We start from the raw sequence: 141893 nt of genomic DNA, 5'->3' as shown, positions 1-141893 counted from the left end.
GGAAGCAGTTTAGAATGAGGGATGCCCTATGCTTGGTCGCTGTTAGGCCTATTAAAGAGGTCTCAAAGAATTGATTAGCCAATCACTATAGACCAAATGGGAAAGAAGAAAAAGAGTAAAAAGAAACCTCGTTCCAAGCGAATATATTGCCTGGAAACACAATCAGGATGTTGAAGCCTGCAAAACCTCTTGCCAAGTGCTAACAAGAGAAGGTACCATCACACAGGAAAAGACTAGTGGAGCATAACATCTGGCCAAAGAAAAGCACCGCAACGTTTCTAAAGCAAGACATAAGAGGATCGAAAACGAGGAAAGGACCGAAAACAAAAGGAAAAAAGAAAGAAAGCTGAAGATATTTAGATTCATTCGCACATATCATACGATTCTGAATCAGACGACTGTAATTCTGAAAAAAGAAAACAGATCTGATAACTCGGAATATCACGGGCATCAGCGCAAACCCTAATTCGAATACTAGCAGTTTTAAGGAAAAGAAAATCCGGTGGGACATAGGAGGGATTGGGGAGCTTACCCGTCTCTCCGCGGAGAGAACTCGGATGTCCGGCGAGGAGGAAGAAGATGAACCCAAGGAGGAGGAAACGAGGAGGAGAAAGAGAAGGACTAGGGTTCGGCGATCCATGTTCCTTTCCCCACGATCCCAAGACAAAGCAGAAGCTCCCCCAGCCCCAGCGTCAAAGCTTGTCTCCTCTTCCCCTGCGGCGTATCCAAGCAGGGCCTAAGACGAGCCTTGTTGGTGTTGCATCGGGCTACAGCCGCGCGCCCTTTTGCAACGCCCTCTCGATTCGCGAGGGTAAGCTGGGAACGAATGAATGGACCTAATAGTTCCACCCTGGGGTGAAATAAATCCACTTGGGATGATGATTTCATCCTATCTCCATAACCGATCCGGCCTACTAATGCTTGCTCCACGTTTTATTTTTTTTTTCTTTACTCCTGAAATAGAAGTAGGTAGGGTTTTTTTCTTTTCTTTTCTTTTCTTTTTTTTGCTAAAACGAACCCACTTAGGATGATGATTTCATCCTATCTCCATGACCGATCCGGTCTACTAATGCTTGTTCCGTTGACACCACTCCATGTTTTATTTTTTTTTCTTTACTCCTGGAATAGAAGTAGGTAGGGTTTTTTTCTTTTCTTTTCTTTTCTTTTCTTTTTTTTTTTTGCTAAAACGAACCCACTTAGGATGATGATTTCATCCTATCTCCATGACCGATCCGGTCTACTAATGCTTGTTCCGTTGACACCACTTCACGTTTTATTTTTTTTTCTTTACTCCTAGAATAGAAGTAGGTAGGGTTTTTTTCTTTTCTTTTCTTTTTTTTTTGCTAAAACGAACGTTTTACACCACTTTAGTATGAATACATTCTAAAAAATCAGAAACAACTGGCTCCTAAAAGCCCTTAGCATTTGTGCCTTAGTGGGTGCCCACCTACCTCTCTAGCTCGATCATGAATTCAGCCAATTACCATGGTTGAGTCATCCTCCATCAAGATGGTGTTGGCTCTCAGCATGCGTCGCACATGGCTGAGGGAGCCCAAATAGCCCTCAGCTTTGTTTCAGGCAACGAGATATCGAAGATCGGGCTCCCGCCAGCTACTACAAGTTTGGAAGCTGGGCCTTTGATCATAAAGTTCGCTCCCCCCTTTTGCCACCATCCATCACACATCCATCAAAGTTAACTTTGAGAAAATTTGAAAGTGGGGGTTCCTAGATGGTGAACGCCATTCGAGACGCTACAGGAGTAGAGGTAGAGTTCTAAGTGCTTCGAGCTATCAAGGGTTCTTCACAAGGACTGAAGTGGATGATCCAGCAGCTTACACCCAAGCCCCCTCCAGAACTATCTCTACCCCAAAATTTATGTATTTTGGATCACCCAAATGTGGCAAGCAACATATGCAACCGAAACGACCTCCAACCAGAGATGTGGCTATCCGACCAACTCCTTAGGTCTTGAAGGAGGGATTCTGCTGGGGTTGTCGAATGGAGCACCTCCAGAGGGATGTCAATCAACCTCCAAACTTGTTCCACTCTCCCTCACCGAAAGAGAACATATTGACAGACTTCTTCACCTGGCAATAGGGGAAAGTAGGTTGGGATGCCTAGCCTGCATCTGCTCAGGATGACTTTAGTTGGAAGGTGCCCCCAAGCCACCTTTTGAAGGAATAAAGCAACCCTCGAGTGGACATCCAACCTCCAAACCCAAGCGCAATCACAACTCCGAGTTTGCTGGCCTTTGAAAAAGCCATAAAGATCCCTAGCTCTGACTCTCGGGTTGCAAGTGGATCACCAGATCCTCATATCAGAAACACTATGCCTCAGATAGCGATAGACTGCACTCTCTCAACCAAGTGCTCTCCAAATAAACAGCCGATCTGGTAGATATCCTATCTCCTCTTTCTAGGTAGGAGTAGATCATAAATCCACAAGCTATCCGCCACCTTAGTGCTGACCATAGTCGGCCAGAGCCATAAAGAAATGTCATCCATCTATGAGGCCTATACGGTATCCATACTCCGTCCATCCTCAACCAGTTATCTCATGTTAGCCATCACCAACGTGGTAGTTTGACCTCCTCGATGCAATGAACTGCAACCTGAAAAGCAGTTATAGCATCATCCGTTACGATACAATGGCATCCCCACCAATTCTTCTGCATTTTGGCATGCAATCTCACAACATAATTGAAAGTCCATTTGGGTCATGTTCTGTGAAGAGCATGACTTCTGTTTAATATTATCTTAACAACAGATGAGCTTACAATCCCAAGTTCAAATTCTTAATTCATGTGGAATGAAATTTCTTTGCACTATTTATGTGATGTATACGCAGAGGCAGGGTTTCTTTTTAAATTAAGACGATCCCATTCCGAATATCCTAGATATGCGCACACCTTGAAGCTAATATATGACCAAGGAACCTCCTTTGGCTAAATATCAGCAATCCAGTGTTATGTGCATCATGACTAGGAATTGGTGAATTTTTACCAAGGATGTCATGGTGTTCGTAGCGGCTAAGAATACAATAATTGGTTTTGAGAATTGAGTTAAGCCGTCTAATGCAGAACAAGCTCAAAGAAACAGGTATACTGGGAAAAATTATTCGACTGATATGTCCAGTTTTCACTAGTTGTCTCAATGCCAACCCAACATCACAGACAAGAAGATCTTCTGAAGCTGTGGAATGTGTCCTACTGCTCCTACTTCTAGTGAGAGTGACCTCGGAAAGAGAGAGTCTATAGACCTTCACTCTTATTCACGCTTTTTGGAATAGCCCCTGATAGTGCAGGTAAAAGTCTTTCATATCAAAGAAGACAACAGGTAAAGATTTTGCAATTATTTTCATTCATCTACCATCCTCTCACCATTCCCATCCCCTATGTTTGTTGGGAGCTTCGACACTACAATCTCTTCTCAGTTCTCATGCCTATACCTAGGAAAGTATGGTGGGAGCAATCTGTATATTTGTGAGGCTTGATCGCATGACGGAGCTTAGCAGGATCCCTGATGGGGAGTTGGGAGTTGTAGGGTCGCCAGAGTCAATGGAAACCCTAGCTTTCCTTCTTTTTAAACCCCAGGATTCGTTATCCATCATTATACCTTCTAGAATTTGTGGATGTGCCAATATGGAAAGCTCACCAAGAACAGTAAATTTATTTTAGACTCTTATTATAGGTTCATCAATAATAGAGGTTGCAGGCTTATCAATAATAAAGGTCTTCTCCATTCTATAAAGCAATTTGGAAGGTAGAAATTTCTGAGAAAGCAAAAGTCTTCCCATGGTTTAAAGAATAGGTTGCAAACGTGCGAGATTCTTACAAAAGAGGGCTAGGTAGACAGTTTCTACCGGATATTCTTGTTATGGTGCTAATATGGAAGCATCTTCATTAAATGCCTTTGGACAAGAAGCAGTTTGCTTCCATCAAGACTTTACCTTAAGTTCAAAGGATGGCGTCCAAATTCGAAAGCACTCTGGATTTCTCCGAGAAGTACAAAAATCCTTAGATCATGGAGAAGAGCTTGGCTTCAACTGATTATTGCTTCATATTGGCATACTGGCCCCAGTGGAACTCAAGAATTTTCCTAAGGAAGAAATCTACAATTTATGCATGCAGTCCTCAACATGATTATTCACCCCTTTTTTGAGGAAATTTTTTGCTCGAAACAAAAATGTAGTTGGTCGTAAGATTCTTTTGTAAACTCGATCCCTTCTGATACATAATATCATCGCGTTGAAATCATTGTATGTTCTCATGCTGGAACCTATATATATATATATATCCCTTACCCTTATTAATAAAAATTAAAAAAAAGAGGAAAGTCTCTTAATAGTAATAATAGAACATGAATTATCTATTTTGTACCTAACAATATCTAGCAGTACCCGGTGCTGAAAACTTGTGGACCGGACGGAATTAATCCCACCACCAGTTCAACCATTTTTTTTTTCATTGCCATCTTAATACACTGATCAGATTTCCCATCCTGAAACAAAGCCAAAGAATTATATATATATATATATATATATATATATATATATATATATATATATATATAGACACACACCAACAAATAGATCAAGTGGCTTGCTTTTTACAATAGAGAATGGATTAACAAATACGTGACTCAAAACTTGGTGCAGTTCCTGGGCAAACCCGTGTGGTGGTCGACAACAAGAAGCTCCGCTTCGTTGCAGCTGATGACATCCTGCCGAAGCCTCGCGCCTGCTGCCTTGAGGCCCTTCAAGGAGACCGCTTGGTTGAACAAGTTGAGCACCGGCAACTTGGAAGCTGAAGGCAACTTCCCCGCTGGCAAGAGCCTCGTGAAATCTTCCTCTATCAACGGCACCTCAAAGTCTGCCTTGTCGTGCTTCACCGCATTATCCTTCGCCCTGATGTGCTCTCCGGGCTCCATGTGGTTGGTCGAGAAGCTTGCTTGGTTTGGGAAGTTCGGGTACAGGCTGACATACCCTCTCAAGTACATCATATCGATCAGGAACTTCTTCCACGAAGCTTGCCACCCATTAGTCCTCGATTTTGGAATCTGAACCGGGTTCCGCTTCGCATCCTCGGTGAACCTTGCGCTCATGTAAGCGTAGAATTCCCTCCAGTGCTTTGGGAAGAACACCGCCCCCCAGCTGCAAGGGAGCTGGTGGAGATATGGCGTGTTGGGGTGGATCTTCTTGAAGAACTCGGTTGCATTCCACCGGGGCCTTTCTTTTACCACCTCGATAAGGCGCGGAGTGTACAGAGAGATGGAAGAGAGCTCCGGCAGGGAGACATGGGGGTCATAGTGGTAGGCCAAGAGTGCGTACTTGATCCAAAGGTAGTAGTAAGGAGAGACCTCGATGTCATCTTCGAGCAGGAGTCCGAAGTCGTCATCAGAGGATGGGTAGAAGCTCTCGCTCACTGCTCGGATCAGCCCACCCCGGACGATACGCCTCCGTAAGAATTTGGGTCCCTCGGCCCATTCGAAGGATCCAACGACCTTGAGGGTTGCCTCATCAACCTTGCCGTCCATGTTGAGACTCAGAGGGACCTCATCCCCAACATAGTAGGCATTCTGGAGAGATCGAAGAAGCCTCTGGAGAGAAGATGCACGGTTTTGAGTGATGATGTTCACAGAGATGCGCATCCGGTTCCAATCTGCAGGACATGCATGCGAACTTAGCTGCTTAATTCCACCAAAAATTCTTACATCAAAATAAGAGAAGTGCTACAATCAGTCTATTGCGAGAAGTGCTCCTATATAGAGAGCTGCTATAAAACCATAATTCTGAAGCAGAATAGAAGGGCTAAGCATCTTTCGGTCACCTCATGCAATCATGAAAGTAGGGTAATAGAGCAGTGAATAATAGTGCCACAACTACAGATAATATGCATCGATTACTGAGAGAGCGTTTGAAATTAAAAAAAAAGAGAAAAGGAAAAAAAAGGAATGACGCATCTTGTGAAACTAGAATTATATGATGTTTCGGAAAAGACACAGTGTTTGGTGGTGCCTGAGTAGGAAAACAGCCGAGACAAGTTTGGAAGCAGAAAGGATGTGCTCAATGCTCAGAAATCAAGAACATCCGGTTTGTAAATAGTAGGAAAGGCTTCTATTGCTTTTTTATATTTTTTTCTTGCAAATTTTTTGTAAATACTTTTTGTAAACTCTCTTTTTTTAATAAAGGACGGGTAGCTTTGCCTCCCTCTTCATATATATATATATAAAAAAGGAAATCAAGAACATCCGTTCTACCTCTATTCTGCATGCAGCAGAGCTAAAAAGCAAGGTTTAAAGCCTATAAGTTCTCATTTCAGTTCTATTTTGTTGGGCTTAATGCAATGTGAACTGTCCAGAGAGGAAGGAAGATTGCTCACTTTTCAATGCGGTTGGTTGCAAATCTGCCATCCAGAGGACCTTGGGAATTGCAGGCCGAGGCAGAAGAACCAGCGCAGTGCAATTTATACTCCTTTCAGCTGCCATCTTCAGTGCATTCTTGATATTTATATCGGCATCAGCAACGGTGATCAGCAGATTGGGGTTGTGAATTTTGACCAGTCCTTTCATGCTGGAGTAGACCGCTTGCAGCACTGGGACCTCTGATTTTGATGCTCCTGAAATTGCTCCAATCGCCAAATCAAAGATCCTGAACCGCCTTTCCTTGCAAACAGTCTTCGGCCACTTGAGAACAGTCGCAGCTTCTTCGCAGGGACAAAAGCTACCACCAGAGACAGCAATATAGGCCTTCCTGCCTACAGTGGAACGGAATTTTTCGAGAAGAGGGGCAAGGGCTCTCACTTCGTCAGGAGAATGAGCATAGAAAAGAGCATCGATCTTCTGAGGGTACATTGCTGCCCACTGAGTAACATAACCGGAAGAGAGGGCCCGCCACCACTGATCATCTCGGACCCGGACGATATCCTTGAAAATTACCGTGGTCTCCGAGACATACGCAAGCCTGTGCTCGCTGTCTCCCCTTGTTTCCTTGTCATTTGGATCGACAGGCAACACATATGAGCCTGCATTTCTGTACTTGTGAAGCTGATAGCTGCAATATTTTACAGGCAACATCAAATCAAGATCTACGTTTGTCAAAAATGTTTGCGACGATCATCAAAACGACCTAACAGGAATGAGCATGGCATCCAATCTATAAACGGCCATGATACGCACTTCACAAATGGTTGCTACCATGCAGTAATAACCAAAGGAAAGCAAACAGGTTGAAATTGCTGTTATGGTTCCGCAATAACAGCAATCGCGACATAACTAAGAACATGAGCAACGTGCTAGGCTTGGGAAATTTCTTGACGAAAAGAAATGAAGCACCAAATTATAGTAGAGGTAAAACTTAACCCGACTGCGTACCTGAGGTGCAGGTCTTCACCGGTCGTAAAGGTAAAGGGGGTCTCTACAAACAGTGTCTTAACAAGATCTGCAGATAGGAACCACGAGCTTGACAAGAAGTCCACCTGCACAATTCTTTCAACAGTGATGTCGTAGGCAGGATCAGGCAAATACAACCCTGCCTCCTTCGACTGGAACTTTCGGTAACTCGGAAATGTGAAGTCCTTCTGCCTGAAAGGTAGGATTCTTCCAATACTCCCCAAGACAGAATTCTTGTACTTCTCTGTCCCCCCTACGTGAGCTAAGATCTCTAGCATCTTCTTCCCAGGGATCACATCATCATCAAGAATATAAACAAAATCAGCTTCTGTCTGTAGGGCCAGTTGAAACCTTCCATAATACTTGAAATCATAGCTCGAACCGATGAAGCTAATCCTTGAGTTGTTGTAGCTCTGGACGATTCTCCTGAGCGAGAGCTCATTGGGACTTCCAAAAGAAAGGACCCAGGCATGATGGAACGGCAATGTCTGATTCAGCAGCGAATCAAGCTGAGAACACAGAGTTTTCCTCTTGAAATGGTTCAAAATTACGGTAATCTTCGGGATGTTCGGACCACGTGGACTCCATTTGGACTCCATCCTCATGAGTTCAGCAAGTGTTTCAGCTCCCGAGTTCTTTTTCTGAAATTCCAATACTTCATCGTAAAGCTCCCTCTTGAGCCTCAGCGTTAGCACGTCATCTGATTTCTTCTGCAAGAAATCGATTTGCTCATGCTCGCACACCGCAGAGGGGGAGACGATGATAGGGTTTTCTTGCACGCTCGAGAGCATGCGAGGCTGTACGATGAATTGTTTCCAGTGTTGAGCAATGCGACCGGCCCACGAGAAGTCCGGTTTGGCGCGTAGATCCAGAGAAGGGCTCATGTAGTAGAGAAGAATGGTAGCATATAGTACAAAGGCAAATTGAAGACAGGCGAGAGCGGAAACCAGGCGAGAAGTGCTGCAATTAGGAGCCCTCATCTTATTAACTTTTCCAGCAACATAATCGTTGATCATTCCTTCCAAGTAGTCCCCACTTCCCATACCTCGAAATAAACCCATCAGAGGAGTTCTAGCATAGAAGGAGATCCGAAGAAAAGCTTACATTCAGTCACACCAACAATTGCCAACTTTGAGATGCATGAAATGAAAGTCACTATATATATATATATATATATATATATATATATATATATATAATTCCTATCCAAACGAATATAATGAAACTTACCCAGACTTGCAGTTTCGAGCATAAACTGCGGAGAAATATACAATTCCAAGGGAAAAATGCAGAACCCGAAAGGCATTAATGAAAAGATAACCAAATATATGTAATGAATGATTTGTTAAACTTGGGTGTATGGAAAAGTAGAGAAGAGATGAAATTGGCCAACTGATCTGTCCTGATCTTCTGGCTGACGATAAGAAAGAGGATCAAAAATTTAGAAATTCCGAATCCGTATAAGTGACTGTATAGTCTTTGCTATTCCCATCTTACAATTTATTTATATCAGTGATCACTAATAAGGAACATAGGACAAACTTCTCCTCAAAAGGAAAAAGGAAGATGAAATACGAACATAGGATAAAGCCCTTGCGGCCTCGAGTGATTGGAAACAGCTGGTGAATGAACCAAGGACGGCTTTCAAAAGTAAACGAGCGAGATGAAATCTTGCCTCGAAGACTGAAATAGCTACGGAAAGAGCTCAGAAGGCCAAGAGAGCAGCATGAAGGAGAGGGCGTGCGTGTGAGAGTTTGAGGAGCGATGGATCCTGTACCAAATGTTACATGCCTACGCGAATAGCCATATCACACATTAAAAACCTGAAAGCAAGGATTCAATGACATCAGTCGCAGGATTTCGTTCTCTTTCTCTTTCGTTTAAAGAAAAGCTAGTAGAGGTACGGGAAACACCACGAGAAGAGCAATCGGAGGTGGGTCACATGGGATGAGCCCTGAGTAAAAGAGTAACGAGGAAGGAGGCGTTGCTTTCACAGCTTCACGTACATCTGCCCATCCCCGACACCATTAAAAAGGCGGCTTCGGCGGCGAGGATCGGGGGGCGAAGCGACTTATAGAATGCCTCCCCCTTCCTTCTTTCCTTCTCTCCTGCACCAGCTCTCTCACGTATTGGGTGCTGTGCTCCGGCGTCAATCCAAATCCAACTCTTCTTTTCCTCTTATTCAAAATATTGCAAGACGTCCTTTCCCTTCTAATTTTTCTCGGTTCAATTTGAAAAATGCATCTCGAAATTAGATAGACCCCCACCCCAAAATAAAAATCGGAAAACTTGCGAAGATTTTAGATTAGAAGCAGCTTTAAATATTAAAAAAAATAAAAATCTAAAACATAGATTGTATATGGAAGAGGCATGCAGCTAAGTTACGGGACAGCGTGAAATTTAAACAGCTGTGATTGAAATAGGTTTTAGAACATAGAGTCAAACCCTAAGAAGAGGAACCCCTTAACAAAACTGGATTGCCGGAATCCCCGGAACGCCTCGTGAAAGCCCCGATCCCAAGAACCCTAACTCGTAGAGCGCCAGAAGAATAGGTAATTGCCGAATCTTCCAACCAATCAAAGTTTGTCCTCTGTTCTCAAGCATGAGAGCACGTCGCCGTAAGGCCACCGCCACCGATGGATCTGAGGGCTTAAGTGGTGCTGCAGAGCTGAAAAATATTTCCATAAAGGCGGAGCCTTTTGAGGCCATTTAAATAGAGATCCCTAGAAATATGCTACCATTGACTTGCAATCTCTGTTATATACCATAAACTAGCAACAAATCTCTCTCTCTCTCTCTCTGTGGTAACTGGTAATGCCTTGCGCCGAACTTAGGCGAGTTGGGAGAGGGAGATTTGAATGGGGCTTTATTTTCTTTGTTACGGAGAAAGACTGGAAAAGAAGGTTTTGCTTTTCCCTTCATCTTTATCCAAAGTCAAATATCTTATTTTTAGGTGAGTTTCCATTAGAGTTGCAGAGATGCAGGCAAAAGCTACCTGCTAACAAGCCGAGTTGCTTGGGCTTGGCTCGAGTTCAGCCCGATAAAAGCTTGGCTCGAGCTCGGCTCGTTAGTCAAACGAGCCCGAGTCCAAGCACAAAATTAGGCTCGTTTAAACTCAAGCTCGAGCCCGAGCAGCTTACGAGTCCGTTTGGACTCGTGACTTAACCCTTTTTGAGTCCCCTCCCTCTCCTCTGAATATTGCTTTCTCTTGCTCCGGATTTTGGCTCCCTGACTTGGATCTCAGCCGGTCTCGCTCGGATCAACCTCCTCCATGCCTCCCTCGACGACCTCCTCTAGATCTCCTAGGCCCAGGACCCTCTCCGCCACCCCGCCTCCGCCCCCTAGACCGACCGCCTCTTTGACGACTTCCTTCACTTCACCGACTCTTATGGCTCCTTCCGATCCGCCCTCATGTCGCTCAGACAAACCCAGTCCGAGCTCCACACCGCGATCCGTCGCTGCGACGAGGCCCGCCTCACATCCGCCCTCCGGTTCCAGAAAAGAATCGAGAGAGATCTCGCCAGATCTAGGCACCATCCTTTTCTCCACCTGCCTCTCTCGCCTCCATCGACCTCTCCCACTTCTACTGTAGGACCGAGGACATCTCAGAAGCAAGAGAAAGCTGGAGAGAGCGAGATGGTAGTCAACGCTCAACGTCGATCGACTCACCAAAACCTCGTCTTAGATATTGTTGCAATATGCCTCCTCATGTCGGTCGGGAGTCATCGCGAACTCGGAGAGCCAATTATTTTTTTAGTATGGTCCATTGAGTGAATCCAAACTTATTTTAACCAATGTTTGAATTTAGAGAGAGGGGGGGGGGGGGGGTATCTCGTATTTAGAAACTAGTTTAGCTTAGAAGGAGAAAAAGACAAAAAAATAATAATTTTTTTTATAAAAATAAGATTTCCATATTTTATAAGAAAAAATTTATAATAGATATGGAATAATCTAATTTCTACTTTTTAGAATTTAAAAATACTCTTAAACTTTTAGATAGAATACAATAAATTCTTTTTTTTATTAAGATTATGACATATATATTTTTACATATTTTTAAAAAAACTAGATGCTCAACTAAAAATAAGCATTCTAAAATGTGGCGCATTTTCATGATCAACCAAATATACGAAAACTAATTTTTCATGCATAAGCTTCTCCAAAAAAATTTAATGAAAAGAAAATTCTTTCCACAAATTAAATGATTCGTAGATGTGCGGATGGCTTCTTTAAGCAAGAGGGAGGAGGAATTTTGATTTTCAGATTACATTTTTTTTTGAACCTTCTTCTCCCTTTAGACTTTTTTTTCTGTATTCTTCTTCCACTACTATTGGTTTTTTTGATGCTTGTTCCAGAATTATACTTTTGATCTACATCGAAATATGTACGATTCTACGTTATACTTAGATACACGATTTAATTATATCCGCTCCAAAAGAAGAAATCTTATTTTCTGGTAGTAAAACTAAAAAATAAAATAATAATTTAAAAAATTTAAAAAAAGATTAGTTGAAGAATTTGAAACGAGAAAAATTCTAATTAAAAAAAAACATAAAGTCAAAGGCAACTGTCATAGATGTAGAAAATTTGATCATAAAATTTATGATTGTTAGCTAAAGCTCAAACAATCTAATGTTGCATTCTTAACTTCAAAACATAGGAGAGAGAAGTGAACTGATACTTGGGCTCTCACTATTTCTATTATTTTTTTTGGTACACCGGCGTCTCACTACACTGAGATGTGAGTACGCCATGAACATTCGGAATGCAAAACACGGTCTAGGCCATGCGGAATGGGGTCAATGCCATCCCATAAGAAGGCCTCGGAGTGATGTATTGCAAAGGAGGCGATCCAATCCTCCGTACTGTTCGCCTTCCGAAATACATGTGCGATCCAAAATGAGCCGAGACTCTTCAGAAGGTGGCATTCTACTGTTCGCCTCCGTACTGTAGATTTGACATGTTATGCTCGCTCCTGATCCAATCAATTATTGTGGCTGAATCGCCCTCTAAGAGTATTCGTGGAACTTCTAAGTGCATTCTAGCATAAATGAGGCCCTCCCACGCTGTGCGCACCTTCGCCGCTAGGATAGACTCATCAAATATGCATCGTCCTCCTGCCGCAATCAGCCTAAGATCCTAGTCTATGATTATAAAGTCCATACCACATCTGTTGCCATCCTCCGAGATACTTGGGCTCTCACTACTTCTATTATTGATGCCAATTATCTTGATAGCCTACATGCATATATTTCTGCTTCTTCGCGTGCATTAGACATTGATCTTATTCATGATTGGATTATTGATTTTGGGTATCTTAATCATCTTACTTGTTACAAACAGATATTTGATTCTCTATATAATCATACTGTTTTTGATGCTATTACTATTGATGATGATTTACTTTATCCTATCAAAAGCATTGAAGATTTATCTCTTACATCATCTTTTGGTTCTTCTATTTCTGTAAATAATATTTATTATATGCCTAGTATGAAAAAAAACTAATTTTCGAGTCACAAAAAATCATGGATAGAGTGTATTTGTTTTATTTGGGCATAAAATTATGGAGATTCTTGGAAAGCTTATTACTCAGTATAGAAAAGCGAACAAGCTTTATGTTATATCTACTGTAAATTATTATATGGATAGGAACCCTAAGCGTAATACAACTAATTCGTAGCATGACAGATTGACCCATATGAATTCTGACAGACTTTAAGATATGTAGAAAAAAATAAGCTTCCCAAAATGAAAGTGAATGCTAGTACTATCTACGCTGGATGTCAATTTGAAAAGATGCATAAGCTATCTTTAAAGAGAACAGAACAAAATCTTCTCAGCCGCTACAGTTGATACATGCAAATCTCACTAAAAAGATTAGTATTCCATCTTTCATTGATTTGAGGTATGCGCTTATCTTTATTGATGATTTCTTTAGATAGGCTTATTTTTATTTTATCAAAGAAAATTATAAATGTTTGAAAATTTTTTGTTAATTTAAAAATTTGATTGAAAATCTCTTTGAATTAAAAATTGACTGCATAAGAACCAATAGTGGTGGTGAATATGTTTCAAAAAAAAATTCTTGAACTAGAACGTGATTCTACCATTTATAGATAGGTTGTTGGTTTTTTGATTTATTTGACCATCAGGAAGCTAGATATTTTCAATGCACTTGGCATTGTTAGCCAATGTATGCAGAGTCCCGGGTAGCAATGCCTCCCATCTACCAAAAAGAAAGAAAGAAAGAGGTGCTTGTGGAAATGACAGAATGATAGGGATCTGTTGGGGGAAAAACCCCAAGTCATACCGCCACGGAGGCGCTCGGCTAGAGAACGCCGACCGGAAAGGCGCTCGACTAAAGGACGCCGACCAGAGAGAGCGCCAAGAGGCGCCCAACCAAAATAACCAAGTAGGGATGCTCGGCTAGAAAGAGCCGACCAGAAGACGCCGACCAGAGAAGCGCTCGAACTAGGAAGCGCCGACCAGAGACAGCGCCAAATAGAGGCGCTCGGCTAGAAGGTGCTCGCCCAAAGGGCGTCGACCAGAAGTACTAGAAGCAACCCCGCCACAGGGCGCCCCATTGGGCGACCAGCTCGGCTCGGCACCCCTGCCGAGCCGATTGCCTTGACCAAATATTCAACCCCTACCTAACCCCCTGAGGGACTTGACAACTCCACTACAACCTGCCGCTATCTCCAAGCCGTCAAGGCATAAGATCTCCGCAGGTATTTGGCACGACCTGCCATTAATGCATGAGACCCCCTCAAGTCTCCGATGCGCTCAGTCATTTAATGAACACGGCTCAAGACGATCTCCGGATCACTGAACCATCAAAGCGTATGGCTCTCCCTGACCGCCGGTTCATTCGGTAATAAATGCACTTACCATCCACGGACCCCAGGCCCACCACAGCCGGCGGTTCAACCACTCCAACAGGTCCGATCGACCGTGACAACTCCCTGATTCCGGTCCGATTCGGTCCCGTTCTCCACTACGCCATTAATGGGCCAAATCGTGTCCAATTATTACAAAAGAGGACAAACCTCCTGTCACCTCCCAGGTAACAAAAATCCTTCTATAAAAGAAAACCTGGGGGGAAAAGGAGGGGGGCCGGGACAGAACCCTCCTGGACCGGGTGAAAAGAAGCAAACAGCACAGACACAATTGAGGATATCATCCTCTTCATCTTCTTCAAATATTCCTGTTGTCTTCTCCAGATACTCTCTCCCTTGCTCTCTCCACATATCTGCCCCCTCTGACTTAAGCATCGGAGGGCCGGCGCCGGGGAGCCCGGCCACCGGCTTTTTGCAGGCCTTGCGCCCCCCAGGAGGACGCCACCAGCCGGCGCACCGTCGACCACCGTTCCTGCGGCGGACTTACACCCCTCCAGGAGGACGTCACCAGTCGGCGCGCCGCCGACCACCGTCCCTACAGCGGAGCTCCTCCTTTCCCGGCTTCGCGGCGGCCCCCGGGTCCAATTTCCAGCAACAGGATCAATAAGTGGACAAGAGATTTAGCTAAGTGAATCTCAAGAGAGAATCTCAAGTGCCTCAATGGTGGAGCAACTTGATAACTTTGGCTTAGTGACTAATTGGTTAATTATGTATCGCCAGATCATATATTATATGCTAGTGAATATTATTGATGTGGGGTCGGAACCCCGACACCAGCCCGCACACCGGACGAGCAGAGAAAGCATCCGCGTCCTCCCCGAGGTATTGTCCGCTCTGGGATTGCCGCTTCGGGTCTGCGGGAGGTCGCCCAGGGCCGTGGCCCAATGACAGTCCCGAGCCCTGCCGGCGCGGGGGTCCGCGGAGGTACTACCCCTACCCTCACGGTTTTGTCCTACAAAAGGGCCCTCGGTGAGAAGAGGTGTTTGCACCCCCCATTTAAGGCACAGACCTTTCCGCTGATTATCCGATGTGGGACTAAACTGGGAACCCCATCCCACAACACAGCCCCCCCAGCGGGAAGGTCCGTGCGTGGCCGGGGCCCTTCCTCTAGTGCCATCTGATGTGGGGTCGGAACCCCGACACCAGCCCGCACACCGGACGAACAGGGAAAGCATCCGCGTCCTCTCCGAGGTATTGTCCGCTCTGGGATTGCCGCTTCGGGTCTGCGGGAGGTCGCCCAGGGCCATGGCCCAATGACAGTCCCGAGCCCTGCCGGCGCGGGGGTCCGCGGAGGTACTACCCCTACCCTCACGGTTTTGTCCTACAAAAGGGCCCTCGGTGAGAAGAGGTGTTTGCACCTTCCATTTAAGGCACAGACCTTTCCGCTGATTATCCGATGTGGGACTAAACTGGGAACTCCATCCCACATCGGATAATCAGCGGAAAGGTCTGTGCCTTAAATGGAAGGTGCAAACACCTCTTCTCACCGAGGGCCCCTCTACGGAGGGACAAAACCGTGAGGGACGCCTAAGCCTGCCCGTACGAGCTTCGCGCCTGCGGGTGGGTGTGCACCCCGTGCGAGCTTCGCGCCAGCGGGGCCCAAAGCGGACAATACCATATTCGCTCTGAGCTGAGCTGCTCCAGCACTCTCTCATGACCGAGGGCCCTTTTGTTGGACAAAACCGTGAGGGTAGGGGTAGTACCTCCGCGGACCCCCGCGCCGGCAGGGCTCGGGACTGTCATTGGGCTCCGGCCCTGGGCGACCTCCCGCAGACCCGAAGCGGCAATCCCAGAGCGGACAATACCTCGGGGAGGACGCGGATGCTTTCCCTGCTCGTCCGGTGTGCGGGCTGGTGTCGGGGTTCCGACCCCACATCAATTATATTTTAGAAACTGTATATTAATTTATCCGAAAATATGCATTGGTTGTTAAATGATTAGTCTTACTTGATGTGTATCGCCTGATATTATAATATGTAGCGATAAAAAATATTTTCTAAAAATAAAGAAGAAAGGGGATGCCAATTTTTTTTTTAAAAAATGATGGAATTGATAATAAAAGAAAACTTTTGACTTTTTGAGATGGGCACTGAGAAATAGAAAGCTTGCTCCAAATCTTTTTGTCCAATGCAATTTTGGTTCATGCGTTAAGGTAGGTCGCTTTGCGCTACCTTGGCTTGCTGTGGGTGCACGGTGGAATGGTGCCTAAAAAGAATTAGTAAACCCGGACCCGGAGGTACGGCACGTGTTTCGGAGACCCTTTGTCAAGGTCCAGGAGTTCACATCCAAGTATCCAGCCACTTCTTCTTAGCGGCGCGGCCCAGACGCATCCTCTTGTGTCGTACTGCGAATCTGGACTCAGGATGCCAGCTGGTTAGGCGGAAGAATAGCTAGCCGTTCATGACGCACTGATGCGACGGCCGGGTCACCGAGCGGTGCGCACGCCCGCGAGAAGGTCGAGCGCCGTTGCAGGAGAACCATATGATTGTCCCGTGCAGCGTGCATGGCCCTATACTCTAGGCTTGTACGTAATCAGATCGTTTACTTCGCACACGTACGATTTCTGCGATCTGAAGCCATCACATGCGGGGCCCAACGCCCGCTAAAGCTAGACCAAAGCCTGCAAGACGATGGCCGATTAGCATGCAAAGTTAAGTTTGGCTTGGCGCGGCAGGAAGGCACCCGCAAGACGACAACGAAGAGTGGATGAAGAGGTCAGCAAGCGAGCACAGAATCGCGTAACTTCGGCGCCTCCCTGCTTGACAAATGACAATGAACCAACCTATTTGTCTAGGACCTACCGGCCACTAAAACAACTCCATCGAAAATCCCAAATTTGACAGAAAAAGATTCTGATGATGGGGGATGCATTATCTTAATGAGCTCGATCCTGCTTTTAGCCCCCCTGCATCTCTCAAATTGCTGGCATGACTTGGATTTTATCTGTGAATCCCAAACAAAACAAAACAAAAAATCGTCCAAAAAAACAACTTAGTTTTCTTTTTATATATTTTTTTTAATAGCTTCAGGAATATCTTGCAGCAGCATCTTTTTCTTTTTATATCCGCACAAACAGAAATAAGAAAAGAAACCCGCTAGGAAATGTAAATGTATAGCTGGCTAGCATAATAAGCACATTGTAATGCCTTCTGATCCGTTTAATATATATGTAGTATTTACACCATCCACCTACTTGAGGACAGCTAGCTACACATGCTTGTGCCTTCTCTCGCATTAGCATAAGACGTTCTCTTTTCTTTTCTTTTCTTTGCTCTTTTTTTTTTTACCTCTCTCTCTCTAACCCTCTCTCTCCTTATTTCCCCCCACGCGGAGACAAGGAGCCCTTAATTCACCAGCTTCATAGGCACGGCGGACGGATCCGGTAACAGTCAGCCGGACCGAGCCGAATTCGAGCCGTCGCCGCTGCTCTCGGCTCCCCCGGCCAGTGGAAAGTTGAGAAGAGCGCGCGAGCCGCGCATCTTGTAAGCGGCTCGATCGTACGCCAGCGCCGCCTCCTCGGCCGTCTCGAAGGTTCCGAGCCAGACCCTGGCGCCGCGGCGCGCCGAGTCTCGGATCTCCGCCGCGAACTTCCCCCACGGCCTCTCCCTCACCCCGCGGTAGCGCCTCCTCTTCCTGCCCTCAACCACCGGCGCAAGTCGAGCCGGAGCCATCACCGGCGGCTCCACCGCCTCCCTCAAGATCCCGTACAGGACCATGTCGTCCGAGTCGTTCTCGTCCAGCGGCAGACGGGGGCTTGATCCGCCGTCCGATCTAACAGGATCTTCTGACGGTGTACGGGACGAGAGAGCGTCGACGCTACGCCCGTCAGCGGAGTCGGAGCCGTCGGATCTGCGGCGCTTGGCCGGGGCGTCGGTGAGGGTCGAGGAGTTGGGCACGCACGGATCGGACGGCTGCGATCGGTTCTCGCGGTGGAGGTGGAGTCGGCTCAGGTCCAGCGCCGGTTCCATCGATCGGCGGTTCGTTTTTATTTCTCTCTCTCCTTTTTTCCCCCCTAATGGCGAGCGGGCGGGCGGGCGGCATCTTATAGGGCAGGAACGACGCACGTCGCGGGGCTTCCCGTTGAGTAATCAAACCTCGTGCTTGGTTCAATGATGGTAGCGTCCGGCAGCGTCTACTCTGGATGGAAGTTACCCTCATGTCCCTCGGCCGTCGCTAATATGCCAATACCTCAAAATGGCATATAGGCCCCTCAATAATAGTTGTACCTGTTGGGGGAAGTATTGCCGCGTCCTCGGCCGAGCGCATTCCCCGAGCAGGAGCGCGTTCCGCCGAGCAGAGGCCAGCCGAGCAGGCTGAGCCGCTCAAGCAAACCCCCGCGCGGGAGCCGGCCGAGCGCCTCCCTCCAAGCGGGAACCGCCCGAGCGCGTTCCTCCGAGCAGGAGCCGGCTGAGCATGTTCCTCTGAGGAGGGGCCAGCCGAGCGGACCCTCTGGGCGGGGACCGACCAAGCGATACTTAGCCTGGCCAACCCAAGAACGCCCAAACCATGTCCTGAGGCCACGTCCTCCCGCAGCTTAGTTGAGAGATTACGTGTTGACTTCACCAACAACCGATGAATACGAGTCGTGCAGACTCCCGTTTCACTCAACAATTAAGGCGTATGGCTTCCATCGCTTACGGACACCTAGCCTTTCACGGCAAACTCACATGCCTATAAATGACGGCATGGCTCCATGACGACTTGGGCTCCGGCCTAATCTCCTGCAATGATGGCATTGACTTTCATGATAGGGCATTAAAAGATTGATCGTACGACAGATTCTGTCACATCACAGGTAAACTAGCCCTCCCTATAAAAGGAGTATTTCTCCGCTCAAAGGGGGGGCTTCTTCTCCAACTGGAATTCTCTCTCTCTTTCTCTCTCTCGGTCCATTTTTCTCCACATATTGCCCCTGTTCTGACTTAGGCATCGGAGGGCCGGCGCTGGAGAGCCCGGCCACTGGCTTCCTGCAGGTCTCTAGGAAGGCGCCACTCACCGACGGACTGCCACCCACCACTCAGGCGGCGGAGCCTCCCCCTTCCGGCCGACGGTCGCCCCCGGGTCCAATTTCCAGCAACAGTTGGCGCTAGAGGAAGGGCCCGAGTCGCGACCATGAAACTGAGAAGCAAGGGAGCTTCCAATGCCTCCCGACGTCCTCCACCAAGCCCTGGACGCTCTGTCCAGAACTCGGCACCTCCGGAAGACTCAACTCCTCAAGTCCGGCCGGAGCAGTTCGATGCCCTGGTGCAGCAGGTTCAGGCTTTGGCCGCTGCTATCCAGGGCCTGCAACCCGGGGGCGTCCCGATGGTGCCGCCCCCTCCGGCCCCAGTTCAACCGGCGCCCCCTTGAGAGTGGACCGCCTCTCCCGGGTCAAGATCACCGTGCTCCGGCCTCCCCCTGGGGGGAACACCCGGTGAGGGGTCCTGGAGACTGGCCACAGCCGTCAGAAGCCGAGTCAGTCCCAGGACAACTTGCGCCGGGGCGGACCGCTGCGGTGGTCCCTCCGAGTGATGAGCTCGACAAAAAGGTCGAGAACCTGGAACGTCAGATTGAGGCGCTCCGCGGCAGGAAGACGGGACGCGATGGTGACTTCGAGTTCACCACGAGATCCCCCTTCTCCCAGCAAATCGAGGATGAGCTGGTCCCGCCAAGGTTCAAGATGCCCCAGGTGGAGCCCTACAATGGCAGAACCGACCCTCTCGACCACCTGGAAAGCTATCGGGCCTTAATGGCCCTGCAGGGAGCCTCGGAGGCCCTGCTTTGTAAAGCCTTCCCAGCAACACTCCGAGGAGCAGCCCGGCTCTGGTTTACCGGGCTGAAGCCTAGTACCGTCTCATCCTTTGAGCAGCTCGGCAGGCAGTTCGCCAGCAACTTTGCTGCCAGCCGACCCCAGCGGCGGACCTCAGACTCCCTCCTCGATATAAAACAAAAGGAGGGGGAGTCTCTCAGGGAGTACCTGGACCGATTTACCACTGCAACATGGGAGGTCCGAAAACTTGACCAGTCAATCGCCATGTCAGCGTTAAAGACTGGAGCCCGGTCCTACAGATTTCTCTTCTCCATCGAGAAGAGTTTTCCTGCTGATCTGACCGAGATGCTGGTTCGGGCGCGGAAGTATGCGAAGGCCGAAGAAGCCGTCGCTTCCAGACGGGGCGGGGCCGAGCAGGCCTCCAAGAAGCAGAAAAGGCGCCGCGAGGAGCGTGGCCATCCCAGGAGCCCGTCCCCGCGCCGAGCCAAGAATCCGACCCGCCTGAAGAGTCCACCCCGGCTGCGGAGGCCACCTCGCCAGAGGTCCCCGCCTCGCCCGAGGTCTCCACAAGCCCGCACATCCAACGGGAGGTATGAAAACTACACTCCCCTTACCGCTCCTCGGGCCGAAATCCTTATGGAGATCGAGGGTCGAGACTACTTCCGGCCCCCACCCCCGAGATGAGACCCTGGGGCTAGGCGTAACCCCCGGAAGTATTGCCGCTTTCACCGAGACCACGGCCACGATACGGAGGAGTGCTTCCAGCTTCGGAACGAGATCGAAGCGCTCATTCGCCGAGGAGTGCTTGATCGGTTCGTGCGGAACCAACCCACTAGAAGGTCGGTGGAGAATCCCCCGCAGCCCGAAGATCCAAATGCCAACAGGCCCATCGCCGGCACTATCAACACCATCCGAGGCGCACCCTCGGCCGGAGGAGCTCCAGAGGAAGGAACCACCTCAAAGCGCTTGCGCGCCTCGGAGGCCATCTCATTTTCAGATGAGGACCTGAAGGGAATTGAAACTCCCCATGACGATGCTGTGGTCGTCTCTATGGTCGTGAACAAATTTGATGTAAAGCGTGTTTTGATTGATAATGGAAGCTCGGCGAACATTTTGTATTTCGATGCCTATTTCAGAATGGGGATGGCGGAAAAACAACTGCGGAGGATGAACGCCCCGTTGGTTGGCTTTACTGGGGACTCGGTCCCAGTAGAGGGCGAGGTCGACCTCCTGGTCACGGTCGGCCTCCCCCCCCGAGAGAGCACCGTGAAGATGAGTTTCCTTGTGGTGCGCCTGCCCTCGGTCTACAACGCCATCCTTGGACGATCGGGCCTCAACGTCCTCCAAGCTGTGGTCTCGACACGCCACTTGCTTATGCGGTTCCCCACCAGCCAAGGGGTCGGCGAGGTTCGTGGAGACCAAACGGTAGCGAGGCGATGCTATATGGCGACCCGTGAGGCGAAGCAACCGACAGCAGACAAAAAGCTCTCGGCCGAGGCCTTGGAGGCACGGGTCGGCCCTCAGAAAAATCGGGTAGAGCCTGGTGAGCTACTCGTCCAAGTTCCTTTACGAGAAAATTCTTCCGAGCTAACCGTGCAGGTCGGCTCTGGCCTCGGCGCCCGCGAGAAAGATCGCCTCGTCAGCTTCCTGCGGGGCAACATGGATGTCTTCGCTTGGTCGCCCGCAGACATGCCAGGGATAGACCCGGAGGTCGCGGTCCACCGACTCCAGGTGAAACCTTGCAAGCCTGTGCGACAGAAGAAGCGGAACGCCGCCCCAGAGCGACAACGGGCGATAGCTGAGGAAGTTGATAAACTCCTCGAAGCCGGCTTCATCCGGAAAATATCTTATCCAGAGTGGCTTGCCAACGTGGTCCTCGTCAAAAAGGCTAGCGGAAAATGGCGCATGTGCGTGGACTACACCGACCTGAACAAGGCCTGCCCAAAGGACAGCTTTCCCCTCCCCAGCATTGATCAGCTCGCGGACTCCACTTCGGGTCACGAGCTGCTGACATTCATGGACGCCTTCTCCGAATACAATCAGATACAGATGGCGCCAGAAGATGAGGAAAATACGGCCTTCATCACCAACGGAGGCACTTACTGCTATAAGGTGATGCCTTTCGACTTGAAGAACGCCGGAGCAACTTATCAGAGGCTGGTCAACCGGATCTTCAAAGATCATATAGGTCGAAACATGGAGGTCTATGTTGATGACATGCTGGTGAAAAGCCAGATGGCACAAGATCATGTGGCCGACCTCAGTGAAGCATTTTCTACACTTCGGAGGTACCGGATGAAGCTTAATCCAGCTAAATGTGCGTTCGGAGTCACCTCGGGCAAGTTCCTTGGCTTCGTAATCACACAGCGGGGAATCGAAGCCAATCCCGAGAAGATCCGAGCGCTCCAGGAAATGATGCCTCCGAGGACAATCAAGGAAGTGCAGCGGCTTACGGGCCGAGTTGCAGCTCTCGGAAGATTCGTCTCCCGATCGGCCGAGCGCTGCCTCCCGTTCTTTGCGGCCCTCAAGAAGCCAAAGGACTTCTTATGGTCGGCCGAATGTCATCAAGCCTTCGAGGAGCTCAAACGCCTTCTCGCCTCTCCCCCGCTGCTCACGAAGCCTCAGCAAGGCGAGCTCCTCTACTTGTACCTGTCTGTCTCTCCCAAAGCAGTGAGCTCGGTCCTGGTCCGGGAAGAGAGCAAGCTTCAAAAGCCGGTATATTACATGAGCCGGGTCTTGAGGGATGCCGAGACTCGGTACTCTAAGCTGGAAAAGACCGCTTATGCCCTGGTCGTCTCTGCTCGGAGGCTCCGGCCGTACTTTCAAGCTCACACAGTGGCCGTGCTGACCGACCAACCGGTGAAGCAGATCCTGCAGCGATCAGATCGCGCCGGTCGAATTACGAAGTGGGCCATCGAACTCGGGGAGTTCAACATCGAGTACCGACCCAGGCCAGCGATCAAGGCGCAGGCGCTCGCCGACTTCATAGTCGAGTGCACAGTGCCAGACGAGCCCGAAACCAGGCCAGCTCCAGTGGAGCAGACCCCGAGCCCGATCTGGACTTTACATGTCGATGGCTCCTCGAACTCGGGGGGTAGCGGAGCGGGCCTAATCCTCACCAGCCCAGATGGAGTGGTCGCCGAGCAGGCCCTACGCTTTGAGTTCCCCGCCTCCAACAATGCGGCGGAGTATGGAGCTCTCATCGTCGGGCTCAAATTGGCCGGCGAGCTGGGAGTAAGGGACCTGAGGGCCTTTAGTGATTCCCAGCTGGTCGTGAACCAAGTCCTGGGTGATTTTGAAGCCAAAGAACCCACGATGCAGGAATATCTCCGAAAAGTGCGGGATCTCACCTCGACCCTGAGCTCCTTCCACATCCAACACATCGCCCGGACGGAGAACCTCCGAGCGGATCAACTATCGAAGTTGGCGTCCTCCCGCATGAGCGAGCTCCCGAAAGCAGCAGCACTGGAGTACCTCCAAATACCCAGCACAGAAGAGCTCGAGCCGGCTCTCTGCATCGAAATTGAGCCAAGCTGGATGGACGAGCTCATCAGCTACCTTGCGGGATGAAGTCCTCCCCAGCGATGAACGCGAGGCTCGCCGAGTCAAGCGCTTGGCTGCCCGGTACATATTGTACGAAGGTAAACTCTATCGGAGGTCTTTTACCTCTCCCCTCCTCAGGTGTCTCCGTCCGTCCGAGGCGGATTATGCAATGCGCGAAGTCCACGAGGGAATTTGTGGAAGCCATCTGGGGGGACGAGCGTTGGCGCACAAGATTCTACGCCAAGGATACTACTGGCCGACGCTCCAGAAAGATACCCTGGACTTCGTCCAGAGGTGCGACCGGTGTCAGAGGAACGCCAACATCCAACGACGACCCTCGGCCCTACTGACCTCGATCAGTTCCCCCTGGCCATTCGCCCAGTGGGGGATTGACATCTTGGGACCGTTTTCTTTGGCAACGGGACAAAGAAAATTTATAGTTGTCGCCATCGACTATTTTACGAAGTGGGTGGAGGCCGAGCCGCATGCTCGGATCACCGAGCAGAAGATGCGGGACTTCATCTGGAAGTCGATTATTTGCAGATTCGGGCTCTCCCGCATCCTCATATCAGATAACGATCGACAGTTCGACAACGCCCGTTTCAGGAAATTCTGCTCCGAACTTGGCATCGACCACCGTTTCACCTCGGTCGCGCATCCACAGACAAATGGAGAAACCGAGGTAACAAATCGAACCATCTTGCAGGGGCTTAAGGCCAGGCTCGATCGGTCCAAAGGACAGTGGGTCGAAGACCTGTACAACGTCCTGTGGGCCTACCGGACCACATTTCGGGTGCCCACCGGTGAAACTCCCTTCAATTTGACGTACGGGATAGAAGCCGTCATTTCCCTGGAGATCGGGCTCCCTTCTTCGAGGGTAGAACATTTTGATGCCTGCTCCAGCTCCTCGCAGCTCAGAAATAACCTCGACTTAGTCGAGGAAGTAAGAGAAGCCGCCCAAGTTCGCATGGCAAAGTACCAGCAAAAGACGGCGCAGTACTACAACGCCAGGGTCAAGATCAAATCCTTCAAAGAAGGGGACCTCGTTCTCAGAAAAGCAGAAGCCTCCCAGCCAACCGAGCAAGGGAAGCTGGCCCCGAACTGGGAAGGACCCTACCGGATCGCGCGTGTCCAGCGACCCGGAGCCTACAAGCTAAAATCTCTTGACGGGACTCCCATTCCACGGAGTTGGAGCTCCGAAAACTTTCGGGTGTACTACCAATAATGCCCCGAAGGGTCCTCCGTACCGATTATAAATCTCATTTGCAATTGTTTTAACTCTGCTAAATTTCTCCTGGTGTCTACATACTTCCAGATGGCCCGGCCCAGCTCGTATATACGACCCTGCTCGGATGCAAATAGAACCGGGCAAAGCCGGGCGCCGCAGCGAAAAACTCGGAACGCCGATACCTCTGTCGATCTCCATCGACCATCGAGCTCGGCTCGATCTCCATCAACCATCGAGCTCGGCTCGATCTCCATCGACCATCGAGCTCGGCTCGATCTCCATCAACGATCGAACTCCAGATACCTCGACCACGGTCGGGATGCCCCGATGCTTCGGGATGACGGGGCAGTACCTACGTGGTCTCCCCCGGAAACAAATGATCGCGATCTCCATCGACCATCGAGCTCGGCTCGATCTCCATCAGGCATCGAGCTCGGCTCGATCTCCATCGACCATCGAGCTTGGCTCGATCTCCATCAGGCATCGAGCTCGGCTCGATCTCCATCAGGCATCGAGCTCGGCTCGATCTCCATCGACCATCGAGCTTGGCTCGATCTCCATCAGGCATCGAGCTCGGCTCGATCTCCATCAGGCATCGAGCTCGGCTCGATCTCCATCGACCATCGAGCTCGGCTCGATCTCCATCAGGCATCGAGCTCGGCCCGATCTCCATCGACCATCGAGCTCGGCTCGATCTCCATCGACCATCGAGCTCGGCCCGATCTCCATCAGGCATTGAGCTCGGCCCGATCTCCATCGACCATCGAGCTCGGCCCGATCTCCATCGACCATCGAGCTCGGCCCGATCTCCATCGACCATCGAGCTCGGCCCGATCTCCATCGGGCATCGAGCTCGGCCCGATCTCCATCGGGCATCGAGCTCGGCCCGATCTCCATCGGGCATCGAGCTCGGCCCGATCTCCATCGGGCATCGAGCTCGGCCCGATCTCCATCGGGCATCGAGCTCGGCCCGATCTCCATCGGGCATCGAGCTCGGTTCGATCTCCATCGACCATCGTGCTCAGCACGATCTCCATACCTATCGAGCTCGGCTCGATCTCCATCGACCATCGAGCTCGTCTCTCTCTCTCTCCATCAGCCTTCGGACTCAGTTCGTCCTTGTCGGCCATCGACACTTTGGTCCCGATGTCAGACTCAGTGATCCAGGTGCCCCGAATCCTGTGGTCGCTCCGTGCGCGAGCCCAAAAGCTACGCCACAGTGCCTTGGACCAGGCTCGGGGCCGCCCTCCATGGACATTTGCGGCATGGGGTACATAGCCCCGAAAAGGTACGCCCTGATAGCGCCTGCCCTGTTCGATACACATGCTTCGTACATTTTCTTGTTCCTGATGAATACCGACTGATATCGGGGTCTCCGGCCTAAAGTATTGGTCGAGTGCATCTACTTAAATCTTAGCTCGGTTCTACGGCCGCCCACTAAGGTTTGCTCCTGAGCTCGGGGCTCGGTGATTAGAACAAGGCGCTCCCTAACTACGATTGCGAAACTACAAAGCTCAGGGGCTCGGCAGGTCCGAGTCCGATCTAAAACGCCTTAGTGGCTTAGACTAAAGCGTCTAAGAAGCCGGAAGAAGATTGGAAGAAGTATATTCGTTAAAAAAGCCCAGAGGCCAAAATACAAAATTGGAGGTCGGCCGTGTGACAGACGCGGGCCGACCCCGAGTTACGAAAAAAAAATAAAAAAAATAATAATATCCAAGTTAGGGCACGGCTTGCGGGATCTCCCCGGGCTCGACTTCAGCGCCCTCGGCCTCGGCTCTCTCGGCGGTAGCTCCGAGCTCGCCGACCTCGTTGCCTTCGGGCGCAATCTCGGGGGCGGATTCCCGAGCTGCCTCTTCTTCGGGAGCTTCCGGAGCCGCCTCGGCAGGCTCCGTCCCAAGGCCCTCAACTCCAGCTCCAGGCTGGAGCAGATCTAGATCGAACTCGGGGCAGAGCCGGCGCAGCTGATTGCGGAAGTCGTCGAACCCTTGGACAAGGCCGTTGACGGCTTCCTCCTCCAGTAGCTCCTGGAACTCCTCCGACTCTTTGAAGAGCCGGACAGCGTCTGAGGCCCGTTTCTGGGCCTCCTCCTCCCGGGCTCCGAGCTGAGCCTGGAGCTCCTTGATCTTGAGCTCCGCTTCTCTTATTGCCTGCTCACGCATGGTGAGCGAGGACCGCGCCTCGGCCAGGCGAGCCTCGGAGGCTCGCAGCTCCGACCTGGCCAGGGAATGAGCAGCCTTCTCCTCGTCAAGCCCCATCGTCAGGAGCTTGGCTTCATCTTCGGCGGCGCCCACTCTGAGCAAAAGCTCCTCCTTCTGGAGCTCTAGTCCTCGTGCCTTCTTCTCGGCCTCTTCTTGGGCTCGCATGCACCGGCGAGCCCGTTCCTTGTAATCGGCACCCAAAGTGATCAGAGTGTCGACTTCGAGAAGATGCTGCAGGCAAAACAGGGGTCAGGCCGAAGACAAGGACTCGGAATATAAAAACGCTAAAGGAAAACTTACCCGAACAGCCGAGAGACGAGCCGAATCAAGAAATTGATTCAGGCTCATAGCCTGAATCTTCGCCCTATCGGCGGGGAGGATCGCGACGCGGAAGAGTTGCCGCGCCGTCTCAATGTTCTCAAAAGCGGAGTCTCTCTCAGACAGCCGCCACTCGATTGTGTAGGTCCGCTCCCCTTGTTCTTCCTCCTCTGGCGGGGCAGGGGGGCCGGGCCTCGCCGCTACCGGAGAAGGCGGCCTCGCAGCTCCTCCGCTGCTCGGGGGGTAGTGTTGGGGGAAGTATTGCCGCGTCCTCGGCCGAGCGCATTCCCCGAGCAGGAGCGCGTTCCGCCGAGCAGAGGCCAGCCGAGCAGGCTGAGCCGCTCAAGCAAACCCCCGTGCGGGAGCCGGCCGAGCGCCTCCCTCCAAGCGGGAACCGCCCGAGCGCGTTCCTCCGAGCAGGAGCCGGCTGAGCATGTTCCTCTGAGGAGGGGCCAGCCGAGCGGACCCTCTGGGCGGGGACCGACCAAGCGATACTTAGCCTGGCCAACCCAAGAACGCCCAAACCACGTCCTGAGGCCACGTCCTCCCGCAGCTTAGTCGAGAGATTTCGTGTTGACTTCACCAACAACCGATGAATACGAGTCGTGCAGACTCCCGTTTCACTCAACAATTAAGGCGTATGGCTTCCATCGCTTACGGACACCTAGCCTTTCACGGCAAACTCACATGCCTATAAATGACGGCATGGCTCCATGACGACTTGGGCTCCGGCCTAATCTCCTGCAATGATGGCATTGACTTTCATGATAGGGCATTAAAAGATTGATCGTACGATAGATTCTGTCACATCACAGGTAAACTAGCCCTCCCTATAAAAGGAGTATTTCTCCGCTCAAAGGGGGGGCTTCTTCTCCAACTGGAATTCTCTCTCTCTTTCTCTCTCTCGGTCCATTTTTCTCCACATATTGCCCCTGTTCTGACTTAGGCATCGGAGGGCCGGCGCCGGAGAGCCCGGCCACTGGCTTCCTGCAGGTCTCTAGGAAGGCGCCACTCGCCGACAGACTGCCACCCACCACTCAGGCGGCGGAGCCTCCCCCTTCCGGCCGACGGTTGCCCCCGGGTCCAATTTCCAGCAACAGTACCAAATAGAGTAATATCTGAAACTAATTTTTTTCGTGGATTGATGAGATTTGTTATGTGATTTTTTTATATAAATTTGGTATATTTTTTTTTGTACTCTTTAAATGTTTGATATATTGTCTGTATGAATATTGCTTTTTATTAATTTTATAATTTGACTTAATTTATTCCGTAATATCTCTATTTTGGTTCCAACAAATGTGGCTATCTAGAATTTAATTTTTTTTCAAAATTACTTGCTCGATGTTCATCTAGCATGGAAGGCGGGCTTTATGCTATATCACTGGTAAAGGATATTACCGTCTTCTTCCCAGCAGTTCCCGCAGGGTGATCCGTTAATCAATCAGAGAGGGAGCGCTCGGTAATTTTGCGGCTGTTGTCCAAGAACCATCAACAACGCCACGCTTACGATGGCCAAAAGCTGAGAGCGATGGTATCGAGCTGGTCATGGTCGAGTAAGACGCGTCGACAGCAGCGTGATTCGGGCATCCCGGACCCTCAGTGGATGCGCAGAAGGAGCTGGAGCACCAAATAGCCTTTCTAACAAAATAATCAGCGACTTTTGCTCCTCAGTTCATGGCCAAAAAGGTCGTGCACGTACGGCTCCAGGAAGATACTATTAATGTACGCGTTCTAGTTCCCTACAGGCTCTGGAAGGCTGCACGCTGCAACTCCGAGACAGAGAAGGTGGTGTATGAGTAGACCTTTCCTTTCTTTTCTTTTTTTTTTTTTTTTTATTTAAAGATGAAACGAACATTTCATACATCACAGATACAAATACATTCAATATAATTGACAAACAAAAGATCCTGTAATATAATAAACATTTCACCTTTTCCAACCTACAGAATACCTCCTGAGTGGCTCGCTGCATATGCCGCCACCCGATCCGCCGCCCCGAATGACCAACCTTATTCGGACATCTTGGGAACACAAGCTTGAAACATATTATTATTATTATTAGAACGGATGGCTCGTACCTATTTAATATGAATATATTAAATAAAACTAAAAAAAAAATACCGTGAGATTGGGATAGCATTATTTGCAATTCTCATATCAGAATGATTTCTAATGTAGAAACTGCTCTGTTTGTCTCACAAGGAAGCATGGAAGGAGACAAATACCCTAAATAGAGCCCATATATCCATAAGTTAAAGAACGACTATCCAATGCTTGTTCCTGTCTCAATATTCAACCTATCATGGTTGGTAGACCTCATAATAAGCTTTGAATACCTAAGTCCTTTCTATGCTCTTCTCAATTCTGCTCTTGGAATGGTGATATCAAACAGCCGAGTATCGCCGGCCACTAACCTAGAATTAGGTCATTTAATAACAAAACCTTCACTGCCTTTATCTCCATTATCAATCATATTATCATTAAAGTTAATTTTGAGAAAACTCGAGGATGGAAGCTCCCAAGTGATATAAACCATTCAGGATATAGCAACTGCTGAGAAGGAGTCCCGAATATCTCTAGCAGTTAATGTCTCTCAAATTGGTAATTTATGTAGTTTACATAAAGGCTCTTTCTATCACAAATCTTGGGAACAACATACTTATTTCAAATGTATGGTCGTTTTTTGCAAGCCAAATATGATAAGCAATATATGTAGCTCGATTGCTCGGTAGTACACATTAGGGCCCACAACTTTCTCATGTATTGTGGATCTGGTAGGGTTGTGCAATCATGCGGACTGCATGGATTAAGATTTTTTTTCTTTTCTGTTTTTTGAGAAGGCACTTTCTACTGGCTTAGTATAATCAGGGTTCCAGGTGAGAGCCAATACCTTGTAGCAATACCATCCAAACCAAAGTTCTGATGGATTCATTGTTCAAGATACCTGAATCCTTGAGACACGTCTGTTATCAATCTGTACCTTTTGGGTAACATGTCCTTGAATCTCCTGGGATTCCACAAGAAAAGGGATCGAATTTACTTACACAAGGTAAGTCTTTCTCTGTTACTTTATGCATCAAGACAATTGCAACTAGTATTCATACAAAAATGAGAAGTGCTCTTTCTCCAAAAAAAAAAAAGGGAAGGAACGGTTAAGAAAGCATTGGATGCTGTAGTTGGTTTGTGTTTGTCTCGCTGTAACCACAAAAACTTTTAACACACCTCAACAAGTTGAGGCAGAAATTACCGACTTTACTTCGAAAGCTGTTGCCCTTTGCCGCTTGAGACAAAGGGCGGCGATTTGTCCTCGAAGAGCATCCTTTGGACCATCATTTCTCAGCACCTCGATTCCACGAGCGTTGGGCTTTGTTTGCCCGGTCCAAGTGACGGATGGGTGCAGATACGAAGGACGGTGTAGAGTTAGAATCCTCACTGTTCTTTTCTTCTTCTTTTAGAAAACAAAGGCAACAAAAATAAGTAGAGATGGAGCACAAATGATCTATTGAAGCTATTATGAAATAAAGAATGTCAGTTCATGTACAAACCCTGGTCAAATCAATTTGTCAGAGAAACTAATAGTGATTTTAGAAAATAAAAACAATCTGACAACAGAGTTGGAGTAAATGGAAAAGCGTTTCTCCCGTTATTTTTTTTATAAAAAAAATCATGTTATGTGAAAGAATTATATCAGATGATTAGATTGTTTATTTCATGTTACATATAATATATGAACACCTAGCTCTTTCTCTAGCTACAAGAATTCAGACACTAGTTTACAAATTAAGTTCGTTCATCCAGTCGTGCAAATGCAACAGATTTATGTAGCCAAAGGAGGTTTCAAAGCAGTGTCATTACAAGTGGCAACTGGCAAAGTTGAAAGAGAGAGTAGCACCAAGGTGGGGCACCCAAATTAAATCAGTCTGCAAGCAAGAAATCAATAGTCATGGCAGAATTTACTTATAAAACTGCGGGCAAAACCTTACCACAGGAATGTCTTGGACCTTGTGCAGCAGTGGGCTTTAGGTTTACATAACACAAATCATAAAAAGCTATTCAGAAAGTGATATACTCAGCATGGCCGCCGGTTGGCTGGCAGGCGGTAGTGCAAAAGCTAATCAGTTATCATTAGTCTTGAGTATTATCCTTGTGCAGATTTAAAAACAAAATACTAAAACATGCATGCCAAGTGAAGAGGTGACATACAATGATCAACAAGGGAGGAGCAGGATGCTTTGCAACAGGATTCAAAGTGCTCCAAACTTTCACTAATTGCCGATTAAAAAAAATATTAAAAAAATAAAAAAAAAGACATGTCCAGTCCCCGGGAATATTGTAGGTAAACCAATACAGAAATATGCAGATAGAAATATAAAAACAAAATAAATATGTAGAAATTAGAAGATAAAAGAGCCATTAAAATGTATGCATATTTCCAATCAGAGCATGACTCAGCAAACATGCCAGAGCAAATATCTAGTCCCAACACTAAAACCAAGAATAATATTTATTTTTCTCTTCAGCAAACGTGCTGTAATAAATTTGTAAGTCATAATTCTGACTTGATACAACAAAGACAGTTGTAACATTTGAAAAACTAAACTGATTGATTAGTCGTGTATATGTAAATACATCTCCCACCCCCCAACGTAGATAAAAAGATGACCCAAAACCAACCAAACTCAGGGACATAGCAATAGACATGCAGGCAATCCTAATATATGGTTTCCTTTTTTTCTCCATTACAATTTTTAATGTATGAACATTTCCTCAACTATACCCACCATATGGCTGCTGCGAACCATAGCGGTCCATACCCATCATTGGATTGTAGCCAACCCCAGGCATACCAGGTCCAGAAGTAGCCATTCCGGTGGGCGGCTGCGTTGGCATTCCCATACCCATGACCATACCCATATTCATCCCCACGCCCATGCCCATCAGTTGATTCATGCCCCCACCATAACCACCAATGCCCATTCCCATTCCAGTTGCAACACCACCGCCCATGCCTATTCCCATACCCATGCCCATGCCAGAGCCCATCATGGGATTTGGAAGAGGTGCCCGGCCACTCGCACCTGCCCAGCCAATTCCCGAACCAGCTCCCATAGCTTTGCCCATGGTAACAGTGGATGTTGCAGTAGCTGCAGAGCTTCTCTTTTCCTCTTTTCTTTTCTCCTTCCGATTGATGGAGTCAAAATCAATTCCAATATCCGCATGCGGATTGATTTTAGCTGCAGATGATATTGAAGTGGAAGAGTCAAAATATTAAGAAGCGAGATCCAAGAATCATACAGACTAAAAAGCAGGTGCACAGAGTTTCCAGACTTGGCAAAAGTATTCCCAGTATATGTACATAACATTAAGTAGAAATAAGAAGCACTTACGTCCAGAAATGTTTAGATTGACAAGACCTCGGCTCAGTGTGTCAGCCCAAACTGTTGATTTGGTCTCAAACTTTTCTTTGGATGGCTGAATTTTAACAGGAGGTAAAGCTGAAGTAGGGGCAGCACCTAAAGGGTAAGTGGGGCCTGATAGCCCTGACTGTGAAAGAAGATTCATATGAGGGCCCGCCGGCATATTCGTTGGAGCAGAAGGCTGAGCTGCCTGTGCAGTAAATGGAGCTGCTTGTGAAGCTGGCGGAGCTGCTTGCATTAATTGTGGGAGGAGGTTTGAATGGATTGTTTGTATATTTGTTGGTGCAGTAGGTTCGGTTGCTTGTAAAGGAATGGAGACTGCAGCTCCTGCTTGTGGGGCAAGCATACCTGTAACATTAGTGCCTGCAGGCATTGCAGGGGCCAAAGTTGCTGGGCTTGCAAAAGGAGGTTGTTGACCACTAGCGACACTAGGAGTATAAGTAATACCACCAAACGAGTCACCAAAGTCGAGGCTTGCAGCAGTTTCCATGTTGGTGGCTAAAGGCATAGAAGGTTCAGCAGCTCCAGTTGAGTTGGAAGGAAGCTGGACGGAATTGACAGGTGCAAAGTTCTGTTGCTGGGCAGGAAAATTTTCTTGAGCAGCCTTGAAAGGAGGTTCCCCAAAAGGATCTTCACTAGGCTGAGAAAAATGCATAAAAAATGAATCATTCTTGGTCCAGCACAGAAAACCATACGAAACAAAAAGCTAATACCAACGAAAGACTAGTGATATGTAATGCCATAAAAGAAACGGAGAAATCTTGGCATTTTTTTAATAAAAAAAGAGAGATTTGCAATAATGTTCCAAAAGGAATTATAGTACTGTATATTCAGTTCAGTCAGAGTCTTGACAAACATTACCAGATGCATAAACCAACAGTGGTCATCTCACTTTACAAACACGCCCTGAACCGTTGAGTGTTCATTGTTTAATTTTCAATGTTGCTATGGGAGCATGGTCACTCATAGGAAGGTATTGGATTAATAATCATATATGCCTAGCAACTAGATGATCAATAATACCTGGCTCAGTACATGGGATGCTGATGACAAAGAGACAAAGTCTGTCCCAGAACCCAAATTTGCTGAAAAAACAGCCTCAGGAGTGATGGTGGCAGAAGTTACTGGCACCACAGCCAATGGATTTATAGGATCTGATGTTGATAGAGATCCAAATAAGTCCACCTCCAAGCTACTTGCAGCAGGCAGGGCAGCTGATCAACAGAGAAAAGAATAACCATGTTACTTCGGACCAACAAATATCATCAACATTGTAAAAACAGGCAAAGACATGCACTGGCACTTATAACAACATGACAGTTGAAAAAACTAAACTAAAAATGCTTGCATGACTTAGACTTTTTTATTTATTCACTGGTTCACAGAAATCAATGCATTTCACTACTCCAGGCATGACATGCACAAGTACCAAGCTATGTCCACAAAATCTAGGGCAGGCTTCATGAATACTCATTCACCAATCTTTGCTATTAAAGCAAACTCTGGCATTATCACAAGGTTTTCCATATCCTTTCCCTCCTTTCTCTAGACCATTCAACACATCTTGCACAACTCCCATTGTCCAAGCCTCCCAGATATTTGTCGTGCATGCAATACTAGTTCAATCAGTTCGGTCACTCTATCCACTAATGCAACTCCTATGCTTGCCTATACCGGTTCAACTTTCACCAAGATCACCTTATTTGCTTAGGCCTTCTCTGTTGCCCAACAGTTTTAATCATGAAAGAATTTCAACATTCTTGCCATTTTATAAAATGTTACCTTAAGCTACCAAGATGCCTGCATCGAAATTACCTCTTCATTTCATCCACTAAGCTCTAATTCCATTATACAAGTCCAAGCACACATAAGAAATTTAGAGGTAAGCTAACAATTTGCTATCTAAGATCTACTTTTCCATCCTACCCATTAAGGTTGTAATTAAACAAACTAATAAATACCTATCCAAAATAAATAAATAAATAAATAAATAAATAGCTACAGATTAAAGAATTTGATGATATTACTAGTTAATAAAAAAAAAAACTAACTTCATTATGTGTAATTACTAACCTAGTAAATAGGAGGGTTTCTAGTATAACAAAAAACTAAGCTTTTCAACAATATGTTTTCTGGGCCTCAAGTTAGCTCATGAGAATCAACCCAAAACTAATCATGACTAAGAAAAACCAACCCACTAGCTCATCAGGTCGGATTCAGGTAGAGCTTACTCTTAATGTCATAGGTGGCTGACCTTACTGGACCCATTGTCACCCCTAAGTATTTAAAGGACCACAAAGCTAAATGAATGATATAATCTTAATAGAAAACTTTTCCAAAAGTCAATCTACAATACCTAACACAGAACCCCGTGGATCGAAATCATCAAAACCATCAACATCCTTGGATTCGGTTGACACAGGCAAACCAGGTACAGCATTGTCTGAGATTTGACCTGTATTTTCCCTAGGAGAGCTTGCTTTAGGTACAGAGGGTGGAGATGCTTTTAGTGCAGCTTCTGCTATATTGCCTCCATTTCTGAAATTAAAGATGATGTCAGAGGAAAAAAAATGCATACTCATAAACAGAAATATTCACAAGAAGATCGAAAATTTATACTTTTCTTCCTGCATATGAGTTTGGGCATCTCTTGTGACTTCTTCATAGCTGGGTGGTGCACTAACATTTTGCTCGGAAAGCTTGCGCTTGAATAGCCTGGTAATGAAATTATTTGTTTAGACAAAATGGGTAGGTCAGAATTTGGGCCAGTACTTAGGGAAAAATTCCTTGAGAAATAAAATAGTTTGGGATGATTATAAAGCCCATAAAAATTTGAAAAATTCACCTGTCATCTTGAGAAGGGTCATCAGCTCTGCCACCACCACTTCTGCATCAAAAGAGCAGATTAAGCATGCATTCAAAATACGCTAGCAGCATTCTTTTCAAAAACATATACTAAGATGGGCATATATTTGAAATGTGAAAAAAACAAAAACAATAAAGGTTTAGAACTTTAAAAGCACAAGCCCACCTAAAATACAGCTTATATCGTAGATAAACTCTTGAAGGTTATAGTCATGAGGAGTAATTACAAAAAACCGCTTCTTGTTGACAAAATAAACAAGTAGAAGATGTCAACAGAAACTGGCACATACCGAGATGAATAACGGTCATCATCATCAAAGGAATGATCTCTATCTCTATCAAAACTCCTATTTCTTGACCCATACTGATAATCTTCATTGCTGCGGCTTCCTCTGTAATCATCATCTCTATGGCTCTCTCTTCCATAGCGATCATCAAAATTCCTACCATACCGATCCCCTTCTCGACTATATGAGTCACCACTTCTGCTGTATCTATCACCATCCCTATATGCCGATTGTCTTTCCCTTCCATACCCATTCCGCTCTTCATCTTTACTACCATAGCGAACATCATAACGATCATCATCATAACGTTCTCCATAGCCTCCTGTATTTGAATATGAGCTGGGCCTATATGTTCCACCAGTTGAGAATGTACTGCAATACCTATACAACAAGACCAGAGACATAAGTATTCAAGTCAATCATGTCCAAGTTGTTCTTAATTTTCAGAAAGTGTACTCACTTGTCCCTGTTAGCAAGGGCTTTCAGCCTAACTTCTTGTATTCTTTCTTTATCATTCACCAGAGCAACAAGACTCTGAGATTTCCTCCTAACATTTCTTCCCTGGTCTCTTCCACTAGAATCAATGTACTGGAAATCAAATAAAGTCTGCAACTTGGACACAATTGCTAGTAGTCATGAAATGTGCTTATATTCCATATATTATAAGTTATGCTGGGACAAGCTGAAGCAGATATAGTTTCACAGTATACAGTAGAAAGGTAAAGGATAACTTTTAATACCGATATCTGGTAAGAGTGCTCCCTCATTTCATCAATGACTGGTTCAGATCCATTTGCAACTAGATACTCCAAAACAATCAGGGCCTAAATCTCAATGAAACAAACAATCAGTTGCCAATAAATATTCATAAAGAGTAAGCGGCAACTAGACAATGCCCGGAAAGTATAATTTTTTATCATATCACTGATTAATGAGTTCTAAATTAAGAGACAGAATATGATAGGGAAGATATAAAGTGCATTCAGACACAGCATAACTAATTAATAGACAGTCTGCAGGATGTATCATGTCGGAAGAGAAAGGGAACTGTATGCAACACCTTGTAAACATGACGCCAGTTTTTTCCAGTATCATTAATCCTCTTCCAGATGACATGCATGATTATCTGGTATTCATGACTGCACAGTTGCTGAATATTAAATGTCTGAAAAGAGGAAAAAGAAAAGGGAATCAAGAACAAATAGAAATATCAGCTTACAAGTTTTGAGTCGCTTGTGCGATATCAGCCAGGTGTGATCCATGTGGCCCCCAAGGCTCATTGCTTGTCGCATCAAGAATCTGAAATTGAGACAAAAAAAGAACACTATATTAGTTGTCTGATATTTAGTGAACAGAAATATTCCCTGCTGCTGGAAAGGTATATTTCCCTGATGGAAAACAATCAAATTGTGATTGATATTAAGCTAAAATTAAAACCCATTTTTCAACTAAATTCATGTAAGGAAAGATAAAATGAAGAAAATGAAATTTGAAAAGATAACCTTCTGCTCTATTCCTGGGATCTTTAAAACTTTCTTGTTCACCCCTCTCTTGCTGCAAAACATTAAAAATAATTCACATCAGGTGATACATCATGTAACCTAGTATCTAAGACCATTGCAAACACTACAACACAAGCCTGCTGAAGCACAGCATCAAGTCAGTAATCATAAAAAGCATGCAATTCTGATGAAAATACTAAGATAGCAAGTTCGACAGCATTGTAAATATATGGCAGATGGCTCAATGGAAGAAGAGTTTAAAATGCATCACGTTAATCATCAGAAGAATGAAGAAAATTCTTACAGGTCCCGAACAGTTTGATCGAAAGCTTTCTTCATGGTTTCTGTAGATTATACTCAATTTCCTGTTAAGCCACCACCTCCCATGAAACCTTCTCACATGATCAAGCAAAGAGGTCACAGAACAATCCTATGATTGACAATAGAAACAGGAAGTAAGATGCACGAGTGACATCTTAAAAGAAGCATGCCTAAACGTAAATATCCATAATTAAACTAGAGCCGAAAGGACCACTTTTTGAAGGAAAGGTTAAAAGTATAAATCCAAGTGCCCCAGTATAAAAAATAAATGGTTAAAGTCAGTCCCAATACATTTTTTTTTAAAAAAAAAAAAAAACTTTTTAAAAAACAGTCTAAGAAAATGGCACAAAATAGGCAGCAGGCAACAAGCACTTGCCACCTGATCAATGATTGATCCAAATGTTACGTTCCTCTGAATGCACTAATTAAAGCAAGTAAAAGGGTATCTTTATTATTATAATGAAAAGGGCACTAAAAGGATCCAACTTTAGAAGCTTGTGAGAATTCAAGAACATTCGTAGCAACCACATAAAGAGAACTTTAACTTAATGTTAAAAACATTTACCATAATAGAACTCCATGCCTTAAAATGCAGCAATACTTGGGGAACAGATAAACAATGAATATCTGTGATTAAACATGAACAAATAAAGACTTTCGAACAAGTTTTTGGATCTCTCTAAACAAAAATCTGATTGAATTGAAACAGAAACACGCCAGAAAGTGAACATAATCCGGACCCTTAAACCAACCGAATGTTAAACTCGCGCAATTATCTCAAATTGCAAAAAAAAAATGATTCAGGTGTCGGCTGTCTTGGGCCTCTTGGCCAAACACCTAAATCGAAGATGTGGAAACAAAACAGAATATAACCTCATAGGGAAAATGTTACCCAACAAGACAAAAACAGTGATTGCCTTGATCCCGAGCAATTCTTGAGAAAGAGTTCCACTAGCATGCTACTGGAAGCAATGCTCATCACAACAAGCCAGAAGAAATGACAGGAATATGGGAAGGCTAAAATTCTAGACAAAAATCCGGACCTGGAGATTTAAGGAGGAAGGAATGCCACCAAAAATCCAATTCATTTAGACGAAATCCAATTAATGCCTACAAACCCTTAATTTTTTTCATAGTCGACAGATTTCAGCTCAGTTTCAGCTTCCACCGACCAAATCCGTAAGACAAGCAAATTTTATAAATCAAGACCGATTCAGAACAACATCCAGCTAATTAGAGCAAACTAAAAGACGCCCCTTCTCAAAATAAATCAGGAAAGAAGCACCCAAGTATTCAAAAAAAAAAAAAAAAGTCATTTACATTCGCCAACACACGAATAGGAAAGGAAAAGGATATATAAATAAAGAGAATACATCAATGCTTCAAAAGGAAAAGAAAAAAAAATCCAAGCGCAATCTGATGTGATGTCCGGCGAGCAAGTCGACAGCGGATTTCGAACGAACCTGGGCGGATTGGAGAGATCGAGGGCGGGGGTCGGAAATCCGTTGAGGGATCGGAGGAAAGATGCCCGCCGACGAAGCGGAGGGTTTGGTGTCGGGCCGGAACAAAGAAAAAAGAGGAGGGGCCTTCTCTCTCTCTCTCTCTCTCCCCTCCGGGGTGGAAGAGAGAGGGAATAATAATGTGAAAAGAAAGAAAGGGAAGCGTGGTGCGAAGACGAGAGAGAGCGCCCGGAGGCGTGGACTGACACGCGTCGGTCAGTGGGCGATGGGGACCTAAGCATTATTTTACGGGCGCTGTAATAAAAGCGGGTCTGGGTGTTAGGGAAAGCCTGCCGGGCTCCCCAATTACCAAAATAACCTTCATGCGGCTTACCGCATGAATAAGTTAAATAATAATTTATTTTTTTTTTACACCGATAATCCACCACACTAGCCCTGTATGAGCATGATTAATTGAATCAAAAGTTAAAATGCTCCACAACGATGGGGAAGTAAAAGAGGCGACTTCTCTATTTGTCTCCTAAAATATATGCACAGTCACATCACACTTTTACAGTAAATTAAAAGAAAATTTAAACTTGCGGACGTGCGATCTGATGAACATTTTTTTTTTAGATCTTAAATTAAAAAAAGGGTCGAAATACAGCGTTAAATGAAAGCTAGGATCGTTGCCGTTATAATATGCCCTCATAGTCCGAACTGGAATTGGTTCACACACGTGGCTGCAGAAAAAACAAAAGAGAAAGCAACTACGTCACGCTCCACTGGATGTTTTCGAATGGTTTTCAACCCCAAAAAAATATGTTTTTTTTTTTTGGATGGTGCAGCTTTCACTTGATGAAATATGTTTGGCATATTATTCCATTACGTATATAGCCCTAACATACGCCGAATTCCTTCTTTCAACGTAAGATCACACAATATATGTCCTCTCGAATGGAATCTAGAATCACCGGCGAAGATGCTCACTGTTGAGTTAAATTTCCCATTTATATCCACTTTTCTTGAATTTTTGTGCACTCTTGACTCTTCCCATAAAGGATCATTGTCTAATATGTTTAAGAGGCAAACATACGAGCACTCTAACTGCGTTATAAAAATACTTAACACTAAGCGCATGAGATAAGTAGCCACGTCACTACATATAACAATTCAGGACCTCGTCCAAAATGGCTAGCCGGAATATATTATTTGGATTTCTTAGTTCTATATAAGTATCTAAGATCTCTTTAGCGAATAAATGAAGTGAAACTAAATATATGCCCACACGGATCCTCACACTATATTTTCAATACTTCGATATTTTTTCCGTTCTACTCGGATGCGCACCAAAGTACACCGGGTTTCAAAAAAATTGGTTGACTAGTGGAGAAAAGTGCCGAGTATTTCATAGCGACGAGGTTGATATGTGTGAATATACCACCAATATTTGATCAGTCGAAAAGTTGATGATGTGGATCGAAGCAAGGATAGAGTATAGCGTAGGTTCAGATACTTTGATCTTGAAGGATTTTTGCCATGCCACATCGTTATTTAAAGATAGATAAAAGAGATGTAGCACAGAACTACGGTAGAAAAATTTAGTGCCGAGCTACAATAAAGATGTAGCGCTAGATTATGGTAAAAAAATAAGTTATACTTACTCTAGGATTGATTATTGATATAAAAAGATGACGATTTGTATGAATATATATATATATATATATATATATATATATATATATATATATATATATATATATATATATATATATATATATATATATATATATATATATATTCCTACAAGATAAATAGATTTGTTAGAGTTTTATAATTTGGTGAAAGATGGTATATATATATATACATATATATATATATATACATATATATATATACATATATATACATATATATATACATATATATATATACATATATATACATATATATATACATATATATATATACATATATATATATATATATACATATATATATATATATATATATATATATATATATATATATATATATATATATATGTACATGCATATATTTATAAGTGGAAAACTGGAAAAGGCAGGCAAATGGCCGGTTCAATGCTTTTCCCAACCGCTGGCTCAAGCCGGGCATAAAAAATTTCGAAGGGAAGCGGCAGGCAAGCAGCTCGACCGCGGGCGGGTGCATCCACCTGCAACCACCTGGCCCAAGCTGCCATCAGGGAGGCAAGAGGGCCGGCGTTCCCCGTTTTATTTTCGGCCACCTTAAAATTTTGGCCGTTGTTGACGATCATCCAATTCATCTATTAGAGAAACAAACGGAGTACTTGGAGTATCGATAATGCCTTGCATAAGACCTTGTGCTTGTGATGCATAGTAAACTATTATCTGAAATGATACTGCACAATGAAGAACAAGAGATTGGCGAAAACAGAAGCCGATCCGAAAACTTTTTGAGTATGTCTTCAAAAGTGAGTCTTTTTTCTACTGTTTGGAAACAGAAAAACCATAAATTCCATCAAAGAACAAGTAAGTTTAGTTTTATCTATTTAGGCCCTTTCTGACAATTTACAAGAAAAGAATCTCCAAGCTTTTCTTCACGGCAGACAATTTTCCAATTCGAACCTCCCGCCTGCGAAAATGTGGTTCGACGTCCCATGTCTCCTAACCCTGGAATACCTGGCCTTCCTTCCTACCTAGAAATCTCACGTTTTGAGGAATATCCTAGCTGTTCCATCTCCCAGTTCAGCTTGGAAGCGACTCTTTCGTGGCAAGGGAAGTACTCCTGGCAAAAAGAACATACTTAATTTATTAATATCAGTACCACGATTCGAGATTTAGGAACTTATCAACGACCATAAAAGATCGCTGACAGACATGCTTCCACACATGGTCATTCGTTCCCAGATAGGTCTCTAAGTCTAGAAATTGTAAAGTTATCTGCATTTCCAGTGGCCCTTGAATACAGTCATGCATGGATCTAAACAAACACAGCTAATAGATGTCTGAATAAATGAGATGCACATGGTCTTGCTGACGATCAAACACGTTATTCAGATGCCTGCTGTATGTGTGCATGCGCATATATGGATATATGGTCATGCAAAGGGGAGCCCTGTCAACCAGCCTTACATCATCTAGTTGGCATCTCTCTCCACCTAGAGAGAAGTCCTGGGTTCAAGCCCTGGTGGTGGCCCTTCACCATATTTCTTTAGAGAGAGAGAGAGAGACCTGAAAGAAGCTGTCAAAATCTAAATATTGCAGCACTAATGGTTTCATGTGTCAGGACATGCATCAATCAGTTATTTCTGAAGAACGAAATAGACCACGATCAGAGATCCTTATATCCATATTAAACTATACCTTCAAAAGGAACTGTGCTTTATTTCTATCCTTGGTGGAATGGATGAACCAGCAAGACTTTTCCTTGAAAATAAATAAAAGGAAGAAAAAACTATCCATGCCTTTCTGTTAAAAAAAAAAAAAGGATCTATGCCTATATTATTCCATGCATAGCTTATTTTCAGCAGTGCCTCCAGTAATTCAGATTATACTAAAGTTTCCGCATTCAACCTATAATGTGGATAAGGTATTCTGAATCTTACGTCAGTAGATCTCAACATCAGTGACAGATGGAACGCAAGGAAATACAACAAATTTCTAATTCAAAGGCCCAGAATGATTTCTTTATATTCAAAAGCAGGATTACAATTTAGGACACCTTTTCTTCTGAACATTTCTAATTCGTATGATTATGAACTAAGGAAGTTCTGGTTGAAGTAGAAATATTCATTTCCATGACTTCAGGGATTTTATGAATTTTCAACTGCAGAGAGGGCATCTTAATTTCGTATTATGTCCTAATGTTGTTTTCAGAGATTAACAAGTGACTTCCATATTATATGCAAAGGAAGAGAAATACAACAAATTTTAGATATAATCTGTTCAAGCATGTCAGATAGAAATGTATAACAGGAGCTATATGCATCACCTCTAACTTCTTCACCAATTCCTTTGCTGTTGGAGCAGATACAATGATATGACGAGCACCTGGGCTAATGAAACCTTCCTCTACTGCTTTGTCAATGAAAGTTAGTAAAGAGTTGTAGTATCCATCCACATTCAACAATCCCACCTGTGAAGTTCATGTAGATTCGAGAGTGGTTTAGCATATGATAGTATACCTATGTCAATTAACACAGCGACTCTTTATACCAAAATTGGAAAAAAAAAGAGGGGGTTGGGGTGGAGGTTGACTCCTTCAATCTTCACAAAGGACACCATAAACTTGAGGACTCTAGACACAGATTTGACCATCTCTTCCAATTCAACATTTATGCCATATGTACCTTATATAGGTAACTCACAATGCAAAACCAGAAAGTAAAGATGCCTACACACAACAATGTAAATAAAAATCACCAAATCTGATGAAGACATAAAATTTGAAGTCAAGTCAACAAAAATGGGCATCTCAACTAGTCCTCAGACTTTTGAACAGGGTTTCTATTAACTTGTAATTACAATAAATTGAGAAACACTGACTCTTTTTCAGGTTCGATGGAAAAGCTTCTAAACTATAAAACCGCAGAAAATCAAGTGACAATGCTAAACCACATGAGATGATGCAAACACAGCTAGTAAGCGAGAGAATCCGAGAATTTTTTTTTTCGTATATTTGTGGTTGCTTTAATTCATGATGGCACAATTAATCTGCAAATGCACAATTTTCAAACTAGTTGCCTGAGATTTTGCACTGCAGCTAAGAGATAAAAAAGGCTTTTACCCCACAAGAGAATAGAGATAAAGATGGTCAGGAGGGGAAGGAATACAGAGCCAACGAAAAAGGAATGAAGATCGAATCCATGTCTAGGAAGACCAATTAGCCTTTAGGTCTTCTTGATACCCTTTATATGCATTTTCAGTGCACTTGCTATCAAAGATGATTCATTCTGCAGTCTGAACAACTTTTTTGTAAAGCTATTTATCTTAATTGCTTTCCTATTAAGAGATAGTACTGTAATTTTTTTTTAGAAAAATGTTAATTTCATTGTTAATAGGTGAAGAAGCGAGGTTGGATCATCTCCTCAACTCATTTTTCTCACTTGATTCAAGGAATTCTACTTAAAATAAATAAATTGTCAGGAAGGAGTCATTACCGGCTTATCATGTATGCCTAGTTGAGCCCATGTTATCACTTCAAGCAGTTCTTCAAGAGTACCATATCCTCCTGCATTAAAATCTTAATCAGCTCTATGCCATGATGGGACAGCAATCTACAATGCTAGAAGAACTTCAGTTATTTTTTTTGGTATTTTATCTGCAGTAATGATTTCAAATACCATGAGATTATGCGACCTAAATTGGTGTGATAAGTGAATTGAGAGAAGTCCTTCAAGTTCTATTTAAGAGTATAAATTGGAATTATTAAAACCTCTAATACAAGTTCTGAATATAACTCATGATAGGAAGATAATTATACTCAGAACGCAAGTGCTATGGAGTCTAGTAATTCCAATTTCTACAAGGGAGTCATCAAATACAATTCATGTTCTGGCAGATTTAGTTTGCTGAAGTGTTGCATAGTAAAAGGTAAGCATACTATCTTGTCCAAACAAACCAAAGGAAAAGATGGGTGTTCGTCATGACTTCTAAATGTCCGGTGCCAGAAATGGATGGATCAGGAACAGGGTTTTCTTCAAAATCTTGTTTACTTGTGAGATATCATTTCTACTATGCAAGTATATCTTTCTCTTTGTGTCTTTATCTTGGTCCATTCGAGAAAAAGAAAGTGCAACAATTACAGTACTTAACACTTTAAATACAGAGGGAAGAACCATTTTTTTCCCTTACTAAAGAGAATTTCAGCAACTACCAACCGTTGGAAACTCCTTCCTATTTGGATTTTTTTTTTTTTTATCATGAGAAGGGAGGCCAAGCCACCCGATATTATGTTTATTGATTAAAAGTTCCACCATTTACATATGGTAGTGCAGCTGAGTTTTGCTCTGCGAAGAAGCCATTCCTCAGTTGCATTAAGGTGTGAGTTACACTTTTCTTACATGTTGGGCTTTTTATAACTGTGTTTGCTGATTCTCAAACCCTCTTCCAAAATGTGAGAAACAGACTCTCAGTCTCCAGCTTTGTTCTTGTCTATAACCTCCGGATTTTAGATAACCGAAAAAATGAAAACTTCACTAAAATGAAGAACATCAGTGAACCATACAAACCCTTCAAGATAAAGTTTTCTTTTAGGTAGAGTTTAGAAAAGTTAATTAAGGCTATTCTTCAAGCTAATGAGAACGTCCTAAGAAATTCTGAAGATCTTTCATGAATCGATGGCACGCAATAGACATAGAAGTGAGGAGAAAAGAAACTATAGTAAGTTTGCTTCCTTAAATTTACCAATGCTAAACAAGCAAAATAATCTGAATCCCCCAAGGAAAAAAATAGAGCAAAAGCAGCCTTTACTTTTCCCGAAGCTGCAATACTAATTAGAGAAATTAAAACAGAGGTGTCAGGTTCTGTCTCTTGTGTTGCTGCTTTTAAAGATTTTATTTCGAGAAGTCAACGCTATTTGTGGATTGCTTTTTCCCTTCCTTGATTTGCCTCGGAACTCCAGTGACAGTCAATAAAAATCTGCAGGTTTATACACTAACCAGGTAAGGCTATGAAGGCATCAGACTGTCTAGCCATCTCTGCCTTCCTTTGGTGCATATCTGCAACTGCCTTCACTTCTCCTACAGTTTCTCCAGTTATCTGCAAAACAGGAAGCAACAAAGCCCCAAAAAAAGAAGCGATAAATTTTGCATAATATATCCCATTGATGATGGTCTCACGAAGCCCCACCTCCCCCAGCGCGCGCGCGCGCGCACACACACGGGGAGAGAGAGGAGGGGTGTCGAGGTTGTAGACATTTTGCAAAACGCTTTTTAATGGACAGGTGTGCAGAGAAGCAATGATGGGTGCTGCGGGGCAGGGAAAGACCAAATCACTTGCCTCTGTGACGGGTTAAAAAAAAAGAAGAAGAAGATAGCAGTCAAAATTTAAAAATAGAAAACTAAAAGTCCCTCTAGAATCAGACCAAAGAAATGGCCATGGACTTCTTCCTTTTTGCGATCCAAACCCAAAACTCAGCAGTTGCCAGAGGAAAGAAGCTAAAATTAATAATCAGTGGAATCAGAACAAAACCCAAAAAGCCATTGAAAAACTCCACATGGATGTAGCAGAAAGAAAGATGGCCATGTTGTATCCTTTTCGTTTCCTGCTGATAAATTAACAGAAAAGGGGAAAAAAACGCTGGAACATTCAAAATTCATCAATAGTTTTTAGCTTGACAGTAGGCATGAGATGTCAAAAACTGGCAGAAAACAATGTGTGTTGGCTACAGAGAGAGACAGAGAGATGACGAGGTTTCTTTAACCTTGAAGGGTTTATTCATTATTTGCTAAGAAAACAGAAGGGTTTATTTATTAGAAAAGATAGAAGGCTTTTTTTTTTTTGATAAAAAAAAAAGAAGAAAAGATAGAGGGCTTTTTAGTAGCAGCAGACATACCTCTCGGGGCATGAGAGTCTTAGGTATGACCCTGCGCAGAAGACAGTATATCATGACAAGAATGAGCTGCTGCGGAACCAAAAGCCCAAATACTAATAAAATTTCATAAACCGTACTTCTTCCACTAACTCGTGTACATTTTTTTTTTCCTGAAAATATTATGTAAAAGAATATCGGCTCACCCAATGACATGCCTCCCGCCATCATGAACGGCTTGGGAAACCAAACCCATCAGACCGACACTGCCCCCACCATAAACCAGATCAATGTTCCTTGACACCTGAAACGAACCAAATCATTCAGCAACCCGAAGCGGAAAAAGGAAACGAATGATGTTTTTAGGTGCCGCAACCCATTTGTATTGTTCTACGTGACTTCGATTTAATGCACCCATGTGATTAATCACTCACAAGCGTGCCATTGAGTGTCCTTTAATAATCCTGCCACGTGTGGACAGAAACCGTCTTCGCAGAGGAGCATTGCTCTTAAATGAATCACGGAGCACTTGGATATGCTTCACTGATAGAGATAGAGATAAAGAGTAGAGAGCAAAATGAACTTCACTGGTTACCGTGTTCCAGTGATGAGGTTTTCTGAGTGCAATGGGCCACGAATCTCCAATACCAACCTTCCAGTTTATATCACAAACTTGGAAGGCCAAAACTTTAGCAGGACCCATGCAACGAAAAACGTCCGAACAGCTAAATAAGCTAACGATACCTTGATGAGGAAAATAGAACTACCTAAACTTCGAATGGGGAAAACTGTGGAGAGGCCCAGCGGCCAAGAACATTCAAAACGGCTAAGACACTTGGGCAAAGGAAAGAAAAGAGAAAGCAAGCACGCACCCAGTTCAGGGAAGGCAGATACGAGGACATACCAATTCCTTGCCGAGCTCCACGGCGGCATCCTGGTAGCTGCTCTTCTTCCCCTGGCTGCTGCCACAGAAAACGCATATCCTTTTGAACTTGGACTGTCCCATTTCCTGCTCTCCCTCCATTCGTCCTAGCTTGCCTCCCTCCCTCCCTCCCCTTCTCTGTTCCTCTGTTCTCAGCTAGGCTCTGCCTTGGCTCCCCTGTCTCCTTTACGCTCCAGGCGACGTTGGCTCAACACGAATGGCCACAGTGGCTAGACCACTTTTTAGTGCGCCTCCATACCTGCATATAAAAGGGGATCACACGTGCTAGCAACCGCGCACACCATACAGACCCCGCGCGGTCGACGCTCGGTGGGTGCACGATGGATGGTTATGCCCGATAAGTTCTCATGGCTTTGGGTCATTGAAGGGTGGCCCAGCTGTTCCCTTGCTGCTTCCTGGTCTCGTTCATTTTTTACTGCAGCTGGGTTTCCTCAAACATGAGAAGCGAATGAGTCGAGCGAACACCAGAAAATTAAAGTTACAACATTCATAAAAATGTGTTCGGCTTTTAGCCCTCACACTCCTCTACCTCCATGTGCAGCACGAGGAACTACGGACTCTGTATATTAATTAGATGGCTAGCACAATAAGTATTTATCTGGTGAGCATAGTATAAAATTTGATTGCTGTGTATTTGTTTAGTAAAGACAAGGGAGTCGTGCACGCCTCGTGAGTGAGAGAACAAAAACTATATATCCATATTCCATACTCGTATGCGTTTTGTGAAAAACTAAATGGGGGGGGTGGGAAGAGAGTGGGAGGAGGGACCACAACCTTAATAGCCTCACACATGAGATTACGAAGAAAAACAAATGCTCGTATTGAAGAGAGCTCCATATATATTTTTAAAAGGCAGCTCATCTGGTTGTCATCCTTGACCAGCCTCCCCCGAGAGACATTCTTGCTTCATGCAGAGGAAACATTTGTAAATTTATTCAACACGCCCTCCGCATTCTCCTATACCTCCAACCCCCCTTGCCAGACCAAGCATGCTCTCCTCCATCCACGCCATTCATTCCACTGATTGCTTTGTCCCTCTTACCCCCTCTATCATTCCGCCCCTGCTCTAATACCCATGCATATAAAAATCACTGCCGATGTCCCATCTCCTCTGTAAATCCCCACCCTGCATATATTCTAATCCAGATACCATTCCCCTAGGCGGAGGAGCTAAACCCCGGTCTTGAATATATTTTGAGATCCCCAAAACACTCTCACTACCTACTGATCCTTTTCTATCTCTCTTTTCTCAATCCGCTTCAAGCAGACGTCTCTTTCTGAAGAGATCAATCGTATGCTTAACAAGTCCAAGTTATCGAATATTAGCTCGACTCGAGCTTTTGTCTGCTACAGCGTAGATGACAGCAACCATATGCTTTAAGCCTGGATACCTTACCAATTGCGGAAAAAGCACAGAATTAAAACATGCACTATCTAAAACTTTACCGCGGTAAACTAATACACTTCACCTTTTTTTTTCCCCCCAGGAAAAGGAGTACACAAAACAATAATTAAAAAAAAAAAAAACAGAGTGTGTCATGGTTTCGGATTCATTTCAGTTCAATGCTCGATGTGCTAGCTGCACTTAGTACTAGACTCCTGGCGTCATATAATCTCAAAAATTACTTATGTGTCACTCATATCTGAGATAGTTTCCATGCGGTTCATCTGTTACATCTTTTAGTATCTGTGTATTTCTCAGAGTCTCCAATCCGAGAAGAAGATCCTTTTGGCCCTCCCAAATACCGACCCCAGCGTTAACGGTCCGATAAGGTTAATTTCAGGCCCACATTTTGCTAGATCGTGCCAGCCAGCATGCGACAGCAGGAAATGGATCGAATCACCTGAACTACCTCTCTCTCTCTCTCTCTCTCTCTCTCTCTCCCTCTATCTATCTATCTAGATAGATAGATATAAGGAAGTGGGATATTTAACTTGTTGGTCACTGCACTTTGTACTAATGCAAGATTGATAACTAACAGTCGGATATTCATGAATCCAACAAAGTTTGAAATTTGTGCAACATAAACTTGAAATTGAGAAATCCTATCTTCTTTCCTTTTTCTTAAAACTCCTTTTCTTTCTTAGAAATAAAAGCTCTTCTTCTAGTTCGATGCAAAGTAATAAGTATGACAAAAATAACTTTTTTCCTGAGGCCTGTGATCTTGGTCATGTGTTATGCTCCGGGGGTGCCGGCCGCTGATGGCATACCTCACATGGTGGCCTTAACGGCGGGTGAGGGTGGGGACATCGGGCATAATGGGAGGACGGCTCCTTAGGGTTTAGAGTTTTGTTTGTTTTCGAGTGTCCGGGCCAATGGAGGTGGAGCTCCATGGCAAACTGATGGAGGCATCCTCGTGTCGTGTGGTCAGCATGTGGTTAGGGCCCATATCATGATCATGATCATGATCATCATTGCATCTTTGATGCCTAGTGGCAAACCATGGGTGCCCTCATGTCTTTTTATTCAATGGATCAGGCATTATTCACGGTCATGCTTGGTCGGTTGCCTTCCAATGGTAAGTAGCTTGATGATGTTGGTCTAAGAAGAGCCTTGTGCTAAGCTGAGTCACAGCACACAAACCACCATCCAAGGTCACAACGTTGCAATCATCTGTGCGCCTATTCCACTATAAATTGTACTTGCTAACTCAACATAGTCCCCCATCTTCCTCGTCCACGAACGCCATCCCAAAGTGATCAATTCATAATGGAACCCAATTACCACAGGAGTAGATCGCACGACTTTTCCAAGTGTCGGTTATTATTGTTTCCACTAAATATGTTTTCCTCCCGCCCTTGCCCGAAATTATACAAGTTGGAATCATATTAGATCCCTTGTAATTAATCCAAAATGAATTTACCGTCGAATCGATAGCAAATGAAAGGAGTTCATCGGTCAAATTAGCTTCATATTGCAATTTTCCAGATGTCTTTTCATGCTGTTTCCAAACGCCATGAGGACTAGGAGCAGTCAGCGGGATCACAATGGTTCCGAACCCAAATTTCACTTCAAAATAGTGCAAGAAGGATATTAATAGGCAAACTTTATTCAGTATGCTAATGGCTCAAACCTCAAAGTTGAAAAAAAAATTGATCTAGATTAAGTAAAAAAAAAAAATCGAATGAAAAGCATTGAAAATACTATTGAAGATTTACGAGATATCATATGATATATCACTTTCGAGTGGTTAGATTTCTATTGATATCTGATGTACATATTTATACTAATTATTCGAGCATTATTGGTAGTCGGTTTGTAATTTCATAATGTGTGTAACGATTTCTTGCGGTTTTCAAACTTATATTATTATGTGTAACGATTTCTTGCGGTTTTCAAACTTATATTATTATCGTATTGGTGCGGATGTGTGGAGATTCTTAACGGGCTGTAAAGCTCACAACCTCTTTTTCTTTCTCTTTTTCAAAATTGTGAGTTGTATAGTATAGAGCCATGGTTGAAATCACAAGTAGACAAAATGATTAGATATAGCATCACTGGTACTGGTTGGATGATCAAATTTTGTAATTTTGTTGTTTGGTATGAATTGAAATTATTATTACTGAATGATATGGAGGTTATAATATATTTTTCAGCCTTCCATATCTTGTATCGGATCTGAATGCTGGATTTGGGGCGTGATGCTATATTAATGCAAATCGCTTTTCGTTTGTTTTGCCGCCATCTACAGCAGCAATTACAGGGACAGGCCGCCCTGGCCTCGTCAAGTGGGTCCAGTTCTGCTTGGTATGTCCGCAAACAGCAACTTGTTGATTTCTGCAGAGGATAAGGGAATCGATGGCCCATCGGCAAGCCACGCCTGAGAGATTGTTGGAGTTTGGGCCCGTCACTAGCTGCCCTCTAGAGATCTTGTCTCTCTTTTCGATGGTTGAGAAGGCCTGTCCTGATCAGCAGTGTCCGCTGCCCCTTTTCCATCTCAAATTGATCTCCAAAGGTATATGGATAAGACTTTAAAGGCCCCTCCTTTGTTTCAGCTGTCCTGTGGTCGTCTTTCTTTTCCGTGGATGCCCAAGGTTATTCTCCACCATTATTTTTCCTAGCAAATATTTTTTTTTTTTCTAAAGAAAGAGGCAAAGCCGCTCAGCCTTTATTAAAAAAAAAATTACAAAAATTATTTATACAAAATTTACAAGAAAAAAAAATAAAAAAGCAATAATTTTTTTTATAAAATATTATGGTCTGTAAGTAGCCTATTAAACTATTTAATAAGCTCAACAATCTCATAAGTAATTTGAAGGAACTCTTTATCTTCAACGTTCAACTATGTAAGCTTTGGATTCTGATGCGAGTTAGCTTTTTTCTTAAAAAAAAATATATCAACGTCTCTCAACGTGCAGCACAAATGTTGTGAGGTTATTTTCAATTTTGAGAAAAGGATCAAGCAGCTTCTCCTAGCAAATAGATTAGGATCGGAACCTTTTTCCAAGAACTGTTTAAATTTAAAGCTACAAAATACTGCATCTTTCAGCCTTCATATTACAAAAGCAGATGTTTTACTAATCCACATGTTTTATAATCTTGCAAAGTCGAGTTGAAAACTGACGAGGACCGGCTCTAGAAGTTGGATTGAAAATTTGACTCTCAAATGGAAAATCACAAGCCCCAACCTCGGATCAAGTTGAACTGTTATGTCAACTCATAAACTCCACAAAGTTTCTGGCTGACTCGAGCAACTCAGGAGCTGTATTATGTATGTGTATTCGATTTAATGTGTCGCACATTTTCTGATCTGAGCTCAATGTGGGAGGTAATTAAGCTGGAAAATTTTTGCTGCCCAAGTTGGATAGGTGAAGGCTGTCGCATGATAATTCAATTCCGGAACCATATTGGCCTACAATTCAGACGGGAAATACTTAATCCAAGAATCGAATATGGGGAATTTTGGTCAAAGTTCTATCTTCTAAGATGCATTTTAGAAATGTCCATGGTGAAATGGCTCTACATACACATGTTCGTTCGTCGAGATAAAACAAACCGACCCTTCTAATGAAGTATGACATTCATCCTTGCACTGCATGATGACAAAACCAGCTACGTGAGATAAGATTTGCAGTCCAACCCCACGACCTCCTCATCCCAAGGCCCCTCGTTACCCCACTTTATGTAGTGCCTGACCTCTGCGGAAGAAACCTCCTGCGAACTGTCCCTTGAGGAACAATTAATATATAAGCGGTGAAGAGGAGGAGAACGAATGACGACCTGATCTTGCTTGAAGTTAAATGGAATTTTCGGTTTGTTTTTCCCATATCCTTTTCTTTTGTTCATTGAAGGAAGAAATAATATCTCCACCATGGATTGTTTTTATATTCAGAAAGCGCGAGAAAGTGATTCTACGAGATTTGTCTGACGGAACAAACTGCATGCCTTCTACTTGTTCAATTGTAGCTATGCCAAAAAACATCCTCTCTTGATATCATCAAAGCCCTAAATCAGCTATCTCACTATGGTGGGACACTGTTCTTGTTGTTTTTCGACAGGACAAATTACCAGCTGAATTAGGAAGAGTGGCATTTTATGATTGCAGTATGAAGTGGATTTCAAATGCTACAAGCTAACACACGATGCTTTCTAAAAAGGTCGTGGAAAGCCTAGGCTAAGACACAACGTTTAGAAAGTATCGTCGTAAGCCTTAGTCACTAAAACGATGCTTTAGAAAGCATCGTCGAAGGCCTCCCTTGCACATAAATGGAAGTTTATATGCATTGCGGTTTTGTTTATCAAATTTTGGCAAATGAAGAAAATCGAGATGAAAAATTAACCTGCAGGTAAAATTTTTTCAGCGGTTAAGGTAAGAGAACTTAAGTCCAGTAGAAAATGTGTACACATTTCAGCAGAAATTTTTTTTAAATAATTTTTTCAAAAAAAAATAATTATAACGATACTTTAAAGCGTTGTTATAAAAAATATTTGCGGCGCTTTAAATAACGCTTTAGCGACGCTAAAAAGCGTCGCAAAAAGTCGCTGCTTATAAGCGTCGGCAGTTAGAGACGCTTTCTAAAGTGTTGGCAGATTTTCTTTTTTCCACTCTTGCATTGCCGACATTTATGCGACGCTTTATAAAGTATCGATACTAAAACTAACGACGCTAATAAGCATCGCTATAGGTAATAAAAAGCGCCGGCAATGCCTAATTTTTCCGTAGTGGTAGCAATCTCATTTGCCGTATAGTGGCTACATGGTAGGAACTATAAGTGCTATCATGAATGAAGAAATAAAGAATTGGCAAATGTCGCATGCACCTCGGTAAGTGCAATTGCCAATTCTTCGGAATTTGGGCACTTTAAGGCACAAGAAGAGCATACCAGATTTTTCCCACAACTTGCAGCTGGAGAACTGGAAGCAACCCAAGTAATAAGATAACAGCCCAGGTTCGATAAACTAATAGTAGAACTGAATGGTGAACAATGGACCCTAAGCCCATCTCTCGTGAGCTGGAGCTGCTGCAAGAAAACAATCAGGAAGCCAGCTTAGAGAAATCAGTTAGGACCACCACATCAGAATATTGATGTCAAACAGGATAGAATAAACCATGTATATAAGATCATTAATGGTGAGACAGTGTCTATATCTTTCCATAAAAAAAATAAAATAAAGACAGTGTCTAGCTATATCGCCTCTCCCATTGCCACCGAGTACCTTTTTCAGTCATTGGCTGCTCTGCAAGATGTATACTGACCAGCTATATTCTATTCATGTCCAGACCTAGCATGAGGTTGAATAATTTATCTCATTTTATCTTAAACTGGTTTGTCCAAACCCTAGTTGCCAGAATTGGAGTAGGTGCAGGTGCAGGAGCAAACGGGTATGTGGTGCAGCAAAACAGATATTTTAAGAACAGGCGAAGGAAGCATTAAGGAACTAGGTGCAAGTTCAGGGTTCCGGGAAGAGATCGAAGCAGGTGTGTTAATTAGCTTAGGTGGAGGATTCCGGTTGCTAAGTTCCAGACAATCTGAAAGGTTCCTCAAGTGAACTGCATTTGCTGGAAAATAGTATGTATAAATACAATTTAATAGATTCGAGCACAATTAAAAAGAAAGGAAATAGATAAGCTTGCAGTTAGCTCGAGATGGTAATAGAAAAGCATTAAGCATACCTGAGAAGCAAATAAGTCATCACTCCTATGATCTGCCAGCTCCTGGTTGAAGACATTAAAATTTAGTTTCAGCGGCAAGCAGGTAGTTGTCTCGAATAAAAGGTGGGGGAGGCTTCTTGCTCCCTCCAATTTTACATCAGAAAAAGGCAGCAAGCAGGTAAAAGAACCGCACATATTCCCAGTAACTGGGAATCGATACGGCATCACAATCAACAAACCTGTAAAAAGCTTGGGGCTGAGGAGCATGCGACCCGAAATTTTGCTGCTATAAAGCTAACATGCTTCTACCCAGTCCGTCAGCCAATGCGGTAACTTGCTCGAGGTGTGTGCCTCACCCCTGCTATTTCTCTTTCCAAGTGTATACATTTTCTTCTTCTTCTTCTTTTTTTTTTTTTTTTTTTCCTGGATGAAAACGGCAATTTATATAGCTCTAGTGTGAGTACATCCTGCCAGATCAAAAAAAAAAAAAAGTGTATGCATCTTCCTTCGGTACATTTGCCGGCTTCAGACAGTCGCTGTCTCTCCTGGCCGAAGCACGTCAAAATCTGCTCCACTCTGCAGGGAAGTCTCCCTCGTAATCTAGCAAGGCATTTGTTTCGGCCTCCATTTTCAGCATTCAAAGCCTCTAGCTTTACAATTCTATTGCATATAATGATATCCCTCGCATACAATTATGTGGAAGGGGCAACAAAACTTACTTCTCAGCCGTACTACCATCACAAGGCCATGAGACTCAAAATTGGTAATCTTTTTGAATGCTTAGTTTATTAGAGATCATTCACCATTATTCAGCATATTCATATGTTACATGATCCTCTCCGAATCATGACAGGTTTGATCTCTAATTGTAAAGACTCGTACACCTTTTCCTTCTATCCAACTTTTGCTCGACTGCTCCTTTTCAGCCATCCATCTCCTCATCCAAGACCACCTCTGCCTTCCTACGGCTGCATGCACCTCCATGGCCATCAGACTTGTGGTGGCATTACTTGGTTCGAGTTCCAAGTCATATCGGCTGCACGTGTACCAAATTTAAAAGCCCCGCTTATCCTGCACCCATTCAACATATGGTGTCCTCCAAAAGATAGAAGTGGGCTCAAAAGGCATCTTGCCATTTGGCATTGCATCTTCTTCGAGAAATCTGGCGCATGCAAAGCATGTCAACCATGCAGACAAATTGTCCAGGTTCTTGACCAGGAGATTCCTTTCAGGCAAAGCTCATCGAATACCTTCCGCGGATCTTGGGTGTTCGATCCCATTTCAGACATATTCTTTCAAAACTCAATCCGAAAACTTAAACTAATATACGTATAGGCCCATGAGTATATAAGCACCACTAATGTGGGACTATTCCTCAACAGTATTAGATGCCACGAGGCCAGCTCGTTTCTCCCTGAAATTGTCGTTCAGGTTATAGAAAGGGAAGAGAACTCCTGGAGTCTCTCAGCGAGCATGAACATATTGATGGAGTGCAAATTCTTTGTCAATAGCACTCGGATACCCTTTTTTTGCTACTTGGAGAATAGCTTGCTAAGGAAAACAGGAAAAAGGAAAGGAATCGGGCAAAAAATAAATGATAATTCATTGCCTAGTGCCAGACTAATAATATTTTTCTTGTTTTCTCATGCTAATTAATGATTCAGAAAGAAAAGAAAAGGAGCTGATATCATGGCGGACTTCTTCTTTCAAGAGTCACCACATAGGTTCGTGCGGTAGCCGGAAAAACTAGGGTATGGTACCCACAGGAGCAATATGTGAAAGAAAAGGTGAAAACAGGTACACTCAAGGCTACAGGTTGCAAGTCATATAAAGGATTTCTGATCCTATATATGTTACAGATAAAATGGTTGGAACGTGAATTGTTTGATGAAATTACACCATCAAAAAAATAGCATTGGCATCACTTGCGCGGCCCCGGAAAAAATGTATTTATTTATTATCAGTAACAGCTGGCGTAATAGAAAAAAATTAACTTCCCTTCTAATAAAAACTAGTATGACGACATTTTATCAAAAACATACATGACAATCCTAAAGTTTAATCAAAATCCATGGTTGGAGCTTTGAGTAATGGCTAATCCAAGTACCAGTTTAAAGCGTGTCGGTCCCTTGAGAGAGAAACAAGAAAAAAAAGAAAAGAAAAATAGCATGTTTAATAATGAGCAGATTCGAATAAATATAAACAGGCAAAAACAAGATAGAAAATCACACCTTTAAATTTATTTCTACCTTTAAACAAGAAGGGCTCTGATATAATATAACAGTTTCGATATGAAGTCAACACCATTAACTGAATATAGTCCATTGATACGGTCATGTAGTCTGCCTGATCAAATACATGTGAAGAAGTTAATAATAAGCTTGAAACTCTGGGATGCCAAGACTAAGCAGGCGTAGATTCTTAGAAAACCGTAAAAATATAACTTAAGTCTCAAAGGATGGATAGAATTAATTCTTATTTACATCCTATTTATTACTTTATGTAGATTGCGGCAGTGACCTATTGATGTTTTATTTTATTGTTTGATGTACTAGAGAAGCATCTTTATTGACTAATTAATGATTCTCAACCTACTTTCATCGAAAAGAGGTCTATTATCCAAAACTTTTTTAGTGCACATAAAATGATTGCATATTGCAAAAGATCGAACCTTAAGAGAATTCTTTGCAATTTCGATTTTAAACCAAATTTGGTGTGAAAAAGAAGATAATGAGCACATTAGAACTTGCGAGGGCTTGTATTAGAAACATAACCAGCCTTTGTTTGGCCGTTGGGTGAAGAAGCTTAATTATTTTTAGACTAAAATGAACAAACTATCATTAACCCAAGATACACCAAATAAACTCATTCTGCAGAATAACTTTACTCAGTTAAATTAGGTTTCGGGTGTTGGTTGCATTTAAACTTACGGCAATGAAATCCAATTATTTTAGACTACTATACCACTCAAAAAAAGAAAAGAAAAAAACAAACAATTAAAAAAAAAAAAAAAAAAACCTATCCACTCCCTACTGGCTGGCTCTTCGTGCGCTCACCTCGAGCCAAAACCCACTCGGATTGACCGTAATAATTGCCATTGCCGCTAGCAAACGAATATTCCGCAGTTCTTTTCCGGATGTAGCGTTAAGAGAGGCTGTTGGCGCGTCGCACGCGGCCAAAAGTTTCCATGAAAAGGGCGTGGGACCAGGGCCACGTCAGCAGCCGGCGAGCCGTAGACGCGGCTTTCCTCGGGGGCAGAATCGTAATTTGGAGGCCAGTCAAGTGCGACGTCGATGCTTTTCCATATAAAGGCGCCGTACCCGTACCCACCCCGGTCCTCTCCTCTCCTCTCTCTCGGTTTCTCTCTCTCCTCCCTCTCGCTTCCGACTTCTGCAAGACTTCTTTTCTTTTCCAGATCGGGAAAACCCCTCGCCGCCCGTCGATTAGTTTTTTTTTTATTTTAGAGGAGAGGTAGGGCTTTTCTTGCCCCGGAATCCGGTGAGAGTTTCTTTGAACATCTTCGCCGCGCGATGTACGGGGGCGAGGACCCGTTCTTGCAGCCGCCGCACCTCCCCAGCGAGATCGACGGCGGAGGCGCCGTCAGGATGGGCGGCGCTGACGAGGTCCCGCCGGACGCTGGGAGCATGCCGGAGGCCTTGCAGTCGCAGGCGCTGGCGCCGGCGACGTCGAATCAGCTCACTCTTTCTTTCCAGGGTGATGTTTACGTCTTCGACTCCGTCCAGCCGGAGAAGGTCAGAAATCGCTTCTTTCTTCCTCTCTTTATTTTTCCCCTTTTAGTTCTTGATTTCACGTCGTTTACTTTTTCTTAACGAAGCGGATATCTGATTTGATTTCTCTTGGCATTAATTCTAGTTCTAGATTATACATTGAATTTGATGAATTTTAAACAATCTCGTTCCTTTTATATGATCAATTTGGTATCGTTATTTCATCTTTTTGTTCTCTCGTTGCATCGGGTTCGGATTCTTATCATGTCCCTAAAAAGAAGAAATACGCTTCCAATCCCTTTCTTTAGGGCAGAGGAGCGTATGGAACCGGAAGTTGTACTTGTTTATGCCCTGTATACCTGGTAACCTAGTCTGATGTGTACCTGGTAACCTAATCTGACTATCTAATCTGAAAAAAGCCTTGGTGAGGGTACGAAGGAGATTTATTAGCGTTACAAGGATAGCTCTTTGCTTCGTCTCTCTGTCTCTCTCTTCTCTGCAAAATAAATAGCCAGAGGCAGTTTATGGGGACGACATTGGATTGATTGACATGCTGTCTCAGGATTGAGTGCAAGGATGTATCAGTTTAGAATCTTCATGATGGTGATTAGGGCATAACAGAAACACAAAACTAAAAGGAGAATAAGAGAGGGATCAAAGGGCAGATTTTCTGAATGTCATTAGTGAATCTAATTAGTCTACAATAGTTATAATGCAATTTCAATTTAGAACCCTCTTTATTTAATATGTAAATAAAATAAAAGATAGTTCAAACTATATTCTTGTTTGAAGATGAATTGCTTAAACTCATAAAATTCTAGCTAGATTTTTTCCCTCTCTTTAGGCAAATCTGATTAAAAACTATACTCCTAAATTCATTTAAATCTGGATTTCACTATAAAGGTATGAATAATTAAAGAAAAGACATAGTATAAGTAAGAAACTTGTCTTGCAATGCTAGTAGATTCGGATAAGATCAGGGTTTACGTGTCCCTTGTTGTTTATTGGATTTTTTTGTTTCACCTAATATACTAGTCTTGAATTTTGGGAAAGATTCTGTTGGTCAAAGTATCTTCCCCAATTATCTCAGTGACAGTAACTAAGAAATCCTTCATAGGATGGTAAGCAACCTCCTTTCCTCCATTTAGCCCCTTTATATTATATGATGGCATGGGGTGATACCATCCAAGCAAGCATGATGGTATTTTATGTTATTTTTCCTTTGTTATATTGTCTTTGTTTCTGTTTTCTATGTTCGAATTTGTGCTCAGTCTATTCCATCTGATAAGATCTAATTCCTCCCTTCAACACCTTGTAAGAGATAAGTCATTTGAGCCCGTAGACCATGGCAGTAAGTCACCGTTTTACATCCATTAACTTCCTGAAGCCTTAAGAAATATACCAGATGTTCTACTAACTAATCATGTGTTAGAGAAAAAACTACATTAACAGAGATTCTAAAGTGTTATACGCACCTTACTTTTTAAAGATATTTAAGTGTGTTAGGTTATGACATATAATGATAATTAATTTACGTATTCAGTTAAGAGAGTGATAACAACTCCTACAGTTTGGCAAAGAGAATTCCTTTTAACCAAAGCAGCATAGAAATGATTCGTAACTTGCTAATCTTACATTCTAAGCTTTCTTGGTCATTCTGTGGTACCATTACCTGAAGTCCTCTACTACCATAATCTTCTTTTGTTTTTCTACAATTTCTTTAATGTTAATGCTAAATATTCCTGTTTTCTGTATTTAATTACCATTGATTCTAAGATCCTGCTTAAAGAGGTTTTGCGTCTTTATCTTTTTTCTTTAGTTCTGTTTATTGTAACCTCTTAAAACATTCTGAATTCAGCAATATAAAGAAAATGTTTAAATTTTTTCTTGTGTATTTCTTCTAATTGCAAAGTGAATTATAAATGGAAGGGTGATGACTATGGGCATTTACCTGTCTTCCTGCACAAAAAGGTCATTACTTAGCTCTTGAACAAGGCTTCAGGGACAATCCTCAGAGGGTAGATCATAATTTCATAAATTCATGTAGTTTAGGTTCATGCCAAACTAGAAAAAAAGATACATTTTTGACTATATTGTTAACGTTTTACTCTTCAAGATTGTTTCCCTTTATTATATATGTAGTAGGATACATAAAAAAGATATATATGCAGTCCAAATCTAAGTAAGCTTTCCCAATCTATCTTGGTCAAGGTAATCACCAATATCTCACCAATCTCGGTGGGCCACTTGTTCTGAGATGAACCAAGATATTTGTTATCTTGGCTGAGATCAAGGATGGAAGTTTTTTTTTGAAAGACTGAATTTTCCAGATGTTTTGATCGAGATTTAAGGACAGGGTAATGAAAATAAGGCTGATATTCAATATAGTAAATAGATAGGTTTCAATTAATGCCATTTTTTACTCTCCTCATCTCTCTCACTTCTCTTTTTTTTCCTTGCTCTGAGCCCAACCTGTTCCTTCTCTTATGGTCATCTTCTTCTTTACCTCCCTCCGAGTCCCCTCTTTGCTCAATCATGGTGGATCCACCCTGTCCATTATAACTGTGGAAACCATTTGGGCTGCCTCCACCCTCCATTTCTGCCCATTCATAGTGGATGCATAGCCATGACCATTGTCATCCACCACTGTCCTACGTAGTGTTATTGCTTCCATGTCCAGATTTTCACTGCACCTGGCCTCCTATTGTGGTTTGTACAAGGATATCACCACATTGGAAATTTGTAATAGAGTAGTGATCGGAAGCAATTTCCTTTTACTCCATGTGACCCCCCCAGTGCCCCCTCCCATAAGAAAAAAAGTTCCCCCACCACTGCGGTACTTTTTGTGCCAACCAAATGAAATCCTATTAGGTTTCTCCATAATGATAATCTATTTAATAGCTGATTCATAGCTTTCCTATTGCAAGCTTAATGTCAGCATGCTGTTTCCAAATTCAGTGCCAACTCAATATGGAAATTTCATACAAATTTATTACCATGCTCCCTCCCCCATGAAATCCCACAGCGTTACTCCATAGATTAGCTATGTGTTGCTTTCCTATTGGAGAACTTGATTTAAGCGCACGATGTCCCTAGTTAGTGCTAGCATAATATGGAAATTTCACACAAATACTAAAGGGTATTGCTATGTTGCAGAATGCAGTTACAAGCTGGTTGCCAATATGACATGGCATGTGGGGGCTTGGTGATTCATGAAGGGTTAGGCATGTTCACAGTTGCCATTTCTAGTCCCACATTGAGGTAACCAGTTTTGTAACTGGTTTGGCTGCGTAGCTTTTCCCAAGAGTTTGAAGCTGATGTATACCTTTGTTTTTGCTCCAGCAGAGGAGTCTAATGCACCAGCCTTTGCTATTTCCTTGGACATATAGGGTATGTGCCTAGTCTACTAGTACTAAAAAAGAAGATTTAACAAACACCGTTCTTTGACCCAGAGACACTTATTCTGATTAAACATTATAGAAAGTTAACTATAATGAGCTAAAGCTCCAGCTCTTTCATCATTTTGTTAATTGTTACGGTTATATGAGATAACAAGCACTCAGTCCTGTGGTTAAATATGTCTTGGTTGTTGGTACGTGCTATTGTTTGTCTTTGAAATTTGACTTCATATTTTTTCAAATTCTGTAAACCCATTATATTTATTTTCAGTTGTATTAATGCCTTCTGCTTAGTTGCCTTCTATGCTTGCATTGTTTTTGCGTCTATCGCTAGACAATTGCCTATTCCTTCAGTAGGCTGTTAATTCCCACTAATATACGTTCACATTAAAGTTATTAGAAGGAGAATATCAGTTAAATGCATCCACTTGCATCATAACTTCTTGTCCTATAACAGCCACCTCCCCTCTTTATATTTGTATAAATTAATAATGCTTTCCAGCTTGTAAACTTCACGAAAAACAGTTAAACATTTACTAGGATATTTGCATTACAGGTTAGAGCAGTCCTATTATTGTTGGGTGGACAAGAGGAATTACCTTCTGATGTCACTGGCATGACAGGTCCCTTTCATCCTGATCAGAGGGTATTTTCATAACTGTAACTTTTTCTGATATAATGCTTAATTCTTTGTTGAGTTTTTAATCTATTTTATCTTTACCAGGATCTAAATAATGCTTCACGATCTGCAAATAATCCTCATAGACTTGCTTCTCTTATGCGTTACCGTGAGAAGAGAAAAAGCCTATGTTTCAACAAGAAAATTCTCTATACTGTCCGAAAGGAGGTTGCTTCCAGGTATATAGAACATTATGCCATTGTGAAATGCTATTCTAATCTGAGGTAACCCAACTTGATATCTTGATGCAATGATCCAGACAGCTCATAACCTTGATTTGAACACTGAGTCATTTACAACAAGTTTGGCTGTCTCCTAATGGTCATGCCATGTTTTAGCTTATTTATGGTCTAAGAAGCATCATACTGCTAAAATACCATTCTTTGTTTATAACATCCTTGTAAGTTATCTATAGTTCTGAAAAATAAGCTACAATAGATTGTTGTGCTTAGATACTATGGGGTGTTATTTCATATGGCTTGTCAGTTTTGTTATGTAAATTGAATCACTTTACAACTGCTAAAAATATTGAATTACTAACCAGCATGGCATGTGTAAACCATATTAATAGGTCATGATATTGGGTTCAGACTTATGATTTTTTTTTTCTTCCATGTGAGGTGTTTGCCAGTCTTTATACATAGCTCCATGGCAACCATAACTTTCATAGCCCACTGATATGGAATCTTTTCAGTGGTGATACTAATAGATTTTGAGTGTGGCACTTCTAGATCTTCAACAATAGCCTTTTCTGGGAAGCAATATATAAACAAGCCAAGACAAATGTTTGTGAGTAAAGAAAAAAATGACAGGATTGATTTACTGCTGTACTAGATGAGATTGTCTACTGGATTTTTTTCTTTTGAAAAAATTAAGTTTTGTGCATCATTGATCTATTTTCTTGAAGGCTCTTATGTATTACTGTCTATATGCGTGACATAAAAGGATACACCTCTACTTCGATAATGGGTCAATTTCTTCTATGAATACTATAATTTGTTACTTTCAAAGAGGCAATAAACACAATATTTCTTAAAAGTTCCCACCATCTAGTTCGCTTGCATTTAGAAGCCCGCCTATATGTTGCAAGGATCATGCATGTGCTTCACTTTCTGGCTTATCCTATTTCCAAGTAGTTGTTGCTCTAACAGAACCTTCTGGGAGAAACTTATGAGTAACTGAAATATGAGCAAAATGATGGGAACTTGATATAAGCAAGTCATGGATTATAATGACAAGATGGCCATTGTTTTCTCCATTTGGCCAACTGACAAATGAAAGAATTAAAAACTGAAAATTTATCAAATTAGATAGTTAATAAGCTGCATTAGAAAATCTTTCATTCATTATGATTGAGTTTTCTGAGCTTTCCATATGTGCTTACATGGATAATTCAGGATGAAACGCCACAAAGGTCAATTTGCGTCATCTAAGGTCAACTCTGAGGAAGTGGTTACAGCATCATCAAGGGAGAATTTTATGCAGAATAATTGTCAAGAGGAGACAAATCAGCATGCTTTGTATGTTCCTTTTCTTTCAGCATGGCAATATTGCTCATTTTGCATGATGATTTCATTTCCCAGTGCTGCTTAATTGAACGACAAGAGGACAGCAAATGAAAACCTGTCAATTGATTAGTTCGTTAAAATTCTTTTCTTTTCATATTTCTGCTTTTTACTTTTCTAAATTGAAGCAGCATTTTTTTATGTATTGGTGCAATTAATATTGTAATATGTATACAGTTGCCTGAACTGTGGAACTAGTAAAGATTCTACCCCAATGATGCGTCGTGGTCCAGCTGGACCAAGATCTCTCTGCAATGCATGCGGGCTAATGTGGGCAAACAAGGTTGGTCTCATTATGGTTTACCTTACCAAATAAATATCTTTACATCTGATATTTGTAAAAAATGATTGATAAATACTCTCTCAGAGCATAACAGTGTCACAAAGTTTCTTATATTTTTCACTCTGATTCAGAAATTCTGTTGGGCCTGGATTGCATATCAATAATAACCATGCATATGCTCTTTTTATTTTTAGCCAACCAGAGTTCAGGATAGTTTTAAAATTAAGGTTAGCAAGCATAATGGCAGCACTCTGGAAATAGTTGAGGAAACAGTTGGTGTATACTGGAGCTTGTCATATCAGATGTCGATAGGGCCTATTTTATTTTAGGTTGTGTGGTGCATTAGGTGCTGGCAAGAGTCGAGACAAAAGTTTTGTTTTCAGTGGTGTTTGCCAAGCACGTTTCAACCAATTCTAGAGAAAAATCTGTGGATGCATCATACTGTAAGTGCTACATTATAGGTAGGTGGACCCAATTTATAGACAGGATGTGATGTGCAGTGGTGGTGGTGGAAGGTGCTGCTACATCCATTCTGTCATAAAATTTTATTTGCAACAGATATTACATACTGGATGAGATTAGAGTTGGATAATCTTCAAACCCAGCACCACAATAATTTTGTTTCTTGGGAGCAAAGAATATGGCAAGGATGGTGTATATTGGGCAAAAATATTGTAATGCATCCTATTAAATGTGTCACTAATTATCTAGGCTGCACAAAATTGATCAGTTCTGGTGAAATAGGAAATCTTCATTTTTGTGGCCTCCTACAGAATCATCTTACAACAGTTTCTTGATCTGCATGATCTGCAGGGCACTCTGAGAAGCCTTCCTCCAGTTTCACCATCTGGAACATATGACATGTCGATTAACCAAATGGAGCAGGTAACATATTCTATCGACTTACAACAGCAGAAGTGCAGTATCAATGTGAAGTCATTTAGATTTGGTATAGTAGAACATGTAACAGTGTGGCTTATATTTTATTATAACGAGCATTACCTCATGCCTTTTTCTACCTTTTTGTTAGAGTGATGCTAATATCTCTGTCGTCGGGAGCAACAGCCATATGTTTTCTGCAACTTCAAGTGGCCATGGGTCTATTGTTATGGCTGAATCAGGTATGCCATGGACTTGATGGGGGGGATAGGACTGGGAATTCACATTGGACATCAGGTTCAAGTAGGTCATCTGTCTTTGAAAATTTAATTTAACCACCAAAGGTGATTTCTGTTTATAGAGATAAGTTATGGTCACCAAAAATTTTACTTGGTCTTATAGGTCAGGTTTTCTGTGAATGGATTAGTGTATATGTATAGATTGTCAGACATAGGATTTACATTTGCTTCAATGATTATTGGAATTTGTATTTGGTTACAATGGTCAAGCCATCCAGCCTGGTGAAATATGATTGCATTATTATTACGAAAAAAAATGATCGCATTCTGTACGCATGGCCGTTTGGCAGTGAAGAGGGGAAAGCCAAAAAAAAGAATAAGAAAAAAAAAACGGTTTATCGGGTTTCGTTATTTGAGGTCACTACCATTGAACTGTGGAAGCCTTCGCAGTCCCAGTATGCTGTAACTTCTTTTTTTGTGGTTGCTGCTTAATTTCTCATGGAAAGTGGGATCGTATTCCTGCGCGTCTCAAAATTTATTTTAGTGTTCCGATTGGCTTTTTTTGGCAGAATTTCTGTTGGCTTAAAAGAACTCTGTTGTCCAGAAATTGGCGGAAATCTGAACCAATCACAAATTATTAATTACGATCGTCAGATGGCAGAAGAGATTGCATACCTCTCTTTCTTTTCTATCTCAATGGCTGGCGTCCATGGAACGATGGTTGTGATGGTACAACCCTTAACCACTTGCCCGAAAACAAAAACCCGGAAAACTTTATATCAAGTGAGTTGTTTTAAGGTATTTTTGCATATATAGCCCTACAGATATGCTTTATTGCATATTTACTCTTCAAAATTTTTTAATGCAACTTGTGGCAAGAGGGGATTGATGCAACTCCAGGGATTTATTGTCAAACATGGGGAGTTGATTAATTATGATTTTGCCAAGTCCGTAATTGTAGGCCTAATGAGTTTTTCTTGTCGTTTGTTGCCCTAAAGCATTTTTTAAATTAAGATTAAAGCAAGATGAAAGGACCAATTTTCCGTTGTCATTTTTGAATATTGAAGCGATGACTAGATTAAATTAAATTTTAATTAAGGGCCTCTAACTAAAACAGCAGGACTGCCTGGCTTTTATGTTAGATTTGTAGATTGGGAGATCTATTAGGCCGTGACTTATATCAGCCCAACAACCACAACTTGAATTGTGTCGGAGATAAAAAAAAAAAGTCCTTCACAAATCCAGCGTGGGCATGGCTATAGGCATGTGTTTTTTTTAGAAAAAAAAAAATCTTCACGCGATTCAGACTGGGGTGTTGGCTTGACATGGGTCATATCCAGACGAGTGAGTTATCAATTCCATGAATCCAGCAGAAAATATAGCTCAGTCCTACTAGATTATCTAAACAAAATCTTAAGTTGGGTTTCCCAAACCAAATAACCTATGTTGTTGCACTTTTAGTTTCTAAGTATTAGATCTAACCCAAATAGGCCCATGTTGCCGTGTCCCCCAATTTTTATGGGCCATAGGCTGGATTTGCTCTAATACCATTTGCAACAATTTATAATCTCACCCAAAAAAGCTAATCGAAAAGTGTTATTTTGGTTTTTTGGCTCTGTATAAATACCTAAGATATCTTTAGTACATAATCAATATAGGACTAAACATATGCATACATGGGTCCTCGCATATCTAATCATTAATGTTCTACCTGCCTTCTTAGGATTTTGTTTGCAATTAATTTTCCATCAAAATTTTAAGATGAACATATGTGGTGGCGTTATCGAATTCAAGATGCTTCCAGATTGTTTGAGTTGAAGATACCAACCGCATCAATTTGCATTCAACTGGGGATTAGGTTCCTAACTTCCTATGTCGTGCCAAGTTCCGATCGGGTTCAAAGTCTCAGACTTTATTTCCCTGTTGCAAGCCTCCACTTGTTAAATTCGCATCTGCCAAAGCCTGACTAAAGTTGGAGTTTGTTCGGCCCTCCACATGCTCAATCCATCATTTGAGCATGTGGTTTATTCAAAGCTGAAGAACATGAACTGAATTGTAGGTCTTGAAACAGGAAATAATAATCATAAGCCATGGATCAGTGTATTTAAATAGCTGCAAAATATGCACTGGATGATGAAACAAATATTGTTGGTCACACATTTTTAGAGTACAATATATTTGGAGTATCTGCTTCACATAATATTTTCAACTTCTAGCAAAACCAAAATAATTTTTCGATTTTTTTATCAAATATTATTATATTATCCAAAAGAACTTTTGGAGGGCGAGAAAGCATTATTTTGGCTTTATCAGAAAGTTGAAAAAGTCTACTTGGGATGACCGATGTCGGAAAGCTGATTTGATTTTAATAAAATTTTTCTGATGACGAAAGTGCACCACCATTAAATCTCATTATTACATCTTATATTATATCATATCATATCATAGTATATTATTATACTATAAATACAATATATATGTAATATTATATTGTTACATTATAATAGTATAATATATCATGTTATTGTAGTAGTACATAATTATAAGATAATATATTCTTATATTTTATTATAATTATAATATGACTTATTATTACAATCATAATTTTATATTATTATAATAATAATAGTTATATTATGATTATATAAGATATAATATTATTATAATATATTAGATTATCTTACATTATATTATATTCTATTACATAATTATATTATAATAATATTATATTATTATTAAATATACAATAATATTTGACAATAATATATTATTATATTATAATATAATCTAATCTATTATTATATTATATTTCTATATTATATTACAATATTATTATATTATATTATATATTATGTTATAATTATAATAATATTATATTATATTGTAGTAATATTGTACTATTAATAATACATTACTATATCATGTCATATCATATCATATTATTATACTATAGTATTCAATATTATATTATACTATATTATAACAATATTATATAAAATAATAATATTTATATATATAATAATATGTAATATTATATTGTATTATACTCTACTATGCAATATGTAATATCCTTTATTGTCATTTTATTATACTAAAAGTACTTTCTCATTTTGGTTACCAAACATATGTTTAAGTTTCACGATACTTTAGAAATATAATTATAGCTTTTTATAAAAACTCTACTTCCAAAAGTTCTACTTTCTTAAAGCTCTATTTGTGAAAACTCTAAACATTCTGCTGCCAACAGCAATGTTAAACGAGTCCTTAGTAGTTACAGGCACCTGCTTCGGTGTCTTACATCTTGGCTGCTGCAACATGAATGGTGTGCGAACAAGAGGTCACTTTCTTAAATGAAAATGTAGAGATTCCCTCTGCTGATTTAATATTAGTTGAATACAGTGAAAATTTACTTTGGAGATAAAAGGCCAATCTTCATCTCATGCAAATGAATGGTGTACGAAGAGGAGGTCACTTTCTTGCTCAGATGTTTATGCATACAAATGCCTGCTGTGGATCAACAAGAGCTCACTTTCGGCTTTTCTCGTGTTTCTTGATGACCACCAACATGTCATCTGGATCGCAAAAAACCAATTACAGTATAAGAATTTTTGATGATATCATGATATAATTAGGTTCAGATTTATAAGAATGAATAGATGAGAATTTGCAGGAAAAATCCACCCTACCCGTTAAGGACTGGCACTGAGATCCGTCTCGGTAGCAGAAAATATCAGCTTTAGAGTCATCAGACCAGTTTGGCTTGACAGGTTCTGATCAAAATACTGGATGATGAATGCCCTACTTCCCATCCATGCGTTGAAGAACCATGAGCACTTGAGCGGGACTCCAATCTGTCTCTTCAGCTGCCTGCCTTTCATTGATCATAAATCGAAGTTTTCCAATAAAAGCTGAATGACTAATCCAGACTATCAGGAAGCTTCAGATTTGTGAACACTGTTCTTCCATAAGTACGTTATGTTAATTTGATTAATCAAGGAATTAAGGTTGGGACAAGAACATATGCCGAAACATGATAAAATGAAACCCAGCAGAAAAGAGAATTAGCTTGAATGGTGTAATGCAAAACATAACAAACTGTGCACTACTGCTATTGGAGTGATGTATATGCTTGAAGATCTAACCGAATAGCCCACGAAAAACAAAGAGCGCTACAATTATCATCTTATTCCACAATATGAAAAACCATAACCAGCAAGTCTACATATGTAACTGCATGTTAATGCATACTAAAGGTTTTTTTTTAATGTATACTCTCTTAAATACATAAAATTACGTAAATATTTTTGCACAGTTGTTATTTACATATATATTATATAAAATATTTTTTTAGCATGTATGCCCTCGACATCACGGTTCTATCGACCATGTTAGTTGAAATGGTACTTCTTAAATTAAAAATTAATTAAAAATCAGGGAATTCGCCACCTTCGAATTCAATTCGTTGCACTTGATTGAGAGGATGAAGAAGAATCTCTGAGAGCCATAAGAGAGCTTGCCGTCAATTCTAGTTCTCTTCTGGATTTGATCGAGGAGCATTGGATCCGTTTGAGAGACTATACCTCGTGTTTTCTTCGAGCTGAAAATGGTTTAAAAATTAAGAAAGATTGTTGCTAAATTCTTAAAAATAAATTCAAACTTTCTTTTCTTAGTGGTGAAATTTATCTATTAATTTATTTTTCATTTTGGTGAAATTAGATAAATTTTCAAGTTCTCAATTAAAAATTTTATTTTTTAGCTGTCTAATGAAATCAAGCTTTTCTTTAATTTTTAGCCATCCAATTATAAATTAATCATGCTTTTTCATTTTGGGGCTGTAATCATGCATCCGTGGGCCTGTGGATCATACAGAAGATAACTCTTGTAGTTGTATAGTTGCATTTTGGATTTGTCCTTTGGATACTAAAGATTTTAAACAAGTAGATTTGTTTCTTCGTAACCAAATTTTAGAAGTTCTAATTGTATCCAAGCTTATTATTAGACCAGATTTGGTTGAGGGTCAACTATTTTATGCTCATAGTCCAGTCCGAGCATGCAGGTTTACCTAAAAGAACCTGCAATCGAAGAATGAAACAGAGCTAGGATTGGACACTAAGATTGAATGCCATTTATACATCCATATATACCGTGGCTGATTAAGAATATATGATTCCAAGGTTGGAACTGAGATGCCAAATAGAAGAACATAAAAACTACTAATCTGTATAAATATAATCAATTCTAAAAATAATATCATATATGAAGGAGATTTGCAGCGGATAAGTCCCAAAAGTGAGAAGAGCTAAACTAGAGTACGGCCAATTCAATAGTAATAGAAAGGGTTTTAACATATATGCGATTTATAAGCATTCGAAATTGTATATATACCACCGCAAAATTATTATTTGTATATATACTGTTCCAAAATATTTTTTACTATATACATATACCCTCTAAAGTTTACTATCAGCATGCACATGTTATAAATTATTGCTTTTGCACATGTATCTGCTAAGGGCATTTCAATCATTTCAAATTTCAACATTATTTCTTTACCGCATTAGATGACTTGAGTGGATATGCAATATATATATATATATATATATATATATATATATATATATATAATATTTTTTATAAGATTATACATGCAAAATAATAATTTTTATAATGGTATTCGCATAATTTCATATATTTAGGATGTGATCCATTATATTGGTCTTACATTGTCATTGACCAAGTGTTCCAAAATTAGAAGTTTCCTGGAATCAATCCTTACGATCTTAATTCAAGTTCCTAATCCCTCCCCTTTTTCTCTGACACTAGAATCAGAAGGTCTCCTCCAAACCGAGGCCATCTTTAGGCCTACACGCATGCGTCCACAGTCCATACCATATTAAACAATTTTTTCCTTGCATCTTCTATCGATTCATTCCCAACCAACCTTGTAAACTCCAAACTAACGCTGCCTCTTCTAGTTCTACCACACTTCAATCCGAACAACCTCAGCTCCACAGTGTGCATCTTATGCTCAGGAGCCCTTCATTGCACAAAACATTTTAGTTCTGCGACGAAAGTTGTCTTCTTTTTTTTTTTTTGGGGTGGTAGATGAAGGCAGTATTTAGATATTCAAATTTTTCATTGGCCACGACAAAATTCGATGATTGCATTGCACCGGAGAGGTGTATCTTCACTTCATCCACAACACTTTATAAACTCACCAGAAACATTTTTCTCTACCACTTGAACCTTATAGAGAACAATCAGAAAGAAGCAGAAGCAACATTATCAGATGCATCAGCTGAAGCTGCATCAGATGCAATCCATCAGATTTGCTCTCCAGAGAGCACTCTCTGTGCTGCCAATCGCATCTGCTCCTTCCCCTATCTCATGAATGAAAGCAAGTAGTTTGCCAATAATTCGCATCGAGGGGCAGGTTCTCCTGGATGTTAGTAGGTCTGCGCGGACAGGAATGCTTAGCTCGAAGGCGACTCATGATGAAGGCCGACCGCCACCTAGGAAGTCCCTATAAGCATCATCACTGTTTTTGCATACATGTCCTTGATACTATTCATAATAAGCTCGTTTCCTATGCCTATTTTCTCATCACCCACTTAACAATTTCTACTTACGTTGGCCCCCAAAGCCCCAGCTTTAAGCTTAAACCAGTCTTCTAGGACTCTTTTCGCCATAGTTCCAAGTTTTACCGCCCTCTCCCATGGTTTCAGAGCCGCGACTCTTAAGCTTGATTCCATGCCATCTCTTTGACCCTACAGATTGTTACAGTTATGCTCTATACCATCAGCAAGCATTCACTCAGTCCTCATGATCTCATAGAATAGATTGGTAGCATAATTTGTTTTTTCGTCTACATACTTCAATGGGAATCCAAGGACCTTTTACCGCAGTTCTGAAGGATCAAGAGCATATAAGGCCTTACGGCCGAAATTGTTTTCCTCTTTTTTGAACATCTATAGAGATCTTCCTCATTCTCTTTTGAGCTTGTACATTGGGAGAAGTGCTTCAGCATGAGGCCGAGGTCTCTCTTCGGAGCTGGTCGATGGCATCAGCTGCCATGGACGGAGAGAGTCGATCTAGAAAGAGGGCTCCACAGGTTATAGAAGGCGTGGAAGGAGGGCCTCAAACCCAGGGCATGCGGGACTGGGAGGGAGGAAAAGGAGGGGGAGACTAGAGGGAAGGGGAAGCCATGGAAGAGCTGCCACCACAGAGGAGGAGAAGCCGTCATTAACCATCAGCGCTTGCTCCTTGAATCAGTTTAGCAGACTCCGCAGCATCCAAAACAACGTGCTTGCATGCAGAAGAACTAAACCACCAACTATCCTGCCGAAGCATAGCTAGTTACAAACATTATTCCACAACCGTTCTGTTGGAGTAGCAGAGCACACGCGCCTGCTCGTTTATGTTGGACCTGCAGATGCAAAACGGATGATTATTTGCCATTAAATTGGGAAAAATATGACAAACTTGTATTGTATTGTTTCAACCTCCTAAACTCCCTAGTTTTAATGTACATGGATTTAAACTCCATTGGTTTTAGGAATCCTTAATGGAAAAGGTGGAAGACAAATATCATAAGATTGAGAACAACATTCAGCAGTGAAAAATTGGTGTCAGATTATGACACACATTTATCGATAAAAATGAACATAAATATGCAAAAAAAAAAAAAAAAAACAAATTTCACTTCTCAGCAATTAACAGATCCTAGGCAAACTTGCCATAACCTATCTTTGACACCAAGAAATCCTTGACAAGCCAATTTTGCATCATTAATTTACATGAAGCTAAATTGTTTATGAGAATGTATTCTAGATGATGCTGATGGCTAACTTGGGTGTCAATCCTGATCTTCTTCGTATCCATTACTTTGCCGGACAACAAAATCAATTGCCGTAGCACCGATGAAAAGCCCTTAAAACAATTTTCTTGTCCCCGCTGCAGGCCTCTCCATCGCTACAAATTTGCATTGTGTCCAATATCAGATCATCCAAAGAACCCAAAATTGATAATGCTTGACTTGATTTTATCCGTGGCATGTTCTGAGGTCTCCTAGTGGGGGAAAGGAAGCACAACAATTAGAACCTCATTCTTTCCTTCAAACTGGAAATATGATGACAGTGCATATTCGTGGCATTAAGAGTTCCTCTCCTGCTGCATTGTAAACATGTTGACAGATAAAACTAATCACCTGCAACTTCTTTCTCTTACTGAAACAAGCATCATAACCAAGTTAGAAAAAGGCTGGAGCATTTGGCGTGGATATTTTCCTTCAAAGCTTTCGTCATAAAGAGTCATGGCTGGAGGTGCCAAAGTGCTATTTTGAACAAAGAACACAATTCCAATCACCAATAATCTGAACAGGAGCATGTACCTTTCTTAAAGCAATGGAAGCGATTTCGGTCTCTGACAATGATCTCCCTTCTGAAAATGTCAGAGATCAGCTTTATTGCTGCATGGCAATCTGTGCAGATACGAAGATTCTTAAAGATGCGTAGAGGCAAACCAGGCCGTGTGCTGATCAGACCAAAACATATTGCAAGCTTCTCACTGTGAACTAATAGAGCCTGTTCTCTCTCTTCTCGCTCCTCACCATTTTCCAAGTAATTATCCATGACACGGGAAATCTGAGAGGCCACATCTGGGACATACCCAACCAACCGCAGCCTCCGAACTACTTCATCCAACATGGCATACACCTCTCGTGCTTGTGGGTGCGATTTGTCCCCAGCACTAAATCGGTGCACTTGTCCATTGACTTCGATAAAACTAATACCGGGAGCCTTTTTAATTCCTTTCCTCCTCATTGTCTCTCTAAGATTGCCGGCCTCGAAATGCCTTCCTGAAGACGCATACATGTTTGACAGCAGCACATGGTATTCGGTGTTATGTGGGTCCATCTGCACCAGCTCCTCCATCAAGCGTCTTCCTAAATCTAGCTTTCCATGAAGACTACAGGAGGCGAGGAGGGAACCCAATACGACCTCATTAGGGAGGATGGGCATTTCCCTGACCAGAGCCTCTGCTTCCTCTAACCGTCCCGCCCTGCCCAGGAGGTCCACCATGCAAGCATAGTGCTCTACCTTGGGTGTCAATCCGCATACCGTGCTGAGTTCGTGGAAAAGCTTCCGACCTTGTTCTACGAGACCAGACCGGCTGCATGCACTCAGAACGCCTACAAAGGTGATATCATCTGGATGCAATGCTTCTTCTGCAACCATTCGGGAAAACAATTTTAGCACCTCAGCAGCCATTCCGTGCATCGAGAGCCCACTCAGCATCGCATTCCAAGCAACCAGATTTCTGCGGGGCATTATTTCGAACAAATGGCGGGCAGTGTCTATCCTTCCGCACTTTGCATACATATCAACCAAAGCAGTGCGCACCATAAGAAGATAAGCGCCGCCAAAGAGACCTGTTTTTGTGAAGTGGGCATGGATCCAACGGCCAACAGTTAAATCTCCGGCCTGAGAGCATGCTGAGAGGAGAGAACACAAGCTAATGTGGTTAAGATTTCTTACTGAATCATCCAAGAAGAGCATCTGAGAAAGAAGGGACAGCGCTTCTCTGGGAAGCCCAGCTTCGATGCAGGAGACGACCATGACCGTCCAGGAGACCTCATTCTTCTGGGGCATTCGGTCGAATACCTCCCGCCCCCTGGCAAGCCCCTCCCGCCGCAGGGTGCCCGAGAGGAGGACGGTCCAGGAGACGACCGTGGGACAGGGCATCTCGTCGAAGAGGCGACGAGCGTCGGGCATCCGGCCGCACTTGGCGTAGGCGTCGATGGCGGCGTTGCAGGCGGGGACGGAGAAGGGGAGACCGAGCTTGAGGAAGAGGAGGTGGGCGGAGGCGGCGGCGGCGGGGTCGGCGAGGCGGGCGGAGGCGGAGAGGAGGGCGAGGAGCGTGACCACGTCGGGGGGGACGGCGGCGCGGCGCATGGAGCGGAAGAGGCGGACGGCACGGGCGGGGAGGGCGGCGTGGGAGGAGATGAGGGCGGTCCAGGCGACGGTGGAGCGAGCGGAGGGGGGGAGGAGGCGGCGGAAGGCGTGGAGGGCGGCGGAGGGGGGGCCGGCGGCGGCGTACATGTGGAAAAGCGCGGCGGAGAGGGAGGGGAAGAGGAGGAGGAGGGCGGACTTGAGGAGTGCGGCGTGGAGCTGGCGACCGAGGTAGGGAGGGGAGTGGCCCAGAGCACAGGAGCGGAGGAGGGTGCGGTAGAATGGGATTGGATCCGAATCCGAATTTGGTGCTGCGATTCCATCGCTAACCATTCCGGCATGAAATGGAAGGAGACACAAGATTTCTAAGTGGACTTGGCAATGCGGTCTCGCTCTCGCTCTCGCCCAGTGTGTGCATGTACTCTCCCGAAATGCCGCAACAAGAGCCGGCCCTTTTCTTTTCTTTATTTTTATGACGTTGTCTTACCCGGCTCGGGCTCTTATCCTGTTACTGGCCCAACATACCTGCCTCCACCATCCTCCCGATGGGGAGTGGATTTGGAGAATAACAGTCGGGGCCTACATTGATCTCAACTAAAAATTTCTCCTTCCACACAGTACAGGGGAAAAATTCCCAACTAAAGAGTTTTTTTTTTCTTTTTTCCTATTTTCTAAATACTATCAATGACCTGTTTCTAGACCGGCAGGCGCCAGCAGCCCATGCGCCTTGAGAGGACGGGATTTTGTCCAAGTGTATGCGGGAATGCCTGGATCTCTGAGATATTCCCAAACCACTACTGCTGCTACTAGTTTTATTTTATTTTTTTAAAAAAATTCCTGTTTGATTTTTTTTTTTTTTTAATAACAGGTACCTGCTGTGATTTTGTTTCTAATGACGGATGGCCTGTCCATGCTATATGTCCCTTTGCCGCCTGCAAAATTTATATCAAGGTACTTCGGTGGTTCCCTGCGTTCGAGCTTCCTCATCTTACTTCGAGTTCTTTACTTTTCAAAGCCAGCTTTTCCAACCATGCAATCCATCGTTCGACTTTCAAAACCAAATTCTCTCATTATACGACGATAATTTGATTCGGTGATTGACGTAGATGGAGTCTTATTCGACTTAACGCAGAATTCATTCTTGTGAGAGTCAATTAATTTGCTGGAAGATGCTGAATCTGTGATGGCCTGCACGGACTTCGAATGTACGAGGAGTGATTCTCGAGGCATTTCATGCATCAGATAGAATGTCGTGCCTGGTGGTGATTACCTGCCATCACTGTTGCTGTCAATGTCTCAGAAAAAATAGTTGACAGACATCGGATGCATGGCCAGCCTTTCACATCAACTTCGGCTTCAAATTACTCGAGAACCAAGCATTGAGATATACTTACTCTCTGGCTTATGCTTTCTGCTCATATTTGCTCTCTGCCTGCTTAGATCACCTGACCCTAATTCGGATGGGTCCCGCTACTAAATGGTCCATGGTAACCTTAAAATCAATAATAGCGGGTGAACCTTAACCGAATTTCAGCTGGAGAACCTACCGCTTTGCCCTACCCCATAATTCAGTGCTTGATATGGGCATATTACAGCAATTCCACCCCACAGAAAGACAGAACACATTAAATCGATAATTATATCCAGGTGCTGATATTTGCACAGTATTGATAGCTTCGATCTGCAGGAAAAAAACAAAAATGATGGGGAATTTTCAGGGTGTATTCATTTAACTAGAGGCAATTTTCCCATCATCTCCTTTGATATCTCTGCAGTCTGTACATAAGTGTGGAATGTAATGCAGAAGCATTTCAGCAGATCACAGACAAATTATGGCACAACTTTATTTCTGCTCGCATTTGCTTAGAATCCTATGCTTCATTTTGCCTACGGATACTCTTCCTGCCACTTCAATCTATTCAGAGCGACCGAACGTTCGCCTGCATGAACGATTCAAGACGGGGCTCTGTCAGATCCACTGTCTCTTCATCAGAGGACCGCCAACTTTGAACATTTGAAGTCAGGAGGATAAGTCTCTCCATATACTCGGCAGAGAGAACTGTCTCGGTGTTCTTCTGGCGGTCCTCGCAAAGGTTTCGATCGATTGTTATTGGCAACGAGCACCGAGCTTGCCATCTCTCTGAAGCCGCTCGATTTGGTTCTTGTCTTTCAGCTGGACCTTGTGATCTCTCAATACTAGTAATGCTCTTGATGCTGGAAGAAGATGAACTCTGTATGGTACCGAGACAAGAATGTAAGCATACATGCGGTATTACAAGATCACCTAATAATAGTAGAACTGATAGGTGTATCGGCAGCACTCTATTAATGAAATCTTGAACAAGCCAATTCCTTCAAGATTTTGCTTTGACAAACCATAACTAAAACATGTGCAGTATGTGCTGCTATGAGTACCAAGCTCACAGCCAAAAGCATTTCTTTTTTTTTTTGGTGCATCGGCAACTCATGCTGCTCCAACATGAGCACAGCCTGCTACATCGAAAGCAAAAAGCCTACACAAAGCAAAAGGAAATGCTAATAACAAAGACCTTTGTAAACATAATTTGAACAAATGCCAGAGTATATTTGATTTTGTTATGAAGCTTATATGGGGTTAAAAGTAACAAGCTTACAGTGCCATGCATTTCCCATTTCCCTCCCATGTGTAGGAGACTGATGGGAAAACCTGACAAAAACCACATTATACTACAACAGCAACATCTTGAACATAAGCTGGCTTAAACCAGACTATACTACACCAGTGCCATCTTGAACATAAGCTGGCTTACAGCCGACAAACTAAATTTTGCCAGTGACTAGATTTTCACAATAAAGAACCATTCTGTCATAATTCCGGTAGTTATGCAGAGTTTGAAAACGTCTTTCTATTTCTCTATATTCTTAGTCCCCATTTTTTCCTATGAACTAGGAACAACCATGAGATCAGAACATAAAAATTTCAGGAGAAGTCGAGGAAAACCAAAACTTAGATAAAATCTCAGGAGAGCTCATAAAACTAATCAAGATAATGTATATGACAACAGAAATAGTAGCGCATTTGTAATGTGCCAAACACCACAGCTATCATAGCAGCAATGCATTTGGAAATAGTTAAAGAGAAGGTTAAAAAAATCTCTCTCTCTCTCATATCCTATAGGCAAGATTCTGAAAAAACTATACAGATAAGGTACACTCACCATAAAAAAACTTGTAGGGATGTTCCATCTCTTATACTTGTTAGGAGTAATAGTGGAGAGGATTTGAACAACTTCACTCATGGTAGGTCTCAAATCTGGATCCCACTGCAGACATTCTCTGGCCAAATGAGCCATTATTTGCATCTCTTCTTCTGGGAACTTTCCTTTGAGAAGTGGGTCAGGTAATTCTGACACAACTAGCTTATGATCGTGCAACCTAGATATTGCCTGCAATTAGTAGACATTGTGAAGTAATTAAAACATATTTGCTTATCTGGTAAATTGATTCATCTCGAACCAAGAATAAAACAACATCAAACAGCCTGCCTTTTGATGCCTCTCTGATGAAACCCTAATTGAAGTATCAATCTTAATGGAGGCCTCTTCTGCCTCCAGTGGATTATATATTTTATCGATGAATGGAAGTGAAGCAGTAAAAATAGTTAAACAAGTCTCAACAGAGTAAATTTTACAAGTCTAATCTTAGAATTCATAATGAGGGTAAATGAAGTAGTTCAATCTGTTCAGGGCATGATAAAGTTCATCTTGTTTAAGCTGGAGGTGCAATAGCTTTTTCTTCAGACTCAAATAGTCCAAGATGGTCAAGAAGATTACCCATATCACAAGGCTCTCATTGCCTCTATTTGATGACTTGTGGATCGGTTGCCGCCCAGTGACCAATTCCAGGATAACCACTCCAAAACTGAAAACATCTGACTTCAGTGAAGCCTTTCCCACAATAGCATATTCAGGTGCAAAATATCCAAATGTCCCCAGCATTCTTGCTGGAGAACTGGAACAACTACTAAGATCATCAGCCATTAGGCGTTTGGCCATACCAAGATCAGTTATCTGCATGCCAAAATGAAAATGAAACAACGAAAACCTGATATATGCACACTAGTTAGTAGTTACACTAAAGCTAGCATTTGGTATTCATGTCCAATGCTCAACCCAAATTTCAAATGTCATTCCAAAAATTAATACTCAACTTAGCAGATGGGTCTATGAGGCATGCACTCCAAACTTTAGTCAAACAGCATGATTTTAGTTGTAAAACCAAAGTTATATGTCCTTCTGACCTGATACATGAATGGGCTAAATTCATCCATTTTTCCCATATAAACTAACCAATTTTTCCACCTCATTGCTTCTTTTTTTCTCTTTCCGAGTGGTATTCCAATTATATTAATGGAGAAAAATGAAAAATCTGATGCAATGTTCCTCTGAGAAGCTTCTTTTGAGTGTTGTACCATTAATTTTTTTCCAAAAATCCTCAAAATTGAGAGATGATCCAAAGGCTACTAACAATGCAAGGATTTCCTTATTGTACCAATTGTGAGACAACAAGACTTTAAAAAATAGATGAACAGCACAATAATACCATAGAAACCTTGAAGTGCTTTTTGTGTTAGGTTCTAAGAATCTTAGTACCTTAGCTCTGTACTGGTCATCTAAAAGAATGTTGGTGGACTTGATGTCTCGATGCAAAATCCTAGGAGCAGCTGCTTCATGCAGGTATTCCAAGCCCCTTGCAGCTCCAATCGCAATCTGCACACGTGTCTCCCAGTCCAGCGGTTCTTTCCCTTGTGTTGCATCCAGACAATCTCGCAAATTACCATTGGACATGTACTCAAATACAAGGAGTCTCTCAGATTGCTTCCCTTGGGACTCCGAGCAATATCCAAGCAAAGGCACCACATGACAATGGTTGAGCCTTGATAACAATTCGATCTGTGTAAAGTGTTGCAAAATCATGAGTCAGAATATGTTGAAGGTTGCTATGAATTTGATGATTTAAACCCCAAAAGTTCAAAAAATACAATAGAAAGCTCAACATTATTTTATGCTACTAGTTTTATTTCTCACCTACTTTGCTGTTATCCTTGGATATTCATCTTTTTTGACTTCAAAAGGGAAAATGATTGAGAAACTATATGTGGATACTGAAATGACGTGGATTTATGCTACATGTGGGTGGGTGGGTGGGTGGGTGCGTGTGTTGGAAGGGGGTGTTGGTTGGGGTTGGAAGGGGGGAGTGTGTTGGAAGGATAGGGGTGGGAGGTGGCGGGGGAAGTATATCACCAGTAGTACAGGTGAAAATGAATAGAATGAAGGTAGTTTTGTTGTACCCATTAGAATTAAAGGAGACAATGAATGGCTAGATCTATAAGAAATAAGAAAAGTGAGAGCTGCATTTTGAGGAACACCTCGGACAAAAACTCAGAGTCTGCTTCTGGCCATCCGAGTGATCTTAGTCTCTTTACAGCAACAACTCTTCCATCTTTGAGATGACCACGGTAAACATTGCTGCTCCCTCCAATCCCCATTAGATTAGCACTTGAGAATTTATTGGTTGCTTGCTCTAATTCAACGTAGGAAAATTGGACAATGGCTCCAGGGAAAGTTCCTCTTTCACTTCCAAATACCCAGAAAAGCCTGTGTATGAATCCTGCATCAAAAAAGATTTAATGTTATTCCTAATACATTATTTGGATGCAAAGTATCACACTTCAAAGAAGCAGAAAAAATATATTAACAGAGTTTTGGCCGGTCTTCAAAGTTACAAATTAAACTAGCAGCAACAGTCAAAAGGAAAAGGCATATCTAGAATGTTATCTGAACCTTTCACCATCCGATGTTATTTGAATTGTTTATGTTTTGATGTAGGGTCCGTGTATGACTTAAATGTGTACATCTTAAGGAAGTTGGGCAAAAATGCACATATTACCTGTAAATCCATTGAAACCAGTGTTGTTCTTGGCCTGACATTGTGGGAATGAAGTAGATCGGTGGTTTATTAAGTTGGTCATGCTATTCCAACTTGTGTTTTTTTCAGATGAAAATGCTGGTGATGGCAGAGAAAATTGATCCTTGCGATAGAAATAGCATGCAATGGAGGTGAGAAATGCAATAGTTGTGAGCCCAACACAGAGTAGGAGAATGACCACAACACACTTGCGAGATAAATGCTTCTTTGCTCCTGTAGATGTTCCTGCAGAACACAGATAAGGCATAAAAAATGTTCTTTAACACGTCTGATGAGATTTAAAAAATATGGTCATAACTTACAGCCCACAAATATATTTATGTCGCAGGCAGCCTTGACCAAAAGAACTGTATGGCCACCAGCTAATGTAATTGCATGTCTCATTTTCTATTATATTGCTTTCTGAAAAAAGTTCTTACGTAGATCAAAGTATAATGAAGGAATGCACATCCTTCGCTAAGAATTTAAATTTTACCAGAAGTGCAATTGCAGGCAGTAAAACAACTGGCAGTATGGATGTTTCCTGGGCTTTGAGAAGTCCCTTCTGATTGACATGAGCAATTCCATACTCCATCCGGGTTTCCTGTTTCATCAGCCACAAATTCCGAATTCATAAAATAATGATCCTTATTGTGGTAGGACTATCAAGGCATATCATACAGAGAACATATCATTACTCAAAACCAGATGACAATTTAACTTTCATGAATGAATTAGCAGCACATTGAATTTGATGTCGTTAGTAAGTATGAAGTGAGTCGTGCAGTAGTATAATTGATTATTTATTTCACGTTAGCATAGAAAATTTTACAACAATAGGCTCGCGCACGAGTTTATATATAGGAAAGGTGGTTATCTCTTTTCAGTTGTACTAAGAAACTTCACGGCAAATGATAAGAGGCCAGATCGGTACCCGGTATGCAAGCACAGGATGTAGAGCAATTAGATGCAGTAGTGTAGTTCGGTGCACCTAGAGGACCACCAGCACATAAGCATATCCACTTTAATGTGCCCGATTCGCCTAAAGTTTTCTCTGTAAAAATTATAGACAAAGAATGAAATGGAAGCCTCAATAAAGTTAAACAGCACATAACAAACAAAGCAAAATGTCTATACAAACAGGGCCTAAATGATGTACACTCCATTTACAGCTTATCATCTTATTTTAATATAAAGATTAAATGTACATGAATAACATTTTTTTATGATTTGAAAAATCAAATCAATGCTAACCACAGGAAATGAATCGAAGCAAAAAGAACCAGCCGACGCAAAGGATGGCAACTTTTAAATGTAGCTCCATTAGCTTCAGGCCAGATCCCAAATTGAAGAGACGTCCAAGGCGTCAGTTTTTGTTTACAGGCTGTCACAGAGAAAACAAGATACGATAAAAATGAATCCATATCCATACAAAAAAACAGAAGAAGAAAAAAACATCATGCAGATGATTTAACAAAATATGAATTTCCGATCAGTCTATAATCTTTCAGTTGAGAGAAAAGACAAGCAACAGCTTTATCTAATTTCAGAATCATGACAAGCATAGCGCGGTATAATGGTCAAAATCTTTTAAATAATTTATATGATCTCCGACCTAAATGCTTGCAATGTCATATTTGCATACATATCAAAGGTAAGCCGCTTTAAATCTATGTCCGCTCATACAAAGAAAGATGATATCTGAAAAACAAAGGTATGCAGAAGAATAAAGCATATATGAGCAATTAACTAACGATCCCCCGCAAATCTAGAGGAGGAAAACAATATCTCATTCAAAATATGCAGTAGCACACCGAGCAAGAAATAGGATCCTGAAAAAGCAGAGAGGCACATTAACAGTATTTGTGTGTACAAAACTGAATTGTGTTGTTACCGAATTAATACACCAAGACAACAAAGAAGTTTTTGTTTTTCAGCTTTACTTAAATTGTTGTCAAAACTCAGAGTAGAACCGAGCTCCCTGTGGTCACGCCTTGAATAACCTAACGGGGGCAGCCACATCGTATATATATGGCCAGAAATGCATATGGTACGAAAAATGACAATCCTTGACCGATAGAGGCGTCCTTTACAAACACCGGTTTCCAGCACGCAAAATTTAATTGTTTTCAAGCATCGCTTAGGGGGGGAAAAAAAAGGAAAACATTAAAAATAATATTAAAAAAAACTTACCAGGAGCTCCTCAAGAACTCGGGCTCAGTCGAGAGGAAGAAATGCACCAATGATTGCAACACACATGGAAGTAGAGCAGCAAATGCTGGGATTTCTTGATTTCAGGTGAAGCATCATCATCCTCGTCGTCGTCAGAAAGAATAACATCAACAATTCTGAAAACCCCGCATGCCGAAGCTTTCAGTGCATCACTAGAAGCGCCTTGGACTTGCCATTAAATGGATGGTTTCTAGGTTGCCACCGAAATCCAACGACAACAAACGAGTTGGCTACCAGCCGCGAAGGCAAATCATTGAATCAGGCTACAGCGACAGAAATCGATTGCGTTATGGGACGCTAATAATGACAGAGCTACAATAATCAGAGGGAAGAAAAAATTGTCCAGCATCCACCTCTCGGAAAGCAACCCTTTACAAACCAGATAGAGACCGGCGACCTATTCGAGTATTATATGCCAAAGAATAATCCAGGTGTCACATTCTAGCTTTTGCTCGTCTTGACTTGGAACTTAGGAGTAATTGCTACTTCTCCCAACCATCGACCTCAAAAGCGTTATCCAGAGATCCAGAGGAGCTCCCTACACTCTGATCTTTCTTTCTTTTCTTTTTTTTTTCTTTGCAAGATTTTTTTTTAAAAAAAAACTAGAAATGGAAAGATTTCAAATGCTCGAATGCGCAACGGTTACTTAGCTTTAAAGCATAATCGATGTTGACGTTTGCTAATTAGTACTTAGTTATTTATTTGAGTTTTACTTGATATTATGATTATTTATGTTGCGGCTCCATGGCGCGGCTGTCGGTGACACTGACACATGCACTCTCCAAATCTAGTGCTTGCACTCTGGTCGCGCCTCAGGAGTCAGGGCCATCCATTTTGAAATCGAGCGGCTAACGGTCGGAAATCAAAGGAAATATAAAAGGCGAGGGTGTACCTATCAAATAAAAAGATGCCCGATCGATCGATGCGTGGAGTAGAATAGAATGGAGAAGGAAGGTATTGAATGGAAGGGCAATTATATTAATTTGGGATGGGCTATCATATCATCCGGTGATGACGCCATCGCGACTCCATTTGACGATCGAGATCGAAATTTTACCCCGCGCGTTGCGTCACATCATTAGTATCAGAATAATACAATGACAGCGAATAAAGTGCGTGGAGAGATCGAGATAAGATGATTAGAAAAAAGAATTCGCTGGATCCGATCCCTACCTGTCCTGTGGGCTGAGGGCGTTGTCTCGCTCTCTTCACAGCAGGAGAAACGGCGATCGATCCCCCCTCTCTCTAAATCTGCGTCAGCGTCCGTGGCAGCGGTTTAAATCCGACGGCTTTGAAGAGGGCTTTTCTCCTCCTCGTTTTTCGTCTGGGGGTTGAGGACGGGGATGATCGAGGAGGGAACTCCGGGCTAGGGTTTTAGCGTGGGATAGCGAAAGAGGGATCCGAGGGAGTGGTGAGTTGAGGAGGCATTTTGGATGGATGGATCGATCTCCGTCGACGAGAAAATAATTAATAGATAGGTGTAGGACCGCCGGGCAGGGCAGGCCGGATTTCAATCGGGGAGACGAGACAGGCAGATCGCGATGGAAAGTTGGGGCCGGAGAGAGAGAGAGATGGGGCGAATGCGGAGGAGGATGGATGGCAGGTGGGGGTTGACGTTGGGATCGAGAAGCAGATGGATGGAGAGGGAAGTCGAAGACGCTAATAATAATTAATAATCTGACAGAAATTTAAGAATAAAGAAAGGGAGTCATCGCATTCTCAGTTTCGTCCGCTGCGTTCTGGGGAGAAGACGAGGGACGGGCACACCTGTCAATAAGAAACGATGGCTACCATCGGCAGCTGGACGCTCCCTGGACCTGGTTTTTACTTTTTATGCGCCATATAAGATTGAAGGTTCATGAAGTGATTTTATTGCCCATTCAAATCTCGGGCGGTTTCGGGGGAAAGGGAAAAGAAAAAACGGATCGGGTAGGGTACGCTAAGGATGCAAAAGGTGAATGAGCTGAGGTGCTGAGCTCGCACGCAGCCGGGGACTCGACAAACGAATATTTGTTATTATTCCTCTCGACAACGTGAGCTGGATGGAGTGGTATATTTTGATTTCACATGCACGTCGCCTAGTAGCTGTTGTCGCCTCGTCTTTGTTTGATACATCCTCCTTCGAGCATGCTGGTTTTCGACCCAAAAAACACACGCACGCAGACAAAAAAAAGGCCCAACCCCGGGCTTCAAGCCCAATTATATTTTACCCCTCTTCTTCTCGCCTTCAGGAGAGGGAAGCAGTTCTAGTTTTGCAGCATCGGACCACCATCACCTTAAACCGTGAATGCGCGGCACAGGAAAAGTCCCCTCTCAGCCACGCTATTTTCACGAGAACTCTATTATTGGCCATCTGCGGCATCACGAGGTAAACTCCTCGTAATTAAACTTCAACGAATCCAGTCCACCAAAAGAGGAAGATGTTTATCGGACATTGAAACTAGTCGACCTGCTCCGGCCTTCCGAGTCCAGCATCTCCAAACGTTTGCATGCTCAGAAGTTGCATTTTAACGAAAAAAAGCGTGGTTGGCCCTGTCCATAGAAATGCTCGTCTGGTTTGTTCGTTGATCCCGGCACTCCTATCCGCAGAAATGCTCAGCTTGGAAAGTTAATGACGGGAAAAAGTGCATAATTTCAGCGTGCCCGATCTCATGCTTCATACAACTTCAATAAGCCATACATACTGCAATGCCAGGATGAAAGCTCACCTGACACCAATATCAAATTGGTCCTCAGCACTGGTTTCAGCACTGGTTAAATCAGGGTCAGGGATGGCATAGAATCGACTCGCGCGCAAAATCTTTCATCAGCTAAAAACATTCGGATTCATATGCTAACATGTGTCTGGTACAATTATACTACCAAGACAACGATTCTATGCAGTGCGAAGAATAAGAAGCAGGTCCCTCCCACCTGCTTGATTTTCTCTAGGTGTTTCTTTTTTGAAGCACGGAACAAACGCATGTTCTGAGGACATGTTTTCCGCTGTGGATCAATCAAAAATATGGATGCTCACTTGCCAATCCTCCAAAAATCCAACCATCAAACTGCCGGACACAATGCAGCTGCACTTTTTTTCTTTTTTAGACACAATGCAGCTGCACTTTTTTTCCTTTTTAGACACAATGCAGCTGCACTTTTTTTCTTTTTTCTCCCAACGAGAAAGGCTGTACTTATGCTAGAGCAGTGTGAAGCAGTGTGAACAACCGTTTCACCAAAAAAAAAAAAAAAAAAAAAAAAAAAAAAAAAAAAGAAGAACGAGAAGTGCGGCATGTAATTAATGTGGGAGGAATAGAAAAGGACCCGTAGACTTAAACCATAATTGACAGAAGACATATATCTTAAGAAGAATACAACCCACGAGGACAACGCATTCCCAAGATCACTAGCTCATACCCCCCTCCCTTCTCCTATGTACACAACCAAAACCAGAGCAAGAGGACAGAAGAGAAAGCACCCAGGTTAATAACCCTCCACCTTTTCCCCACTTGAACTGAACCATCATCTTTCCCACGCTCCTTACGTATCATAACCCAAACTTATTCATTTACAAGTTAACAATATACCCCATCACCAATGTAATAACCCTCCAAAATCTCCTTCTCTTTACCTTCTGCGCTGAACCCCGAGCTTCCATAGTGCCCAAAACAAAGAAGCAGCGAAAAAACAAAAGCAATGCTAAACAAAAATACCGGGATGAATTCTCCTCTCCACGTAAAATATGCAAAATTACCTGGGCCGTGGTCGTGCCGGGAATGATTTTGCATGTCGCATCTGTATATTTGGATGCCGAGATGCAGGACTCATCGTCTGGGAGCGCTGCAGCATGTCGACCATAGATGGTGTCTGATAGGTTTGCGAGAGGCTGCTATCTGTTAAGTCCCCACGGGTCGTTGCTCTCTGCCATGAGTGTGAGCTTAATCCTGACAGCACATATGCCCGCCCTGATGCTTCATACCTTTGCCGGCTGGCCATCCTTTCTTGCATCTCCCTCAGCTCCGCATCAAGTCCCAGGCACAGCTGGTCCCCTGATCGTGCTGCCAGAGATTCTGACAGCATTCTCCTGCGTTCTTCCAGTATGGAGACAGCCCCCGAGAGCTCGCCACGCTCGGCAGCAGCCCTTGCTTCAGCCATGGCCTCTGCAGCCAGGAGACGGTTCCTCTGACGATCCACCTCAATCGACATCGTTTGTTCCACAACAATCAACGGTCTTGAGATCTTCACCTCCACGCCTTCCACGTTCACTGTCTCCTTTGACACAGGATCTCTATAGGCACAGCACACTTTCAGCAACACGGTTTCTTCACAGGCTGGTGGAACATCGACGGACACCAGAAAATCCCTCCCTTCATCTGCATACAAGTCTCCCACGTCAATAGATCCACTCCGACCATCATCTCTGACCTGATTGGCATAGCCACCAGATTTTATGGAGCCAAGGTGAACATTCGGATGCACACACTCCACACCAACACGCATCTCTTGAACCACCACACTCAGAAGCCCACCAATGCACTGTGCAAAAGCATCCTGGATTGCACCCTCGGTCTCAATGAAAGAGAAAGTCCCACCAGAGGTCTCTGAGATCGAATGCATTGACTCAGAGTCATGGTCAGCACCGAAACCAAATACATGAACAGGTATCTGATAACCTGTGCCGCCACGAATGGAGGACGGAACAAGTGATCGGTAGTCTGGTTGCGTTGGTTGAGCACCGCCAGAAGTCGGGGTGACCATATATGTATCTTGCCCATCAGAGAGCAAAATGATGCTGCAGACAGGGTTCTTCTCCTTACGATCTTCAATCACTTTTGCACCCTTCCTGAGGCCTTCAGCAATGTTAGTCCCACCACCAGATGTCAGCAAATTGACGGCTTGCACGGCCTGCTGCCGGCCAGATTCAGACATTCTACGAAGGGGAAAGAGCCGGCGAGCACTTGATGAGAAGGCAATGACAGAAAGCCGGTCAGAGGGCCCAAGGTTTTGAATCACAAACCCCATAGCTCGCTTCAGCAATGCAAGCTTGGTACCACCCATGCTGCCACTGACATCAAGCACTGTTACAAGGTCAACAGAAGCTCGAGAGGTTTTCGAGAGGTTAGTGCTCCCATGGGGATTTCCACCGCATGGTTGTGCCCTGGGAGCAAGTGGAGCCTTGAGATGGATTAGAATGGTGAAGTTTTCTTCAGAATCTGACTGTTGAATGGCTGAGAATTCTGGGTATGTCTTGATCTCTACTGTTCTCATGCATCCATGTTGGGTTTCTTTAGCTGTTTCAGATAAGGAACCCAAAGACTCGTCATCATTGAAGACAATAGGTTCTGAACTGTGGAAGAGGGGTGTCAGATGATGCTGCCTATTCAAAGACTCAACTCGAGGGAGCCGCCGCAGCACATTCACATACCCATCATCTTGAGGCCAATGGACTGGATTAACTCTCGCTCTTCCATGAGGGTACTCAGAGGATGGGGGCCCTCCAAAGGGTACCTCCTTCCATTTGGCCCTACAAACGGGGCACACATGATTCCCATGTTTTACATTTGCAGCAATACAATGGAAATGGAAGGTATGAGAGCATTCTGCAGTAAAGAGAGCATGACCATTTCCTGGTTTCATGGAGGCTAGACATATAGCACATGTTTTCTGAAAACCAAAAATATATACAGCGCAAACTCAGAAAATGTAAAATTTCAAAGCACGTGCACATTAAAACCTTAGTATTGAGCAGCTATCAAAGTTATGTGATATAAACAGTACGTGAGAACAAGGCATATTCAAGCACCATGTAAAAAGAAAAATAATCAGACACACAAATGAAGGGAGCGGTCAGCAGCGGTGGCAATATCATTGTGAATACAAATCTAGCAAGACAGCTTTTCTGATGATCATGTTTCACTCAGTTCGCCTTACAACAAGATAAATTCCTGAAAGTAGCAAGTTAACACCTAATAAAGAGGTCAATCAATCTGAAGGATTACTGGAGATGACAATAGTGATGATTAGTTAACAGTTCATCCAAGGTCCAAGCGCCGCTTACCCCAGTTTCCTAACAAATACTGAAGCAATAAAGAACCTAAGTTTTTTCAACAACAACATTAATTCCATTGCTGTCACTTTGATAATATGCAACAAGAAAAGCATCCATGCAAGACCTCAATCCATACATTTACATTTAATCAACTGAAGTAAGAAAAATTTTGAATTTTGTATATAAATATTGTGTTCAGAGTTGATGTTACAGTTCAAATCAAACAGAACAAGAGAAACAAATACATGAACCATTAGTGGATACCCAAATGACACAAATAAAGAAAAACCAAAGTAACACTAGAGGGTTGACAATCAGAAACACCTAATCAATAACATGAACAAAGGCAATGATGAATTAGGAACATAAAATGGGGAAACAATGGCCCGCAGGACATAAATAACATGAAAGTAAGGATAATAAAAAAAAATGCTTGCAAAGAAATGGAATAAAGTAAATAAAATCATGAGATACAAGCATGGCAAAAAACACTTAAAATTCCACAATGAAACTTGGAATCACGTCCTAATTTCTCGGAATTGCTCAGACAGTTCTGTAGAAGAGCAAAAAATATCTTATAACTTCTTCATACCAAAAATAATATAATACATTTCAAAAATTCATGAAGTCAAGGATGCAAGAAGTTGCAAAGGAAAACAGCAAAATTTCTTAACTGTAAAACAAAAGGATGCACATGTTATTGCAACAAAGAGAAGTCATCTGTTTTTCAATGATACACTCTTCCAGACAGAAAAGTGCACACTGAAGAATCCTCATTATTGAAGGATTTATAAACATCATACGAATAGCTTAAATTATTGCTGATCATGCACATCATAGAAAGCCAAAAAAATTTGGCATATAACGTCAGTCAGCTTAGGAAAAAAATGATGAAACACTTAAATTGCTTTCAAACCCACAGAGTAACTGACAATTGCAGAAATCATAGTAGCAAGCATGGCTATCGAGTAACTTATAATAATATATCAGGCGCTTACAATCTGAGTACGGTGAATGCTAATCCATCTATATTAACCAATAAAAACATTTGATTTCTCCCAGGTATATACCCTAGGCCACTATATGCACCATCTTGCGACAGAATTTTAAATCCTCGCCTTAGGATATGCACCCAAGTTCATGTTACTACCTTGGCGGCCTACCCATCAAAAGTAACATAATGAACAGCTCTAGACATGAACACGAGAGTTGCTCTTATTATTAGGCAAACTGAAGACCCTGAAAGGGTTCGTCAATTTCAGTAACTCAACATGCAGAAAATTTTTAAGATACAAAGAGCTAAAATTACAAATCATTACGTAGACCTCATATATGATCTTGCTACCTATTTTAGTTCTTCAAACTAAATCTGTAAAGCAGAACATGAACAGCAAACAGGATAGCTGGAGCAGGAATCTGATTTAGTTAGAAAATCTTTGACCAAGAGAAATACCAAATGATGAGATCAACAAACCTTCTTAAGTTTCATCTGTCATGAAATTATGAACCCTTTACCTAGTCTGCCCCACTAGTTAAGACTTAAGATGGCCTCCTGTCCTCATTAGCCAATACCCACAAATAACTGTTCCAAAGTAAAGGAGACTTTTTAATTCAGGGTAAGGCGGAGGTAATGAAAGGAAAGGGCCCTTGCCTGATAAGCAAAATGGCACTGGGCCATAAAGGGAGTGGGATTGGTAAATTTCATGCCCCCAAAAAGAAGAGAAAAATCAAAAAGGATCGCGTGAAGAAAGCAACAAGACGCCACCATCCCAATTCCATGATTTGATACAACAGCACCAAAAGAGAAGGCAAAAAGAGACCACCAACTCATTTATACCCATTCCCATATAAAAAAAGCGGAACCGGAAGCATCAACAAAATTTATTCAATAAGGCATCCAAAAAAAAAGTAATTTTTCAACCACTGCAGACTGAGCTCACCCAGATCGCAAGATTCCGAACGAATCAATAAACAGTCATCATTGAGCACGATATCATTAAAAAAAAAACTACAAATTAAATCATGAATAATTTCAAGAAAGGTTTGCGCAAATCGGAGGCAAAAAAAGGCCAGACCTTGGACGATCTGCTTCCAGATTTGTAAAGCCGGAGGCCGGACGAGGTCGGAGTCGGAGTGGAGGGCATCAAGGCGCGGAAATCCGAAGCCCCCGACGCCGGAGAGACCGCGGCAGCGTCCGAGGATGTCCCAGAGGGATAATCGGACGGCGAGGCGTCGTCGAGAGTCTTGGGGACGTAGACGCAAAGGTTCAAGCCGAGAGCGAGCTTGGCTTTCCTCCATCTGCTTCCCATTTTCGCCGAGACGGGATCGAGAGGCCTCGTGGTAGGGTTCGAAGATCTCTTAGGCGGACTAGCTTTGCTTCATTACGGAACCCCCAACAAGATTTCAACGAATCGGAGAAAAGGTTTCGAGATAGGAGGTAAGAAAAGGCGGAGATTTCGAGGGGGGAGGAGGAGGAGGGCAGGGGAATCGATCGAAGGCGGATTCGAAATAGAGAAGAAGTTGGGGGAAGAAGAGACGGAAGTGGTTTTCCAAGAGGCAGGTCTAGGATACGTAATCAGTCGCCGACGGAAGTGGTTTTGCTCTCGTTCGGCGAGCCGCCATTAGCGAGGGGGTTGGCGGTCGAGAAAGAGAGAACGCGCGAGTGAGGGCCGAGGGGGATGGGTTTTGACCTCCGGGCAGCTTTTTAGACTCTGAGGGATTGGGACTTGAAAAAGAAGGAATTTGTTAACTTTTCCTTCTGTTTCCCGCACCACCCTGCCTTCCTGGTTTATTAACAATTAATGCCACCGGGAGAGATAAGGAGAGAGTGGAATTGAAGGGTGCATGAGCCCTGAGCCATCCGGGAGCTAAAAAAATATAATAATTAAATTAAAATTTAAAAAAATGTTTGAAAATAATTTGGAACAGAGAAAAAAATTAGCAATTTATGGGCGGCAACTTTTTTGAAAAATTATTTTTATTGCATGCACTATATGACCATACAAGCTTTATCATGATTCTTCCATACAGACCCATTCATTAAACATCATATTATATTTTCATAAAAATGATTAGGTTAAATGTTGCATTATAGAAAATAATTTTTTTATTAAAAAATAAGATATTATCAATACTATTTGCATTATATAATCATGCATGCATGCAGGCGATGGTAATAGTTGATTTTTGTAGATTTTATTTATCAAGCCTGCATCTTCGTTGTAATCAATAATTATGGTTTACTGTATGCATGATGATGCTGGTACATACAGTAATACTTTCTCGGGGCCGGGCACCGACGAGTGGACAAGGTGCCCACATCGTCTTGAAAGTGGGTGATTTCGGTGCATCGAGTTTTTTTTTCCTATATCGTAAAGTTTGGTATCCGGTCCGTGGAGGAAAGGACGGGTATATGGACCCGTCGGCTGGGATGTTTCGGAGTGATCGCCAGAGCTTTGTATGCTACCCAGAATAAGACGGTGAGCTGCTGGAATCAAAAGTCTCGCATTGGACAGAGCACTTGTCTCCAATCTCCATGCGGCTGTTCAAATTGCCGGATCTTAATTTCCTGAGGTGACTCGGTCAATGTAACGGAGAACGTAATTTTACATCATTTTTGATAAATTGCAGGATCTCATTAACCTTTTCCTTTAGGATATGGTAAATCACCTCCTTACAAGGAGGCCGAATCCTTGTATTTCGGGATTTCTTGGACTTTCGAATAAGCTAGGTTGATGCATGTTAAAGTGCGAGATGTGCGTTAATCATAATGGGCGTGTTTTTTTTGTCTAGATTTAGTAAATCATCTGCTATATGAAACCAACCGAGGCATTGCATGTCTAGCGTTGGTACTTGGTAGAGCATCGGACGCATTATCCCATCATGCATTTGGTCTTTGGATAAAAAATTGATTCAGTTCATCGCAAGTGGAGGTTCTTAGTTAGGCACGAATATAGAGCACCACCAACCCCATCGCTGGATTCAAGCGGTTCGCGACGAGGATGGTCGCCAAGTGCCGCCAAATTTAGTACAGGTTTCACGCTTTCCCGGAGGAAATATGGCCAATCTTTACGTGGAATCTTCTGCGATCACGGGCTGTCTCTTGTTATTTGTGCAACCGGCTCCTGTTCGACCCACCGGACCCTCGGCGCTTATGTCCCAGCCTGTAAGCCGTTTGGTTGGATCAGATCCGCCGTTGAGCTGAACGGGTGGAACAATCCAACCGCAAAGCAGCATGTGCAAAGTTATATATAATATGTACATTGTAAATATATGTGTACACTTGCTGCTTGGCCGGATCCATCAGCTCGAGGATGGATCTCAACGAACTAAAAATTTTATGTTTCGGAAGGGCGGAATTCGAGGAATCAAGGCCACCCGCAAAATTGAAGACCCGCGCTGCCTGGAGAAACAGTCTACTTTTCTCGTGGATACCCCGAGCATAGGGTAAGTAGAACATGCATATCAACGTGCGGCCCGATGCTTCTTATTGTTCCGTTCTATCCCAAGAAAACTTTAGTTATTATTGAAAATGATGGAGCCTACATGAAAGGCATATTAGTTTTCTCGGGTGTCAGATAGGATCATGATCGAGGTTGGCTGCTGCCAATTTTACAAGACTAGTAAATTATGCTCATCAGACCACCTGTTTTTCCCTGGACAAAGACCGGAAGAGGGCATCTCTTGGCCCGTTGATTGCATTAAGTTAATTGCATCCATTCAGAAGAGATTGGTAAGCGCTGGCTTACCAATACGTACAGGAAGAAGCTTCTTCTCGATCCTAGCGGTGGATTGGCTCGATGTTCTCTCTATCATAAGATCCGCAAACGCAAGTTGGGAGTCCAGGAGAGGAAAGAGGGAACGATAGGGGTGATGGGCGTGTGTCCCGAGCATCACGATGAGCTGGATTAATTAATTACGTGTGGAACTTTGCCCGGCTTCACCAATGTTAGCCAGGCAAAGGCAAAGGCTCGGCTAGGCTCGGCTCCAACAACGTGGACTTACTTGTTCGACCTTACCATGCTGGCCGGCAGCATGAAGATAAGAACTGGAGGAGTTCACAGGGCCTGCTTGATCTGCGATACGTGCCTTGTCTCGCAGCCCAGTTAAAGACTGTCAATGTAAAAGCCGGACTACGGTTGGTCGTGCTTGGATTGGGATTTCCCTTTGCAAGCAGAAATTTTTGGGGCGCCAAACTCGATTCTTGAAGCTTGTTTATCCATTTTCGCACCAGCTTAGCATTGCATCGAGTCATCCTCATGAGCTGGCTGAAACTCGCATGCATGGCTTCTTTTGGAATCAAATCGAGGACTTTCGCAGCCTCATCCAAAGAGGTAGACTAAGCCGAGATGAAGATGCACCGCAGAACCATGCGCGGCGGCTGAACAACACAGAAGAGTTCGGCAGAATCATGTGGGTATACGGGGCCAGCTAGCACGGACCACCATCAGGACGAACGTCGTACAGCAATTCGAGCCGTCTGATCTTGATCTGGTGGTTTGCTGCATGCAAGCCATATCTCATGCTAGGAGCGTAGAGTTGAGAGGAGGCGCAGAAAGGAAAGGAACGTGCATGAAAGGGGTCCACCATCATCCCATGTGCCGCACGACAAATTAATGTTGCTGAGGGCGGCAGCAGGCCTTTTTCTCCGATGCCGTGGATAAGAATGCCACCCCGGGAACCCCATGTACATAGAGATAGAGATTCCATGTCATCTCCTTTGATGTCCTGGAGCGTGGAATTTCCATCCACGCTACTTTGTCGATCGACAGCAGCCCACGGTTATTCGCACGAACAACATAAAAATCAGCAGCGGCGGCAGGGGCGTCGCTATCAACGGTTGATTCCTCCCCACCCCTGATGTTAGACTAAACACACCAAAACAGAGAACGAATGCGACGCATATCGGATTTTTGTGCGTGGCCAGCCTGCCACTCATTGCACTACCCCACGCGATGCGACAATTATGTGCATATATGTGTTGTTGCACAATTTATGACCATATATAATTTTAACTCTCTTTTTTTTTTTTTGAAAAATATGGGGGAACGTAGATTTAGACTTAGACAAATCATCCATATGGAAGAGAGGTGCAATTAGCTATGCCAACAAGGAGAGGGGATTTTTTTTAGCCGTAAAATAACAAAAATCATCATGTACTTATATAGGTGTCTATATGCATGAATCTTGCCCTTGTTGGTAAGTTCAAACAATAGTAGCCATCACATGTGGTAGCATGCATCATGTCAAGATTTGACACCAATGATTTAAGCTACTGGATGTGTTTTATTACCTCCAAATTATTTTTTGTTAAAAAATAATATAATTAGAAGTCTCCGGCTTATGTATCTAATAATAGAAAAAATATATATTATTATATATTTTCAAATTAACCATTTTTTGCCACTAGATGCACGAGTGATGTATAGACTATAGATCTATAAATTATATAATTTTTTTAATATTAAATAGCTTGGAGATAGAAAATTATGTATATATGTGCATGCGCGCGCGTATATATATATATATATATATATATATATATATATATATATATATATATATATATATATATATATATGCGCGCACGGATCCAACTATAAAAAGATTTCCAACGTCCAAAAAAGGTGAGGCCATGCATCTACAAGAGACTCTTCACAGACGAACCGTAAAGAGATATATTCCATCAGCAAAGATGTTATATAAGAAATTAAGAGCCAAAGTATCATGAACCTAGGTCAATTTGGTACATGGAAAGACCGCCTCAGAATCTAGGTTATATTGGTAACCAAATGATTGGATCTCTCACATGCTAGGATAATCCAACAAACTACACATTAGGCATCTTATAGCCAAGAGTTGCAAGAACCTCCATGGACTTTGTAAGATTTAGCGGCAGTTTTCTTTCTCTTTTTCTTTTTTCGTTTTTTCAAAAATGATGGCAATAGAGTGCCTTCCAAGTTTGCAACTAGAATTATTCACAATGAATAAAAGGACCAGCGATTCTGACAAGTAAGTGAATGAGAGATGGAGAACATCAGGGAAAGAAATCTCCTGAATTAGTCACTTGTTTGTTGTCTGTGTGGCGGTGGAGCTGCTTTAGCAAGCCCTGCTTCACAGCTTTTGGTGTTGAATTACCTCAATCAAGCCTGATAGATCCGTGGCCTAAGAAAGGAGGCCAAGCCCTGGCACCAAAGAGTCCTTGTACTTCTTTTCACGAATGCTTTCCTTCCCAAACTTACGAAATCCTTGCCAGTACAACAGAAGCAAGCGAGAGAGCGGAATATAAGGAATATCATATGCTCTCTCCAAAAGACATGACCTTTACATGTCCTCCTTTGGGAGGAGGGCAACTTTCTCATCGAAAAGGCCTAACCTTTTCTTTTAAAAGCTGTTTTATGGAGCATAAGTGGGACTATAGCAATCTCCACTTAGATGTGGGCAAGGATTCGTGTGCATATATACCCAAGCTGAGGCTGGTCAAGGGTTAAATTGCTCACTTGGTGTTGCCATAGGAAGAACATGAACAGGGTCAGAGAATGCAACGTTTGATGCCCACCCACCACCACAAAGCAAACTAGCTTTTTCCTTCTTTTTATTTGTCTCGTCCTCACTTTTTATTATAATTCCAACGTCCGATCGAGAAATAAATAAATAAATGAATAAAAGGGCTATAATTACCTGCCCTAATAAGCCACAGCTGGGCTCCACTTGTCCCATCGCTGCATAAGATATGGTAACGGATGGCGCTAACAGGAAGGGCGGGGAAACTTCGCGGATGCCTGCTTTGGACCACAGAATGGCCCAGCGCGATGGCTGCCATCAAATGACGAAGACGATTTTATGTGACACACATGGTGCGTTGCCGCTTATAGCCATCCATTTTGTTTTTTTAATGACGGTGCAAGCTATGCACCATTAACAATATCGGTCCAAAAGGAATGCCTCATCTAAGCGTGCATGGAAGGGGCTCCTTGCAACGAAGAAAGCGTGCTTTCTACAGTAGTGCTTGGCCCGTTAGTGGTCCAGCCCATCAATCACCCTCCGGGCTATAACCTGCGCTCGCCCTTGAGTGCTTGATCACAGTTTTATCTGTCTGCATCACGGAAGAGCAAATAGCTCTATGTATTTCGGAGTGTAAGCCCAAATAAAATCGACCTGTGCATGCTAATATGGGTTCAATTTTCTGATCCATGATCACGAGGAATGCTGGATGCGCGCACCCATTGTGCCCGGAGAACCATTTGGATGCAACATGTTTTGTATGCTCGTAAACTTTATACAGGCACCACAACAAAGTACTTTTAGGTGACATTTGGTGATCCAAATTGGAACACCGAGATGATCTTACAATACCGGTTTTCTTTATTTGGGAGTAATTTGATCCATAATGATTTAAGATCGCGGTGTTTAGTATGCTGTGTTCCTCGGTTATCCACAAAAAATCTATTTGGTATTCCATAGGAATCCATAATCACTCACCATATAATACCAAAATTATTTCCGATATATTTTATAAAAATATATTTATTATTCATATAAATTATATAATAAAAATACTAATATATTTATTTATATATGAATTGTTTATATATTTTATAAAAATATATTTATTAGTTCTAAAAATATATTTAAGTTGGGCTGCAAGAGATTAGGCTGGACCTGGCCACTCCAGGCCGGCCCACGAGCCCCAAATTTTTTTTTTTTTGGGTTACGGTCCAAATTTAATTAGGCCGATCAAATGAACCCAGCTCATTTCGGTCAAAGGGTTGGGTCTTACGCTGTCCAGTTCTTTTGTACTGGATTTGAACCAGAACAAATGAAACCGTATCTAGTGCAAGAGTAGGTTCTCTTTAAAGTTTACTTTATTGCCGGGTCACATGGCGGTAATGGGTATGAGCTTTAAAAAAATATATGATATCACTGTTTTGACATGTGAGCTAGATGTTTTTGGCCCCGCAATTTTCAGCCACTAACGTTTTGAGTGTGGGTTTGTTTGCTTGCTGGAGGTAAAATTTTCCCTCCCTCCCATACCGATAGGCACCCTTCCAAATTTGTAGGCAGATATGGACTTATTACATATAGTTGTCGGCTGCCAACGTCTTATCACCACAGCCATGACGCTAGCTAGCTGCATGCCCTGGGGACAAAGGAGGCTCACGGGACTTGGACATCATGCACAAGCGTGATGCGCGACGAGCGGTGAGAATGCACGAGTCAACTCAGAGATTGGCGAATCAACGGTGAGCCCCCACCCTAGATCGTGTTTTTGCTGCGCATAGATACGCCAAACTTAGCTCGCTACTAGGTGCGAGGAGGCCGCGTGGCATGCGATCCAAATGGAAGGTTGAATCTTGCAGGGGTCACCACCCGGACAGCATAAATGAGTAGGGTGGTAGGTAGGTGAAAGAAACGTGCGCTCTGCTCTTCAAGCCCAGAAAAAAGAAAACAAAAATGGCTTTCTGAACCACTGGTAGTTATAAAGTTCTCGTGCTTTCTACAACATATATTTTTATTCTTTCTTACATTAAGAGATGCTATTCCCCACCTTCTTTTCTTTTTCTATCTCGTCTTCTTGAAGACTGATTCCAACAGGAATCGAACCCGGTCTCTCAAGAAGGCAGAAGCAAGAAAGTTTCGTTGCCTATCGTGGCTGCAAGAAATTAAACGCCATGTCATTAGAAAATGTGGGTGCAAGTTCTTCGGAAACAAGGGTGCAAGTTCCTACAAGAAAATTAAAAAAAGACTGTGGAAAGCAATGTTCCCGAACAGCGAATGCAGGTCAGACTCTACGTGTACCATCTTCACGTGAAACTGAAACTTGTAACGGTCCATGCACCCTTGAGTCTGCAAGGCTGAGATGACCATAAGTTCACACAGGTGCTGACCGCGTCCAAGAAAGCAAAATAATTTGTCATGGAGCGACCTTAAAGACCTTTTCACGCACTCGGAGTTCGGTTTAATGGCGTCGTACGTGCCCAAGATTTAGGTCTAAGATTTTTTGCTTCTTGTTGTAGAACTAGTTTTCCTTCTAACTTTTGGTTTATAAATTCACACAGTCTTCTAACTATTGGATGCCAGTGTTGATGGTCGTATCCATGAATGCAGGGTGATAGGCCACGAAGCGAGCTTAGAACACGTCAGGCTGGCCCGGCATCACATGCGTCCTGATTCCTCTTTCAGTTTCAGTTTTCAGAAAGCAAATTAGAGTCTACATAGCAGTGTATACCTGTATGAACGAAAAAGAACGAGCTGACCATCACAAGAAAATCGGATCTATTGGATCCTTGGATGGGACGGTGACAGAAACTGCGGTTTACATCTCCTCCATCGCCGGGAGTTCTGTAAAAGGAGAAGCCATTATTAATCCAACATTATAAAGACGAGAAAATAAGAGACACCGACAACTTTCTATGTAGTTGGACTCCTTGGAATTAAGGCTGTCAATTGTTCGAGAGGAACCGGGTGGTTGGTGAAGGGCTAGCAGTCAAGCACCAAAGCCACCTCGAAAACGTTCGTCTCTACCACCCTCGGTGACTTTCCCAACATCTTCATCTCTGGGTAGGTGGAGTTGGTTGGTTTGACCTGTTGAACATCAACACTGACTTGCACAAAATTGAAGGAGGGGTGGGAATTAAAAGTGCGTGCGTGCGTGCGTGCGGTGTGTACACGTATATAATTGTCCACATTTCGAAGTCAGTCCAATACGGTTTGTTAGATTGCAAGTGGGGTTGGTCGGTTTCCGTTCGAGTTCGAGCTGACCTCACCAGACCGACCAGACTTCGGGTCAACCGTACGTCACTGTCGTAGGCTATGATTCGCACATTAAATCTGCTCGCATGCAGGGCCAACCTAAATTTGATAGAAGGTCCATTACGCAGTAAGAAATGCTATGGTACACAGCAAAGTGTGAGTGGTTATTACGTCCACATAAAGCTTGCCTCCACCAAGTTTCATGAGATTTGAATCCGATGACTAGCTAACTAAAAATTTCACAGCATAAGCCTAGAAAGAAAGCTTCGGTTGTACCTGAAACCCATGATTATTTATACGATATTTTAAACTGAGTGAAATGTGACCTGCGTGACGGCTTTAATTAAGTATATGTGAAACTCTGATTTCTCTTCAAGTTTCTTTAGTAAAAGCTGGTGAGCGGCCTCGACCTCTCTCCAATCGCTAACACGTACATATATAAGAGTTCAAACTTTGACCGAGAAATCGTGCTCTATGATAGAAAATTGCTCGGTGCTGTTTCTATACAGATGGTTGGTGCCGATACTGACCAGCGTTGGCTCAGGAGAAAGTTGGTAAGCTTTCTTCTAACCAATCCCAACCTTCACGCTTTTGGTTGTCTATTATAAGGGTGTGGTAGTGCTCCGATGCCCAACTCGATTCCTCGCTTGTTCAGATTGGTCTAATTCACGGTTGGTGGTGGCTTTATTTAGGGACAAAACGTACTCTGTTACCCGTCCACATGGAGAAATAACCCAGTGAAGCACCTTAGCGCTTTTCTTGTCATTATTTATCTCATAGTTATTGATGATGTTCGAATGGAGATAGGGATCCGAGCGACACAACTGAAGACTGCCACTCTTAAATACACAACTTCCTTTAATTTATTTGTTTCTTCTTGTGGCTTTTCAAGGAAAATGGCATTACAATGGCTGACTTCATTTGGATGATTAAAAATCGTATTTTTCATCGAGTACAGCATCCAGGCGAGCTTTGCTTCGCCTCTTGCTTCTTTTACTGGAGGTTGGTGTTGGACTGATCTCCCTGTGTGGCTCGGGGGGAACCTGCTGGTACTGGGGCACGGTATGTAGGAGATCGGCTTAGCGAGTCCTGGACAGCAGTTTTTTGTTTTTTAAAAGAGAAAATATTTGGCAACATAATTGAGATGTCGGGGGATTGAGTTGTCTTGTGCACGCCTAACATGAGTCGATTATCAACATAAAATGAGATAACATATTGTATTATGCAACTAAATGATGCATTAAACATGTAGAAATATATTTCATGCATCTTATTGGCATATATATATATATATTTGAAAACTTGGATTCAACAATGTGAAAAGTTTGAACCATGGTTGTCATGTTCTCGCCATATTTTTAAGAAAAAATGAGAAAAAAAATAAACTATGCTTTGTAGACACGCGACCTCTGACTGCTCAATTATTGTGATTCACACGAAACATGCTGGTCACATGGATAAGAACTTATAGTCAACCGCCCTACAAAGGGAAAGCTAGATTCATTTAATTTCATTATAAGCTTAACGAAAATATAATCGGAAAAAAGAAAATCTAATGTGCCTAACTAATGCATTGTAGTTATTTTCGATTAATTTTTTCAGAGAGTTAGGTCATTGATATTTGGGAAAGAAAATTGAAGTAATCAAAAATAGTTAAGAAGGAAGAACACGCTTGCCATGAAATGACTCGAAAATGTTTATTCGAGGAAAAGATGTTAAAAATTGTTAGTTTAGATAAGATTCGAAGCATGATCTTTGATGTCTACTAAATGATTAAGAGTGATATTAGGGATATGTAAAATAGGATCAAATTTAAAGGATACCCTCTGTGATTTATATCTTTCACCAGCACACTTGTGAACCCAGTTGGTATCATGTCCTGAATTGCTGAACAAATCGATAGCATATTAGTTGTCCCCTAAGTATGTTCTGGAGAAACCAGATATTTCCTTTCTAGATGCCCCTTACGAGTTAAGCTTTAAGAATCATATGTTAGTAGTTACATATAAAAAGTATGATAAAGAAATAAGAACTAAATTAAGGCAACAAAATAAATAAATAAAAAAAAATCGAAGTGCCATCAAGTGTGTGAGGGACGCTGAGGGCGCCCCGCAACTCACACGGATTGGGTTGGTTGGTTCCCCGCCGCCACCGACAGCCCCTAAGATAATAATTTAATAATACATCTTCCCTCCCGCATGGGTCATTACTCATACTCATGCACCCACGCGCCCGTGACCGAACTCTGGTGCTAGCTGTTACACGGTAGCCAGGTCCCACCCAGAACGGTCACAGAATCGGGTCCCGTCGAAGCTCTCGTTAGTCCAGTGGGGAGATTATTGCATGGTGGGTCAGTCCGAACCCTTAAACACACGGTAATGTGGCGAGTGACTATTGGACTGGTCCACCACACGTGGTCCATCTATTAAGCGGAGAGTCCTATGTGTACGCATGGACATGCAGCGCTTAAAATGAGACGGGTACGTGCACGGGTGTACGAGAAGTTGGTGAATGAAATCCAAATACTAGCTGGTCCGCGTCAAGCGCCGGCTCTGGACCGATGCCCAACCGCCATGGTAGAGCAAACTCACGGGCCGAAGAACCAAGGGGCGATCGGGAGTCGAGGTGGAGGGGTTGGTGCCGTGCAAATTCACCGGGCTGATGTCATTGATACAGTTGCGGTGCATCAATTTCCCTCCGAAAATAATTATTTTTTTTCTTTTTCGAACTAATTATTTTTAAAGATAAAAAAAAATGTGAGTCCTATTATTTTATCATAATGCACCATACCGAGTTTCAATATAGAATTCGAATTCCAAACCAACTTCCGTGACTCTTATTCAGCCACCTGCAAGGCTTTCAACGAGGACAGCAGCAGCGGCAACCGCAAAATGGTTTATTTTATGAAAAAAAAGAATAAAATGTTATACTTGTTGAGGTCAAAATGAGGTGGGGCTGGAGGGATTTTCCACCTTTCGACCTCACCATTGATGAGGTCAAGGTGAGGTCGGCCTCCGGCTCGCGCGTCCAACACTACGAGAGGATCTGCCGCCCTCCGACCTCGTCTCCATCGGTTTCACGGATGCGACTGCTTCTCCTCAGAGGTATTGTTCGCTTTGGAGAAGTGCGTACGTATCGCATGACGCATGTTGTGTGCATAATATTCTCCTCACGGCTTTGCTCTTCTTAAAAGGGCCCTCTAAAGAAAAAAGAGTTGTCCTCTTCCATTTAAAGAACAGACCTCTCCGCTATATAGTCGATGTGGGACTAAGTTTAGAACCCTTATTCTCACAATAAATGGCTTTCTGGTGGATCCCATTACGTGAAAAAGAAAAATTCATAATTTCATTTGACGCAGCATGTTGGCCTCGCAATTCCTGTAATGGAAGTTAGGCGTGCTTAAACCATGCATCATTGTTAGAAGAAGATAATTAAGGCAAGCACTCATGATAAATTGATTTTTTTTCTTTTTTGGCAAACATTTTTGGCCTATGACTCAAAATAGAAGATAAAAAATTCCTTTCAAATTAACAAATAGCATATTAAGCTTACCGGTACACAACTGGCAAGTGAAGATTAGATTTGATAGCATGTTGGTTGTTGAGGAAGTCTATATCATTTTTGACCACCAAATATTTAATTAGGAGTTAGACATCTCATTAAGTAAATAAACAGGGAAATAGTGCTTATAGAGTTTTTTTTTAAAAAAAATCGGATGGCTCATTATCACTTAATAAAAATACATTCTGTAGAATCAAAAAATAATGTATCTCTAAATTGAACAAAAATACTAGAATGTGACGTCCATAAGATTCCACCAGGGTGCTTAGTAGGGGTGGCAAAATATGACCTGACCCACCAATCCGACCCGCGTTCGACCCGCCATAAACAGGTTTGGATTTGGTCTAAACGGGTTCGGGTCGGATACGGGTTTTAAATGTCTGACCCGTTTATTAATTGGGTCAGATACGGATTTCAGATGTCTGACCCTTGTAATCCGTTTAACCCGTTTAGCTATTGGGCTGATAGACCCGCTTCAGCCCGTTTTATTTGCATCGGCCCAACTTTCCGCGTCGGCCCAACTTCAGCGGGACCCGTTTAACCCGTCCACCGCCCGTGACTTCTCGACTTCGTGAGTTCGTGGCCTTAGGGATTTAGGGTTTGTGCTGCCGTCGCCTCTCAAGTCTCAAGTTTCTTCCCTAGTCCCCTCTCCTCTCCTCCCGATTCTTCGCCTCCCAAGCCCTCTCCTCCAGACCACCGCCTCCGCCCTCTCCTCCTCCGTGTGGATAAGTTCGGCCTCTCCATCGACGGCCACCGCGGCGGCTCGAGGACCACACTCCACCGTCCGCGACTTCTCCTTAGTTAGGGACTTAGGGTTAGGGTTTGTGCCCCGCCCGAGCTCTATTCCCTCCCTCAGTCTCTCTCGAGTCTCTCCCCTCTTGATGCCGGACCAAATCTGGAGGAAGAACTTCAGCGGGATTTTAAACCAGAACAGAAGAAGAGGGAGAAGAGAAAGAGGAGGAGGGGGAGAAGAGGGAGAAGAGAAGAAGAGAGCAGGAGATTAGGTGGGGAGAAAATTTCTAATTCTTCATTAAACCCTAATCATGAAAATAGTTCCCTATATATAGGGCCCAAATACACAACTTGCATAAACCCCCCTTACACAGAAATAAATCCTAATGAACCCACAAATAACACAAATAAGCCCTAAAATGCAAATAAGCCCAAAAATAAAATAATAAAATAAATATGCAAATAAACGGGTCTGGCTCAATCCGGGGGCTCAGGATCATCTGGATGAAGGGCTCTGATGTCCCCATCAACTCCTCCCGGGTGAGAAAAACTCGACCCCGTCGAGTACAGGTCTGGCCGGCTGTCGTACTGCTCCAGAAGATCGAGGTCAATGCGCTGCAACTGTGCTTTGGAAATCCACGTCACATCAGACTTTGGTCGACCTTTCCACCGAACAAGGTAACGTTGGTAACCACCGTTCCTGCTTGAAATAACCTGCTCATCCAATATATGTTCTATTTGTTCTCTGCGTGCATGAAATTTGGAAGGTGGTGGCTCAACAGCAGGTAATAGGGCAGGGTGTCCAACATGGGCAGGTATATCAATAAAGGGGTCAGAAGGCAGGAATATTATCTTTTTGTATGGGATTAAATCTTCAATATTAAATGTCGCACTAATCCCATAGTCATCAGGAAGATCCACAACATATGCATTCGAACTGGTTTTCTTTAAGATTTTGAACTGTTCTGCACTACAAATTTGCAATTTCTTAAACGTTTCCGAAGAAAGTCGTTCAAACCTAATTCTTATCATGACGTAATCTCTTTCACTTAACTCATTATAATGTCTAGTTAAATCAGCAAGGGATTTATATTTTAAGTTATTAAAGTGACTACAGTTGCTGATTTCTTGATGCAATGAATGTGGATGTGATGCAATTGATTGTGCAGACTCAACGACTCTATACTGATAAGACATGAAAAACAGGTCTATGGGTTGCTTAGGTTTGTAATCAAGCACCACTTCGAATGGATTCATGCCTATGGACTTATGAACCGAACTATTATATGCAAACTCAACTGTTGGTAACATTAAATTCCAGGTCCTAGCATATGCATTCGGTCTGAGCCTATGATGTGGAAGGTTGGACAGGGATGCTCCGGGAACTAGATCGATTGCGCGTTGGATATCACGCATTGGAGAAAGTGCATCCGGAAGATCATCAGGGAGTGCATCATGAAACTCCTCTAGAAGAGAAACTACTACTGGGGAATGTTCAAGGTTGGACTCTGCATGGGTATCTTTAGCTACAAGTGCCAATTCAGGTGACTTGCTCTCAATATCTGTCACTACCTCTTCCACAATAGTGATGTGAAGTGGCTTGGTTGTACTTAGATCAATAGTCTCCCTTTGGGAATCATTTTGGACAAAGTCTAATTCTGTAGGTTCGTCTTCAAAGTCTTCTTCATAGTCTTCTATATTTGGTTCATAGACTTCTTCGACATATTCGGCCTCTTGGTTCCTAACTTCTGGTTCAGTAATCGGGTAGGTCTTAGTGGAACATTGGGGCGCTATATGGCCGAATTGTTGACACCTAGAGTATTGGGTTTGGTGCCTAGGAGAGTGGGGAAGGACTATAGGTGGTGCGACCAAACCGATTTTAGTTTGGGCTGTAACAGGGGTTGGCGATTTAGGGGTCCTAGAATTTTGCACGAGCTCACGGATCTCTTGGTGGAATTCCTTGTATCCAGCCCGCATGGCAACGATCTGTTCTAAGAGAGACCTCAAAATGTCGGAATTCATGGTAGCTACAGGGGTTTTAGGTTGATTGAGATAGTGCTCCATATCACTACAGGTTGGCTTGCACTGATGACACTGGGTGATGATGTGAAATGTAGTGTCACTAATGAAACCCTTATAAGTATGATGCAGGACCAGATTTGATGCAGGACAACCTACTAATGCAATCTATTATGATTTCAGAAATCAGCAAGTTTTCACAAAATAACTTAAAATTTAAATGTTGCTGATTTTTACTTCGGTTATTAAGAATTAAGGATTAAGATTATTTAATTTAAGAAATTAGATTGCAATCAAGTAGTACAGTTGTTCTGATCCTAAAGTAATCTGATCGAATAATGTTGAGAAACGTCCTGTTACTAGGGTGTGCTAATTTAATGTTAAGATTTAAAGGGTAATGGGATGGGTTCGGAAGTGAAAGGTTTAATGTTCTGAATTTTGACGACAATATAAATTTTCAAGAATATGGCTATCATGCAAGAGAACAAGAACATAATTAAATGAACAAGCCAGAAAAAGTAGAAACCTATCACCTGTCGTGAAGTAGTCGACCAAACTCGTGTGCTTGTGGACTGGGGCGACGATCAGGGGCACGAATGCAGCTGGTAGGCTCTTCAATTGGCGGACCGAATTTGACTTCAGCAATTTGCAGACTTGAATAATTCTAATTAGTAGGCCTATACTCAGCGGCTCTGAAAAGGAGTGGCGTGCTTGGCGACAGTGGCCCGATTGCGAAGAAAAGGGTGGTTTTCAGGCTGGGTCTGATGGGGAGGAATGGGCCGAATACTGTTTTGTCATGGCCTGATGAAGGGGGTGGGGTGGATTATGCTTATGGTGGTGGCGCGGACCTGAGACTTGTTGGCCCGAAGGTTGAGGAAGGGGCGGGCGAGTGTGAGGGTGTGGGGCCTGATGAAACCCCTGCGGAGTCGGCCCGTGGGAGTTTGAAGGGAAGAGGGGTTTGATCGGAGAAGAAGGGAGGGGAAAGGGGAGCGGGGCGGGGGCGACGGAAGTGGGGGAGGAGAGGGACAAAGGGAGCCGGACGCGGGTTGGGGCGAGAGCGGAAGCAGCGAGAAGCGGCGAGGCAGCGGAGCAGAGGCAGGGAGATGGATCTCGGCGCCGAGAAAGAGGCACAGAGGTGGGGCGGCTCGGTGGTTCGATGGCGGCGTGCTCGGAGGAAACGAAGAAGTGCTGCGGGCGGTCTGCTTGGGGAAGGCGGCGTTCGGAGGGAAAGCTCGGCGGAGGGCCCGGCGGAGGCGGCGCTAAAGCGGTGGAACGGCGACGGCGGTCGCGGCAAGGACGGGCGGAGCTGCGGACGGCCGCGGTGACGAAGGCGGACGAAGGCGGTGGCAAGGCGGCGAGGCGGGCGGCGACGGCGGACGAAGGCGGTGGCGAGGGTGCTCACGGTGAGGAAGATGAACAGGTACCCCTTTTTTTTTTCCTTTTTTTTTTCTTTTTTTTTTCTTTTTTTTTTTACTTTTTTTTTTTTTAACTCAGACCCGTTAGGATTCGGGTTAACGGGTTTGACCCGATCCGATACCCTTTACGGACCCGTCACGTGTGGGTCACGTGAAACTTTTTTTTTTTTTTTTTTTTTTGATTTGTTGGAGCCGGACTCGGGCTAGCGGGTAATGGGCTAATGGGTTTGGCTCTTACCCGTGAACGCCGGTCTTCTTCAACCTCCCGACGGATTCGGGAGGGCGTGCCGCGCTTCGCGGCGGCGCTTGCGGGCGGAGCCGAGATCTCGGCCGCGGCTCTGCGGCGACGGGGGCGGCCGACCTCGGGTAGGCGGTCACAGGCGCGGACGGCAACCGGTCACGAGCTCCGGCTGGTGGCGGTGGCGGACTTTTGGCGACAGATGGCGGCGGTGGTGCAGAAGATGAGGCGGAGCGCGGCGGGCGGTGGCGTCGACTGGGACGTCGGCGAAGGCGGTCGTGGAAGAGAGCGGTGGCACGAGCAGATTGCACAAGAGCTCGGGTGATGTCTGGAGCTCGGGTGAGGTCTGGCGGTGGCGCAGGCGGAGGATGGAGGCGGTGCGGCTTGACGGTGGAAAGGGGTTTTCCTTTCTCCTCTGGTTTGAACCGAGAGAGAAAGAGAGAGATTCCTTTTTTTTTTTTTCTCCTCTCGGTTTGGAAGAAGTAGCCGGGAGATGGATCGGGGCTTTGGCAGCAGGGGCAAAACCAGCCTTGCTCTGATACCAAGTTGATGCCGGACCAAATCTGGAGGAAGAACTTCAGCGGGATTTTAAACCAGAACAGAAGAAGAGGGAGAAGAGAAAGAGGAGGAGGGGGAGAAGAGGGAGAAGAGAAGAAGAGAGCAGGAGATTAGGTGGGGAGAAAATTTCTAATTCTTCATTAAACCCTAATCATGAAAATAGTTCCCTATATATAGGGCCCAAATACACAACTTGCATAAACCCCCCTTACACAGAAATAAATCCTAATGAACCCACAAATAACACAAATAAGCCCTAAAATGCAAATAAGCCCAAAAATAAAATAATAAAATAAATATGCAAATAAACGGGTCTGGCTCAATCCGGGGGCTCAGGATCATCTGGATGAAGGGCTCTGATGTCCCCATCACCTCTCCTCTCCTCCGGATTCTTCGCCTCCCGAGTCCTCTCCTCCGGACCTCCACCTCCGCCCTCTCCTCCCCCGTGCCGACAACTTCGGCCTCCCCATCGACGGTGACCGCGGCGGCTCGACGGGTCCTAGGAACCAAGGTTGAATCTCTGCTCGACTGCTCCTAAAGAGGTCGGATCCTCTGCTCTACCGAGGTAAAAATGATCCACCTTTTCTTCTTTCGGCTGGGGTGATCTTTTTTCGGTTCCTCCCTTCTTCTATTCTCTGTGGGGTTTATCCTAGGCTAGCTTCTTCTATTCTCTATGGGGTCTAAAATTTTGGCTCTGTTTTCTTCATTTTTTTTTTTTTTTTTCGTTTACAGTTTGAGTTGCGAATGCTTTTTGGTATAAACAGTCTAGTAGAGTAGTAGTTCTTGTGGAAGATTCTACATAGATTCTGCACAAGAATAATTGTTTTTAAGTGGTATTTTTTTGAATGCTGGTAAAACCCCAAGATGCATGCCGTCATGTTATACAAAATACTGTAGCTTTCTTAGAATGAGAGTGTCATTTTTTTGGAAAAATAATAGTAAGATTTATGCTTAAAGCGTTGATCCTCTTAGTAAGACAGTAAGAGGGGCTTTCTTTGGCCTTAAAATCATTGGTTATAATAAGTTCACTGTCTTCATATGTTATGCTTCCTTCTGCTTTAATAACTTGCCTTTTGTTGATTTGTAATTTTGTATACTTCAACACAGGGTGGGAGATTTTGTATTCAAAAATTTTGTATACATAAGAAGTATTGTGCTTTCCTAGCATCAGAGGCAATCATGTATATTGACATTTGTTCTATGTGATGCAGATAGTATTTTCGGGCAATTCCATATGTAAATTTGGATGATTTGACTTGTATTCATTGTCTTTGTAAAAATTAAATGCTTTTTGAATATTACTGGTATTAGATGAATGAACAAATAACTTATATTCTTTATGTTCAGCTTTTTGTAAAGATTGAATAATTTTTTAATGCCAATGATGTTGGGACGATTTTTATAATGTTTTCTACATTTATCTTTTTTTTTTTCTTGTGCTGCTTAATGTATAAAACAGGTTGGGTCGGGCTAAGGCCTAAGGCTAACAGCCTAAGAGATTACCTATTTATTAAATAGATTAAACAGATTTGGTTGGGCAGGTTAAACGGGTCGGGTTGGGCAGGTTAAACGGGTCGGGTTGGGCATGTTAAACATGTTAGGTTGGGCAGGTTAAACATGTCTAAACAGGTTAAACGGGTCGGGTTGGGCAAACAAGTTAAACAGGTCGGATCGGTTGGGTAAACAGATTACCTGTTTATTAAACAGGTTAAACGGGTTGGGTCAGGTTACCTGTTTATTAAATGGGTCAGGTTCAGGTTATGATTTTCTGACCTGTTGAATAAACAGGTCGGGTTCAGGTTTATGATTTTTTGACCCGATCTGTATCTGACCCGACACGTTTATATCCGACCTGACCCGATTGCCACCCCTAGTGCTTAGTATTTAAGTAACAAACAGTAGAGGATGCTCATTAATGTGCCAATGCATGCTCAAGAAAGGGCCCCCGTTGAGTGCTGGATTCTTTATTGCCACACAGAATAAGTAAAAAGATAAAAAAGATATTGTAAACTTTCGTACCAACTTAGTAGAGATACTCGGCTTTATATAGTCTGAATGTACATCTGTTGATTGCATTTGAATTTTGAACTTGGAGGATTTTGAATTTTGAATTTAATCCTTATGGAGGAGATTGTGCCTTGACCGAGGATGCCTTAATTGAATCCAAATCCGAATCCAAAAAGATAAAGAAGATATAGTAAACTCTCTTACCAACTTAGTAGAGAGACTCGGCTTTATATAGTATGAATGTACATCTGTTGATTACATTTGAATTTTGAATTTGATCCTTATTAGTAAGGATAACAACATGCAGACCTTCTAGCCTGACCTAATGTCAGGTCAAGACTTTTTGACGCATATAGCCCATGTATTATTTTGGGTCATCTTTTGACCATAACCTAATTGATTTTGTGAGACCCAATCTTTAATGGATATGTGCTATTAAATCCAATATTTGCATTTTTTATTGGTTCATTTTTTTGAAAGAATTAAACAACAAGTCTTAAGAAAAAGATAAAAAAATCTAATCCATGATCATTACTCCATGGAATCTAAATTATTTTGATCCATATAGAAATCTACCCCATCATAAACCAAATCAGGTGAAAGCTTTAAGGCACATCTGAAGTAAAAAGCTTTCGATTCGGACCCAATACAAACAAGGTCAGGTTAGGTTGGGTTATTGTGGTTTTGTCAAATTGTATCTACCTCTAATGCCAAAAGTTGGACTATATTTCGTCGTCGTGGCATGGAGGAGAAGGGAAAAGATATTCTTCGCAAAAAAAAAAAAGGTTTGATATTTTTATTACTTTAGGAATAAAAAGCGAGAGAAAGAGCATCGCCAATAAATAATCAAGTGAAAAAAAAAAAAACTCCAAGTGGAGCAGGAACCAAGGTGACGGCATGCTTACATGTCCCTTCTCACCAACCCCCTTCTCCTTTGACGAGTAAGAGCCCGCGGGGTTGGCTGGCGTGCTCTCTGCATGCCCACCCACCACGGGCAACCTCCGTGTCGGCGGAATCCGCCGTCCAATTCCACCACCCTTGGTCGATGGCCCTGATCCCTCCTCAACAACCCCTCCCGTCTCCCCCAACCTCCCGACTCCAAGCCCCTCTATTTAAGCCCACCCAAATGACCAACCACGACTCAGGAGCTCGAAACATCCTCTCTGGCTCCGCACTAATACACCGTTCCACATTAATCGATCGGCCTGCTTTAGCTTCCCCTCTCTTCTACTTTTCTTCATAAAACTAGAGTTTTTCCCCCCTCAAATCCCTAGCAAGTTGAAGTTGCTGCTGCTGCTGCTATTCTTATTTGTGTCATGGAGAACAGCGGTGCCAAGAGCTTGTGCCTATCAGACCCTTTGCATTGGGCCAAGGCCGCCGAGACCTTGACCGGGAGCCACCTCGATGAGGTCAAGCACATGGTGGAGGAGTACAGGAAGCCTCTGGTCAGGCTGGAAGGCGCCACGCTGAAGATCTCTCAAGTGGCCGCCGTGGCGACGAGCGAGTCGCCCGTGACGGTCGAGCTCTCGGAAGCCGCCAGGGACGGCGTGAAGGCCAGCAGCGACTGGGTGATGGAGAGCATGAACAAGGGCACCGATAGCTATGGGGTCACCACTGGCTTCGGCGCAACCTCTCACCGGAGGACCAAGCAAGGAGGTGCCCTTCAGAAGGAGCTCATCAGGTGTCCCAACCTCTCTCTCTCTCTCTCTCTCTGTTGCTTTGGTTTCCAACAATTGTCAAGAGAAATTTTGCTCTCTTCCATACCTCAAAAAAAAAAAAAAAAAAAAAAGAAACAGCTTAAAACTTGGTAGGAATATTGATGATCATCTAGATTCGACAACACTGTTCTGCAATCCAAGTCACTAGCCTTGCCTTTTTTTTTTTTTTTTTAATCGTACCAAAGGGATCAGGGGATTGGTGGAAGTCGCCGGGGAGGCTATCGCGCCTGTGAGCTTTCAATGATTGCATGAGGCCTGTGGGTTTCATTAGACGTGACTTTCAAGGTGGTTGGAGCTCCCTATCTTCCATGGATTTTGGTTAATTTGGTTTTGTGGTGTGAGATTATAATTTACCTTGGTACTTGATAGGTGGGAGGGGATTGTTTCTCTCTAATTATTGTTTTTTTTATTATTAATACAAAGGTAAAGATGACCTTTTACATAAGGGCCTATTTGGAAACCAATCCCATGGGAAGCGGCAGGTGCCAGAGGTCGGATTACGATATCGGCCACTAGCATCTCCCACCAACCCCACCTGACCTGGGAAAGGTGCTCTGGACCGGAATGCTTCCTTGGGAGGCTTTTGGATTGGTGCACCGCAGACATCCGCCTCTCTCCGAATCTAATCCTGCGAGTTTTTCTCTTCTTCACGTTTTCGTTATGGACTGGAATATTTGCTACTGAATTTTTACATATTTTATTTTTTTTAAATTTTTACGGATATATTTATATTAGGTTGATGTAATAAAACTGATTTACCAATTTTTTTATTTCAAAACTTTTCAGCGGCCACTCCCTTACAAATTCTTGCAATTTTTCGCATCTATCTTTTTGCATATCTCTAATAAGATATCCCGATGTTTCACCGTATTTATCATGGATTACAGCCAAATATGACTCTTGTTGTGGGCGATAAGTGACGAAATAAAATTAAGCTAGCTGGCCGAGTAAGATTTGTTTTAGGGGTACGTGGATGGCGGACCCAAAATCGAGTTTGTAGGACATCTCGAATGGAAAGCCTATTTGATGAGACCCTAGCATGCCCTAGAAGTGAGGAAATGGGTGGACCATATTGCAACGAACTTTCATAAAGGAATCAAAGAAACATTAGATTTGGATTACCGGGCAGGCTACTAAATTTTTCTGGCGTTAGTTATTAAGAAAAAGGGTTTACTGTAATATGGAATGGTCAATTGTGATAGGGATGGGCCTATTTATAGTGGCACGATAGATGGTCAGTGTCGTCTTTTAGATATCGTAGAAATCTTCTCCAAAAAAGAACAAAAAGAAAGAAAAATTATAGAAATCTTGGACTACTCCAAATATTCGATACGTTTCAACTTTGCCTGCTTTTTGTGCACGATCCTATAGGCTATAGATATCGTCTTTTCTGAAGGAGAAGCAACACTGGACTACGTCACTGACACTAATGACGGAAATAAAATCATGGTCGACATCTATTGCTTCATGTTAAAAACATCACTTGTTCTAAAAACTTATGCTTATAGAATAAGGTAAATTTATTTATATCTTTTATATTTTTTTAGACTCTGAAATTTATGATGCTGTATTTAAGGATATCAATTTTTCGCTCTACATTTTTAAGAAAAAAAATAAAGATATTATATAATATAAATATATCGGGGTTGCAAAATTGTATAAGCAACTATATTTTTTTCATCTGCGACTAACTCGCAATAAAATTCTCTTAATGCTGCAGATTCCTCAACGCCGGAATTTTCGGCGGAGGCGTGGAATCAGGACACACATTGCCAGTTTCGGCGACGAGGGCAGCCATGGTGGTGAGGATCAACACCCTGCTTCAAGGCTACTCGGGTATCAGGTTCGAGATGCTGGAAGCCATAACCAGCCTCCTCAACAGCAACATCACCCCATGCCTGCCGCTCAGGGGCACCATCACCGCCTCCGGTGATCTCGTTCCGCTGTCCTACATCGCCGGCCTCCTCACCGGTCGCCCAAATTCCAAGGCCACCACCCACGATGGCACCGCCATCGATGCTTCGGAGGCCTTCAAGCTTGCCGGGATCACCGGTGGTTTCTTCGACTTGCAGCCCAAGGAGGGCCTCGCGCTCGTGAACGGCACCGCCGTCGGGTCCGGCCTGGCCTCGATGGTCCTTTTCGAGGCCAACATCCTCGCCGTCCTCTCGGAAGTTCTCTCGGCCATCTTTTGCGAGGTCATGCAGGGGAAGCCCGAGTTCACCGACCACCTCACTCACAAACTGAAGCACCACCCCGGCCAAATCGAGGCTGCGGCCATCATGGAGTACATACTGGAGGGCAGCTCCTACATGAAGATGGCCAAGAAGCTCCACGAGCTCGACCCCCTCCAGAAGCCGAAGCAAGACCGCTACGCCCTCCGCACCTCCCCCCAGTGGCTGGGCCCTCAGATTGAGGTGATCAGGATGTCGACCAAGTCGATCGAGAGGGAGATCAATTCGGTGAACGACAACCCACTGATCGATGTCTCGAGGAGCAAGGCTCTCCACGGTGGCAACTTCCAGGGGACACCCATTGGCGTTTCCATGGATAACACCAGGCTGGCCATCGCTGCCATCGGGAAGCTCATGTTTGCGCAGTTCTCCGAGCTCGTGAACGACTTCTACAACAATGGGCTGCCTTCAAATCTCTCTGGTGGACGGAACCCGAGCTTGGACTATGGATTCAAGGGTGCCGAGATAGCGATGGCTGCCTACTGCTCGGAGCTCCAATTCCTCGGGAACCCGGTCACCAACCACGTCCAAAGCGCCGAGCAGCACAACCAAGACGTCAACTCCTTGGGATTGATCTCGGCTAGGAAGACTGCAGAGGCTGTGGAGATCCTGAAGCTCATGTCTTCCACCTACTTGGTTGCGCTTTGCCAAGCCATCGATTTGAGGCATTTGGAGGAGAACTTGAAGAACACCGTCAAGAACACGGTGACCCAAGCGGCCAAGAGAGTACTGACCATGGGAGCGAATGGGGAGCTTCACCCCTCGAGGTTCTGCGAGAAGGACTTGATCAAGGTCATCGATGGCGAGTACGTCTTCTCCTACATCGACGATCCCTGCAGCTCTACATATCCTTTGATGCAGAAGCTAAGGCAGGTCCTTGTCGAGCATGCCCTCAACAATGGGGAGAAGGAGAAGGATCCCAGCTCTTCCATCTTCCAAAAGATCTCTGTTTTCGAGGAGGAGTTGAAGACTCTCTTGCCAAAAGAAGTGGAGGGTGTGAGGGTTGCTTTTGAGAATGGGAACTCGGCCATTGCGAACAGGATCAAGGAGTGCAGGTCTTATCCTCTGTACAGGTTTGTGAGGGAGGAGCTCAACACAGGGTTCCTTACAGGCGAGAAAGTCCGGTCGCCTGGTGAGGAGTTCGGCAAGGTGTTCAATGGTATATGCGAGGGCAAGGTGATCGACCCTCTGCTGGACTGCTTGAAGGATTGGAATGGTGCTCCCCTTCCTATTTGTTAGGATCGCTTGCGAAGGCATGCTTCTCTGCTGCTTCTTGATACGTCTTATCTCATTTGTTTCTTGCTTTGATATCTGGATGTAAGGACCCTGCAACGTTCTAGCAGGGAAAGTGTGAGTTCAAGGTTGAATGTCTTGGTATTTCTTTCTTCTAAACTTTTCTTCACCATTGTCCTTTGTCTTATGTATGCGTCGCATTTCATTTAAAGCAAACATGGTGTGGCATATGCATATACAAAAGCATGTTTCTGGTTTCTCTCTCTCTCAAAACAAGCTGCTTATTAGATTTTTTTTTTTTTTTTCGAGAAAAAGGGGCAACGGGTCTCTACTTCTTGTTATTATATGTTTTAAAGATTAGCTGCTTATGAGTAGTTATTCACCAGATTTCTGAGTCATCTTTCTTTCCAAAAAGCGTATAAGCCATTAACAGATATATGGAAGTACAAGTGCAGAGCTTGATCATGAGAAAGGGAAGTGGAAGAAGAATAGAAACGTACTAATGGATTCTTGGCAAGGCTCAAGTGCCAGAACAAGCTGCACACTGATAAAATCCTTGCAAGAAAAGGACGGAGAGTAAGCTCCGGATGCCTTTTGTATGGTACCCGAATCGAGACTGCTGCTCATCTCTTCGTCAGATGCTCTTTCATCTAAGCAATATAGGCTACCGACTGCCTCCCATCTTAATGTTATTAGCCGCCCCCCCAACCTAAATGCCCTTTGGACCTCGCAGAGGCATAAAAAATTCCATGAGAGTATGAGAAAAGGATGGGATCAATTGTCTATGTCTATCATATGGCACATATGGCGAGTGAGGAATTCAAGTTATCTTGTTGGAAAAATAGGCCGTCTCAGCTCCAATCGTCCATAAAGCTCTGCACTCCTTCAGCTTGTGGGCCGTTCTTTATTCAGCCAGCTCATTGGATAGTCATCGAATGTAAGTAAAATTCCCTGTGAAATAGATTTGCCAAATCCCTACCAAAATTCAGGAAAGAGAATAATTACCCATAGAAGATGATTCCATGTGTTGGGTATTGGTTTCCGCTCCCCGAGACTTGATCTTTTTCTCGGTATGGACAGAAGGGATATCCCACTTGATAGAAGAGAAAAAAATGATCGATCAGTCTGGGAGGGGGACCAAGACCCTATAAATACTAGTGGAGTTTCTCCCCATCAAAGATAACTCCCAAGATCCAACGGATGGGATCATCACAATTAACCCAATAACCTTAAGCATTTATATAAGTGAAAGGCCCAATAATCAATCACTTAGGCCAATCCGAAGTGGGTTACACTTAAGTGAATAGCTACGTGGTCACTTGGGCCACATCCAGAAGCTTATAAGCTTACAATCTCCCACTTGGACCATGTTGACCACAAAATTTCAAAAGAATATATATATATACATATTTTATACTTATAAAATATATATACTTTAAATTTATCTATATGTGGTCAAGTGATTGAATAATCAGAGGAAAAACTTTAAATGCCGGCAAATTTTTTTTTATAAATAAAACAACTTTATAGTCCTTTCACCATACTCTAGGTCCCTTTAACTTGAATGAAAAAGTTCAATGGTAAGGGTCAGGCGGTCCTGTGCTATCCTTTTAAGAGCCACACACTTCCTTCCGTAACAACAAGTGCCATCAAAGCAAAATCATCAAGTAACTTTATTTGGGATACTTAATGAGTGAACGAGTCATGTTTAATTCACTCTCATGACAAACATATCTTTATGTCTATCATTGGTCCTAATGTATAATCCCAATGGATTAGAGGATGGATTGGTTTTGTTCGTGGGATGCTAAACGGTAATGAAGGCTGATCTTGAATGACCGAAGCATAGAATGAGCTGGGAGCTGGAAGGAAGACTTTGTTTGGATTCGGAAGAAGACATCCGGATGTGGGAGACTGGTGAACTGGGGGCTGTGAACGGTGGATACGGGATAAAGGCTATGGAAGTTTGAATCATGGAATCAGTCTGGAAGATGACTGGGACGTGGGAAATCCTGATGGATGTGATTCGAAACAGGGGATTCCGTTTGTGGATGAGATAAGGATGCTGGGAGATGGGATGCACGCGGGGAAGACGTGTGAGCTGAGAAGAGTTAACGGCTGGGCAACCGGCTTCTTATTTGTGGATAGGCTGATAGAAGATGCTCGGAACTTTCATCCGGCTGACCACGGGATGAGGATGGATCGCAGGATACTCGGGAGGAGATGGGACGCTCGGAATGAATGGGATTCGGGTTCACTGGCTTGATCTGAAGAAGAGGATGAACGTGAAACAGGGGAGAGAAGTTGGGGATCCGGTTTGGATGCCGTGGAACTCGGGAAGATGAAGCCAAATCGCGGAGAAGAGGTGTGAAGTAATCCGGAAGAATGGGATGATGTTGCATCAACGCGGTGGAGATGAAAAGAAGTTGAGGGAGACGTTGAGAACAGTGGATACGGTTGGGAACAGGGGATTAAGATGAACCTGTTCTTTGGACATGGGAGAGAAGAAATGTCATGGAACGAGGGGAGGATAAGATAAGATGAAATTCCGGTTGACAGTGGATGCATGGGAGCTAGGATAGAGCTATGCACGTGGAACAAGGGTTGTGGACTGAGACACGAACGTGGGGAACTTGATGAACGTGTGAAGGAGAAGAAAAGAATTTGATGGAATGCAATGTGGGTTCAAATATCATTTAATTGGGTTTGACTTGACCTGTATACATACAGCTCAACCAATAAATAATCAAATCAAACTCGAATTATTTTTAATAATTTATTAAGGTGCAATAATGAAGGTAACACAATTTTTTTAGTTAAACTTACAAAATATGCGAATTAAAATAATGATAAGTGTTATGAATAAGATATTAATTTATGCATTATTTAGCACTTATCAATGGGCTTTACATATCCATTGCAGAAGAGATGCCAACCTATCTCCTCTCAACGAAACAGTTAGAACCATTAATAATAACAGGACCATTAATAATAACCGATTTGAAAAACATCTCAAACGCGATGGAAACCGTTGAAAACGGTCCACGATCTGACCGAGATGGCCGGCGATCGCGACTGTTACCACGCCCACACCATATCGGCTTCCCTCCACCGCCGATCGCCGTGCAGGAACAACAAGCAGCCAGAACTTGTCGCTGCCGGCGCCCGGCAAACTCCCTCCGCCGGCCTAAACTGCTTCACGAACAGCCTAGATGGGAGCAAGCACATCTAGGCTGCCGTGAAGGGCAGCCGAGCAGCCGGTGCCAGCCGTGGTCGCGTTGCGCATGCGACCGGTGCCGGCTGTGGTCGAATTGCGCGGTGGGCATTGCGCGCGACGCGATCTCGGCTGCCAACGGCGCTTCTGTTTTTTTTAACCCAATGAAAAAACTTCCGAAAGGAAGGAGGAAGAAGGGTGAATAGTGAAATCACAATTTCCACTGTTCACCCTGTTCCGATTCTCACTGTTCAAGTGATCAGTGAAATTGTGATTTGGAAATCGTGATTTCACTGTTCACAGGGAATTACGTTTTCCATATTCGACCGTAGAAGAGGCCGAGGAAAAATGCTAGGCTCTGATACCAATGTAAGTAAAATTCCTTGTGAAATAGATTTGCCAGATCCCTACCAAAATTCAGGAAAGAGAATAATTACCCATAGAAGATGATTCCATTGTGTTGGGTATTGGTTTCCGCTCCCTAAAACTTGATCTTTCTCTCGGTATGGACAGAAGGGATATCCCACTTGATAGAAGAGAAAAAAATGATCGATCAGTCTAGGAGGGGGACCAAGACCCTATAAATACTAGTGGAGTTTCTCCCCATCAAAGATAACTCCCAAGATCCAACGGAAGGGATCGTCACAATTAACCCAATAACCTTAAGCATTTATATAAGTGAAAGGCCCAATAATCAATCACTTAGGCCCATCCGAAGTGGGTTACACTTATGTGAATAGCTACGGGGTCACTTGGGCCACATCCAGAAGCTCATAAGCTTACATGGAATTGTTTCCACCAAGCTCTCTTCCTTGTATAAATTACTGCAGCCATGTTTGACAACAATATGACGACGGGCACGTCTTCTTCCTCAAGGTGTTCAGTTACAATTCCCCTGTTGGCACTCTGCTTTTGTGCCTTGGATACCTATACTGCATCACACCTTGGAACATCAACAGAGCAAGGTCATTCTCCACCACGAGTGGTAGGAGAAGATAGCAAATTCAGCCACTGTGAAGGCTGAAACTTGGATGACACTGAGTCCGTACTTCGTTGATCTGAATGCTAAAGCTTCACTAAGTTTGGGTTCTCAGCCAAAACCAAGTAATTTCTTGTTCTGAGCACAACTCTTCCATAAAGCCGAGCTCCTTCCGTAGTTCCCTTCACATCCTTCTTTCTCTTAAACATTAATAAAGTAGGGTGGCTTCGGCCTCCCATTTCATTCAGGAAAAAAAAAACTAATGGATTTTTCTTTATGCTAATGAGTTCTCTATTGTCCTGTGCATATTGATGGAATTGCTTATTGACTGTGCGCCCCAAAAAAAATCCTAAAACATCCTCAAGGACATCGGACCACAGTTCTGGAGCTGCCCTATGGGATGATCACAGGTTTTCCCAACCTATTGGACATCCTCCTTGCTGTCCTACGAGGGGGTTACTGCTCATCCCCTGCCTCATGTCATTTTCCAGTCTTGTCATTTGAGAAAGGGGTCCTTGGAAAAAGGCTGCGGAGGAGGCGGGGAGAAAACAACCTTTCTTAACGACAAAAGCATCGACTGCTGCAAGGTAAATATTCTTTGGCTTAAAGAATGTAGGGACAATTTATCAACGTCTCATCAATAAGATCTTCAAGGAACATATCGGCTGTAATATAAAGGTGAATGTGGATGATATGCACGTGAAGAGCCGAACATAACCTACCTAGAAAAACTTTCGCAACCTCTAAAACATACCAAATGAAGCTCAATCCGACAAAATGCACCTTTAGAGTCACCTCGGAAAAATTTCGGAGGTTCATGGTGGTGCATCGAGGCATTAAGGCAAATCCGGAGATGATCCTGTCGAGCTCCGAAGAAAAAGACCACAAAGCAATTGTGGATATTGCACGTAGATGGGTCGTCGAGCCTAGGGGGTAGTAGGGCAAGACTTATACCTACCAACCCAAATGGAGTGATCACAGAGTATGCTTTGCAGTTCGAATTTTCGGCTTTAAATAATAAGGTCGAATATGAAGCACTCATCACTAGGCTCAACCTTTCCAAGGAGCTCAAGGTTCAGCAACTAAAGGTCTTCAGTGACTCACAATTGGTCGTCGGCCAAGTGCGAGGAGAATTCGAGGCTCTAGGACTATCAATAATCAAATATATACAAAAGGTAAAGGATATCACCTCAGTCTTTTGTAGTTTTGACATATAATAGATTTCACAGATAGTGAATGCAAGGGCCAACCTGCTGTCAAAATTAGCCACCTCGGGGATTGTTGAGCTGACTAAAGCCACCTATCTCGAAGTACTGGAGACACCGAGCATCAACGAGCCCGAGGTTGTGCTGAACACCACCGTCAAGCCGACTTGGATAGATGCTCTCGTCGACTTCTTGAAGGATGGGAGACTGCCTACGGATCGGGTTTAAGCTCGCTGGATAAAGCGCCAAGCCTTCTACTGCGTCCTCCTCGATGACGAGTTATATCGGAGATTGTTCTTATTGCTGCTCCTCAAATACCTCTGTCCGACTAAGACAGATTACACACTTAGGGAGGTACATGAAGAAATGTGTGGCATTTTCCTAGGGGGTAGATCTTTGGCCTACAAGACCTTGCGACAAGGATACTACTGGCCGACCCTACAAAAGGATGCAACCGACTTCGTCTATAAGTGTGACATATGTCAACACCATACAGACATCCAACGGCGACCAACGGTGCCATTGACGCCGATCAACGCCACTTTTCCATTCGTGCAGTGGGGGATCGATATCCTCGTACCTTTTTCAGCGACAACTGGGTAGCACAAGTTTCTCTTTGCAGCTGTCAATTACTTCACCAAGTGGACGAAAGTCAAACTCGTAGTTCTGATTACCGAGGTGAAAACTCGAGACTTTGTTTGGTAAGCCATAATTTGCAGGTTTAGACTTTCTCGGATAATCATCATAGATAATGGGCACCAGTTGAACAATGCTTGAATCACCAGCTCGGAATTGACCACCGGTTGACTTTGGTAGCGCACCCTCAAACCAATAGAGAGGCCGAGGTAACTAATCGAAAAATCCTACAGGGGCTCAAGGCGAGACTGGACCAAACCAAAGGTTTAGTCCCACATCGACTGTGCACTGGATAAATTTTAGGTATTCATACTAGACGAAGTAATCTAAATAATACCTTCCGAGTAGTCTTTTTGAGTGAAATCCTGAGTTGTGACAAATAATATCAGAGTAGATCTGATCCACAACCTATATGGAATAAGAGACACCGCAACACGGATCCATTTGGACTGGCCACAAGTGGATCGTAATATTTGTGATTGGATTTGTGGTACTTGTAAATAGATTTAGACCTAGCCTAGCGAGGATATTAGAGCTTAAACGGAGGGAGTATATAAGGATTTGTATGGGCTTGTGTTTAGTTTCAATTCTGCTTTGCACTTGGTAGATTTTGGATACTTTTACAAGGTCAAAAAATTCCATTAACACTTTCTAGCTAGTCGTACCGTTTTAGATTGTGCTTTGGATGACCGCCGTGTTGCATGTTGCTGTCTGATACATCAAGCCATCAGTTTGTTACACCGAAGAACAATTATTTACAATACCTCTGACTATTATTATCAGTTTAACTAGAGAACTAGTTTGCATATTTCTATGTAGTTTCCTCCAGGGTGGCATCTTGCTTCTCTTTACCATCAAAAAAATAAAAATAAAAAACATGTAGTTTCCTGCAACCATGTTATCTGGAAAACTACAATCTAAGATTCATGAGCTCGCCCAAGGTCACTGCATTAAGCTCTCGAAAAGATAGCCTGCATGCTGATAACTCTTGAGATACGCACCTCATGGTCGGCCTTGATTTTGGATCGGCTTGTATACATGCAAGTGCTAGCATCGCTGCAGAGACCATCTCCTTCTCCACCTCACCGATGGGCGCTGGGAGACGTCGGTCCAACACATCTTTTAGCAGTGTATTTCGGCCTATGCGTGTGAACAAAGACAAGATCAGTCCTCCAGGATGTGCTCCCATTATCACTTCTAGTGCCACCACCCCAAAGCTATAGACGTCACATTTCTCCGTCACCTTCATTGTGTAAGCAAGCTCTAAAGGAAAAGAAGAATCAAGTCATAATTCGTGCTTCCATTCATCAAACTTCCAATCATAATAATCTTAGTGTATTCACTATAGCAATCTTTTCGTGTTTTCCTTAAACTAAGAGAACCAGTCAATTTTATCGAGAAAATGAATGCATCTCAACAAATGAACAGTAAATGATTTCGGGCTTTCCTCAGGTTCAGTATGATCCTTTTGATAGCAAAACTAGAATTGAAAATGCGTTCTGATATAGTGTCTGATGCACTAGAAGATTAATATGGTGGCTTGCTGTTTTTTTAGTTCTCAGAAGAAAAACAGAGACCGGTAAAAGTGTACTCTGAACCTGACCCTGACTCTGGAGGGGGAAAAAAAAATCAAAAAGACAAAAATTGAAATTTGTACTACGAACAAAGTTGTCCAAGGTTCAATCACTGTTTTCTCCCATAGGGATGCTCTTAAATCCTTACGTAGGCTTTCAGAAAAGCAGTAAAAAAAAGGATTTTAAAGTAAATGCATCCGAGTGCATTTATGCTTCAACATATTTAGAATTTTTTTGTTAAAAAAAAAAAAACTCTTCTAGGATTGGTATTTTATAAATTCTTTGTTCTGGCTTTCGAAAACTATATTGCCAAAGACACCGATTACCTGGAGCAATATATCCACATGTTCCCATAAGTGCGGTCCAAATTGAAGAATCCGGCTTCAAGATTCTTGCCGTGCCAAAGTCAGAGATGCATGCTTTGAACTCCGAATCGAACAGAATGTTTTTACTCGAAATGTCTCTGTGTACCATCGCCGGAGCAATATCGTGGTGCATGTAAGATAAGGCATCTGCTACGCCTTTTATTGCATTCACCCTGCGAACCCAATCAAATTCCACAGCTGTTCGATCATCTGCAAGGAGGCTGGCTAAACTCCCCCTTTCCATGTACTCGTAGACCAGGAACTGGCATCGAGCGTGCAAACAGAACCCATAAAGCTTCACAATGTTGCGGTGCCGAATTCTAGTTAAAGTCCGTATCTCATTCCTGGAGCTTGCCTCGTCAAGCAGCTCTCCGCTCTCGGATAAGTGAAATTTCTTGACAGCCACCACTTGGCCTGTGGGCAGCTCTGCTTCATAGACGCTTCCATTTCCTCCCACCCCGATGCAGTATATGTCATCAAAGTTCTCCGTTGCTTCGATGATGTCTTCGAACACAAGCCTCCCATCGTAATTCCATATCGAAAACCGATCTGCCTCGTTCCTTCTCGCTAGCTGTGTCTCTCTCCTTCTTTCCACTCCTCCACGAGATGATGAATCTTTCCGGAACTTAACCAGAAGGATCGCCAGAAAGGACAGCAGAAGCAACAGCGAAAGAAGAAGTACAACAAAGATCGCAGCTTTCGACCTCTCTGCCTGACTTTGCCCTTCTCTAGAAGTTCCCGGAGGTGCTCGACACCCTTCTTCAAAACCTATGTTCCCGATGAAATCCTCGCATGAGAATGCGTCGTCGTAAGGAAGAGCTACGTTCAGATGGTTGTATGATAGGTTGATGGCGTTGAGGTGGTCCATGACGTCGGGAGTAATGTTGACAAGACCTGTGAGCTTGTTGCGGGAGAGGTCCAAGCACGACAAGTTTTTTGAGTTCAGAAGGCTTTCAGGTATCTCCCCACTCAAATCATTCTTGCTGAGGTCCAGTGTCCGCAGTTGCGAGTAGTTCCCCAGCTGTGGTGGTATGAGCCCGCTAAGATTGTTCATGGATAACTGGAGGATAACAAGGGACTTCAACTCTCCTAGCTCCGGAGGGATCGACCCATGAAGTCTATTTCTATTGAGGCAAAGACGTTGGAGAAGGACTAGTTTACTCAAAGACCGAGGAATTGGACCGGTCAATCGGTTACTCGACAGATCTAAAATGGAAACACGTTGAATTTCTCCAATTTCTTGCGGGATTGGACCGGAAATTTGATTTCCATCGAGGTATAAACTCTCCAGCTGAGAAAAGTTACCGAGTGAGGAAGGAAGGGGACCTATCAAAGAGTTATGCGACAGACTTAGGAGACGCACACTAAACAGCCTCCCAATTTCTAGGGGGATTGGACCGCTGAGTCTGTTCCCATCAAGGCTTAAATTGTAAAGACTGCTCAGGTTACTCAACGACGTTGGCATGTTACCCCAGAGAGAATTATGGGATGCATTAAGGTGAACAAGACTTGTCAGGTTTCCTATTTCAGGTTCTGGGAGGAAACCACTGAGGGAATTACTGTCGAGTTGTAGAATACGCAGGTTCCCTAAATGTCCAATTTCCTGAGGAATTGAACCGGACAACAAATTGTTTGACAGTTGTAGCATGGACAGATTCACGAGGCCTCCAATTTCCTGAGGAATCGAACCGGACAACCGATTGTTCGACAGTTGTAGCACGAACAGATTCACGAGGCCTCCAATCTCCTGAGGAATTGAACCGGAGATTGAGTTGCCATGGAGCAACAGAACTTCCAAGTTGCCCAAAGTGCCAATAGAACGAGGGATGACTCCGGACAACAAATTGTTCGACAGTTCTAGCACCGACAGATTCACGAGGCCTCCAATCTCTTCCGGGATCGAGCCATTCAGCTGGTTATCACGCAAGGACAGGGACTCAAGGCTTGCAAGCTTGCCGATCTCCGGAGGAATTCCTCCAAAAAAATTGTTGGAGCTGAGTCGAAGCGAAGTGAGATTAGTCCAGTTGCCGATCTCGGGAGGTAACGTACCTGAAAGATGATTCCCAGAAACATCAAGGTACGTTAGCTGGGGAAGAGTCTCGCTGATATTTGAAGGAAAGCTCCCATGCAGGCCATTGCGACTGACGTCAAGATAACCGAGGCCCGGAGAGAAGGAGTTCAAGTTATCCAGTGTGCCGTAGAAGCTGTTACCACCGAGGTCGAGGTAAACAAGGCTTGTGAGAGAGGAGAAGCTCAGGTTTGGAAGTACGCCCTCCAAGAAGTTGCCGCCGAGATCAAGATGAGCGAGGCTCGGAAAGGATGGCAAGCTCAATTCATCAAGTGTTCCTCGCAGTCCCATGCCGCGAAGGTCTATCTTGGTCACACTTCCAGCAGAGTTGCAACTTAAACCCTCCCAACTGCATGGGCTTAATGGTACTTTTCTGGAACTAAGACTAGAAGAATCAGCACTCGATGGTGGCATCCATGTGTTCAGATAGGTGAGGTTATGGTATGGTCTCTTAAGGCTTTTTTTCCATCTGAGGAGAGCTGCTGCTTCGGATTGATTCGGCGAAGGCCCTGGTGGCAGTGACGGTGGCGGGGTTGGTGCGGCTGCTGAGAGGAGGAAGATAGGAGAGAGCAGCGAAACCAGACAGAGAAGCGAAAATGGCAACTCTTTTCTATCCATGCCAGCCTTGTGCTGCTGGTCCCGCAAGTCCTGCCTTGCGGTTGGAGTGCTCAAGGATGCATGGATTGATTAAGCCCAAGGCAACCTAAAATGGAACATCGATCTAGAATCGAAGGATTTGGATGCTGCGATGCTGGTATATCCATGGATAATATTCTAAGCCCAAAGCTATGATATCCGCACGTTTGATTTGGACTCGGTCAAGAAAGGCCTTGGCTTGCTTTCCATGGATGCTTCCGTGCGCGGTCAAGGTCTTTGGATTATTTTCCACATCCATAGCCAGCTTTCTTCCACCATGCCGGATGACAAGGACCCCAAAAACTGTTTTCCGGGTTTCTGTGCAAACCGCTGCCAATCTCCAATGATGCCTAGGCTCCGAATTCGTATCAAAGTTATCAAACATATGTTGCTGAATGGCACCACCAACGTGTCTCATGCACAGTAAAACTGCAAGGCAGCATCATTCTTATAAAGTGTCTTCATGTGATGCATGATGGGATTCCTAATCCCCCGTAGACTTGGCAAAAGAATAGCGCTGACCCCTAAAGCAACAAAAGCCACAGCTAACACGTATTTGGGAAACCGTGTTTCGGATGGTTTGCGGAGGATCTTCCACGATCCCCTCAGCCTCGGTTGTGGCAACCGAGCGGGGCTTTCGAGCGGAGTACTCGACAGGGACTGAAAAGAAGGGAGGGAAATTTCGGTCGAAGGCCACCCCAGAGTAGTGGAAGATTTTCTTCCAAAAAAACTAGAAAGGTATGGAAGATTTCCACCATCTTTCCCACAGACATCCATATGATCCATTTATAAGAAACAAATCCAACCGGTGATGCAATAGAATAATTGGTTGGCTGGAAAATTCTCCGACCTTATCCCAAACAATCCAGTCGTGCAATCACCAACACTTCCTCGTCATCCGCTTGCTGAAAGCCACAGCCACCAAGTAAGAATCTTCTTGGGTCCTCGTCTGAAGTTTTGCGCGTCTATTTTGTTGAAACTTGAAACTGATATGGGAGACTAACATGCTATGAGATTCCATCCGAAATTTCGAACCTTCCCATCGGCCTATGAAAGCTCCCACAAAATAAGCCACATTATTACTGTGCTGCAAGTTAGGAGCGGCCTTCAAGCTCTCTCAATTGAGCAAGTTTTGAGGCCTTACGGGCCTGGTTTCTGTACTTCATTCCCATAAAGGCTTAAAGCTTGGCTGCTGCTTTTTTTTTTTTAATTTACTTTTTAAAATAAATCTCGCAGTTGAGAGTTATCTCATGCCCACGAATTCTTCATCTGCAGCCAGAACTCTTTTGGGTCTTAATTCTAGATCGGGGCATTTTGTCATTTGAAAAGTTGAGAGAGAGAGAGAGAGAGACGCAGGATTTAGTTGGGACTTTATGGCAGAAATAAATGCCAGCCTTTACACTTACTAGCAAAAAGTTTTCTATCACTCGGTGACAAATGGATTTGGCATTAGAACTTGTCGATCAAATTGCCAAGCAAAAAGTTCAATATATTTCCTAATCTTCATAAACTGCCATCATTATATTATTTTATACTGCTTTATCAGTTTCTCAAATAAGCCATGTCAGGGGCCTCCATGTTAGTGTCATTGTTGCCTCTATAGAGATGTCATTTAATCACAATTAGATAGTTAAGGGATCTACGATTGCTACGAGGCAATTCTTGAGAATTTTCATCAAAAAATAGCAAGTTTATTTTTGTGTTGCCGTAAAATATGCATATCTGAAGCTAGTGTATTTCATTGTTGTGTTTTTTTTTTTTTTTTGAAGTAAAGTTTAAGATGACTGTCTTTCTTTTACTTGTTATGGTGTGTCATTGGCTTTTTTTTTCAAGATGATTTAGTTATTGTGATATTTTTGGCATTATAGTTGCCCAGTGACCTCTGTAATAATAAAAAGGGCTTTTTTAGAACAATTCTACAAACTATTATTTGTAAAGTCAGAGGACTTCAGAGAAGACATATGAGGCCTGACCTGCTCGGAGGCTTGGGCAGGGATTTTTGGCCCATCAGTCCGGGCAGGCTTAGAAATTCAAGTCCTGACGACAATTGAGGCTGGTTCCGGGCTAAGTTTTGTAAGGGCCTGGCCTGACCCAGCCCAGAGTTAAATAAATAATTAAAATATCATGTATTTAATAACATATATCAGTTTGTATATCTCCTGTATTTTATACTTTGACACGCTCTATCTGTTCTTAAAACTCCTGCTTCCTTCTCGCCTGTGACCCTGTCTTGATCCTCCACCTCTACACCTTTTGCCTCCTCCAACTGCCCCCCTACTGGTGCCACCTCTTCCTCCCCTAGATCTCCACTGCTCCGACACACATAGATCCAAATACACTGGCCCTCTCTCTCTCTCTCTCTCTCTCCCTCCCTCCCTCCCTCTCCCTTCCACCGCCGACCAACTCATCATTGCTGCAAACAAGGGACTAATCGTCCTTGTCCTGGATTAGTTGGGTCGGGCCGGGTCAGGGTTGTGCCTCGATTTTTGTGCTCGGCCTGGGCTCAGGCTGGCATCAAGGGCATTGATATCAAGCTTAGGCTCCGGATTTCTTTTACAGTGTTGCTTTAGTGATATCTGATCAGAGTTTCTTCTAAGATATCATAATAAGATGAAATATTTGTGGGTAGTCATATTTAAGAAGCATTTGTGCAGATAAAGATTTTTCGGTATAAAGAAAAAGAATCTCCTTGAAGAATTTAAATATTAGCAGAGGTTTTCCTTTAAAGTAGTTCAGTATAAATGACTATCACTGGAGACCAAACAATTAGTAGAAATTTGCTGATAAATGCGCTTCAGTTATTGTTGAATGCTGCAATATGCAGTTGAAAGTAGAAAAATAGGATGCTATGTTTCGAAGTGATTGCTAGTGTTTAATTGATAATTTCCAGGCCAACTGAGATTTTGATATATTTAGCCATCCATGATCATGTATAACTTTTTTATCTGTCAGATGAGAACTTTAATTTTTGCCCTTGCTTTTTTATTTTATTTTTTCCTATTTTGGGGTGGGGGGGAGGGGGGGGTGGCGGTGTCTAGGAAACAACCAGGAGTCTTTCAGCATGGAATAAGTTAGAACATATGAACTTTGAAGACAATTGCATCTCTGCTGAAATAATTTTGAAATTTAGGACATTTACATTTTATTATTGGTAATGCTAATATCGTCATTTGATTGTAATATGTGTTTTGAAGCATTTGAATATGAATGTAGCAAGTTAGACAGAACTGTGTAGTTTGAAAGATAATATATCAATAAGACCATTAGCTCAGTTGTCTTAATAGAATCAGAATGAGTAATGGAGTCCTTCGTGTGTCCCTGCTGAGCTTGTGGTTGAGCAGCTTCTTTCCACAATCTGTTTGATAGACCTTGAGAGATTGTTATTTACAATTTTGCGTTGTCGATTGTATGTCAAATTTCCATTATATGATAGAACTATTTATGTGCTGTCTTAACAGTTCTCAGATGTCACACATTCCAAGCTACCTGCTTATCTGGGTGCAGTCTCTGTTGTTTTCTGCTTCATAGCTGCCATAGTCTCAGTTGCGCTTGCATTTGCAGTTGTACCCAGGCAAGTGATGCCATGGACGGGTTTGCTGCTAATGTACGGGCGGGCATTTACTTCTTTTTTTCATAGTATTTGGAAGTTATCTGCGCTTGCTTTACCATAGGGGAAAGGCAACATCAAATCAAGCAGGAACTATTTTCACATGTGTAGACTCCTTTGTCTATGACTCAGGCAAAGATTTTTTAAGATTCAAATTTGCTGTATCAGCTTATACATATCTTTATTAGCCTTTTCAGATTGTAATTGAGCTTTACTTATGATGCAGGTCATCAATGCCATACATCTAACTGTGATGTTACCACATGGTTCTATGGCATAGGGATGGCTTTCGTCGGAGACCACGTCTCCAAATTATGCTCTACCCGGAGGGTCGGGCGGATATGTAAATGGGCGGACCTCATGAACCAAAATAATTGAGGCACGAGGAGTATCCGATGCCACCTTCCGACCAGCCCGCCTGTGCCACGTTGAGATTCTCTCACCCAAGTCTACTGAGTCAACAAGGAAGAAAGTAGGAACATTGCTTAGGTCACGAGTCGGACCGCTCCATTTGGGTCCATTTGGGTCATTGGAAGAAAGTAGAAATCATTTGCAGCGCGATCAAACCGAACGGGTTCGAGTTGAACCGGACGCGCCATATGGGTCTGTCCCCACACACATCATGACCGTCTTGATTCCAGACCATGCTTACGTGTGTTCTGCGGGCATTCCATCGCGTTTATCCTACGCAGCGTCTCTCTTTTCTTCCCCCTTTTTTAATTTTTCTATTTTCAAATTCTCAGAGAATAACAACAGCAGCAATAATAATAATAAAGAGAGGGGAAAAAAAAAGGCACGTGACAGCCTGGCAGGCAACAAAAGGAAGTTCGGCGGGCTGAAGTTGACGACTCGGGACGCAATCCGGACAATCTTGCATCATAGACGACGGTGATCCTCCGGACGGTCCACCTCTTGATGAGCCATGAAATATATCGAACGCGGGTCCCGCTTGCAACGCTAGAGGGTTCACGCTCGCTCCACTTTACCTACCGGAAACGCGGTGCGACGCGGCGCCCGCCTTTGCGAGATCGTTTTTTTCTTCTCTCGTCCGCGCTCTTCCTACTTCCATCTTTCTCTAATTCGAATATTTCTTTTCTTTTCATAAGTTTTTTTTTTTTGGTTCGTTTTATTATATTCCATTTTCAAAAATAATCGGAGAAAAGAAAAAATATTCTTTTGTTCTATTGTCCTTTTTTTTTTCTATTAAAAAAATTCCTTCTCACCTTTCCGACCAAATCACGGGGTCTCCCTGCCTCCCCATTCCTCCCTTCCTTCCTTCGTTCGTTCGTTCATTCGTTAATCGCTCGCTCGCTCTCTCTCTCCGAGATCAACGAGTAGCCATGTCGTTCCGAATGGTAAGAGTCGGATCTTTGCTTGTTGCTACCCTTTCTCTTAGATTTTGTTCGGTGGATACTAGTTTTGATCGGTTTGCTTTAAGATTTCTTGAAAATTTTTATGAAATGGAGGCTGGATTTGTGTGAAAACAGTAGCATCTTATGATGAATGTCTGGGTTCCTCCATGCTCTTGTGACGATCGGACCGCTCTCTCTTTCTGTTTTCACTTGGGAATTGGGCAAATCTTGATGGATTTCTTGATCTCGTCTTCATTTGTCGGAGTAGGATAAAAGATCCTTCGTCTAGCACAAAGATCATCATCTTTCTGTGTGTCGGTCCAAAAAAAAAAACTTATCCTTTAGAATTTGCTTGTTTCTTCTACATTTCGTATATGGCAGACTGTATCGTGGATGCTGAATTTCTCTGCATTATCTCTTATAACCTTTCATGATTGACGGTTGACAGTTTGCAATTGTAGGTTGAGTTATGAGGCTCTTCTTTTCTTTAAGTTAGGATGGCCCTTGGTTGGATATATTAATTCTTGATGTCTGATTGTTTCTTCATATCAAGATTCCTTTTCCGGAATATTTTCATTGATCCGGAATGGGATGGAAATCCTTTAATTTAGGCTGATTTTGATTACAATATTGCCTGTCTTTTGTTGATTTTGCTTCACTGTAGTATCTCTTTTAAAAAAAAAAGCATCCCTTTTTTTTATTCCTTTTACATATTTATGTGGTAAAGTATAGTAGGTTAAGTTGGATCGTTTCCTAATTTACAGCATAACTTGGTAAAATGCTTTGATGTTAGACAATTGAAACTTGGTCCTTTTGAGTTAAGGCGCGCTTTTGTGTGAATAACGTATTAGTTTCAGCATCCCGTAAAAGAACTTGTTAAAAAGGGCAGATAATCAAAGACTTGCTCTTTGAGTTCGGCCTTTTATGTGAGTAATATACTAGTTTTAACTGTCTGGCTTTTACTTTTGCATCCCATTGCTAACAAAGTGGATATTTATGGGATGCCTTACTTACGATAAAGTTTGTTATGAGGATTAACTCTTTGCCTTGTATTGGCATTGATCTGCAGTCAAGTGCATCTTGTGGGATGGGAGTAGCTGATCACAGCAAGAATGCATTTCTTGAACTGAAAAGGAAGAAAGTGCATCGTTATGTGATATTTAAGATTGATGAAAAGAAAAAGGAGGTTGTTGTGGAGAAGACAGGAGCTCCAGGGGAGAGCTATGATGATTTTGCTGCTGCATTGCCTGAGAATGATTGTCGATATGCCATCTATGACTTTGATTTTGTGACTGATGAGAACTGCCAGAAGAGCAAGATATTTTTTATTGCATGGTTAGTTTCTTTCTAGCTCCTAAATTATTATAGATTTGAAGTTTGGTTTTTTTTTTTTATCCATACAATTATGCCATTTTATCAACATCTTGAGATTCTGAATGACACATAACATTGTTTTTGTGGATGCTAATTATAGATTAACTCTATTTGAGAAAGAAATTAACTTTACTAATTGGTTTTAGTAAGCTATGTGATTATTTCTGTGTTCATGCTCTTAATTTCTGTGAATTAATTTGTTTCCTATCACATAATCAACCTTTTTAACGGTGAACAAACCATGATGAGACTGTTGCAACAATTACTGGACGTCCTAGGGCTTGCAGACCATCATATAACTTAATAAGCTTGCACAATTATAGGTTTTCTGGTAATATTGTTGTCAAGGGAGACATGTCGAGTCACCACCATCTGATGATTTGTGGAGTGCAGGGTTTAGTTAACCAGAAAAATTATTACAGATATATGGATGATGTTTATTTTGTTGTCTTGTTTATTTTTCAGATGTTGAAATCTTGATTCCAATGTTTGTTTACTTCCTTTTCTTCAAGTATCAGTGTTGCTAGAATTTGTATTTATGTTCTGGGATTGTAAACGATTTAATGTGTTTTGTAGTCTTGCTTCATTTGTAACTGTATGAGGGTAAAAGCACCCTCATGTATGTAAAAGCATAAAAAAAAGGAATATGTTGTAAAATGTTTTAAAAATGTCTATTCATCATCATAATGTGAAATACAATATAGTCCAATGGAAATAATCAGTCCATAGCCGATATTGACTTATGTATATATGTGATGATGTATTTTATCTCTGTATGGTAACATCATCATTCAGCACAACTATTATGAAAATGATCCATCAGACACAGTGCTTAGTGCTGGTTTCCTCTTGACATAAATCAATTTGCTAGTTTCATTCTCTGCAGTATTGCTCTTGATTGCTTAAGCGACAATGCTTTTTATGGTGTCACTTGTAAAGAGGAAATTATTTTTGTGTATCCTTTTTGATAGCTATACAATGCATCCATAATGTTGATTTTATGGAAACTCATATTTTTGTGATCTTCCATTCGTCTAGCATGTCTTAGCTCCTCGTACTGTAGTTCTGATTTTTAACCCCCTGTATTATCACCATTACCATCATCCTTCTTTTGCTAACTTAATGGCTAGAGCCTACCCAATTTTCTCACCCCTAACAATTTATCTCCCTCTACTTTCTTTTTTCAGTTAATTCTTGGAAAACAATTTATAAGTATTCTTTCAGTTAATTCTTGTAAAACAATTTATAAGTATTCTTTCTATCTTCTGGCTTCCCAAGTTTCAATCTCATTATCTTCAGAAGTACTTGAAGATCATTCTTTGTGCATGTAAGTCCAATACCTTGATTTTTCCTTATTGTCTCTGCCATATAATAATCTAGAAAAATACATCCTCCTACTTTCAAAAAATACGGAGATAGTCAACCATTGTCTTCTTCATCATTTACATAATATGTAATATACTCAATAGAACATTCTATAGCCTTCCTTTGTTTTATGCTCAGGTGAAGTTGCTCTTTTTTGTTGTTTTATGCGAGTGGTTGAAATGGTCAAGTGCCATTTCATGAGCTACTCTTCTGCTATTTAAAAGGCATCAACATAATGTGGTGCGTAGATGCTCCTCTCAATTCCTGTGTGTTCTGGCCTTTTAGTTAGCACAAAGTTACTCCATCAGAAAACTATTTGTAGTACCCCCCTTCCCCAAAAAAAGGAAAAAGAAAAAGAGAGAAAAAAAAATAGATGCTCCCTTTTTAACAAAGGAGTATATTAAGTTTTTATACATGCAGAACTATTAGCATCAGCTCTAGCCATGTCTGGAAGCTATCTGATGGAATCATCTAAGTTCCTATCTTCTCCCTAAATTGTCCAACCAACAGAATAGTTACCTTGTATACTTATGGCCCTGGGGTGCTGCCCTGAGCACATGTGTACAGTTTCTGGAAGTTAAGGGGCTTAAATTCATGATATGAGGCAACAATGATGCATATTGAACATGAAGCCTTGGGCTCTTTTTATACCAACCAACTTGTTGCATTTAATTTCTTGGGTTATGTTTTCAACTGTTGTGGCATCTATGCTTTCGTGTTTTTATAAAGTGATTAGTTACAGCACTGAAGATGGATCCTAAAATCTTTGTAAATGTGATCCGTTAGTCTGAACATATTGAGGGAGAAACAGGGAGGAGTTACAGGAGCAAATTGAAGTTGGAAATATTAGAATCATTTGGAGAGGCAAAGATTTCACATATTATGTTTCTTGAATCTGTGAGCTGATATTTAGAGAATAAGGAGCTGTGAGGAACCACAAAGATTAGGGTTTACTAGTTTGTGACATAAGACTTGGTAGGAATATATTGAAATACGTACATCCCTAGATATCTGAATGAATTGGTGGATTGGGTCAAAATTTAAGATAAGGCTTATGGTTGAAGCTTTTGTACATCAAAACCCTAACACCATGTCTTGCAGGTGATAGAGATGTAATTTACCAAAATTTCTGCTATGTTTGGGATATTTTTCAGAACATGGTACCACTCTTAGCTAGTCTGAATTAGTAAACTTCAACACATTGTGCAATCGCTTGTGAGGTTTATAAGATGTTATTGTCCACCTCCAGGGCATGTCTGAACATATGGAAACCATATTTAACCCTAATATCTACTGCCTTCTGACTTTATGCAAGCCTAAGATTCATATTAATTTCAGTTGATATTATGTTCCTTCCTGCAAGAGACTCCAAATTCCTTTGGCTTAGAGATTCTATGTATGTGTAATGCTTGTTTTCATCTTGTACCAATATACTACTGTTTGAAAGTATGATGAAAGTCACCTTTTTCTTTTAGCGTAATCAATTTATATGTCTATCTATCGATATGTATGTATCTATTTAAGACCTTTTTGCTAGTGCAATATTACTTCTTTTAGTTCCATACTCATGCTTTCATTAGATACTACAATTGTACCCTTCTGCTTGTAAGGTATTTTCAGTTCCAGTCTTTAGCTAAATACCTCTCCCTATATACATGTATCACTAAACAAGAATGTCCCCATCAAGATTGTTTGAACTGGACCGAACCGCCCGATTAGCCTCGTACCAAGCCGACCTAGTTCTAACCGGGTTGGTTCGCCTATTAAAATCGGGACCAGCCCCGAACCGGCCAAAACGGGTCTTGAACTGGACCGAACCGGCTGGTTCCGTTCGAACTTGGTGCGAATCGTCCGGTTCACATCGAGTCGGCTCGGTTCGGAACCAGGTCCCCTCCCCCTTTCTCAATATTTCTTCTTTGTAACATTTAGACTTTTAGAGGTCTCCCGGCTTTCCCTTTTTTTCAATTTGCAAAATCACACTAATTCAATGCGATTGAAGAAAGTTTCAAGCCTATATAAGATGTCCTTCCTCTCTCCTATCTCATTTCCTCTATTTTTTTTCCAAAAATAGCTCAAATTTTATAAAATAAAGAAAGATCATACCAAAATTTTTGATTTGGGCTTGATTTTATGATATGTTGCAGATCTATGGATAATCTATACGATGATATAAAAAATTTTAATTTTTAGATTATATATAATTTTTAAAAATTAAATATATATTTTTGGATTAATATATATAATTCAAAAAAAATGTAAAATTATAAATATATTTAGGAGCATGCAAGCTACTCTCTAGCAAAATTTGGTGTACATTTATTCAAATTTTGATGCGATCATGCGCATAGTGGCCTGGTTCTAAATTTGAAAAAAAAATTAAAAAAAATAGCCTTTGATGCATGCCTACGGGCCTCAAAATTATATGTAGCATCTATTGTTAGGTTCTACATGGATCTGAACTATTAATTTTTTAAAATATTTATATTTAAAAATTATTTTTAAATTTAAAAAATAATTAAAAAAATATATAATTAATATAAAAAATTATAAAAATTTAGTAGTACATATTACATAATTCATAAGTATTGCAAGCAGCAGTGCAGATCCAAAGTTCAGGAGGACCTTACTGAGGAAGGACGTCAGCAGAGGCAATGGACGTATTGCATCTATGCTCGGGGCTTTTGGTAGCAAAAAGAAGTCATCTAGGAAGATTCTACTAGGAGCCACCATCCATGATTTAGATTTGCATGCCTTCTTCAGCAAGGATTCGAAGCAGTAGAGGGTTGACACAATGCTAAAGAAGGATAAGAAGGATATGTGGCGAGTTATTTGATCCTGATTCCACTTTAGCCACATTCCAGCGTATATGGCAAATAATACATACTATAGGTTTGTCATTTTCTTCATACAGGTTGTCGGTTCCGGTATAGATCTTTTAGGACCAAAGGACATATAGGGTAAGTTTTTTGATAATAATGAGCTAGAGAAGTGGATTGTCTCATACAAGAGTAAATGGTCTATATATGGACTAATGGTGATGTGTGATAGTTGATCGATCCTATCAGGCGGAGTATTATCAACTTCTTGATATATTGTGATATGGAGACTTTTTTCTACAAGTTGATTGATGCTTTCGATCAGGTGCATAATGCCATATACATCCTCAAATTGATGGGAGAGGTGATTAATCAAGTAGAAGAGAAGAATGTCGTGCAGATTGTTATTGATAATGGGCCACAATATAAGGCCACCAGAAAGATATTGATGGAGTAGCGATCACATATTTTCTGGATCCCGTGTGTTGCATATTGTATCGACCTCATAGTGATGGACATTGCGAAGATTCATAGAGTGCAACAGACAATAGAGATGGCCCAAACTGTTACTAGATATATTTATAACTATACATTGGTCCTTTCACTGATAAAAAGGTATACAGAAAAAAGATCTTGAGACTAGGAGTCACATAATTTGCTACTAATTACGTTGCATTTGATATTTTTTTGAGAGGGAAGCAACTCTACGTCAGATGTTTGTCAATCCCGAGTGGTAGAAAAGTAGATTTGCGAGGGCTGGCACTGAAGGAAGCACTGTCGAGGACTTGGTGACGAGATAGACATTTTAAGAGCAGGTCGAGCTGATAGTGATGACTATCAGACCATTGTATGAAGTACTTTGTGCTGTGGATAGCAATAGGTAATCTCAGATAGACTTTTTGTACATAGGCTGGAGAGGACAAAGATTCAGATTAAGAAGTCAGATTCAACCTATGCCCAAGAGTACATCGATATTATTGAGCAGCGGTGGAACTACCAGATGGATAGGGACTTGCATCTAGCAGGTAAGCAAGAATATTGAAAATTAGATTACTCCTAAATTTATACAATTTTATTAAGACAATGGCGAACTCTATCTGTAGCATACTACTTGAAGCTAAGGTTTCAGTACATCGTATAGCTAGAATCAATTGGATGACAAACTTTTGGCCGCTTTACATAATATAATTTACAAGATGGAGCCTAATCCAAAAGTTGCGGCCCTATGTCTAGAAAAGGTAAGTTAACTTAAGTAACATATGTAAGTTAACTGATATTTTTAATTATTAATATATTATAATATTTTTTTCGTAGACCAAAATATTTTGAGAGGGCATTGACAACTTTGGAGTTTCGGCAGTTGTCATAAGTAAAAATGTATGAATCCAGGTATATTACACATTAGAAGGACATTTACCTGACGTTAGATGGTTAGTAATATGATACTATCTTATATATCATTTTTTTTATTATTTTTGCAGCTGAATAATAGATTTACTTTGGTTTGTTCACGAAAAATTTTAAGCGACTTGCTATTCGGATTCTCTTCCAGACAGTCTCCTCGAGTGGCTGTGAACGCAACTGGTCCACCTTCGCCTTCATCCACAGCAAGCAGAAAATCGTTTGACACAGAATCGTTTCAACGATCTTGTATATGTTCACTACAATATGAAATTGAGGCTGAAGTACGTTCAGAAGGAAGTGGAGCTAAAGTACACAAATTCGATCCATAGTGCTTTCATTGATGATGAGGATGATTCTATGCAAATGCTTGTGGGCTAGCAGCAGGAGTCGAAGCTTGATGAGCAAGAATTTCCTCCATGACCGACCAGTTTTGTAGCCAATGAGGCTAAGGTCGATACAGAGCAATGGGCAGAGAGCAATATTCTATGCATCCTTCCAACTGATCAACCACAACAATAGTGGTCATTGGGGAGCCGATCACCATATGACTTATTGTCTGAGATATTCTCTTAGAGATATAATTGAGAGATGCTTAGACGAGGTCACTACGCTACCCGGTCAACTCGGTTAGGAGGGCGACATACATCCTTCCAACATAACCACGCAGAGAGGCACGAAGGGTAAGTAGGCAGCGAGTGGCACAAAGAGTAAGCAAGCAGTGAGTGGTACGAAGAGTAAGTAGACAGCTGCTTGGCAGCCCCAATGAAGAGTGTGGAGGAGCCAGTTCACTCAGATTCAGAAGCCAAAGCAGCAATTTTGGTTATCATGGATTTAATGGCCAAGGAGAGCGGAGGATATGAGACCACCGTTTATGAGACAGCCGCAGGATGGTCTTCGATTCACTGGTGGGTCTTAATATATTGGATTCTATTATCCGCAACCACAGGCAGTCTATGACTTATATGAATCTGGATATAGTGCGTCTGAGGCATCTTTTAATGACTATTACCCTACGCAGCTCAGAGCATCTTATAAGTCGGATTTTGTTGCAGGCTCTCCATTGGGGCTGGTCGGATGGGCTCCTTTACAATCGTTTTATCAGTCAGAGGACACTTCTTAGAGCTAGAGCTTCAACGAAAAATCCAAGAGTGCTTATAACTCGGAGCGCATTTCTTATGGGATAAACATACAAGACTACAATGCCACTTGGTAGAGGGGTGGGTTGATCTGCCTTCTGACTATGCTAATGATTCGGATATCTACGAGAGGCAACGCCACTCGATAAGATTTTAGATATCAGTATGTATGTTGTACTTTAAATATATGTAATTAATTATATTATTTTATATTTTTATCTTAATAGATGATTTTAGAAGATTTCATGTTGCTTTTTATAGCATGCAACATCTTGCTGATTATTTTATATTTTGTATCACTTCAAAGAACATCAAATTAGACTTAAAATCATTGAAAAAGTTAAAAAAGATTGACTACCAATTAATTGAACTTAAAAAACTCAAAAAAACATGGGCATGCTGGATTAGAATTGGCATGCCCAAGCGTACCGCGTGTCAATATGATATCGAATTAATATCGAACCAACCCGTCCGCCAACTGGTTTGGCGGACTTTGGTCCTCATGATATTGATTTTGGTCAAGCAGTATATAAGTTTACCCCAGTATATCGCTTCCATCCCCATCTTAAAGTATAGTACAATAATTAGGAATAATAGTGACTTGTATGGTCTGGAAACTTGGGTGGTCATCACAATAAAATGTGGCTTTTAATCAGTTGATTCCAAGGCCATGCCAATCATGCAGCCAAATTGGCCTTCTGATCGTCATTGCCATATAAATGTGAGAGGTATCAGACCAGTGAAAGAGAAAATAGGGAAAATCATGACTTCAAAAAAATCCTCGACTTGGTAACCACAAATCAAAAAATAGAATGACACATAGCGCGCAGCTGAGAACTGGGGACTCCATTGTTGAGGTGCCACGCCATGGTACAGCCATCAGACGTCATAGTTGCCCAGAGGCCATCCAAGTTGCTGCCTTTCACTCAGCAACATGTAAAATATATCTTACCTGCAACACATATGTGGGGATTAGAAAAGTTCGTGAATATCACATATCAGAGGACCAGACAAAGGACCAAAAGATCATCAATAGATCGATGTGCAAAAAATTTTCTGGATTCAAGCTGCCATATATGTACTGCTTTATCTGTCTTAAAGTTTGTGTTTTTGACTATTGAATAGGTCTCCGGCCACCTCCCGCATCCGTGCTAAGATGCTGTACGCCACATCGAAGGATAGATTTCGACAGGAGCTCGACGGCATCCATTATGAGATTCAGGCCACCGACCCCACAGAGATGGATATGGATGTGCTCAGAGACCGTGCAAACTAGAACCGCAAAGCTGCAGAGACTTCTGTTACAACAGGCAGCTTGATATGGGCCTCGTTCCCCTAGGTGTGGTTGATTATGTGCATCGTCTGGTTCAATGCACGATGGCTCGTTTGAATAAAATAGTCTGCCTGCACCTGAGAGGGCTAATGGAAGTTCTGGTTTGTTTAGGTAGATACTTAATATTATGGTCTGAAACGTGTGGTGCCCCTCTATTTGGAAGATGCTTCTCTTTGCTTATATTAAATGACTGTATGTGCTGCTTATCATGGTTTAGAAGATATCACATGAAGTATCTGGAAATTAATAATCCTGTACAGCATTTCAGGGTCGCTGGTGCTGCTGTGACGTTTTGCTTTCTAGCTTCTTTATTTCCCCCCCCCCTCCCCCCTTGATGGTGATTGTATGATACAGGATTGTAGTTGCGCATCCCAACAGGCAAGTTGATCGCCTACGGAACGCACATTCTAGAACATATTTGTCATCGCACTTGCTCCATTTAGCCGCTTTCATCCCAAATAATCGGTCTAGTGCAATGTATGCCATCGGTACATCATATCCCATCATATTGGAATTATAACTTTGGCCTACTGCCTATATAAAAGGGACGGGATAAAGACTAAATCTGCGCCTGTTGAATTCATATTTGATGCTTTTAGGATGAAATATGTTTTGCTGCAGCCAAAGGAGGATCGATTGAAGTTTTCTCATATATATATGTATATATATGTATATATATGTATATATATGTATATATATATGTATATATAT

At 42.6% G+C, this 141893-nt stretch overlaps 11 protein-coding genes across 20 annotated transcripts in view; 3 read left to right on the top strand and 8 right to left on the bottom strand.

Annotated features, from left to right (window-relative positions):
* The window catches only part of LOC103718254 (Ribophorin I), a 7746-nt gene extending 6909 nt beyond the window's left edge, over window positions 1-837 (bottom strand). The window contains exon 1 of the mRNA XM_008806983.6: window positions 533-837. Within this exon, the coding sequence (XP_008805205.2) occupies window positions 533-640 (108 nt within the window). The 5' untranslated portion in view covers window positions 641-837. The remainder of the gene's footprint in view (window positions 1-532) is intronic.
* Window positions 838-4561: 3724 nt separating this feature from the next.
* Window positions 4562-10280, bottom strand: LOC103718255 (uncharacterized). 5 transcript variants are annotated; one of them, XM_088712666.2, is made up of 4 exons: window positions 8619-10280; window positions 7371-8459; window positions 6380-7050; window positions 4562-5659 (listed from the first exon to the last, which is right to left on the bottom strand). In XM_088712666.2, exons 2-4 carry the CDS (start codon window positions 8447-8449, stop codon window positions 4641-4643), a joined length of 2769 nt encoding a protein of 922 aa, XP_088568792.2. In that variant the 5' UTR covers window positions 8450-8459; window positions 8619-10280; the 3' UTR covers window positions 4562-4640. The 5 variants fall into 5 exon arrangements, with proteins under 5 accessions (XP_088568792.2, XP_089784053.1, XP_089784052.1 ...); XM_089927927.1 differs by having other exon boundaries at window positions 7371-9211; window positions 9302-10280; XM_089927926.1 differs by having other exon boundaries at window positions 7371-9211; window positions 9305-10280.
* A 21532-nt stretch (window positions 10281-31812) lies between these two features.
* LOC103718257 (clathrin interactor EPSIN 2-like) lies at window positions 31813-39386 on the bottom strand. Of its 2 annotated transcripts, none has more exons than XM_089927843.1 (14): window positions 39182-39386; window positions 37702-37789; window positions 37398-37449; window positions 37115-37194; window positions 36956-37034; window positions 36636-36719; window positions 36356-36501; window positions 35899-36276; window positions 35589-35630; window positions 35363-35458; window positions 35100-35281; window positions 33767-33957; window positions 32714-33383; window positions 31813-32560 (listed from the first exon to the last, which is right to left on the bottom strand). In XM_089927843.1, exons 2-14 carry the CDS (start codon window positions 37734-37736, stop codon window positions 32094-32096), a joined length of 2502 nt encoding a protein of 833 aa, XP_089783969.1. In that variant the 5' UTR covers window positions 37737-37789; window positions 39182-39386; the 3' UTR covers window positions 31813-32093. The 2 variants fall into 2 exon arrangements, with proteins under 2 accessions (XP_089783969.1, XP_089783970.1); XM_089927844.1 differs by having other exon boundaries at window positions 37702-37827; window positions 39182-39361.
* A 2187-nt stretch (window positions 39387-41573) lies between these two features.
* Window positions 41574-47858, bottom strand: LOC103718259 (cytokinin riboside 5'-monophosphate phosphoribohydrolase LOG3). Its single transcript, XM_008806988.6, has 7 exons — window positions 47595-47858; window positions 46897-46994; window positions 46715-46745; window positions 45819-45918; window positions 44319-44389; window positions 43151-43294; window positions 41574-41944 (listed from the first exon to the last, which is right to left on the bottom strand). The coding sequence occupies exons 1-7, from the start codon at window positions 47712-47714 to the stop codon at window positions 41852-41854; spliced, it is 657 nt and encodes a 218-aa protein (XP_008805210.3). The 5' UTR covers window positions 47715-47858; the 3' UTR covers window positions 41574-41851.
* A 10203-nt stretch (window positions 47859-58061) lies between these two features.
* LOC103718260 (GATA transcription factor 28-like) lies at window positions 58062-65760 on the top strand. 2 transcript variants are annotated; one of them, XM_088712623.1, is made up of 8 exons: window positions 58344-58479; window positions 61612-61845; window positions 62410-62499; window positions 62578-62711; window positions 63930-64052; window positions 64275-64380; window positions 65194-65265; window positions 65411-65760. In XM_088712623.1, exons 2-8 carry the CDS (start codon window positions 61810-61812, stop codon window positions 65516-65518), a joined length of 669 nt encoding a protein of 222 aa, XP_088568749.1. In that variant the 5' UTR covers window positions 58344-58479; window positions 61612-61809; the 3' UTR covers window positions 65519-65760. The 2 variants fall into 2 exon arrangements, with proteins under 2 accessions (XP_008805211.1, XP_088568749.1); XM_008806989.6 differs by lacking the exon at window positions 61612-61845 and having other exon boundaries at window positions 58062-58479.
* A 7023-nt stretch (window positions 65761-72783) lies between these two features.
* LOC103718261 (Pentatricopeptide repeat (PPR) superfamily protein) lies at window positions 72784-75897 on the bottom strand. Of its 2 annotated transcripts, XM_026808923.3 has the most exons (2): window positions 73888-75894; window positions 72784-72924 (listed from the first exon to the last, which is right to left on the bottom strand). In XM_026808923.3, the coding sequence occupies exons 1-2, from the start codon at window positions 75779-75781 to the stop codon at window positions 72914-72916; spliced, it is 1905 nt and encodes a 634-aa protein (XP_026664724.2). In that variant the 5' UTR covers window positions 75782-75894; the 3' UTR covers window positions 72784-72913. The 2 variants fall into 2 exon arrangements, with proteins under 2 accessions (XP_026664724.2, XP_088568858.1); XM_088712732.2 differs by lacking the exon at window positions 72784-72924 and having other exon boundaries at window positions 73113-75897.
* A 1176-nt stretch (window positions 75898-77073) lies between these two features.
* On the bottom strand, window positions 77074-85468 carry NCRK (Protein kinase superfamily protein). 3 transcript variants are annotated; one of them, XM_088712733.2, is made up of 11 exons: window positions 84800-85468; window positions 83588-83889; window positions 82649-82778; window positions 82329-82448; window positions 81891-81998; window positions 81377-81640; window positions 80856-81097; window positions 80080-80379; window positions 79261-79497; window positions 78646-78873; window positions 77074-77679 (listed from the first exon to the last, which is right to left on the bottom strand). In XM_088712733.2, exons 3-11 carry the CDS (start codon window positions 82716-82718, stop codon window positions 77368-77370), a joined length of 1881 nt encoding a protein of 626 aa, XP_088568859.2. In that variant the 5' UTR covers window positions 82719-82778; window positions 83588-83889; window positions 84800-85468; the 3' UTR covers window positions 77074-77367. The 3 variants fall into 3 exon arrangements, with proteins under 3 accessions (XP_088568859.2, XP_088568860.2, XP_008805214.3); XM_088712734.2 differs by lacking the exon at window positions 84800-85468 and adding an exon at window positions 83338-83481 and having other exon boundaries at window positions 83588-83917; XM_008806992.6 differs by lacking the exon at window positions 84800-85468 and having other exon boundaries at window positions 83588-84247.
* A 1441-nt stretch (window positions 85469-86909) lies between these two features.
* Window positions 86910-92498, bottom strand: LOC103718263 (E3 ubiquitin-protein ligase WAV3). Its single transcript, XM_008806994.6, has 2 exons — window positions 91730-92498; window positions 86910-89269 (listed from the first exon to the last, which is right to left on the bottom strand). Exons 1-2 carry the CDS (start codon window positions 91961-91963, stop codon window positions 87356-87358), a joined length of 2148 nt encoding a protein of 715 aa, XP_008805216.2. The 5' UTR covers window positions 91964-92498; the 3' UTR covers window positions 86910-87355.
* Window positions 92499-111833: 19335 nt separating this feature from the next.
* LOC103718264 (phenylalanine ammonia-lyase) lies at window positions 111834-116361 on the top strand. Its single transcript, XM_008806995.6, has 2 exons — window positions 111834-112617; window positions 114375-116361. The coding sequence occupies exons 1-2, from the start codon at window positions 112253-112255 to the stop codon at window positions 116122-116124; spliced, it is 2115 nt and encodes a 704-aa protein (XP_008805217.2). The 5' UTR covers window positions 111834-112252; the 3' UTR covers window positions 116125-116361.
* A 6474-nt stretch (window positions 116362-122835) lies between these two features.
* Window positions 122836-126908, bottom strand: LOC103718279 (uncharacterized). Its single transcript, XM_008807019.5, has 2 exons — window positions 124053-126908; window positions 122836-123415 (listed from the first exon to the last, which is right to left on the bottom strand). The coding sequence occupies exons 1-2, from the start codon at window positions 126775-126777 to the stop codon at window positions 123063-123065; spliced, it is 3078 nt and encodes a 1025-aa protein (XP_008805241.4). The 5' UTR covers window positions 126778-126908; the 3' UTR covers window positions 122836-123062.
* Window positions 126909-128956: 2048 nt separating this feature from the next.
* On the top strand, window positions 128957-141386 carry LOC103718265 (actin-depolymerizing factor). The gene is made up of 4 exons (XM_089927751.1): window positions 128957-130534; window positions 130629-131757; window positions 132824-133089; window positions 140975-141386. The coding sequence occupies exons 2-4, from the start codon at window positions 131743-131745 to the stop codon at window positions 141123-141125; spliced, it is 432 nt and encodes a 143-aa protein (XP_089783877.1). The 5' UTR covers window positions 128957-130534; window positions 130629-131742; the 3' UTR covers window positions 141126-141386.
* Window positions 141387-141893: the final 507 nt, after the last annotated feature.

The sequence above is a fragment of the Phoenix dactylifera genome, chromosome 16, assembly GCF_051530095.1.
Source record: "Phoenix dactylifera cultivar Ajwa chromosome 16, Ajwa_hap1_PhDact_Kaust_v1.1, whole genome shotgun sequence".
Taxonomy (NCBI): Eukaryota; Viridiplantae; Streptophyta; class Magnoliopsida; order Arecales; family Arecaceae; genus Phoenix; species Phoenix dactylifera.
Note: the sequence above shows the minus strand (reverse complement) of the source record. Positions and strands in the feature narration are given on the sequence as shown.

Coding starts and splice junctions, on each gene's coding strand:
- LOC103718255 (XM_088712666.2), bottom strand. CDS start 8,449: ATGGGTTTATTTCGAGGTATGGGAAGTGGGGACTACTTGGAAGGAATG. Junction 7,051..7,370: donor GGTGAAGACCTGCACCTCAG/GTACGCAGTCGG, acceptor AAAATATTGCAG/CTATCAGCTTCACAAGTACA. Junction 5,660..6,379: donor GCAACCAACCGCATTGAAAA/GTGAGCAATCTT, acceptor CATGTCCTGCAG/ATTGGAACCGGATGCGCATC.
- LOC103718257 (XM_089927843.1), bottom strand. CDS start 37,736: ATGAAGAAAGCTTTCGATCAAACTGTTCGGGACCT. Junction 36,277..36,355: donor GCCCTTGCTAACAGGGACAA/GTGAGTACACTT, acceptor CTTGTTGTATAG/GTATTGCAGTACATTCTCAA. Junction 32,561..32,713: donor CAATCTAAACATTTCTGGAC/GTAAGTGCTTCT, acceptor TATCATCTGCAG/CTAAAATCAATCCGCATGCG.
- LOC103718259 (XM_008806988.6), bottom strand. CDS start 47,714: ATGGAGGGAGAGCAGGAAATGGGACAGTCCAAGTTCAAAAGGATATGC. Junction 45,919..46,714: donor AGACTCTCATGCCCCGAGAG/GTATGTCTGCTG, acceptor CCTGTTTTGCAG/ATAACTGGAGAAACTGTAGG. Junction 41,945..43,150: donor AATTGGTGAAGAAGTTAGAG/GTGATGCATATA, acceptor TCTTTTTGCCAG/GAGTACTTCCCTTGCCACGA.
- LOC103718260 (XM_008806989.6), top strand. CDS start 58,258: ATGTACGGGGGCGAGGACCCGTTCTTGCAGCCGCCGCACCTCCCCAGC. Junction 62,712..63,929: donor CGAAAGGAGGTTGCTTCCAG/GTATATAGAACA, acceptor TGGATAATTCAG/GATGAAACGCCACAAAGGTC. Junction 64,053..64,274: donor GAGACAAATCAGCATGCTTT/GTATGTTCCTTT, acceptor ATATGTATACAG/TTGCCTGAACTGTGGAACTA.
- LOC103718261 (XM_088712732.2), bottom strand. CDS start 75,781: ATGGTTAGCGATGGAATCGCAGCACCAAATTCGGATTCGGATCCAATC.
- NCRK (XM_088712733.2), bottom strand. CDS start 82,718: ATGGAGCTACATTTAAAAGTTGCCATCCTTTGCGTCGGCTGGTTCTTT. Junction 81,999..82,328: donor ATCCTGTGCTTGCATACCGG/GTACCGATCTGG, acceptor CTGATGAAACAG/GAAACCCGGATGGAGTATGG. Junction 78,874..79,260: donor ATGAGAGCCTTGTGATATGG/GTAATCTTCTTG, acceptor TACTAATTGCAG/GCAATATCTAGGTTGCACGA.
- LOC103718263 (XM_008806994.6), bottom strand. CDS start 91,963: ATGGGAAGCAGATGGAGGAAAGCCAAGCTCGCTCTCGGCTTGAACCTT. Junction 89,270..91,729: donor CTGGAAGCAGATCGTCCAAG/GTCTGGCCTTTT, acceptor TTTGGTTTTCAG/AAAACATGTGCTATATGTCT.
- LOC103718264 (XM_008806995.6), top strand. CDS start 112,253: ATGGAGAACAGCGGTGCCAAGAGCTTGTGCCTATCAGACCCTTTGCAT. Junction 112,618..114,374: donor CTTCAGAAGGAGCTCATCAG/GTGTCCCAACCT, acceptor TTAATGCTGCAG/ATTCCTCAACGCCGGAATTT.
- LOC103718279 (XM_008807019.5), bottom strand. CDS start 126,777: ATGGATAGAAAAGAGTTGCCATTTTCGCTTCTCTGTCTGGTTTCGCTG. Junction 123,416..124,052: donor ATGTGGATATATTGCTCCAG/GTAATCGGTGTC, acceptor CTTTTCCTTTAG/AGCTTGCTTACACAATGAAG.
- LOC103718265 (XM_089927751.1), top strand. Junction 133,090..140,974: donor AAGATATTTTTTATTGCATG/GTTAGTTTCTTT, acceptor ACTATTGAATAG/GTCTCCGGCCACCTCCCGCA.